Raw genomic sequence first — 127,167 nt, forward strand, 5'->3', positions numbered from 1 at the left:
CAAATCAAAATCACCATTTCACCTCACAACTTTTAGAATGACTATTATCAAACAGTCAGAAGATAAATGTTGGCAAGAATGTGGAGAAAAGGAAACCCTGATACATTGTTGGTTTATATGTAAATTAGTACAGCCATGATGAAAAACTGTATAAAGATTCTTCAAAATGTTAAAAAATAGAACCATCATATAATCCAGCAATTCCGCCTCTGGGCATATATACAAAGGAATTGAAATCAGAATTTTATTTTTTTGAGACAAGGTCTCATCTGTCACCCATGCTTGAGTGTAGTGATACAATCATGGCTCACTGCAGTCTTGACCTCATGAGCTCAAGCAATCCTTCCACCTCAGCCTCCCAAGTAGTTGGGACTATAGGCGTGTGCCACCACACCCAGCTAGTTTTTGAATTTCTTGTAGAGATGGGATTTTGTTATATTGCCTAGGCTAGTCTAGAGCTCCTGGGCTCAAGCGTTCTGCCCACCTTCGCCTCCCAAAGTGCTGGGATTACAGGCATGAGCCACTGCACCCGGCCAGGATCTTCAATATGTGTCTGCCCCTCCTGTCCATTAAAGCATCATTCACTGTAATCAAGATATGGAATTACCCTAAGTGTCCATCGATGGATAAATGAATAAAGAAAATGTAATACACACCTCCACATTCATCTATCCACCCTCCTCCACACGAGAATTATTCAGTCTGAGAAACGAGAGAAATCATGCCATTTGTGAAAACATGCATGGACCTAAAGGATACAATGTTTAAGTGAAAAAAGCCAAACACAGAAAGACAAATACTGTATGATCTCACCTATATGTGGAATCTAAAATAGTCAAACTGATAGAAGCAGACAGTAGAGTGATTGTCAGGGGCTGGGGTGATGGGGAACAAGAAGATGATGGTTAAAGCATACAAAGTTTCAGTTATGTAAATTCTAGAGATCTATTATGCAGCACAGTGCCTGTAGCTAACAATACCATATTGTATACTGAAAATTTTCTAAACGGATAGATCTTATGTTAAGTGTTCTTACTACATACAAGCACACACACACACACACACACACAAAAACAATAATGAAGGGTGGGGGGAGGAAAGTCTGGGAGATGCTGCATATGTCTATGACCTTGATGGTAGTGATGGTTTCACAGGTATATACTTATCCCCAAACTCATTGAGGCATATGCATTAAATAAGTATAGCTTTTTACATGTCAATCATACCTCAATAAAGTGGTTTTTGAAAACATAGAAAATAAAGGCAAGTTACATATATAATATAAAACATTTATCCAAAGATATAAAAGGAATGCTGACATATAGTATTATTGTTCCATACATATTAAATGTACCCAAACCAGAAAATATTTTTATGTAATATTTTATTCATTTTTAAAATGAAGCAAAAAATCACACTTGTATTTTGAAAAATTTTAAACTTATTTACAATAAGTAGGTATATAAACTTCTATTGGATTCACATTTTAAATCTTTATCTCCATATATATAATTTTTTTCTGTTCATTTTTCTATTCATAGTCTATTCATATAGTACTAGTTTTTGCTATTACAACATTTGAGAGTTAGTTACAATGTGACTTCATCCTTAAATACTTCAAGATGGAACAGGATCATTCTTCACAAATACAAGTGTAAGACTCAAGAAATTTAACACTGAAACTACAGTACATGCTTACAGTTTTCCAAATGTCCAAATAACATTTTAGATAGTTGCGTTTTGTTTATCAAGGATAACACATTGTTTTAAACTTTAATATATCTTTCTTTTAATCTAGCACAAACCCTGCCTTTGCTTTTACTTTTCTCTCTTTTTTTCTTTTTTAGTGTTTCATTCCTTCATGACATTGACTTCTTTTTGAGAAATCCATGCCAATTGTTTTTTCACAATGTAGTGATTTTTATTTTAAAATGAGACTTATCAGAAGGGTTGTGTAATTTTCTTCAACAAAGTTCAGATAAACATGTGTATGCATGGACTAGGCTTTCAGAATAGCGAGGTTTAGACAGGACTGTGTGTGGTAGAAAACAGAGAGAAGTTAAGGTTAATAGTGAGGAGGTTCTAACGATAAACCGATCAATTTTAAGCTTAATAATGACCAAATTTAAGCTGGTAAGGAGGGAAGTGAGAGCATGCAGGGAGCAATGATAATGATAAAGGGGCGGTTCAATGGAGGTCTCAAAAAGTCTTCATAAAATGAAATAATTAGATCAAAAACACAGGAAATGCAACTAATCAGCAAATATGTCCGTTCTATTTTACTAAATTTGTCTACCTGGAAGTCCAATTTTTATGTAGGAGGTGAAATATGGGTGATAGACTCCACATACAAAATTATTTTATGAGTACCATTACTAGAAGAATAGTACAGCATATACACAAATCCACGTGTGTGCGTACATGTGTATATACACATGGATTTGTAAAGTTCTTTACTATAACTTTGACTTTAGGTCACACCTTTGAAAGAAGCACCCATAATTCTTTTACTTGATTATATTGCCAGTATCCCTAGCAAATCTGAGATACATTGTTGAAAGGCAATTGTCACATGAACTCCCAAATGAGTAATGAAATTATTAACCACCTTAATGGTAGAACTGAGAAGAGAACCAGAGCACTCACTCACATACTGTCAGTAACTCAGCCCAACTGAATGCTCCTCCAATCAGACAATATATACCATTACTTAAATTACCTGCATATCATGCAGGTATGGTTTAATAAACATTTCTATTTCCAGTATTCTACTCTGTAGCTCTTAGCCCAGCAAAAGCCCAAGTTTGATATACATAGCTGTCTATGAGGGATAAATTATCAAGGGTGTGCTCTCAACAAAATATTTTAAGGTAAAAAGTTATACAGCAACTGAAAGCCATTTTTTATCATTTAATTCTAGTGATCCCAGGCACAAAGGCGAGGCATTAATGGATGTGATAAGCACTGACACCAACTCCTGTACTCAAAATTACTTAATGAACAACGCAGCACCAGGACTGCAGGTTCTACATGCCTTTGTTTATTGACGTTTTTTATCATTGTAATCAAAAGTCAACATTCATTCAGTGGCCACAGGGTTTTGGCATAATATAAGGCTCTATTCATAGTGTGTGTGTGTGTGTGTGTTTTGATAAAGTGATACAGATTTTAAAAGGAAAATATGAATATTATTACCTTTAAAAAAGGCTATGAGAAAGGTACAGCAAGGAAAATAAACACTGAAAATTATTTTTCTTTCATTTTCATTAAGAATTTACTATGCTTTTTATTATTATTGATAAAGTAAATGAAATAGACTATTTCAGTAGCAGTGTATGCTATTTAAATCATCTTCTTGCTTGAATTGCTGAATTGACTTCAGAAAACGATCCCAGCTAAACAATATCTACATCACACAGTAGCTTCATCTTAATTTATACAAGAAGCACTTTCTGAAGTCCTCACATTAAGTTTTAATTCAGTAACACTTTCATCTTGAAAAAGCTGGCTGGCTGGACTGAATTGGAAGCGGATCTGTTTGAAAGAATACACAATTCAGTTAGAGCCCCAGGGAGGACCAAAATACTGGCTTCAAGTGCCCTCTTGTGGCTGATAACAGTATAATCAAATATAATTTGAAGCCTGGAATAAACTGGAACATGCCAAATTTTTCTCTTTTGCACACTTACTTATCAGAAATTTATTAGACATTGCAAATTCAAAGATAAATAAGATGCAGTCCATGTCATAGAGAACTTCATAACAGAACAAAGGCAAAAATGACTAAGTGCTCTACTATAGTGATATTTATTCTATTTCAATCAAATTATTGTTCATCTTCATTTTTGTAGATATTCTTATGTTAATTAATATTAGGCATTCTTAAAAAATAAAAGTAGCTATTTTCCACACAAGTGTAATTCACGTACTGTATCTCTGAACAACTAGAAAACACATTGTAAATAATCTTATATTTTTAAATTATTTATAAAATAACTTGAATCCGTATTACTTTTTGTTTATTCCATTAATAATATTTGTTTTATTATTTGCATTCCTTTCAGGTAAGCACTATCAGACATATTATGCAGATAAGGAAACTGAGGCAGAAGGGTCAGTCTTACCTGGTAATTCAGTACCAGAGATGAGACTAGAACCTGCATTAATTGCACCCATTAGTTTCCTTGGCAGATTCATCCAATGACTTTTGTGTGATTTCTAATGGTAAACATGAGGGGTTTTATGAAGTCATTGAGTAACATGAGTCATTTACAAGATGGGTTTTACACACACACACACACACACACACACACACACAGGATCATTTCCAACATCAGCTACTGAACAGCTGTCATAGCTCTCTTCAGTTGGATGGAGCTTTTGATCAAGTTATGAAAAGTCCCATATCCAATTACCAATCCCCAGTATCACCATTTCCTGGTTTGGCACTGCTCAACCAAATGATACACTTATAATGCCAAAGCAAAGTGATTACATAAATAATTTAGTTGGGTCTTCTTTAATCCTATACGAGAAGCTTACAGTAATCCTAATTAGTATTTTACTCACCTGGTACAGTCATTTAACAATAATCCTATTGAATTTCCAACACTGAGCATGAAAGGGTGCAAGAATTTAAAGAATATATTCCTAGTTTACAGAAATCAATCATGTGAGTCAAGATGTTCACAAAGTTGGTTTATTTGAAAGATATAAGTGAATCTAGATACAAACTAGAGAACATTTGTAAGATGTCAAAGAAGCCTATAGGTGGTGGGGTAGCGGTGGGGAGTTCTCAGCACTATCATTTTAAAGCTATGCTCCTTAGTATTCTAAATTGCTGTGATGTTCTCAATTCAGTTATTTTTAAATCTCATTTTAAAATATTTTTATAATGTTTTCATTTTTATATATTTTTGAGGTAATAAAATAGCATCTCTATGAGCAAATTTGGTTTATTTCCATATACAGTACTGTGAAATAAGAACTATCCTCTATTTCTCACCTTTCCTGTGTACTATTTGATTGTTTTCATTGTGATGACAGGTAGCAGAATGATGAGCATCCCTATCACTTACTTTAGAACATTGTTTTACAAGAGATGAAGTGAAACAAAAAACTCATTTGGGTAGGTTTTGAGATTGTGTGCTTATCTCAGGCTCAAAACTTTACATAATTAAACCCAGTTGGTTCAAAGACTACACTTTAAATTCATCAGAAAGATGAAATTGTGTTTGGAACAGTGAAACAAAGATCAACTTGAATCCTTTTCTCAGCTATACCCAATTTATACCTTTCAGTACTCCCATACTGTTCATTCACTTGTTTGTTCCTTCATTTGTTCCCTTGCCCATTCATCCACAAATAAGCATCATACAGTCAGAGAAGCCATTTCCTCCTCCCCAGGAGAGGCCTGCAAAAGTTCAAGAACTACTCTGTTGAAGAGGAATTACGCATAGCTGCTTCCTATAAAAAAAACAAAAAACAAAAAACCCCAGTGGGGGCGTGGGTTCTAAGTCAGATAGAGGAATGTCTGAATGTTTTAGCAACTAAAGCTGAACTTTGAAGGGCAAACAGGATGAGAAACAAATGAGAAAGCGAGCTTCTAGGTTGATGGATTTTCAAAGGTACTTTGGGATGAAACAACTTTACAGTGGGGATTCTTTAGTCTAACTAGAGAAACAAGATGTCAGATCAAGAAGGGCCTAGGTGTTAATGCTGAATGAGTTTCATTCTACATTGAGAAATTCCAAGCAGGGGAATAAAATAACCAGACTTGAATTTTACTAAGGCCACTTAGGCAACAGGGTGGAACAGATACTGGAGCGGGCACAAATCAACTACGGCAAAGAAATACTAAGTCTACTGCAATAATCTGGACTTGAACTAAGACAATTATGAGGGCACGCAGTGGATAATTTAGAGCCTTGCTATACTCAAAAGTGGTTCTCAATCAGCAGCATGAGCACCAGTTGGGTACTAGGCAGAAATACAGAATCTGAAGTCATGCCCCTCATCTTCAGAATCAGCATTTCGGTAAGCTCCTCAGATAATCTATATAGGGAGGAGGTACCATCCAGAAATACGGAATATAGCATGGGCAGTTATTGCGGGAAAAAGTCATTATTTTAGGTAAGGTCAGTTTGAAGTGAGGATATCCTAAAAAGCTGATCCATAGCAGTTGGGTCTCTGGGTCTGGAGTCTAGGATGAAGTTTGGTTTGGAGACATAAATTTATCAACCTGTATTTGAAGTCACGGTCTGACGCAAGTTTCCTGGGATTTGCCCAGGAAAAATATATCCAGTTAGTGAGGCAGAGGGCCCTGGAGGGAGCCCTAGGAAACACCATTATCTACAAGTCCCAGACAGCAAAAGGTACTCCACAAGAAACAGAAGGAACTTCCAGTGGTAGAAAAAGCAATGTGAGGAGTGGGAAGAGAGTTCCAAGTGGCAGGATGGTCAACATTCACATTTTCCAGCAGAAGTCACATAAGAATAGACAAGAGTCCATTGGATTTGGCAATCCTGATGTCAGGATAAAGCTAATGGGTGGAGATTACTTCCCATTAAGTTCTTTCTTGACCTTAGTATGTGGGGATGCAATTTAAAGATTCTGCATTCAAAGTTCGGATGAGTAGAGTATGTGGAAGGAGCTTGATATGGAGTCAACTTGCAAATGTTCTCTTCCATTAGATGGTAAATTCTTTGAAGCATAAGGAAGGCACATAAAGATGAGTACAACCCAGTCCTAACCCTCAGAGTTTATAAACAATACGAATAAGACAACTGTAGTACAAGATGGGGCATTACAATTTATAAAATATTATGGGGACTCAAAAGAGGAATACACCATATGCAGTCAGAAAAGGTTGCTTACTTCTCAGCTGTTAACACAGAGAACTGTACATACTAAATACTTACACTACATTAATTGCTCTTGCTCTCAACAAATTTGGTGAATTAGTAATAAAGACAAAGTCCCATTCATTTCAAAATCCAAGCAAACTTCAAACTCATTCATGAGATATTTATTAAAATAACACATTTAGGGAAAAAAATCAATACAATGTATACATCATTACTGAAAACTGTATACCATCATACAAAAAAGGATTTTATTTTGGGAAATTGTTCTCTAATTTATGGCAAGTTTTACTTTCAGAAATAAAACCACAACAACACAATCTAATTCAATCTTAAAGGCTGGCATGCTGAGCAAGGAATGTTCTTATTCTTTGTAGGAGCTCCTTCTTTACACTGTCAGGTACCAGGGCTGAAAAACAAAAATAAAAAAATAAGAGTAAGAAGGTTCCAATTAATACATGTCACTTTAAGATCTGACATTTTGCTCAGGGTAAACAACCCTCATGGTCAATTAAAAAAGTAGGTAAAGTTATCTGACAAAGAAAAGTGTCTTCTTGCAATTCATTATTTTAAATGAACTATCCAATGCCTAAATGCACTGCATGTTGATGAAAGAAAACAGGAGAAAATTCTTTTAAACTAGGAGTAAAGAAGACCATTTTTAAATACAGAGGCTATAACAGATGGATGAATTTGATTAAAACACAGTAACAACTTATGCTTAATGAAAAATCACCATAAGGCCAAAAGATAAAAACTGAGGAAATGTTCTTACAGAAAAGGGCTGATCTTTCTACTATACAGTTGTTTCACACCAACAAGGAAAAGTTTAAAAGGCTAACAGAAACGTGAGCAAAAGAGATGAAGAAAAGGAGAGTTCTTGAACACAAAAGTGTCTGAATCTCAGAAGAGAAAGGAAATTAAAACCACATTCATATAGCATATTTTACCAATCACAGGAAAAAATACAAAGGTCAATAATATACTGTGTTGGTTGGGTACGATGGCTTATGCCTGTAATCCCAGCAGTCTGGAAGGTTGAGGCAGGAGGACTGCCTGAGTACAGGAGTTCAAAACCAGCCTGGGCAACATGACAAAACCTGTCTCCACAAAAAATAAAATTAGTGGAGCATGGTGGTGTGTGTCTGTGGTCTCAGCTACTTGGGAGGCTGAGGCAGAAGGATCACTTAAGCCTGGGAGGTGGGGGCCAGTAAGCCATGATCATGCCATTGCACTCCATCTTATCTCAAAAAAAAAAAAAAAGGGTATATATATTTTTACATATATAAAAACATACATATACTTAAGTATATATACACATAAAATATACAAACATATAAGTATATACATAAGTAAAAATATATATATGTATACATACACACTGTGTTGGCAATACTGTGTTGGCAAGACTACGGGAGCACTCTTATATTAGCTGGAGTATAAACTGGCATATGTTTTAGAAGGTAATCTGTATTTTACTGAAATAATACATTTATATACACTCCAAGCTAGTAAAAATCCAAAATATTACAACTGTTATACACTATACTTTTGACCCATTTGACTATTATCTATTAAAAATATTAAACCATAAATGCAAAAAAAAAAAAGGGAGAGGGGGGCAGTTAACTACAACTTCTAATGTATTTACTTGTGTTCCGGGGAAATGGAAAACTTCAGACACAGTTCAGTATCTCCATAAAAAAATTATACAAATCAAATAAGGCAGATATTCTTCTTTATAAACTGTTTAAGCCAACCCACAAATCAAGACTACATAATTAATTCAAGTCCACTGGAAATGTAATCAATATGTATACTAAAAATAATTTTAATAAAAATTACGGTGATTGAGAACAGGATCAGTCAGTTGCCTTGAAATAAGATGGGACTATAAAGGAATACTATGAGGTAGGTTTTGGTGGTGAGGGAACTATTTATTCTGTATCCTGACTGGTAGCTACAAGAACCTATACATATGTATAAAGTTCACAGAACTGTGCACTATAAAAACGGCAATTTTACTGTATTAAAAAATATGTCTACTTTTAACAACACTAAGAAGACTAAGAACATAAATTAAAACATCTATTTTTACTTCTCTTTTATTTGCTCATTATCTAGCAGGGGAGCTACAAGACATTGAAATAGCCAAGGTTTAAGTATTAAAGGAGAAGCAAAGGGTAGTTTCTAACTTGTATAGCTGGTTCCTAAATAATGTTAACAGACTAAGTGTAAGTCACAGAAGAAAACAAAACAAAAAAAAAATGAATTTAGAGAAATTTGAAAATATAAATTCATAAGGGGAACAATAATTATTTTTTTTTTTTTTTTTTTTTGAGACGGAGTCTCGCTCTGTCGCCCAGGCTGGAGTGCAGTGGCCGGATCTCAGCTCACTCCAAGTTCCGCCGCCCGGGTTTGCGCCATTCTCCTGCCTCAGCTTCCCGAGTAGCTGGGACTACAGGCGCCCGCCACCTCGCCCGGCTAGTTTTTTGTATTTTTTTAGTAGAGATGGGGTTTCACCATGTTAGCCAGGATGGTCTCGATCTCCTGACCTCGTGATCCACCTGTCTCGGCCTCCCAAAGTGCTGGGATTACAGGCTTGAGCCACTGCACCCGGCCAATTATTTCCAATAATTATTTTTTCCTTTCCCTGAGACATACTTGAAGAAAAAGTCATGTTTTCCAGTTGTAACCAGGCCTAAAGAGATGGCTGAAAAGAACCATGGGATTCTGTAGCTTATTCCCAGCAGAGAAGAGTTCAAAAATTCATGTTCTGTAGTAATAATTTTCAAACTTATTTACTTTTTACACTTAAAATTCTTTTCACAATTTCTGTGTGACAAAACAACTTGGACCATCTAATTTATCTTCCAGTTACAACTCCTTTATCAAAGTAAATGAAAATAATGTAGTTATATCTAAGATAACAATGATGTAGCTCCTGACATTTACTACACATCATCAGTTTTAATGTAATATTTCCTATCTTAACTTTGCCTTCCGTAAACAAGGCATTAAAGGGTGAACTTAAGAAGACAGACCTTCGTTAATTTTTAATAAGGAGATAGAGGAGCGATGACTCAGGGGTTGGAATCAGACTTTGAATTATTAAATATTTAAGTAGAGTCATGCCACATCTGATAAAGTTTATAAATCCTAGCTTCATGTAATGTTTGATGCTACAGAATCCCGTATTTTAAAAATTATTTGTTTAAACAACTGTATCAACTTGCACTGGTGCACCATCCTAGAGTGCAAGAACACTGAAACCTAGTATCTCATTTGTTACTCCCAGACTATGCTAGGAGGCAGGTAGGCAATTTTAACTCTTTACAAGAGGCAATGTAAGTAGCGCTTTTCCTTAAAAACAGAAAGAAAATCTGAATCAGCAAGAGATTTAAAAAAATCACGTCTGCAGCATGTTTCCTTTAAAACACTCTGTATTCCTTACCTCTGCCTTTTGGAGTGATTTCAGCCACCAAGTCATCAACAGTAACGTGTTCTAGTCCTTTTTCTTTAATTACCTCTTATGCAAAAGCAAAAAACAAATCATATCATTTAAAATCATTATCTGTAAGAAAGATTTTCATAGAGGAAGGGTTAAGATCATGTTTTTAGAGTGTAGACTGGTTCTTTTAAAAAAAGGACACTGAAAATTTAGTTCAACCTTACAAACATATCAAGTATTCTTTAGATCTAAAAGATAAAAGTCTGTTCATAAGTCTGGGCTAAATAACCTGCAACTTAATACGTAATTGTGACACTTAAAATAAATGTAAACTGTAATATTCAAATCTAACATCTGTAAAATGCTGAAAACTTGTAAGTGTTATAATTAATATTTACTAGATCTCTACAAGGTGCTTTACAACATTTAATATTCACAATGATCTAATGGGCTAGGCATTTCCCCACTTCACAGGTGAGGCAACTGAGGCTTAAAGATTAAATAAGTCATCCAGCCCTGAGTTGAAATCCAGCTCTATTCTTCCAGTGATGAAAATCTATATGACCTTAAAGTCTATGCTTTTACTAATTTGTCGCATTGCCTTCTTACAGTTAACATATAAATAGTTTATTATTTTTATTTGTAGAAACTATTACAATACAATGGGGATTCATTAAAAATATCCAATTCCATTATATCAAAAGCTGAGACAGAAAGGAGGCTCCCCTTAGTGACATGTGTAATCTATCAAATGGTATCATCAGCAATACCCAGTAATTTAATAAGCGTCCCTTCTACTTTTTTTTAAGTGCATTCTAAGAGGTTTCATAGATGAATTTTTCAAATTTTCACTGTTAAAGACAGGAGAGAGATAATTTCTATAAGTCTGCCAACCCTAAAGTGTTCCATTTGTTAAGTTAAAACACAAGAAACAATAAAGTTGCTGAAAGACATGAGATTCCATATTCTGACACTACAGAAAATCTTAAGTGCTCATGTTTCACTTGTTTTAACAGAAACAGATAAAATTTCTAAAAATTGGGAATTGGGTCTACATATGCCACCGAGAAGAGGAAACCATTACAGGATTAAATTCCGTATTTGTTTAAAATCATGCTTGAGTACTCAATATACCTTAAAATAAGCAAGCCCCAAACCAATCCTGATCAGAAAAAATGGGATTAGTTTATCTTCCAAATGAAACTGATTACCTTTACAGTGTGCCTTCAACTGATCCTTCCAGCCACATTCAATTAATTTAGCTCTCAGCAACTCTTTGAGGCTGTTGAAAAAGAAGTATTTTCAAACTGAACAATGTATAACATCTTAGACAGCAATGCGTAAAACAAAGCTTCAGTGTTCAACCAAAAATTCCCTGCCTTCCAGTTACAAAACTTTAACTGTGGCCTAATCTTGGGTCTATTGCTAAATAGTCCTTTGATCCTATGCAAGTACTTAAATTCTGGGCCTTTCATTTCATCTGGGTCTCATTTAATGAGTAAAATTAAATGAAGTGGAGGGGCTAAAATACTTTTCAAGGATCTCTATTCTTTGGCCACGTTACATACTTTCTACTGTACTCTACCAACAGGAATATCATGGGTCTTGTACAACATCTAGAGAGTATTAACTGAACTTGGAGCAGCTGCACCTCTGAAATCTTCAAATTCCAAAATCCATTCTTTAACCTCAACTTCTTATCCTTTAGCTCTCCTATTTCCCCCATTACCTTTAACTTCACAGGCTACCCCCTTCTTTGATCTCTATCAGGCCCTTCTAAACTACAAAATGACAATGGTATTTCATTGACTGTAAGACTGTTGTTCCCCCCACATTTTAATGATTCAGTAATTAGCATGCCCCTCATAATTTAATTGGCAGTGTTTTCTTTTTCTCAATGGCAAAAATGTGGCAGTGTATATGCAACTAATGGCATCACAGGTGCAATAAAATATTTTCTTATTCTTTTGCCATACCTACTTTTACAAATCTTCAATCCTCAACCTAAATCATTTAACTTCTCAGCTTAAAAACGTCACATCCCAAACAAATTCTCTTTCCCTGCAAACCACTTTCACTATCCCTAGACATCCACTATGTGACATTCTCATCTTGATATTTAATTAGGTCTTTCAACCTAATAGGGCCAAAATCCAACATTTGATTCTCTACTTCATCCTGTTTGTTCTTCTTCTGAGAATGGTAATTCCATTCTTCTGGTTTCTCAGACTAGGAATCTCTGTAGTATCCTTCTGCTCAGCTGCCTTGTTGACACTACACATCCTATCTATGAGAAAATCCTATTGGGTTCAATTTAAAACATACACCTAGAATTCACCTTTCTCACTATCTCTGCCATTACTACCCTAGTTCAAGCCATCATCTCTTCTCTAGAATATTACCATAGCATTCTAGGTTGTCTCCCTGCTTCTTCCCTTGTACACTTAGTTCTCCTGCTGCTCAAAAACCTTCAGTGCCTTCCCAATATACTCAGAATAAAACTCTGAGACTTTATTACAGCCTACATGATCCTTCATGATCTGCCTTCTCCTCAGTTATGCCACTGACTTTATCTCCATTCTCCCTCACCCAATTTACTCAGTCTCCCTAGCATCCCTGCGCTCCTCAAAAATGAAAGGCAAGTTCCTATCTCAGGAACTTAAGAGTCCCTGCTCTCCCTCATATCCTTCTGATTTCTTTTTTCTTCTTTTTTTTGAGACAGAGTTTCACTCTTGTGGCCCAGGCTGGAGTGAAGTGGCACGATCTCAGCTCACTGCAACCTCTACCTCCAAGTTCAAGCGATTCGTCTGCCTCAGCCTCCCGAGTAGCTGGGACTACAGCCTACCATCATGCAAGGCTAATTTTTGTATTTTTAGTAGAGATGGGATTTCACCATGTTAGCCAGGATGGTCTCAATCTCCTGACCTCATGATCCACCAGCCTTGGCTTCTCAAAGTGCTGGGATTATAGGCGTGAGCCACCACACCAGCCTCCTTCTGATTTCTTCTTTGTTTTTTTCTATCTAAAATATTACACCTCTTTATTTTCTGTTTTATTGTTCCTCTAGTGCTCATCACCATCTGACATACTACACATTTTTATCTGTCTCCTCCCATTAGAATGCAAGCTCCATGAAAACACAGACTCCATTTCTGTCCACTACTGTTACCTCCAACACCTTAACAGGACATGGCACATGATAGAAACTCAGTAACTTGAAGCTGCATGAATGAAAAAACAAACAAAAAAACAACACACAATCCGTATTCCTTAAAAGCAGTACTATCCTCTAAAGCTACCCAAGGCAGTTACAGATGCCTCTTTCCTCATTTTGAGGGTTGCTGTTTCTACACTTTATTAAAATTCTAAGATATCCTTTCTATTTTTGGAGTTTTCCATTTTCAACCCTATATAATCTTCTACCTCATTTTTCTGCCATCCATCTTGTCCCCTTCAAGTCCAAGTTCCATATCAACAGAGTAAGATTCCTAAAGAGTAAACATGATCTAGTTTTTCCCTTTCTTAAAACCTTTTAATGACTCCCATGATCCAAAAATAAAGTCAGCAACAGATGTACTTCTTATTATTGTGTGAGCTCTTACCTGACCACCGTAATGCCCAGGTCAAGTTGAAAGATTCCCACTCTTCCTTATACATATTTGTCTTACTCACTTTATAACCCTGGCTCTGGGAGCCTTTCTTGATTCCTCAGCCCCTTCTTTGTACTTTTAAACCTGTTCATTCTGCAAATATTTACTTGGCCAATTATGAACCACACAAAAGATTAGATACTGGGTATACGATGTTTTTGGTGTTAACTTAGATTATACTGGAGGATACAAATAAGCCAAGCAGATTGTTAGAATACAGTGTTGATTAAATGCTATCATGGAACAAGGTATTTGGGACTTAAAAACATTCCTTGAAGACACAATATATAAATGAGACCCGACAGATGAGCTAGAATTAACTCAAAAGGAAGAGAAGGAAGAGTGTTTTAGAGAGTGGAAAGAGCCCTTGCTGCTCCAAGGTTGAGAGCCTGGTAAATGAAGCTGGTTCCACAACGTTGTCTCCCTGTTAAAACCCAGGTAACATTATGTCTCCAATTGTAATTCAGGTACTTTTTCTTCTCTGTTAAATTAAGAGCCATTTCTTGCTCATCTTTCTACATCAACATTTCCCTCCAAGTCCTGCAATACTTAACACACCTAAATTATTTTTTCCAGATATTCGGAATAGAAACTTTTTATAATGTCAATTGTAATTCTTTCCAGTGACGTTTTATTTCTTGTTTAGATTCTTAGAAGTAACTATTAAAGATGGTAAAATGTAATTTACTAACACAATCTATTACTTACCGTTCTCTTTCTCCAGTTTCTATCAACTTTTGGTTAATCGCTGCTCTCATCTGCGCATCTTTGTTCATCTTGCTAACCTGGACATCAACATGTATTTTCAGATATAGAACATTTACAAAGCATTTTCTTCTAAATCCTCTAGGCAGGCATCCTAACATATTTGCCATTCTATCAACTGAAGGGGTGATACATTTCAAGCGTGTGAACAATATCATTACTCTTCATTAAACACTTATGTGCTTGGCACTGGGCTAATGCTGTGGGGGTTTACTTTTTTTTAAACATCACATTTAATTCCCAGAACGTATTGTTACATATTTATATTAATAACATAATCTGTATTTTACTGATGAGGAAACTGAGGCACAGAGATAGAAAGTGGAAAGGCAGATTTTGAACTCAAGTACTTTGACCCTAGGAGCTCCAAAACTGAACATAACTGCCGAACACTTCTGCACAGACTGCATCCAAAAATTGGGAGAAGTCATATAAACTAAATATCAAAAAAGATTAAACACTATTAGTAAAAAAATAAAATTACCAGGCCGGGAGCGGTGGCTCACGCCTGTAATCCCAGCATTTTGGGAGGCCCAGGCAGGTGGATCACGAGGTCAGGAGTTCAAGACCAGCCTGACCAAGACGGTGAAACTCCGTCTCTACTAAAAACAGAAAAATTAGCCGGGCTTGGTGGCAGGCCTCTGTAATCCCAGTTACTCAGGAGGCTGAGGCAGGAAAATCGCTTGAACTCGGGAGGCAGAGGTTGCAGTGAGCCGAGATCGCGCCGCTGCACTCTAGCCTGGGTGACACGGCAAGACTCCATCTCAAAAAAAAAAAATAATAATTAATTAATTAAAAAAATAAAATTACTAGACAAGGCTCTAAGTGCTTTGCTTTACTCTTCATTAGGATGAACCCACAATTACAAGTGGTAAACGTAAGTGTGTGGATGTGTTTGTTTACACACACATTGCTGGTAGGATAAGGAGAAAACAAATCTCAAACTAATTCTTAACTTACAAAGTCCTCAATTTTCAGTAAAAAGAGACAACCCAAACCAAAATGATGTTAAAAGGAGAGGAAAGTTAGGTTTTGAAAGCATTCAAGCCACTTAAAAGTTTAAATAAAACTTGGCGTAAACTAACGTTTTCCCACCTAATCTGTCACTAACTTCAGATTACTTTTGTTGTCTTCCATCTGGCCTATTGAAAATTCAGACTGGCAATGAGTTTTCAGAGTTGATTTTTTTTTCTTTTTTGAGAGGAACAGGGAAAAGGAGAAGTTGAGTAAGAACTAGGAAATGCTTGCTTTTTTAATTGGAGGTTAACATTTTCAAAATAACTACAAGGTCTAGTCAGTACCATTCCTGGAATATTGAACTTGATCTCCTCTTGGCCTCTAAAATACGGATAGTGACCTTGGACAAGTCACTTAATTCTTAAAGGCCTCAGTTTTCTCACTGGTAAAACACGGGCGCTAGGGTATCCCTCCCAGTTCAGACATTCTTAGGGAAAATAGAACAGGGCGGAGACAGCGGGAGAGGCGGGAGGGGAGGAGCCAGAAAACAAAGCGAGGACTGGCTTCAGGCCAACTCCGGTAGCACGCCCTGTCGGAGAGCCCTATAGGCCCGCGAGCGCGGGTCGGGGACGCTAACGAAAGACAGTACATCGAAAGGAGCCTGGGCTGGGCCCGGGTCCCGGCCCTGAGGACCACAGGCATAGCTCACCACCATCACCGCGGGCGAGGGCCGTCCCTTCCCAGCGACGAAATGACCCTTGCGCTGACGACCGTTACCTACCACACTCTTCGGCTGCCCGGACTTAGACCCTCAGTAGCTCGGGCACCTAAGCACACAGAAAGCTAGAACACGCATTTCCGGGGCGGGGTCTCGCCACCCTGCCTATAATATGAGAATTTAACCAGCGCGGGCCGCCTCCTGGTCGCTAGGGCCTCTGGGTAAGATAGTTCAGACCTTGCCGTCGCGCGGGCAGTAAGTACCAGGAGAACTACATAGCCCAGCATGCAACAACCTCAACTTTTTCACGGACACTACATTTCCCAGAAGGCAGTTCGCACCGCAGTGTTTTCTGGGATGGGAACCACGCTGCTTCCCAGTCTCTGTGCGAGGCGTGAAGCGCGGACCTTTCAACAAGGGCTTTATTAATTCTCACGCTGCGACCCTGGAAAGCGATGGAGGTGGCGGCTAATTGCTCCCTACGAGTGAAGAGACCTCTGTTGGATCCCCGCTTCGAGGGTTACAAGCTCTCTCTTGAGCCGCTGCCTTGTTACCAGCTGGAGCTTGACGCAGGTGGGAAGCGGCGGCGCCTTTAGTACTCAGTTCCTTTCCCCTTTCGGCTGCCTCTGGTCCGACCCTTCCCGCAATTTCTTTCTTTCTGACGGGCAAGCGAAGCCACCGTGGCCTTCCTCACGGCCGGTCCGGCTTGGGTGGACTCACGGAGGCCGCTGCTTCTGGGGAATGATGCCCATCCCAGAACCTGGTGGGAGCCGCCTTTGCGCGCTCTTCGGTAACGGGACCCTGGGCCCCCTCCGCTCAGCAGCCCAGCCTCTGAGGACTGAGAGCTGAGGGCTGAGGGCTGGCGTGCGGTTGCTGCCTGGGGCCCTGGCCGCTGTGTGTTCACAGCCTGGCTCCTGTTTCGGGGGACGCTGAGAACGTTCCTTCCTCCTGGAGCTTCCCTTGTGAACGTGTGCGTTGAGAAACCACACCTCCTTGGAGGACCCACAGCTCCTGTTTCCTCTGACCGAGAGCCGTTTCTTAGAAGAGAAACTACATTCCAGTCATAGCATTTTTAATTACTCAGTTCCTGGCACATTAAGAACTCTGTGGTAGAGAACAGCTCTAGAAGATAGTGAGGAAAAGTCGATTTACTCCCACGCTGCTACTCCTTGTTTTATCTGTAGCGGGGTAGAATATCCTCACTCTCGTTTTTACAACTTAACGGTGTTGTCGTTATGATAGAACCCAGAGATTTGCATTTTAAAATACACACCCCTGCTGATTCTGAGGCATGTTTTCAGAGGTCACGCTTTGAGAAGTAGTGATCTAGAGTTAATTATAATAACAAACATTTAAGTGTAAAACAAGTTTTTGCTAATTGATTTATTAAATTCAGCACTATTTACTGAGTGCATGTGTTGTGTTACGTGCTGATGATATCAACATGAGCAAGACACCTTCCATAAGAGGACTATTAACTCGTTAGGAAGAGAATTGTAAACAGATAATTGTAAAACAATATGGGAAGGCAGTGATAGGGATATGTACAAAATACAATGGTAGTACTTGAACATCTTTCCTAAACTAGCTTGGGATCTGGGAAGGCTTCTTGGAGGAGTTAATATCTAAGTTGAGCTTTGAAGGGTAGGTAAGAGTTGACTAGGATGAGAGAGGATAAGCTTGATTTTTCTTTTTATTTGCTTCCTTTTCCTCTTTGCCACCGTGCTTCTTCCAGTCACCCCATGTGTCAGTAGATGGTATCACCATGTTTAGTTAGCTAGTGCATTGGAAAGTGAAGCCAAAACTCAGTGTCTCAAAACAAGAAGCCGTTATTATTGCTCAGAAGTCTACGGGTCTGTCAGCTGAGTGGTTCTTCTAGTCCTAGTTGGGCTCATTGATGCATCTTTGTTCAGTAATGGATCTGCTAGGAAGCTCTGCTCATTTGGCTGGATTTCCTCATATGTTTGGAGGGTGGGGATAGGGTCTCAGACTATAGGCTGGTTTAAGATTCTTTCACATGGTCTCTTCTTGACTCTTCTCCTTGTGGTCTCTTATCCTTTAGCCGACTAGCCCAGCTTGGTTCCAAGAGACACTTGTGCTGGAGTCATTTGGGGTTTCTCTCTTTTAGCCACTGTCTACTTGGTAGCAAGTCTGGTCAACTCCACATTTTGATATCTCCAGGCCTCCACCCTAGTCCAAATCAGAGTTATCTCTTACCTGAACTGTAGTAGCCTCCTGACTAGCCTTCCTGCCTTCACTTTTGGGTTTCGTCATTGCATTCTCCATAAGACAGTATTTATTGGCCTTTTAAATTCTATCTTGATTTGTTGTCTGTTTCCTCCACTAGACTATGAGTTCCTTGAAAACAGTGATGTTTTTCTTTTGCTCACTACCCTGTATCTAGTGCTTGGCACATAGTGGGTACTCAATAAATTGAGTATATGAAGAAGAGAAGAAATTGTTGAGGGCATTCCATTCATAGGAAAATATGAGGAAAGGAAAATAATTAATAGGTTGTATGCTGGATATCCTTGCACTCTTACATTGCTGGAGCAAAACGTCTGAGAAAGTGAGAGGAGATAGATCAGTGACTGCCCTGTTTGTCTTTTTATTTCCGGTCATTCAGTGTTTCCCTGACATCTTTGTCTTGAACCCTTATAATATAAAACTCAGCTGCCATAGTTCTGTCAACTTTTCTGTTTACTAGGTGGAGATGTTTCTTAAAAACTATCATGTACTCACCCATCTTTTCATAAACAAAAGGATATTTTAACACCAAAAAAGCAGGAAGCAAAATCTCACAATAAACAATCCATTGAATACTTTAACTTTAGAAAAAACTCACAAAGTTGTCCTTATTCTATACTCATTTCATCAACGTTAATCTTAGATTCTGTGTTTGGGATGTACAACTGGAGGATATCAGGTGCCATTTGAAGATTTTTTTTTTTTTTGAGGCTGAGTCTTGCTCTGTTGCCCAGGCTGGACCTCAGTGGTGTGATCTCGGCTCACTGCAACCTCTGCCTCCCAGGTTCAGGCGATTCTCCTGCCTCACCCTCCCGAGTAGTTGGGATTACAGGCTCCTGCCACCATGCCCAGCTAATTTTTTTGTTTGTTTGTTTTTGTTTTGTTTTGTTTTTTGAGATGGAGTCTCACTCTGTCGCCCAGGCTGGAGTGCAGTGGCACGATCTCAGCTCACTTTAAACTCTGCTTTCTGGGTTCAAGCAGTCCTTTGCCTCAGCCTCTGGAGTAGCTGGGATTACAAGTGCCTGCCACCAAGCCCAGCTAGTTTTTGTATTTTTAGTAGAGATGGAGTTTTACCATCTTGGCCAAGCTGGTCTTGAACTCCTGACCTCGCGATCCACCTACCTCGGCCTCCCAAAATGCTGGGATTACAGGCCTGAGCCACTGCTCCTGACTGATTTTTTTTTCTCTTTGAAGTTCTGGGGTACATGTGCAGGATGTGCAGGTTTGGTACATAGGTAAGTGGTGTGCTGCACCTAATACCATCACCTAGGTATTAGGCCCAGCATGCATTAGCTATTTTTCCTAATGCTCTCCCTCCCGCTACCATATCCTCTGACAGGTCCCAGTGTATGTTGTTCCCCTCCCTGTGTCCATGTGATCTGATTGTTCAGCTCTCACTTACAAGTGAGAACATGTGGTGTTTTGTTTTCTGTTCCTTCATTAGTTTGCTGAGGACAGTGGCTTCCAGCTCCATCCATGTCCCTGTGTAGGATATGATTGTTTTCCTTTTTATGGCTGCATAGTATTCCATGGTATATGTGTACCATATTTTAAGTAAAAGGGCCTTTTACTTAAGATTTGGGAGTTGAGAAGCTTACCTCAGACTCTGTGGAGATTGAGTTTGGAAGATGAGAGTACTGCAGACAGCAAATAGCAGGCTTTTGCAATAGTTCACATGGTGAGTTTTTCGTTAAGAATTACTTGAGGATGATGAAAAAGAGATTATTTCTTTTAAAAACTGTCATTTCTAGAGATAGTGAAGCATAATTGAGGAGCTCCTGATAATTTGATTTCTTTTATTCTAACTGAAGGAGTTCACTTTAGTTCCGCAAACCTTTGATGGTCACCTTGGCTACAACAAACACTGCATTTAAGATATAAAGATAACATGGTCTCTGGTGTCAAGAACTTGATGCAATGAAGCTTATTCTCTTGTCTTAAATAATGTTATTAAGTTGTAGCAAAATTTCCTTTGCTACGTAAGCAGTAAATGTCACTGTCTTTCTGTTCCAAAGAACTAAACAAAAAACTTATTTTTAATCAAATTGTAATTGCCTTTTGATCTGGCAATTCCCTTCCTAGGCATTTATAAGTATCCTTTTCCTAGAACCTTCATTTAGTACATGTCTTTTTATATGTTTTTATATGTTTCCCACCTATATTTCATCTAGCTAATTCGTATTTCATTCTTTCATGTTGGCTTACATATTACTTCCTCAGGGATTCCTTTCTTGACTAGTTAGAATCTGCACTATAGAATCTGTACTATATGTTGTCATAGTAACCAGTACTTCATAGACTTTATCATACTTCGTAGCATCCAGTATGTTTTCTTTGCTAAGATTATTGATTTTGTATTGAAGGGTCCCGTGCCCATCATTTTCAATGCTTTATCTCCAGGGTTGGAGCATACCTGGTTAGTAGGAGATAAATTTGTCTTACAGATTAAACAACTTTATGAAGACATAATTGACAATAAACTACAAATTTAAAGTGTACAACTTAACAAGTTGTGATACATGTATACACCCGTGAAATCATCACCACAATCAAAATACTAAATTTAGCTGTCATCTCCAAAGTTTCCTCGTACCTTTCTGTAAACATCTCTCTGCTCCTTCTGCGTTCTAGGTTGACAGTTTTTCTTTCAGTGCTTTAAAGTTAATAGCCTCAGTCTTCTTGCTTATATTGTTTCTGATGAGAAATCTCACATTACCCTATCTTTGTTGCTGTATACATAACATGCCTGTTTTCTTCTGTTTTAAGATTTTTCTCTTTTACATTGGTTTTTAGCAGTTTGGTAATATTGTGCCCAGCTGTAGTTTTCTTTATGATTCTTACATTTGGGGTTTGTTGGGCTATAAACCGTGAACATATAGTTTTTGTCAAGATCAATGGCAATATTTTGGCCATTATTTCTTCCAATTTTTTTCCCCCTGTTCTCTCCTTTGAAGATTCCAGTTACACATTTTTAGATCACAGAAGTTGGCCTCAGCTCATGAATGCCCGTTTCATTTTTTCTTTATACTTTTTTTCTGTTTTATTGCCAATAATTTCCATTTTCATGCCTTTAGTTTAGTTTATCTTTTTTTTTTTTTAAACAATATTAATCTCTTGTTAATCCCATCTGGTATATTTTTCATCGTGGACATTGCAATATTCACATCTAGAAGTTTGACTTAAATCTTTTGCATCTTTTTTGCTTCTACTTATTTATTTTGAACATACATGGAGTACACTTGGCAGTAATTGTTTTTACATCTTGCTCTGTGAATTGTAGCTTCCATGTCAGTTTTATATTGGCTTCTATTGATTGGTAATTCTCTTCATTATGGATTTCGTTTTCTTTCCTCTTTGCATACCTGGTAATGTTTGATTGGATGCCAGACATTGTGAATTTTAACTTGTTAGATGCAGGTTATTTTTGTATTTTTATAATGTTCTTGAGATTTTTTTTTCTGGAATGTACTTGAGTTACTTGGAAACAGATTAATTCCATTGGCTCATGCTGTTACGATTTGTTAGTCCGGTCAGGCGCAGTGCTCAGTCTAGAGTTATTTCCCACTACCGAGGCAAGACTTTCCTGTGTATGGAAATTAAGGGTTTTCTCCATTCTGCTTATTGGGAACAGTTATGGTTCCTAGCCTTGTGTGAGTGCCGAGGATTTCTCATCAACCCTTTCAGATGATTCTTTCTCTAGCCTGGGGTAGTCGCCTCAAACACATGCCATTAGTACTCTTGAGTACTTGAGGCAGACTCTCAGATCTCTGGGCTTCTCTCTGCATCTGTCTTTTCTCTGCTACACTGTCTCATGAACTATAGCTGTCTTGATCTCCCCAGGCAGCCCAGTTTCTTCAGCTCAGGGAGGTTGAAATCAACTCTACATACAAGTACTCTGTCCTTTTTCTTTCTTCAGAGAAGTGGGAGGAAAAGCTAGTGAAGATTTACACTACAGTTAAAGGGAGGGAAAAGCCATGTAACCATTGTATTTATGTAAGGTTGACTATACATCACTTTCCCTTCTTTGTGCTGTGGTGTGGAAACTCCTCAAGGCAGTAAACTAGGTTGGTGGTAGGGCTAACCTCCTAAGTCTCCGTTGTTCTTGATGTCTTATGTCTTGAAAACTGTTGTTTCATTTAACTTTCTCTGGTTTATTTCATCTTATTGGATGTTTCTGGTGGAAAGATAAATCTGGTTCCTATTCTTCCATCTTGGCTGCGAACAAAAGTTGTTCAATGTATATTTTTAAGTGAAAAAAGGATTTCTGTAGAATGATAGAGCTAGAAACGATTGAAAAGGGCTAATGAAGATAGTGAGAAAATGGATGTATAGACGGCCTTTTAAAGAACTTCGAGAAGAACAGGGTAGGGGAGAGCTCTGCTTTAGTGGCCAGGCAGAGAAAAGGAAGCCTTTTTTATTTGTTTATTTTGCGAGTGGGGAAGTTTCAGCATATGTAAGTGGAGGGGAAACACCAGTGGAGACGAGGTAACTTCTGGCAGGAGGAAATTGAATCATAAACACCTGTGTGGGAATTAGCCTTGGATGGGAGAAAAGGAACAGGGAAATCAATGCTTAATCTTATGTGCCATGCATTGATAGTAAATGCCTTGCATATTTCAATTGAAGCTTGTCGATGCTCTTGTACAATTAGTATTACTAGCCTTTATTATAGATAAGGAAATGGGCAATAAGATGAGCTAACTTAACCAAGCTGTTCATCAGTGGCAAAGCTGACCCTAAAGCTCATGCTTTTTCTAATGATCTTTGTGGTCACTCTGGCCTTTTTCTTTCTTCAGAGCAGGGGGAAGAAAAGCTGGTGAAGATTTGCACTACAGTTAGAGTAAAGGGAGGGAAAAGCCACGTAACCATTGTATTTATGTAGAGTTGACTATAAAACTCCTCTCTACCTTTATGGAGGAAAAGATGGGGAAGATAGCCACATGAATGTGTTACCAAAGAAGTAGTGCATAAAATAATTTTATGGGAGCAGTGCTGTTAACTCTGGTCCTCCCGTGTTCTTTAAGTCTCGCTTTAAAATTTGTGGACTTGTACTTTTACTTTTTTACACCTTCATAAACAAATAGCAACCTCAGTAACTAGGTGAAAAGAAGACTTATTGAATTGATTCTAGAAGATAAGTGGTCCACGAAGTGACCTTTGTAAGTTAATGTTCTTTGCCTCTCTCTTCTCCCTTTTTAAAAATTATTGTACTTTGCCTATGTAAATATTAGACTGCATCATATTTAATTGGTGTCAAAGAGTTAAATATCGGCGGTATCATGTGGTTCGAGTAATAGAGTATTTTGAGAAGCCAAGAAACAGTAATGAATATCATTGTTAGCACCATTAGTGCAGGAGACAGGTCTGTTTTATTCAGGAGATAGGTCTATTTTATTCACCTGTGTGTGCCCAATGCCAACCACAATGCCTGGTACATGTAGTAGATAGTCAATAAATAATTTATGAATGAAAAACTATAGGTCTTTGAGGTCCCATGAGACTTTGTGGTTTTCATGTGAAAAACTAGGTTTTGAGGTTCGGTAAGGATTTGGGCAAATGTTAAGGGAGACTCTCTTCTTGTGAGGCCTTAAGTTCTTTTTAGAAGACTAATCCATATTGGATTTTTCAGCAAAGCTCTTTTATTTTCAGTGCAAGATATCATTAAATAATAAAAATATTTACTACACTGGCTTCTCTGTAAAAAGTTCCTCCTCTTCAACCCTTACAAAGATCTATGCAGAGATGAAAGCCTCGCTGCTCCCTACTTCTTTTTTTTGGGAGAACTCTGCAAAAGAGCTCTGCCAGTAGCTAAGAACTGTCACAGTCTGGAGACTGCTTTTCTACTTTCAGTTGCTCTGCGTCCAACTTTTATAAACAAGATAATTGATGTGGTCATCATCATGTGATAACTTTTCCTTTCTCATTTGGGACCGGAGAGGTGTCCTTTTTCTGTGCCTTACAGGGGTTTTACAAAATAGCATGTAATGTGGCCTAGACTCACATCTGTGTCTTAATAACTTACATAAATTATCTTGTTGGAATGAAACAATCATGAAGTGTTGTAATAAGGCAGATGTTTAAGAAGCCTCCAGGTGGTTGAGGATTGCCTAGAGGTCTTTGCACAGATATGAAGAAAATGTATTTGTTTTATCATTGTCTAATATTACTGCTTCAGGCCCTTTTGTTACCATGCACATTTCCTGCAGTATCTAGTTTCATCCACACAGTGGTGCTAGAAAACCAAGAAATGATGATTGTTTTCCTCCTAATCAGTAGAATACATATTTCTAACTGTTCCTTGTAAATAAGTTGTGTTATATGTTTCCTCAACCTCTATCAAATCTATCATAATTAGGATTTTTACCTGTGAAATGTTTCCATCATCTCTCAACCAGATTGCAGTAGCTTTCTAGTGGATCTTCCTGGATTTACCCTGCTTTATTCTAATTTGTTTTCCATATTATAGTTATAAGTACTTCTTTATAAACTCAAATCTGAACTTTACTCTTGTGCTTAAAAACCGTTAATGAATTCTTTTAAATGGAATTTGTCAACAAAAATAAATACAGGCCGTTCATAATCCAGTTCTTGTCGAGTTTTCGTTTATTGCAACCTTTCCTGTACAAGTGCCCTTGTTGCTGTGCATTTCAGCCAGTGTGGCCTTCTTTGAACAGTGTGGACTTCTTTGTGTTCTTTGAACCCAAGTTTTTCTTCCTACTTTTTACAGATTTTCCTTCTGTCTGGAATAAGTAGAGTTGTGGGTGTGCATGTATATACATGTATTTTTTATTTTAAAAATATATTAAATTGATACATAATTATGGGATTTTGTGTTATATTTTGATACATGCATACAGTGTGTAATGATCAAATCAGTATTTAGGGTGTTCATCACCTTCAGTATTTACCATTTCTTTGTGTTGGGGACATTTGAAATCTTCTAGCTATTTTGGTACTCGCTGTTTTGAAATATACAATATATTGCTGTTAACCGTAGTCACCCAACTGAGCTGTCAAACGTGAGAACTTAATCCTTTTAATTGTATGTTCGTAGCCATTAAGCAACCTCCCTTCATCCCGCCACCCCTATCTTTCCCAATCTCTGGTAACTATCTTTCTACTCTCCCCGTCCATGAAATCCACTTTTTTAGCTGCATGTATGATGCCTTTCTGTACCTGGTTTATTTTATTTATTTATTTATTTATTTATTTATTTATTTTTGAGATGAAGTCTCGCTGTGTCCCAGGCTGGAGTGCAGCGGCATGATCTCGGCTCAGTGCAATCTCCGCCTCCTGGGTTCAAGCGATTCTCATGCCTCAGCCTCCCCAGTAGTTGGAATTACAGGCATGCACTGTCACACCCAGCTAATATGGTTTTCATATTTTAGTAGAGACAGGGTTTCACCATGTTGGCCAGGATGGTCTTGATCTCCTGACCTCGTGATCCACCTGCCTTGACCTCCCAAAGTGCTGGGATTACAGGCCTGAGCCACGGTACCCGGCTCTGTGCCTGGTTTATTTCATTTAACTTAATGACTTCCAGTTCTATCTGTGTTGCTGCAAATGACAGAATTTCATTCTTTTTATGGCTGAATGGTATCTCAGTGTGTGTATATACTACATTTTCTTTCTCTCTTCATCCTTTGAAGACCGCTTAGGTTTCCTCCATGTCTTGGCTTTTGTAAATAGTGGTGAAGTAATCATGAAAGTGCGGATATTCCTTTGGTATACTATCTTTTGTTTTGATAAATATTCATTTGTGGGAGTGCCGATTGTGGTATAGTAGTTATAGTTTTAGTTTTTTGAGAAATCTCTTTACTGTTTTCCATAATGGCTGTACTAATTTATATTCCCACTGACAGATTATGCATTCCCTTTTCTCTGTGTCCTTGCCAGCATTTGTTACTTTTTTTTTGTATTTTTTTTGAAAATAGCCATTCTAACTAGAGGAAGATGATATCTCATTGTGATTGCGATTTGCATTTCCTCAATAATTAGTGATGTTGAGCATTTTTGCATATACCCGTTGGCTATATATATATATTCTTTTGAGAAATGTCTATTAAGATCTTTGCCCTCTTTATACTGGGATTTTTTTTTTTTTTTTTTTTTTTTTGCTTCAACAGCAAAAAAAGTTTTTCATTCCTTATGACTGAATAATTTGCACATATTTTCTCCCATTCTATAGGTTGTCTCTTCACTAGGTTGTTTGTTTCTTTTGCTGTGCGAAAGTTTTTGTTTTGTTTTATTTTTTGGTTAAGTATAATCCCATTTGTCTTTTTGTTTTTCTTGCCTATGCTTTTGAGGTCTTAACCATAAAATTTTTGCATAGACCTATATCCTGAAGCATTTCTTCTCTGTTTTCTTTTGGTATTTTTATAGTTTTTGAGTTGATTTTTGCATATGGTGAGATTTTATTTTTATTTTAATTTTATTCTTCTGCTATGGATATCCAGTTTTCACACCATTTATTGAAGAAGGTATCCGTTTCCCAGTATATGTTTTCACATCATTTATTGAAGAAGGTATCCTTTTCCTAGTGTGTGTTCTTTGCACCTTTGTCAAAAATCAGTTGGCTATAAGTACATGGATTTATTTCTGAATTCTATATTCTGTTCCAGTGACCTGTATGTTTGTTTTTATACCAGCACTATGCTGTTTTGGTTATTATTGCTTTGTAGTATATTTTGAAATCAGTTAGTATGATGCCTCCAAATTTGTTCTTTTTGCTCAGTATTACCTTGGCTATTTGGGGTCTTTTGTGGTTCCATACAAATTTTAGGATTGCTTTTTTCCTTCCTGTGAAGAATGTTTCTGGTATTTTGATAGGGATTGCATTGAATGTATAGATTGCTTCGAGTGATATGGTTATTTTAACAATACTAATTTTTCTGATCCATAAGCATGAGATGTCTATTTGTGTCCTTTTCAATTTCTTTCATCAATGTTTTGTAGTTTTCTTATAGAAGTCTTTCACCTTCTTGGTTAAAATACTTTTCCTTAAGTTAATGCTTTCTTATCTTTTATATCTTGGCTCAAACCTTGGAAAGCTTTCATTAATCTCCCCAAGTAGAACTCTTACATTATGTGTTCTCATGTTACCCAGTGATTATTCTTTATCACAATTTAATTATATAAAATTTATTTCATAAAAAATGTATACAATTTATATGATTATTTGACTAATGCCCATTTCCTCACTGTATCATAAGTGCTAATTTGCAAGATTCCATTCTTGGCTCATCACTGTGTCATCGATGCCTATTGAAATTTTATTTATTTATTTTTAAATTTTTATTAGTTGCTGTATAAATGAATATAAGTCAGGCAGGACTCAAAGTGGTATTGGAAGTAGGAACCGGTGAGCATTTGGGGGAAGAAGAAAACAGTTGCAATCAGAATACAGTAAAATGAGTTTTATATTAGGGAAGAAGAAAACAGTTGTAATCAGAATACAGTAAAATGAGTTTTATATTAGGGTAGGATATTGGCCCAGCATAATCCATTTATATGTTTCCTGTTGAGGCAGAAATTAAATCCAGATCAGGAGCAGTTCTGAGCCATAAAAGTTTCCATCTTCATGAAAGGGCAGGAGGAGTAGGAGGAAGAGATCACATTTGTTAGATTTAAACTTAGGGGGGCAGCTAATGCTTAAGTGAAGAAATCCCTGTTCTCTAAGCAGGAGATCTTGTATCTAGTCCAACTGTGATACTGTTTTGCTCTGTACCCTTGGAAAAGATGTAGTATAACGTTGGAGAAGTCATTATTTGTGTTTACATTTATTTATATAACTGTATAATGAGATTTTGAAAGTTAATTTCTTAAGTTGTATTAAAATGAATGAGATAATAGTATATAAAAACATTTTTAAAGTATATAAACATTTCATAAATTGGGCTTAACATTTTCCTGGAAATGGGAGATTCTTCATTTTAGAATTTCTGTTCTTTTTATTCATAATTATTAGAGGTGCCTAAAAGAGGGTCATGACATAAAATCCCCTACTTCCTGTGGCCACTGTATTGTAAGTCTTGTAAGGACATGGGACCGTATCAGTTTTACTTACTGTTTATCCTCTGTACACAGTACCTAGAAATTATCTTTGAAAGAATCATATACTGAATTGTCCTGAAGGCCTTTGTGACTGGCATTCTGTGGTTTCTTTGCCTTCTAGGCATTCTACAGAAAGAAACTATCTGAGGCAAAACTCTTGATGTTTATGTTTGCTTTCCTTGTATTTCAGCTGTGGCAGAGGTAAAACTTCGAGATGATCAATATACACTGGAACACATGCATGCTTTTGGAATGTATAATTACCTGCACTGTGATTCATGGTATCAAGACAGTGTCTACTATATTGATACCCTTGGAAGAATTATGAATTTAACAGTAATGCTGGTAAGAGAAACATGTATGTAATAATAAATCTATGTATTAATATCAAGCAAATTTGATAATTAAGTTTCCCTTTTGAATCTAATATCCAGAGAAGTGAGGTGCACATACTTGTAGTATATGGAATCCTATCTATGTAATACTCCATTTCTTATTTCAATTTTAATTTTTCTCTTTGATCTTGTTATTTACACTTACCTCCACTCTCACCATTGGGCAACAACTCTCATGTATTTTATATATTGTTAATACTGATGTAACTGTTCATGTCTCCTTTTCCTATGTGAGGTATTGTCCCCAACTATAATGGTGAATTTACTTTTGTTTTAGTTTTTACTTTATGTTTTTTTAACTATCTTAATTTGTACAAACATTTAGGATTGTTTCGTTTATACTGAACTGATTCTTTTAGCATTATAAAGTATCTCTGTTTATCTCTAGGTTCTGTGAATAATTTTTGTCTTGAAATCTTCTTTGGTATTAATACAGTTAATTCTGGCTTTTTGTAAATTAGTATTTTTCTTCTGTCCTTTTTCTATTTATCAGTGCTCTTGTTTTTAAAGTATGTGTCATAAAGAGCATTTGGTTGGTTCTTATTTTTTCCATATGACAATCTCTCTCTTAATTGGAGGGCTTACATTTATACTTAATTTAATCTAGTTCCTGATATTCTTGGGTTGATATTACCATCTTGCTCTTCTCATTATGCCCTGTTTGTTCTTTGTTCCTTGGTGTCTCTGTTCCTACTTTTTTGCGGGAGGAGTTAATCACAGTTTTTCTTTTTTAAAAAATGTCTTTAGAACTCGATTTAATTTCCTCCTTTGGCTTTTTATTTAAACCAGTTTGTATTATTTTTTAAATGGTTGATACAGAGATTATAGTGTTTTCCTTGACTTACCACAGTCTGCCTCTAATTAGTATTCTTTTACTTTAAAAACAATGTGAAAACCTTACAACAATATAATTCCTTTCACTTACGCTCTCACTGTTTGAGCTAATTTTATCGTATGTTTTACACCTTTGTATGTTGGAAACTCCACAATACATTGTTAATATATTTGCTTCAAACAGCCAGTAATCTGTTAATAGCTTCCCAAGTACTCTGTTCCGTCTAGCCCTCCTGTGCATTGCATCTACAGAGTAGTCTATCTAATTTGCGTGTTTATTACTATCACTTGCTGAAATTCTTTTAATATTTCCTTCATGGCAAAATCCATGTTTTTAATATGTAATTTAAAAATAGGCAATGTGTTCATGTAATTTAAAAAACAAAAAAGTTTTAAAAGGTATTTAGTGGAGCCTCCTTGATCCCATCTTTTATCTATCCTGTCTCCAGTGTCCATTATATCCCCTGCAATTTCTTTACAGGTTTTGTGTGTCTTTCAAGAGGTGGTAGGTTGTTTGTTGTTGTTTTTTGCAAGTATAAACACAAAATGATATATATGCTTAAAATAAACTTTTCATCTTCGCATGTACGTTTATATGCCAAGTTTTCTCCAACCTTGCCTTACAGCACTTTGTATACTGCATTCTAGCCATACTAAACTCTTGCAATTCCTGAGACATGCGCTGTATCCTATTTCTTCTGGTCCTTTTCTCATCGATTAACTATCTGGAGCGTACTTTTAATTCAGTGTCAGTCTGCTTTGCAATCTTTACTTAAGTCCCAGGTAACCATTTTGTCATCTAGCATGCTTGCCGTGACATCTTACCTCTATTCCCCCAGGAATATTCACACCATTGGCTCTCAAATCTACATGTGCTATGAACTTCATCTGGTCTAGAGGTTGATATGCTTTTTTGCACAAGGCAAGCTAATTTAGGCTTTGTGGGCCAAACAGTCTCTTGTTGCTCACTTTTGCTGTTGTAGTGTGAAATCAGCCATAGATGTTTATACGCAAATGAATGTGGCCATGTTCCAATTAACTAACCTTTATTAACAAGAACAAAATGGGCAGGAATTGGCTTGTGGACTGTAGTTTACCAACCCCTGGACGAGGCCATGGGTTCTAGCACCCAGCAGAAGATTTGATCAATATATTTGTTGAATGGATAATAGCTGTGTAAAGTTCGTTATTACTGTTGGGAGTTGGCTTTGCATTCTGAATAGGATCTTCCTCCTGTTACTTCTAATCCAAGTATTTGTATGAGTTCTGTATTGGCAATGCAGTGTTTATCTCAAAATGTTCGGAAAGGAGTTAGACATTTCCTGGTAATGATAAATATTTTCCTCCAGGTGATTCCTAAAACAGATAGTATAAAATTCGGATTGTTTCTTGTTGAATCAGAGGAGATGCAGTCTGGCCTCTTACTCTCTTAGGTATTAGTTACTTTTTCTTGCTAGCCCCATGTTCTACCAAGAATTACTATCTAGGCCTAATGTGTATAAGCCAACTAAAGTGATAGGACATGCATTTTATGAGTGGCTATGCTCTGATCTCTCTGATCAAATAGATTTTAATGATCAAATAGATTTTGATGTAGAGTTCTGTGTGTATGTGCATGAAAGTTTTTCCTTAATCCTTTTTGTGTTGATGAATAGGGCATTTGTTCATAGCATTTACTGTACCAGAAAGTTTGCCAATAACATTTATTCTACCAATTTTCTGACTCAGGAAGTCGGATGACATTATGGTAGATCTGAAAGTGTTAATTTTTGTAGTACCATCCATATTCATAATTTCTTTTACTTTTCCATAGGTATCTCGTGGCACATGTGATGTAGCTCTAATACTTATTGTTAGGGAGGTAGGGTAGTTAGTTGAAAAGGAAGTAGACATTTAAGACAGACTTACCAAATGAGTTCATTTTAACATGTTTGTTGAAAATCTGCTCTGTGTAGGACACTAATGTATAGGTTGGTGCAAAAATAATAGTTTTGCCATTACTTTTAATATGTTCAAGTATTTATATGTATAATTATACATATAAGTTCAGGTAACTTGTATGTAATACTTTTTAGGTGCTAATATGAGTATACAGGTAACTATTACATGGTAATATGTAGCTGACAAAAAGGGTACAGCAGTCTCCATATATCCTTGGCTTCAGTTTCCTAGTAGAAAATAAGCATAATGATAAGGTTTTTTAGAAGTTAAAGCAAGATGTGTGAAAATGCTTTGAAAAGTGGAAGGCATTATGCAAATATGAAGAGATATTACTGGCATATGCTTTGGGGTATCACTTTGTGGTAGACAAACACTGGCTGGGTTTTTTGCACATATTCCTTCTTTGAGAGCAGTAGAACTGTATGATAAGAATAAATAATAATGTCAGGTAACTTTTATTGAGTAGAGATTATTACATATCAGGAACAATTCTAAACACTTTACACATACTGTTTAATCCACAGAACCGTGGATCCTGTGGATCCTATGTCATAGAATAATATCCTCATATTATCCTGATATACAAGATACTATTATTATCTTATAGTTGAGGAAACTGAGGCATAGAGATATTTCTAATAGTCTGGATTTAAACTCATTGATTCCAGAATGCCACAGTGCTCTACCAGTTCTCCTTATTTCTTGTTAATAGAGACAGATATTATGTGTTAATAGACACAGAGTTTCACCATGTTGCCCAGGCTGGTTTTGAACCCCTAGGTTCTACAGAGCCTGTCTCAGTCTCCCAAAGTGCTGGAGGATTACAGGCATGAGCAACAGCTCCTGGCCTCTGTTACCATTTTCAGTGCTAGTTCTCTAATCACCTGTTCAGTTTTTTGTGCAGTAATGGGTTTATTCAAAGTGTGTTTCTAGGGTAATTTTGTAATATGTATTTTATAATTTATTATTTTATCAAGCACCTCAGACGGTTTTGCTTGTGGTCCAGGGATGACCAGGTATTAAGAAATTCTGTACCTGGGATACAGAAGAATACTGCACTTATTTCTTATTATTTTTCTCATCAGCACAAATGAAATCAACCTACTCTTGAGTTTCTGTCAGGTGCAGGCCTGTAGAGAATGTTGACCACTGCCTAGACTATTGTCTTATAGCAGAAAACAGCTCTTCCAATATCCATTTTATTGTTTAATACATTGTTTTGTTTTCTTTTATTTTCATCAAAGGCACACATGCACAAATCCTAGACAGGCTCCTTTTCTGTGACTGATGTACAAATGACCACCTTAGTTATACCTGAACTGTTGTAGTCAAAGTGAATGCTGTGGGACCCAAGACTTGAAAACCATGAGTTGCTTGGTCTTCGGACTGTCTGGAGCCAGCAGGTGGCAGCAGGTCTACATACTGGTTTATAAAGACAGAATACACTACTTACAAGAAAATTTAACTTGTAGGTTTGCAGTCGTTAATTTTAGAGAATGTCCCTTGGGAGGAAGTGTGCCAAGGAAGTAGAAAAGGCCTTGGGAAAGCAAAAAAGTGTTTAAAATTTGGTTTTTAAATATATCATTATTTTATATGATATTATGGCTCATTTTAAAGTAATGTGTTTCGTTTCTTAATATTTAGGAAATTATGTCATAATTCGTTTTCTGTTTAACTGAAAAGCTAATTTGTTTCTGCTACTAAAAGAGTGTCATCTTATATTGCCTCTTTAATTTGTACTTAAAGGTCTAAGGGGCAGTTACTGGATTTCATTTGTAAGAATATACGTGTGAGGCTACATCTTGGAGTGACAGGTTACAACCATTTGTTAGAGGAACTCAGTCGTATGTCAGTATGTTCATCTCTAGGCCTGAATGTCAGCTTGTTTTCACAGTTGAGTTAATTATTATGGGACCGCTTACTTATCTGTGTAGAGACAAAGGCAAAGTGTCCCCTTTATTCTTAGAAGGTTTGCTGAAAATCTCTTGACAAAAGGCAGATTAATATGAGAAAAAGGCATATAAATATATTTTAACATGTGTACATGGCGGAATCCAGGAAAATGACTACCCTGTAATCCAGTGGGGTACAAATACTTATATACCATTATTCATACCCTTCTTGTGCTTGATCAGTAGGGGACATGGGGGAAATGCGGGATAGCAAATGATTTTTAGGAAGAAATGAATGAATGGGCCTAATGATCAGATGATGATTAGTTAATACCTTTCTTTGGAAATTGAATGGGATGGAGAGCAGACAATGGTTTGTGACTAAGTTCATCTGAGCTCTAGGTGGGGTGTTTAATTTTCAGCCTCTTCCTCTGTGATAGAAGTTTTAATCTTCTCTGGTTAATGAAATTTCAGGGAAAGCAATTGTGTTTCTCTTTGGCAGGTCCAGTTTATAGGTAGATGAAGGAACTTCAGAGAATAACTTCATCCTGTGCTTGGGAGAGACAGGAAGGGAAGGGAGGCCAGAAAGACCTTGAGGCTGCTTCATGTTGAAGTGCCATTATTTCAGAGTAACATTTTCTGAGCTGCAATACCTGATTAAAGAAAAAATAATAATAAAGAGTGGGGTCAATTCTTAGAATTGTGCATTTAATACAAAAAAAGAGAAAAGGAAAAAGGAACTTTTTATATTGTTTCTTCCAAATAAAGTTAATGGTTATTAATGATGAAAAGACTTTCTCCAGAAAAAGATCACTTCCTTTTAAAAGGGCAAAGTTTTAAATGTCATTGTCTCATAATACTAGTAAATGGTATCCCCACTTGCTTATTTCTTTAAACTTGAGTAGCCCTTTCTATAAATCTATATTTATTAGAAAAATACTTTGTTAGTTCAAAGATTCTCTACTTGTAGCTACAACTAAGAGGGCCCCAAAATCTGTTTAAAGATTTTTTTTATAAATATAGTTTATATATTATTTGTTTACAGTGATATTTATATATAATATATGGGCATTATAAATTTTATTTTATATCTATATTGACTGAGGAATCTGCATTAAAAATACTGTGTAGAGGCCTGAAGAAAAACTGAATATAGTAGTTACATTCAAGGTTGGTTTGGGGGGTTGGGGATGGGTATACTAGAAATTGCATTGAGAGCTGAAGTATTAATTTATTTAGAAAATCTTGAGAAGTGGTTTATTCTCAAGCAAATGTGGAGTAGGGGAAAGAAAACCAACTTTTGGAGGAGATTTTATCAGGATTTTAATCTTGGCCCTGTCATTTTCTAGCAGTGGAGCTCCAGACAAATTATTTAATCTTTTTGAAACTCTCTTCTAAGTGTGGTTAATAATTTTCACTTCATAGAGTTTGGTGATAAATACATGACGTGTTAAAAAGTCAAAGCACTTATTTAATACAATTCTTGTACATTATAGTGATTCAGTAAGTATTCCATTCATCAGTGAAATTTTAATCCTGCATCAGCTGTGAAATGTTGCCTTAGAATGATTTTCAGTGTTAGCCCTTGAACATGGTTACATTAACTTTTTGTGAGGAAAAAGAAAATGATTATGTGAGACCTGGACATTATAGATGTAAGCCTATAAAGTGTTTTTATGAGGGCATGTAGTGAAATTGTCAATAGAGATTATTCAGATATAAGTAAATGCTGTATTTTAGGATTTACAGAAAAAGGTATTTTATTGCTTATAGTCCAGTTAAAGTTAAACTGTACTTTGAAAATTAGATCTAAACAATCAAACATTTAGGTTGCTTTTACTTTAACTGTCATTAATGCAGGTAAGAGCGCCACTAAGTGTTTCCTTTTGTGTTTTAATTTAATTTTCACATTTAGATACTCAAGTATCTTAATCATTCTGTTGGATATTGTACCCATTTATCTGATTGATAATTAGACTTCTAGCAACCTCCGTCATGTATAATCACATATTTTAAAGAAAATGACTTAAAATGCTCATAATTGTGTATGAAATGAAGAATAGTAATTTAACAAGTTTATCTCAACATTCTTCCCAGTAATGGTTTATTAGATTAAATGCAGTGTGGGGCATGTAGTAGAGACAACTAGAAACCTTTACTTTGAAATAACTGTTTTGAGGAAAGCATCCCATGTTATCTTACTAATACCTTTAAAATTATGTCTATCACCCACAAGTTGCTTGGTCTTAAAAAAGTAATGTATTTGAAGCAGAAGGGGAAAATTTTCTCATACTCCTGATCTCCCCAACCACTATACTTCAGTCTTATTTTCCTAATGGTAAACTAGTTCTTAACAGGTCAGCGTGTGTCTGTCTATATTTTGTGCTGTCGTATCATAATGTTTGTTTTGGCATATATGGATTCATATTGTATGTATTCTGCATCTTTTTAAAAAAAAATCAGTATCTAGGAGATCTTTTTATGTCAGTATTATTAATCCGCCTCAGTATATTTAACAGTTACTTGGTATTCTGTAGGGTGGATGTTCCATAGTTAACCATTCCTGCCAATGCCCTCCAGACAAAGATACCAGGCAAGCATCTGTGGTTGAATGAGTTGGATTTGTTACTTTTGCAGTAAGGGAGAACACATACCATGGGAACCACAGACTGTTCAGTAAAAGGATTTAGAAACAGGATACTGTTATAAGGTTGGTCTTCCCTGTTGGGTGATTTTGGAGGAAGGGTTAAAGGAAGTGAGGCTTTATTCTGGATTGAATACTGTCAGGAAACTGGTTGTTTATGTAATGGTATCTTAGTAAGTCTTATCTAGAAGGAGAGAAGACTAGACTGAGGCTCATACTATAATTAGTAAGGAAGCTGCAGCTGCTTATATTGGCCTGGTCATATTTGTAGCCTTGACAGTGTTCCTATTGTATCTGTGTTCAGATATCACTGTGAAGTGCTGCTGTTTTTGTCCTGCTCCATCACAGTCATTCAGAGGCCTTATCTGATGTTTACATTTTGTGAAACTATTCCTGTTCAACGGAACACTTGTTAGTGCCAATCCAGCTCATAACAAAACAAAGGCCTGGCTGATACTGCTAGGCCTTTTCCGTAATGTCAGGGGCTGTTTTCTTCTTACCTACTTTATTGATAAACAACTAGGTTGTTTTTCCTAGTTTTTATTGGCACAGTTTTTCCTTTTCATCATTAAAATAAACATTTTTGTTACATGAATCTTCATGTACATATGCAGGTATTCTTATTGAGTAAATTCCTGTAAGTGGAATCATGTCAAAAGGCATATAAAACATAAAACTTAATAAAAACATAACAGTACCTCATAGCTTTACGTTATCTCCAAAAAGCCTATAGTTAGTTTTACTCCCACTGACATGGCACTTTAGCCAAGAATAGTCATTACTAGTGTAAGATTGTTTTCTCTGGTCAATGAGGTAATCATATTCTATTAATCCATTATTTTATAATAGTGATTGGGTTTTTTTTTTTTTTTTTTTTTGATGGTGTCTCGCTCTGTTGCCTGGGCTAGAGTGCAGTGCTGCGATTTCAGCTCACTACAAACTCTGTCTCTGGGTTCAAGCAATTCTCCTGCCTCAGCCTCCCGAGTAGCTGGGATTACAGGTGCCTGCCACCACACCTGTCTAATTTTTGTATTTTTAGTAGAGATGGGGTTTCACCATATTGGCCAGGCTGGTCTTGAACTCCTGCCTCAGGTGATTCACCTGCCTTGGCCCCACAAAATGCTGAGATTATAGGCATGAGCCACCGTGCCTAGCCTACTTCTTTTAAACTGTAGTTTTCCTGTTCAAATATTTTCCCCATGTAACATTTTTTCATTTTTGCTTTTTAATTTTTTTATTTCCCTAGGTTGTTGGGGGAACAACAGATGGTGTTTGGTTACATGAGTAAGTTCTTTAATGGTGATTTGTGAGATTTTGGTTCAGCCATCACCTGAGCAGTATACACTATACCCTATTTGTAGTCGAATTTTATCCCTCACCCCTTCCCACTCTTTTCCCAAGTCCTCAAAGTCCATTGTGTCATTCTTATGCTTTTGCATCCTCATAGCTTAGCTCCCACTTACGAGTGAGAATATACAATGTTTGGTTTTCCATTCCTGAGTTACCTCACTTAGAATAATAAGTCTCCAGTCTCATCCAGGTAACTGTGAATGCCATTAATTCATTCCTTTTTATGGCTGAGCAGTATGCCGTCATATATATACACCACAGTTTCTTTATCCACTCGTTGATTGATGGGCATTTGGGTTGGTTCCACTTTTTTGGAGTTGCAAATTGTGCTGCTATAAACATGCGTGCGCAAGTATCTTTTTTGTATAATGACTTCTTTTCTTCTGGGTAGATACCCAGTAGTGGGATTGCTGGATCAAACAGAGGTTCTGCTTTTAGTTCTTTAAGGAATCCTTATACTGTTTTCCATAGTGGTTGTACTAGTTTACATTCCCACTAGCAGCACAGAAGTGTTTGCTGTTCACAGCATCCACACCAACATCTACTATTTTTGATGTTTTGATTATGGCCATTCTTGCAGGACTAAGGTGGTATCACATTGTAGTTTTGATTTGCATTTCCCTGATTATTAGTGATGTTGAGTGTTTTTTCATATGCTTTTTGGCCATTTGTGTATCTTCTTTTAAGAATTGTCTATTCATGGCTGGGTATGGTGGCTCACGCCTATAATCTCAGCACTTTGGGATTACAAGGAGGCCAAGGCGGGCGGATCACAAGGTCAGGAGATTGAGACCATCCTGGCCAACATGGTGAAACCCCATCTTTACTAAAATATAAAAAATTAGCCGAGCATGGTAATGCGCGCCTGTAGTTCCAGCTACTCGGGAGGCTGAGGCAGGGGAATCACTTGAACCCAGGAGGCAGAGGTTTCAGTGAGTCAAGATCGCAACACTGCACTCCAGCCTGGCAACAGAGCGAGACTCCATCTCAAAATAAAATAAAATAAAATAAAAGAATAATTGTCTATTCACGTCCTTAGCCTACTTTTTGATAGGATTGTTGGTTTTTTTCCTTGCGGATTTGTTGAAGTTCGTTGTAGATTCTGGATATTAGTCCTTTATTGGATGTATAGATTGTGAAGATTTTCTCCCACTCTGTAGGTTATCTGTTTATTCTGCTGACTGTTCCTTTTGCTGTGCAAAAGCTCTTATAGTTTATTAAGTCCCAGCTATTTATCGTTGTTTTTAATCTCATTTGTTTTTGGGTTCTTGGTCATGAAATCCTGGCCTTAGCCAATATCTGGAAGGGTTTTTCCAATGTTATCTTCTAGAATTTGTATAGTTTCAGGTCTTAGATTTAAGTCCTTAATCCATCTTGAGTTGATTTTTGTATAAGGTGAGAGATGAAGATCCCGTTTCATTCTCCTACACGTGGCTGGCCAGTTATCCCAGCACTGTTTGTTGAAAAGAGTATCATTTCCCCACTATGTATTTTCGTTTGCTTCGTTGAAGATTAGTTGGCTATAAGTATTTGGGTTTGTTTATGGATTCTCTCTTTTTTTCCATTGGTCTGTGTGCCTATTTTTATACCAGTACCATGATGTTTTGGTGACATGGCCTTATAGTATAGATTGAAATCAGGTAATGTGATGCCTCCAGATTTGTTCTTTTAACTTAGTCTTGCTTGGGTTATGCGGGCTGTTTTTTGGTTACATATGGTTTTTTTTTTCCTAATTCTGTGAAAAATGATGGTGGTATTTTGATGGGTATTGCCTTGAATTTGTAGATTGTTTTTGGCAGTATGGTCATTTTCACAGTATTGATTCTACCCATCCATGAGTGTGGGATGTGTTTCCATTTGTTTGTGTAATCTGTGATTTCTTTCAGCAGTGTTTTGTTGTTTTCCTTGTATAGGTCTTTCATCTCCTTTGTTTAGGTATATTCCTATGTGTTGTTTGTTTTGTTTTTGTTTTTTGCAGCTATTGTAAAAGGGGTTGAGTTCTTGATCTGGTTCTCAGCTTGGTGGCTATTGGTATATAGAAGAGGTACTGAATTGTGTACATTAAGTTTGTATCCGAAAACTTTTGCTGAATTCTTTTATCAGTTCTAGGAGCTTTCTGGAGGAGTCCTTTAGGATTTTCTAGGTAAACAGATACCATCAGCAAACAGCGGCATTTTGACTTTCTCTTTACTGATTTGGATGCCCTTTATTTCTTTCTCTTGTCTGATTGCTCCGGCCAGGACTTCTAGTACTATTTGAAGAGGAGTAGTAAGAGTGGGCATGCTTGTCTTGTTCCAATTTTCAGAGGGAATGCTTTCAACTTTGCCCCATTCAGTATTATGTTGGCTGTGAGTTTGTCATAGATGGCTTTTATTACATTGAGGTATGTCCCTTGTATACCGAATTTGCTGAGAGTTAATCATAAAGCGATGCTGGATTTTGTTGAATGCTTTCTCTGCATCTATTGAGATGATCATGTGATTTTTGTTTTTAATTCTGTTTATGCAGTGTATCACATTTTTTGACTTGTGTATATTAAACCATCTCTGCATCTCTGGTATGAAACCCTCTTGATCATGGTGGATTATGTTTTTGATACATTGTTGGATTCGGTTAGCTAGTATTTTGTTAAAGATTTTAGCATCGTGTTCATCAAGGATATCTGTCTGTAGTGTTTTTTTTTTTTTGGTTATGTCCTTTCCTGGTTTTGGTATTAGGGTGATACTGGCTTCATAGAATGATTTAGGGAGGCTTCCCTCTTTCTCTGTCTTGTGGAATAGTGTCAATAGGATTGGTACCAGTTCTTTGAACATCTGGTAGAATTCTGCTGTGAATCTGTCTGGTCCTGGACTTGGTTTTTTTTTGTTTTTTTGTTTTTTTGTTTTTTTTGATGGAGTCTCGCTCTGTCACCCAGGCTGGAGTGCAGTGGCGCTGTCTCGGCTGGTTGCAAGCTCCACCTCCTGGGTTCACTCCATTCTCCTGCCTCAGTCTCCGGAGTAGCTGGGACTACGGGTGCCAGCCACCACACCCAGCTAATTTTTTTTTTATTTTTAGTAGAGACGGGGTTTCACCTTGTTAGCCAGGATGTTCTCAATCTCCTGATCTCGTGATCTGCCCGCCTTGGCCTCCCAAAGTGCTGGGATTACAGGCATGAGCCACCGTGCCCGGCCTGGTCCTGGACTTTTTTTTATTGGTAATTTTTAAATTGTAACATCTCACATTTTGTTTCTTATTGATCTTATTTGGATTTTCTCTCTTCATTTCTTGATTAATCTTGCTAATGGTCTATCCATTTTATTTATCTTTTCAAGGAACTAACTTTTTGTTTCCTTTATCTTCTGTATTTTTTTGTTTGTTTCAATTTCATTTAGTTTTGTTCTGATCTTGGTTATTTGCTTTCTTCTGCTGGTTTTGGGTTTGGTTTGTTCTTGTTTTTCTAGTTCCTTGAGGTGTGACCTGAGACTGTCTATTTGTGCTCTTTCAGACTTTCTGACATAGGTGTTCAGGGCTATGAACTTTCCACTTAGTACTGCCTTTGCTGTGTCCCAGAGGTTTTGATAGGTTGTGTCACTGTTGTCTTCAGTTCAAATAATTTTTTAATTTCCATCCTGATTTCATTTTTTGACCCAATGATAATTCAGGAGCAAGTTTTTTTTAATTTCCATGTATTTACATGGTTTTGAATAGAATGTATATTCTCTGGTTGCTGGATGAAATGTTTTGTATGTATCTGTTAAGTCCATTTGTTCCAGGGTATAGTTTAAATCCATTGTTTCTTTGTTGACCTTCTGTCTTGACCTGTGTAGGGCTATTAGAGGAATATTGAAGTCCCCCACTATTATTGCGTTGCTGTCTATCTCATTTCTTAGATCTATTAGTAATTGTTTTATAAATTTGGGAGCTCCAGTGTTAGGTCGTTATATGTCTAGGATTGTGATAGTTTCCTATTGGACAAGGCCTTTTATCATTGTATAATGTCCCTCTTTGCCTTTTTTAACTGCTGTTGCTTTAAAGTTTGTTTTGTCTGATATAAGAATAGCTACTCCTGCTTGTTTTTGGTGCTATTTGCATTAAATGTCTTTTTCCACCCTTTTACCTTAAGTTTATGTGAATCTTTATGTGTTAGGTGAGTCTCTTGAAGGCAGCAAATGGTTGGTGAATTCTTATCCATTCTACAATTCTGTATCTTTTAAGTGGAGCGTTTAGACCATTTACATTCAATGTTACTATTGAGATGTAAGGTACCATTCTAGTCATCATGCTCTTTGTTGCCTGTATACATGTTTTTGTTTTTTAATTGTATTTTTTTATAGGTCCTGAGTGATTTATGCTTAAAACAGGTTCTGGTTTGATGTGTTTCTAGGATTTGTTTCAAGATATAGAGCTCCTTTTAGCAGTTACATAGTGGTGGCTGTCACACGCATCCATGTAAAGAGACCATCAAACAGGCTTTGTGTGAGCAGCAAGGCTGTTTATTTTACCCGGGTGCAGGCGGGCTGAGTCCGAAAAAGGAGTCAGCAAAGGGTGGTGGGATTATCATTAGGTCTTACAGGTTTGGGATAGGCATACAAAGTATATTCTTAAGGGCGGAGAGAATATTACAAAGTACCTATTTAAGTGCGGGGATGGGAAGAATATTACAAAATGCCTTCTTAAGGGCAGGGGAGAATATATCCTATCAGTTAGGGTAGGGCAGGAACAAATCACAATGGTGGAGTGTCATCAGTTAAGGCTATTTTCACTTCTTTTGTGGATCTTCAGTTGTTTCAGGCCATCTGGATGTATATGTGCAGGTCACAGGGGATATGATGACTTAGCTTGGGCTCAGAGGCCTGTCATTCCTGTCTTTTTGTATTAATAAGAAAACCAAAACATAATAGTGGCAAAGTGTTGGGGTGGTGAAAATTTTTGGGGGGTGATATGGAGAGATAATGGGTGATGTTTCTCAGGGCTGCTTCGAGCAGGATTAGGGGCAATGTGGCAACATAGAGTGGGACAGATTAAACCAAAGAAAGATTTTCCTGGGGCAAGGGGTGATATTGTGGGGTTGTTAGAAGGAGCATTTGTCGTATAGAATGATTGGTGATGGCCTGGATGTGGTTTTATAGGAATTGAGAAACTAAATGGAAGACACAAGCTCTGAATAAAAGAAGGAGGAAAACAGGTATTAAAGGACTAAGAATTGGGAGGACCCAGGACATCCAATTAGAGAGTGTCTGGTGGGGGGTTCAGTGTAATTATTTTCTTGGTTGGCGAGGTTTTGGGCTCAATCCTTGAGTCTTTTTTTATGTTGTCATATACCAGGCCAGATTGATTTAAGTAATGAACGCTCTTCATTAAAAAATTGTGCAGAGTCCCCTCTTCTTAGCAGTGAGTAAATAGAGGCCTTGGCGATTTTGGAGGAAAGAGAAATGCAAAGCCAGCAATTGTTTGTTAAAGAAGGATTAGAAACTGCTAGGAGAGAGTGGGTGAGATTGATAGTGTGCTAGAGATAGCTGGGGAGAGGTAGACGGTGGCATAAGAACGGGAAGAAGAATAAGAGTGAGTATAAAAGTAAAGAATAGGACTTCATCAGGGTGAAAGTATTGGAATGTACCCTGTCAGCAAAGATCATCCATCCACTTCAAGAGGGAGTTAAGAGTGGTAGATTGGGGATAGTACCAGAAGATGTCCAGTATGATGGTTTGGAAGAAAAGTGTAAACTGGCAGTGTAAACAAGGGCGGGGCATTTATGAGTAGTTGAGAATGCTGAATAGGAGTATGACTGGACAGAAGATAGTAGGGATGACAAGTTTTCGGGGTGCAGTCCAAGTAGTGAGAGTGACTGCGTAAAGCCGTAAAGCCCTGTTGCAAAAAGTCGGGTAAGGACGAGTAGACCTAATAGAATGAAGGGATGTATTAGGCTCATAAGGGTTATTACTGTTCTTCAGAAATGTAAGTGAGTTTAAGGGAAGTAGGGGAGAGTACTTGCGACTTCCAGGAGGAAGAGGAGAAATCAGGCTGACTGTCTGATGGGCACGGTTTTACTCTGGAACTATGAACCTAATGAGGGGGGTCCTGCAGATGAACAGCCATTGGGATACTATAGATGACTAACGGGGTCTGGTCCACCGAGGTTGCAGAGTTTGAGGGGTCAGTTTTTTAATAAGATTTGCAGCCTGACGAATTTCCTGTCTAGCCTGCTGGAGGACTGGAAGATAGTTGCCTACAGGGCTAGTGTTTGGGGTGAGGTTGGGGCCGAACAAGAAAGTGTGTCCATATAAAAGTTCAAATGGATTGTACCCTGTAGCATCTCGAGGGCAGGCTCTAATTTTGAGAAGGGCAAGAGGTAAAATTACTGTCCAGTCCTTTTTAAGTTGGAGGCTGAGCTTGGTGAGGTGTGTCTTTAAAAGACCATTAGTCTGTTCTACTTTTCCTGAAGATTAAGGACAGTAAGGGGTATGAAGGTTCCACCGAATACCAAGAGCCTGAGAAACTGCTTGGGTGATTTGACTAATAAAGGCCATTCCCTTATCAGACTGTATACAGATAGGGAGGCCAAACCAAGGAATTATGTCTGACACAAGGGAAGAAATTACCGCGGTGGCCTTCTCAGACCCTGTGGGAAAGGCCTCTACACATCCGGTGAAAGTGTCTACCCAGATTAAAAGGTATTTTAGTTTCCTGACTCGGAGCATGTGAGTGAAGTCAATTTGCCAGTCCTGGGCAGGGACAAATCCCTGAGCTTGATGTGTAGGGAAGAGAGGGGGCCTGAACAATCCCTGAGGAGTAGTAGAATAGCAGATGGAACACTGAGAAGTGATTTCCTTGAGGATAGATTTCCACAATGGAAAGGAAATGAGAGGTTCTAAGAGACAGGCTGGTGGCTGATAACCTACATGGAAGAGGTTATGAAATGACGACAGAATAGAATGGGCCTGTGAGGCTGGAAGGAGATACTTTCCTTGGTCCAAGACCCATTTGCCTTGTGTGGGAAGAGATTGATAGGTGAAGTTTCAGTGGGGGAGTAGGTGGGAGTGACCGATTAGAAGGAGAAAAACTGGCGCTGAGGGACAGAAGTTGGAAGCTGGCTGCTTTAGCTACCTTATCAGCATAAGTGTTGCCCTGAGTGATGGGATCTGATGCCTTTTGATGTCCCTTGTAGTGAATGACTCCAGCTTCCTTTGGAAGTAAAGCGGCCTTGAGAAGAGTTTTTATTAAAGAGGAATTAATGATGGAAGACCCTTGCATAGAGAGGAAACCTCTTTCAGTCCATATAACAGCATGGTGGTACAGGGTATGGAAGGCATATTTAGGGTCAGTATAAATATTGACTTGTAGTCCCTTTGCAAGAGTGAAGGCCCGAGTTAAGGCAGTGAGTTAGAATTGCTGAGAGGTAGTGGAGTGGGGCAGAGCGGTAGCCTCAAGGATAGATGTGGAAGATACTATAGCATAGCCTGCCTTTGCTGGTGAGTGGCGATTAGGCCTGGTGGAACTGTCATCAATAAACCAAGTGTGATCAGAATGAGGAACAGAAAAGAAGGAAATATGGGGAAATAGAGTGAATGCCAGGTGGATCAGAGAGATACAGTCGTGGAGGTCAGGTGTAGTATCAGGAATAATGTGGGGGCTAGCCCAGAACAGTAAGGTCAAGTTGTTTGGAAAGAAAGGCTACATGGTACGGCCCTGGCTCTCGTGTAAGCATTCCGACCACACAGCCCTGCACTTCAGCTGTGTGTAATGAAAAAAGTTGGGATGAGTTAGGGAGAGCTAGTGTCGGAGCAGCTTTTAGGGCTGTTTTTTAAGGAATGGAAAGGGGAGTGGGGAAATGATTTAGGATTTGTGGAGTCAACTAGGTTTGTCTAGAACAGAATAATGGGTTGTGGAGGGAGGTATTGAGGATAGGAGAGTATATGGGTTTGGCACCACAGGGTGGATAGGTAAGACAATTAGGTTGATAAGGTGCAGATCCTGAACTAACCTGTAAGACTTGTCTGGTTTTTGGACAGGTAAAGTGGGGGAATTATAAGGAGAGTTTATAGGCTTTAAAAGGCCATGCTGTAGCAGGCGAGTGATAACAGGCTTTAATCCTTTTAAAGTGTGCTGTAGGATGGGATATTGGCATTGAGCGGGGTAAGGGTGATTAGGTTTTAATGGTATGGTAAGGGGTGCATGATCAGTTGCCAAGGAGGGAGTAGAGGTGTCCTATACTTGTGGATTGAGGTGGGGAGATACAAGGGGAGGATGTGAAGGAGGGTTTGAACTAGGGGAAAAGGCAGCAATGAGGTGTGGCTGTAGCCTAGGAATAGTCAGGGAAGCAGATAATTTACTTAAAATGTCTCGACCTAATAAGGGAGCTGAGCAGGTGGGGCTAACTAAAAAGGAGTGCATAAAAGAATGTTGTCCAAGTTGGCATGAGAGTTGGGGAGTTTTAAGGAGTTTAGAAGCCTGGCCATCAATACCTACAACAGTTATGGAGGTAATTTATGTCCTTGAAAAGAAGGTAATGTGGAGTGGGTAGCCTCTGTATTGATTAAGAAGGGAACGGACTTACCCTTCAGTGTAAGAGTTACCCAAAGCATCTGTGATGGTCCTGTAGGCTTCCAAGGTGATCTGGCAGTGTCAGTCTTCAGCCGCTAAGCCAAGAAGATCTGGGAAGCCGTCAGTCAGAGAGCCTTGGTCCAGAGTTCCAGGGGCTCTGGGAGTGGCTGCTGGGCAAGTTGGACAGTCCGATTTCTAGTGGGGTCCTGCACAGATGGGACACGGTTTAGGAGGAATCCCAGGCTGCGGGCATTCCTTGGCCCAGTGGCCAGATTTCCGGCACTTGAAGCAAGATCCTTGGGGAGGTGATCCTGGAGGAATGCCTGGCCCCTGCAGTTTAGGCGTTTTGAAATTCTTGTGTGCTGGAGATGTGGCTGGGGTTTCTTTCACAGCGGAGGCAAGTAATTGCAACTCTTCTCTATTATTGTACACATTGAAGGTGAGGTCAGTTAAGTCCTGTTGTGGGGTTGATGGCCAGAATCTAATTTTTGGAGCTTTTTTTAATGTAGGGAGCGGGTTGGGTAATAAAATGCATATTGAGAATAAGATAGCCCTCTCGCCCCTCTGGGTCTAGGGCGGTAAAGCGTCTAAGGGTTGTTGCCAAACGGGCCATGGACTGGACTGGGTTTTCATATTTGATGAAAACGAGCCTAAAAGCTAACTGATTTGGGAGAGTTCTGATAAAGAAAGAGGAGCATCATTAACCTTGGCTGTGCCTTCAGCTCCAGCTACCTCTCTAAGAGGAAATTGTTGAGCAGGTGGGAGAGGGCTAGTCACAGAGGGAAACTGTAAGCCAGACTGGGTGTGAGGAAGGGAGGTAATAGGAGGGTTATAGGGTCGGGGAGCAGAGGCTGAAGAAGAGTTGGGACCTGGCTCGGCCTGGCGAGGGGCAGCCTGGGAAGGAGGGGAGAGATCAGATGGCTCTGTAGAAAAGAAGGATTCACAGGACTCAGAGCTTGGGGTGGAGACTGAAGGAACAGACAGGAGAGAAAGAAGAAAGATTTGGGGCGAGTCTCATTGGGAGCAGAGATTAGAAAGGGACCGATGTGTAAAAGAATGCCTGGACGTCAGGCACCTCAGACCATTTGCCCATTTTATTACAAGAAGTATCTAGATCTTGTAGGATGGAGGAATCAAAAGTGCCGTTTTCTGGCTATTTAGAATCATTGTCAAGTTTGTACTGGGGCCAAGCGGTGTTGCAGAAGAAAATAAGACGCTTAGGTTTTAGGTCAGGTGTGAGTTGAAGAGGTTTTAAGTTTTTGAGAACACAGGCTAAGGGAGAAGGAGGAGGAAGGAGGGTGGAAGGTTGCCCATAGTGAAGGAGGCAAGCCCAGAGAAAAGAGAAGGTAGAGACATGGAGAAGGGAGGTTGGGAGCAGCCCTGGCCTGCAATGTGGGTGAGCAGCCAAAGCAGGCATCCCTGCAATTGACTTGCCACCAAGGGAATGTGGGTGAATGACCAAGGCAGGCGTCCCCACAGTGATCAGACACCAATGGAGTGTGGGTGAGTGATCAGGCAGGCGTCCTGCAGTGATTAAACACCAAGGGAAGGCTGTCTTCCTGAGTCTGTGACCGGCGCCAGAGTTTTGGGTCCATGGATAAAATGTGTCTCCTTTGTCTCTACTAGAGAGGAAAAAGAGCTGGAATTGGAAGTACAGGGAGATTGAAGGGTAGCAAAAGAGGGAGATTGACGGGTAGCAAGAGAGACTGGAGAAGAGAGTGAAAAGACCGCTTACCTGATTTGAAATTGGTGAGATATTCCTTGGGCTGATTGGTCTGGGGACCCGAGGTGGTAGGTGGATCTTCTCACGGAGTAAGGGCGAGGACAGGGGACTGGTCTCCCAAAGGAGTCCTCCTGTCCTGGGTCTTCAGCACCAAATGTCACGCACATCTCTGTAAAGAGACCACCAAACAGGCTTTGTGTGAGCAACAAAGCTGTTTATTTCACCTGGGTGCAGGCGGGCTGAGTCCGAAAAAGGAGTCAGCAAAGGGTGGTGGGATTATCATTAGTTCTTATAGGTTTGGGATAGGCATAGGAAGTACATTCTTAAGGGCGAGGAGAATATTACAAAGTACCTTCTTAAGGGCCAGGGAGAATATCAGGGTGGGGCAGGAACAAATCACAATGGTGGAATGTCATCAGTTAGGACTATTTTCACTTCTTTTGTGGATCTTCAGTTGCTTCAGGCCATCTGGATGTATACATGCAGGTCATAGGGGATATGATGGCTTAGCTTGGGCTCAGAGGCCTGACAGTGGCTTGGTAGTGGTGAATTCTCTCAGCATTTGTTTGTCTGAAAAAGACTGTATCTTTCCTTCACATATGAAGCTTTGTTTCACTGGATACACAATTCTTGCCTGTTAATTGTTTTGTTTGAGAAGACTGAAGATAGTGCGCTAATGCTTTCTAGCTTGTAGGGCTTCTGCTGACGAATCTGTTAATCTGACAGGTTTTTCTTTATAGGTTACTTGGTTCTTTTGTCTCACAGCTCTTAAGATTCTTTCCTTCGTCTTAGCTTTAGATAGCTTGTGCCTAGGCAACGATCCTTTTGCAGTGAATTTCGCAGATATTCTTTGTGCTTCTTGTATTTGGATGTCTAGGTATCTAGCAAGGCCGGGGAAGTTTTCCTTGATTATTCCCCCAAATATGTTTACCGAACTTTCAGATTTCTCTTCTTTCACAGGAATGCCGATTATTCTTAGGTTTGGTCATTTAACATAATCCCAGACTTCTTGGAGGCGTTGTTCATATTTTCTTATTATTTTTCCTTTGTCCTTGTTGGATTGGGTTAATTCAAAGACTTTGTCTTCGAGCTCTGAATTTCTTTCTTCTACTTGTTTGATTCTATAGCTGAGACTTTACAGAGCATTTTGGATTTCTATAAGTGTGTCCATTGTTTCCTAAAGTTTTGATTGTTTTTTATTTATGCTATTTCATCCAATATTTCCCCTTTCACTTCTTGTATCTTTTTTTTATTTCCTTATGTTGGGCTTTGCCTTTCTCTGGTGCCTCCCTGATTAGCTTAATAACTGACCTCCTGAATTCTTTTTCAGGTAAATCAGGGATTTATTCTGGGTTTGGATTCATTGCTGGTGATCCACTGTGATTTTCGGGGGGTGTTAAAGAACCTTGTTTTGTCATATTACCAGACTTGATTTTCTGGTCCCTTCTCCTTTCGGTAGCCTCTGTCAGAAGGAAAGTCAAGGACTCAAGGCTGTTGTCAGATGCTTTTGTCCCATGGGGTGTTCCCTTGATGTAGTAGTCTCCCCCTTTTCCTATGGATGTGTCCTCCTGAGAGCTGAGCTGGAGTGATTGTTATCTCTCTTCTGGCTTTAGCCACCCAGCAAGTCTACCAGGCTCCAGGCTGGTACTGGGGTTGTCTGCATGGAGTCCTGTGTTGTGTACCATTTGTGGGTCTCTCAGCCATGGATACCAGCACCTGTCCCTGTGGAGGTGTCAGCGGGGTGAAATGGACTCTGAGGGTTCTTAGGTTTGGTGATTTAATGCACTATTTTTGTGCTGGTTGACTCCCCGTCAGGAGGTGGTACTTTCCAGAGAGCATCAGCTGTGGTAGTATGGGGAGGAACAAACAGTGGATGGGGACTGTAGAACTCCCAAGAGTATATGCCTTTTGTCTAGAGTTCCCCAGGCGGGTAGGGAAAGACCACTGGGTGGGGGCAGGGCTAGGTGTGTCTGAGCTCAGGCTCTTCTTGGGCGTGTTCAGGAAGAGCTGTGCGAAAAGGGGGTGAGGTTTCCAGGTCAATGGAGTTACGCTCCTAGGAGGATTATGGCTGCCTCTGCTGAGTCATGCAGATTGTCAGGGAAGTGGGGGAAAGCAGGCAGTCACAGGTCTCACCAAACTCCCATGCAATCCGAGGGGCCTGTGTCACTCCCACCATGCCCCTGCCAACAACACCAAGTCTGTTTCCAGGCAGTGGGCAAGCAGGACTGAGAACTTGTTCCAGCTACCCGTTTCCCAGCTGCTAAAGCAAATATGGCTTTCCTTCTTCACCCGCCTGTGGAGTCTGCCCACCAGATTCATGCCCTTCCCTGAATTCTGGGAAGCAGACTTTTCCAGGAGACTTCTCCATCAGTTCAAAATGTTACAAAATTCAGCTGGCGATTCCGTTTCCCTGTGGCCTTTTCCCGGTGCCTCTGGCCGCCCTCCCAAAGGACCCCTGTGAGGACAGGCAGAAATGGTTTATTAGGGAACCCAGCAAGCTCACAGGGCTTTCCCTGCTGCTTTCTCTACCCCTGTATTTTGCTCAGCTCTCTCAGTTGACTCAGTTCCAGGTAAGGTCAGAATTTTCTCCCGTAACCTAGACCTTCAGGTTCCATAGTGGGGGTGTGTGTTTGAGGGATCTCTCTTTCCCACTTCCACAGTTTGGGTACTAACAGTATTTGGGGTGTCTCCTGGGTCCTGCAGGAGCAATCCACTTCCTTCAGAGGGTCTGTGGGTTCTCTCGCCTTTCCTGATTTATTCCTGCATTCATTCTGGAGCAAAACATCATGATGTGAGGCTCCACAGGCTGCTCTGTCCATCAGAGTTGGAGCTGTAATCTAGTCTTGCCTCCTGTCTGCCATGATCTGCCCATCCCCCTAAACATTTTAAATAATCATGTTTCTTGTTAAGTTTTAAGGGCTCTTTTTATGTTGTACATATTAGCCCTGAGTTATATTTATCTCCCTTCCTTCTACATGCCTTTTATTTACATGTAGAAAGACTTTTTCCATCCTGAGATTATAAAAACAGTATTATTTTCCTTTTCCTTTACCACATTTAGACACTTGATCTACTGGAATATGGCGTATTTTCGTTTATGGTATGAGGGAGAGAATAAGTTTAATTTTTCCCAGAAGTTCTCTGGTGTCCCAGTAGCATTTGTGGACTAGTCTATTTTCTTTTTTTTTCACTAACTGGAAATACCACATCATCCTCTAAATGATGTGACCTACGGTAAAATTTATCTTAATTGACCTCCACTTAACATACTGAATGGGTTAATTGGTAGTCTCTATTCTCTCTGTAAAACATACTGATGGAAGATCACAGTAAGCTTAATGTTTACTACTAATAGGCTACTTAGTACTATACTGGTATGATTCTGTTTCTTGCTTGTGGTTTTAGATCACTGATACTCAGATTTGATCATTCTGCAAACTTAATGTGAACTCAGCTTGCCATTGTGTATTAATTTAATTTATGTAAAGCAGTGAAATATGAAAGGAAGGAAAGGTGGTGTTTTGGAGAAAGCTAAATTAGGTGCTTTAGAAAGAAAAAATGAGTCACCAAAAATTTTGTGGCTCGTAAGGACATTGTATACAGTTTATTTAAATATTATAACATATATAGATCTAAGTTCTAGGAGCAGGGAATGAAATATGGATATAAAGGATTACTTTTCTCCTATAGAAAAACTTGTAGAGTTCAGCAACAAAAACAAATGGTTGAATTTGAGTGCAGTTTGGTATATGAGAGGAAGTTTATTTTCTGAATTATAGACCTTTAAAAATGTATTCTCTTGTGAAACATTTTAATGATGTAACTGTTGTAGTCCATTTGTGCTACTGTAACAAAATACCTGAGAATTGGTAATTTATAAAGAACAGAAATTTATTTCTCTGAGTTCTGGAAGCTGAGAATTCTAAGATCCAGGTACTGGCAGGTTTGGTATCTGGTAAGGATTCAGTCTTTGCTTCCAAGATGATGCCTTGAACATTGCATTCTCCAGAAAGGAGGCATAATATGCCCTCACATGACAGAAGGCAGAGGGGGAAAAAGAGACAAACTCCCTCTTTCGGTCCCTTCTCTAAGGTTACTTATTCCCAGTCACCAGTGTGGAGCCCTAATGACTAGAGGTCCTAACTTCTAGTAACATCACTTTGGTGATTAGGTTTTAAGTCAGCTTTTGGGGAGGATACAACATTCAAACCCTAGCAGCAACTCATAGCTTTACATTATAAGTACATAGACCCAATTAAAATTTGTTAACAAAAACGTAGATTCGTAGTAGGCTAAATGTAGTGTTTTCATACTGCAGACTGTTGTCTCTTTTGAACATGATGTGGTATTTCTAACTAGTAAGTTAAAAATACTGATCTTTAACTCTAAAATAAAGAGAATGAAAACTAGATTACTGCATTGTATTAGTTTTCTGTCATTATACGACAACTTCAAAACTTAGTGACTTGAAACAATAACCATTTATCGTATCAGTTTCTATGGTCAGAAATCAGGGAGTAGTTCAGGTGGGTGGTCTGGTTCATGATTTTTTCATGAGTTTATAGCCAAAATGATAGCCAGGGCTGCAGTCATCCGAAGCCTTGACTAGGGCTGAAGCATACATTTTCGAAATGATTAACTCATGGAATGCTTATTGTTGGCAAGAGCGGTCATTTCCTCCCCATGTGGGTCTGTCCATGGGGCTACCTTAAGCGTATTCATAGCATGGTAGCTAGCCTCCCTCAGAATGTGCGATCCGAGAGAGAGTGAGGTAGAAAATGTAGTCTTTTATGACCTAGTTCTTGAAGTCACATACCATCTGTCACATCTATGTATTTTTGTTAAAAGTTAATCAGTAGGACAGTTCACACTCAGAGGAAAAGGAATTAGACCCCAACTCTTAAAAAGGAGAGAAACCACCACACTGCAGATATTTATTTTGTGTGTGTGTGGATCAGTGAAGAGGAAGAGATTAATGTATAATGTTTGGTCTTCTTTTTAGGACACTGCCTTAGGAAAACCACGAGAGGTGTTTCGACTTCCTACAGATTTGACAGCATGTGACAACCGTCTTTGTGCATCTATCCATTTCACATCTTCTACCTGGGTTACCTTGTCAGATGGAACTGGAAGATTATATGTCATTGGAACAGGTGAACGTGGAAATAGCGCTTCTGAAAAATGGGAGGTGAGGGTTTGTTTGAGACTTATGCAAAGTCCAGGAAGTATATGTAAATTACACCCGACTTATTTTAAAATGACACTTTTCAAGTATGGTTTACATGTCATCTGTTGTTTGATATATAATGTTTTGGATCTCTTTTTAACTAAATTATAAAATGTATATTTTTCACAAACTGTTACATTAACCATTCCTGTTTTGATCTGGAGTCAGTGCAGTTGTCAAGAATTGCATTCATTTTTCAGCAGTTATTTTATATGCGTAGAGTACTTCACTAAGCGTTGACATTGCCTCTTCCTTTTTGAAGAGACGTTTTTCTCCTCTACCATTATGTTAGATTTGCTGGGATGTTTACATTGGTCAAATAGTGGTCAAATTACCAGAATATTCTCTATTTAGAAAAATATATGATATAAATATATAGTTACATGCCAATTTCCAAGACAACATTTTTACTTTAATTTAAAAAGTTAGATATAAATCTAAAGGGTAGGTTGGCGTTTTAATAGTAATAAATAAGGAATTAATTTCTTTAGAACTACAGTTTTTAAAAGTAGAAGAAAATGATGCCAAGCAGATAATCAAAAGATTTAGTTTACTGCTTCAGCTCCTTTGAGTTATGCTAATAAGTGTATTGTAATATTGCTACCGTCTGAATCTCAGCAGGTAGCCTTTAGTTCTGGGTAAAGAGATGCGAGCTTAATATATTTATATCTTATAAAATAATTTCATCTGACCAACAGATGCCTGCAAAGACCAGGCTTTAGTTACTTGAAAAAAACCAGGGAGGTCTTAGAACCAAATAGTTTACCTACCTTACTAAGTTATACTAAAGGTTATACTACCAAATTATAGTATGTTCAAAATACACAGTAAACAACCAGAACGGCAGTAGCCTATTTACAAGAGCCTGTTGCATTCACAGTTTCAAATATTCACTGTGACAATTTCTGTTTTGGCCTTTAGTAACAACTTTAATTTTTCTGAAAAACAGAAGTAATGTGGTATGTAGCACAGCTACCTGAAACAGTTGGAAGGTATTTTGAGAATAATGGACAGGAGAGATAGAGTGGGAATTTATATGGTATTGAGCTGTATGGATTCTGTAGATTTTGAACAAGACAAACCTACTTGGCTCACTTTCATCTTAAAAATAATACCACACATTATTTTATATGAACTTATACTTCTTTTGGTTTTGTTTTGTATATCCCCTTGGCATGTATTAGGACTTCAATAATATCTTTTAAATAAATTAAAAACTTAAATATACCTGTGGCTTCTTTAGTGTATACTGCCCTAATGAGATAAGCTCCCTTAGCAGATGTTTTCAGCTGATAATAGTTTTGACTAAGTACTGATAGGAGAGGGAGGAGACTTGGGCATTAATGGAGGTGGGAGGGATACTGTGTTATATTAGTCACTTTTAAGAAACAATTTAGGAGGGTTTTAGAACTTTAGGGTAATTAGTGTAAAAGAGAAGAAGCTGAAAGTGGAAGTGATTATGGAGCATGGTAAGGGGAAAGGGGGCCAAGGGTAGTAGTGGCGATTACTGAAGTTTAAAAAGAGAAATTAAAGGAGACAGCTTGCTTTCCAAATGTATTGCCTCTAGTACCATGGAAGCGCTGTGTATCTGCGGTATCACAATTTAGATGCTGAGCTTGTTCAGAAAACTAGAAACATCAGCCTAACAATTTTTAAAAGTATGCCATCTACTCTTTTGGTTTCATTCCAGTTCCTTTCACTCATACTAGAAAGAAAAAAAGAAACAATAAACTAGCTACTTGTTCCTGCCAAAACTTGTCATTTTCTGTTCTTCCCTTTTGTTTCCACTGTTCCCCAAACAAAAGCAAAACCCAATCAACCAATAAAAACCTGCCTTCATCTGTCATCTCTGTTTTGAGTATTTAAGGATTTTTTTTTTAAGTTTTTGCTTTTTCAGTTTATGGAAATCTTAAGAACGGATTCTGAAGGCCCACTACTTGAATGATTTTGGCAGATGTTCAAATACATAGGGAAGTTGATGACATTAAAGCACACTTTTCTTTGTAAGTTTTCAAGTAGGAGTAGATATGTGGGGATTCCAGGTATAGGGTTTTTTGTTTTTGTTTTTGTTTTTGTTTTTTAAACCACCTTTTTTTTCAGTTAGGCTTTTTCTCAACTGTCCATATTTTATTTGGAAATCTTGTTTAGGAAGCAGCCTTAAAACGTTCTTTATTTTGTATTTACTCTTATAAATATAATAGTAGTTGAGATCTTGTGTTTGTGGTATAAGAAAGAATTTGATAAGATTTTGTGTTTCTGTATGATGCTTAGGTAAGATTTTGTGTTTTTATATGATGCTTTTTTGCTTTTCAAAAAACACTTTAGGATTATATTTTAAATAGAGTTTATTAACTTATTCTTAAATGCTAATAGGCTTTTTTATTTTTGAGAAGAAACATGTTTTGGTGATTTATTCCTCAATGTTTTTGACTCTTGCATTTGTAAACTTCTAGAGAATAAACAAACAGGAAAAAAGCGTACACATATGCACACTCATATACAGTATCTGGAAACTAAGAGGAAGCAAGGTAGCCAAGACTAATGATCAGTTTTTTCTTACACAAATAAATATTTTCTTAAAAGTTCTGTCCTCAGGGAACATTATCTAAACTCGCAGTCTTTATGTAAAGGCCTTTCTCTTTTTAAATTTCTTGTAATAGTGTCCAGAGTAACTGTTGAATCACCAGAAACTTACGTATTCCCTCTATGCTATCTGTGTTCATGTAATTATGTACACATTTTTGTGTGTCTAATTTTGTTTTGTAGATTATGTTTAATGAAGAACTTGGGGATCCTTTTATCATAATTCACAGTATCTCATTGCTAAATGCTGAAGAACATTCTATAGCTACCCTACTTCTTCGAATAGAGAAAGAGGAATTGGATATGAAAGGAAGTGGTTTCTATGTTTCTCTGGAGTGGGTCACTATCAGTAAGAAAAATAAAGGTAAAACAAAATCTAAATCTCTCTCTACTGGTTGCCATTATTTAGTAGATTTTGAAACGCAAAACTGTCCCTGTAAATGCTGTTTGCTTTTTCTTGGGCATTGTGTTACAATTCTGACACCTGCCACCACTGGTGGAATGAATATGTATAGGTAGTTTTTTCCTCAGGTATATTTTATAGAAAAAAAATACAGTGTGCTTCCACAGCCAATTATGCGTTTTATATAAAAGAAGACATTGTTATATAAGTTTTGAATAATTTAACAGGTATATTTTTAATATATACAAAAATATATGCATATATATGTGTGATACACAAAAATTTATACCTAAAACTAAATGTAAGTTAATAAATTATAGTATAATTTAAATATAAATAAATATAAATACTTACTTGGAAATGAATGTCTTTATTTCATTAAATTACAAGTATGATTTCTTTTAAATCTAATTGAACTTCGTCATTTGTTTCTACATTTAAGAAAACTGTTACTAGGCCGGGCGCGGTGGCTCACGCCTGTAATCCCAGCACTTTGGGAGGCCAAGGCAGGGGGATCACAAGGTCAGGAGATCGAGACCACAGTGAAACCCCGTCTCTACTAAAAATACAAAAAATTAGCCGGGCGTAGTGGCGGGCGCCTGTAGTCCCAGCTACTCAGGAGGCTGAGGCAGGACAATGGCGTGAACCCGGGAGGCGGAGCTTGCAGTGAGCCGAGATCGCGCCACTGCACTCCAGCCTGGGCGACAGCGCGAGACTCCGTCTCAAAAAAAAAAAAAAAAAAAAAAAAAAAGAAAACTGTTACTGTGCTCCCATGTTTAGAATAGTCTTGAACCTTGGTCTGTTTGAAGCTGTCTGTCAAGCTTCTAACTTGACTTTAAAAATTACAATCTCATTAATTAATTAGGATTTTTTTTAGTGGTATTAGGAAAGCTCTTTGCCTTTGCTTGGTTCCTACTGACTCATTGAGTGTTTTCTTTTTAATCGTAGTTGAGTACTGAGAGTGCTTGTTTCCATAATGACTCTATGCTCTTTTTCTCAGTAGTTTTTATTAGCTGACTCATTTATGAGTAAGTTAATATAAATTAAATTATCACTCATCACTATAGAAAAATATTTCTTTACCATAGCTACTAGTTTGCAATTCAATAAAGACATTAGCAGTTGTTTCCTAAGAGGGTTTTGCCTTTTATTCTAAAACAAACAGCTGTCTGTCTGTCTGTCTGTCTGTCTATCTATCTAATAGATTTCTCAAAATAGTTTATAAATAAACTGAATAAGTCTCCTAGATTTATTCTTTGAAGCATTCAATATAATTTATTAGTTCTTTTTGGTGTTGTAGTTTTATCTTTGGAGGAACACAGTAACTTTAAACTTTAAATTAGATATTAGAAAACTTTTTTGAAGTCCCAGTTGGTGACCATAAGATCTATGTCACAGCTATCCGAGTATGCCGACACAGTGCAAAAGCAGCCATAGACAATATATAAATGAATGAGTATAGCTGTGTTCCAATCATACTTTATGGACATTGAAATTTGAATTTTATTTTTTTTGACATATATTTAAATATTCTTTAAATATTACCATTTTAACAATTTAAAAATATAAAATTCATGCTTAGCTCACAGGCCATACGAAAGTAGACCTAGATTCAGCTTTGACTCAAGGGTCCTAGTTTGCAGAACCCCTGCTTTAGATAATGGAAACCTTAATTTTTTTAAGGTATATAATTCAGAATCTTACAGGAGACACTGCCATGCATATTCCTCCTCCTTTCTGCAAGACACTTGCTTCTGTAACATCTTTTTCTCAGTCTGTGGTAACTCATCAAATTGCCTCAGAACATAGCAGTACTCTGCTCCAGCTGTATCTTCTCCATCCCCTTTGTCTTCATTTCTTTGCCTCAACTGGACAGATACATTGAGACTAACCTTTTTTCTCCCAAGATTGTAGTTGTAGAATCATTAATTCTCTTTATTGTTCCCTTTATCTTTCTTTTATATCTTGTTCCTTCTCTCCCAGACTATTACTAATATGATTTTTTTTCTTTTTCTTTTTAATTAACAGAACTGTGTTTTTGTAAACTATTTTGAATGAAACATTTCATAAATTATATTTATGGTCACATAAGTTTGAAAATGTGGGCATAAAATAACTCCATTACACATTAAGCATATTAAAGTTGCTAAAAATTGTGAGTAAAAATTTTAGGCTAGATGCAGAGGCTCATACCTGTAATCTCAGCACTTTGGGAGGTCAGAGCAGGCGGATCACTTGAGCCCAGGAGTTTGAGACCAGTCTGGGCAACATAGTGAGGCCCTGTCTGTACAAAAATTACAGAAACATTAGCTTGGCATGGTGGTGTGCACCTATAGTCCCAGCTACTCTGGATGCTGAGGTGGGAGGATTGCTTGAGCCTGGGAGTTTGAGGCTACAGTGAGCTGTGATCGTGCCACTGCATTTTAGCTTGGGCAACAGAGCAAGGCCCTGTCTCAAACAAACAAAAAAATTTATGCTTAATTTTAACCTAGCATTTCTCCACATATTTAACCATGGAATCCAGTTTTTTAGAATTCCTATTCCTTTCTGTCCCATGCATGTTGGGAAAGGCCACCCTAGAAATATGTAATGTCTGTGTTTGGATCTTTAAAGTCAAGTAGGACTTTTGGCCCTGCATGTATCTGTAGGGGAAGTGTAGGAGTTTTGTTAATTCATTAAATTACAAGCCTGTCCTTAAATATGTGTGAATTGAATGTGTGAATGTAGGTGAGGATTTTGAGTAAAAACAATGAGATATTTTAGAACAGATGGTATTATTATGTAAACACTCATAATAATATGACATTGAGTTGTGATTTTTGACTACTCAGTATGAAGCCTACAAGTACAACCCACTTTAAAGAGTAACAGTATAGGTAAAAGTATGGAGTCAGCTAAAATATTTGAGTACTTAAATTACTGTCTTTATAGGAAAATAAATTCAATTTGTCAGAAACTTTTGGAATACAGTTAATTGTTTATATCTTAAAAGTAGCACTAATTTATGTTTAATTATAAGCATATAGATAAATGTCTTGAGTAGGTAAAATTATTTCTGCTATAAATTTATTTCATTGTTAAAATGCCCCTTATCAGGAGTTAGAGCAGGCAGAAAAATAGTCCACACTGCATGTTTTCCCTTGTCCTCAATTTGTGACTTTTCAGAAGATGCTTATCACATACCTGCTGAGAAGGCAGACAGGCTTTAGTCAAGGACTGGTAGGTCATACAGAAGCTGTTATTCCAAGTAAGCCAGTCATGTTGGAGTTCTGGGGCACTGCTGTCTAATAGAGATTTCTCCAAGATGGACGTGTCTTATATGTGTACCATTCACTGCAGTAACTACTAGCCATGTGTAGCTGTTGAGCAATTAAAATGTGGCTAGTGTGACTGAGGAATTTAAATTTTACTTAATTTTAAGTAGCCACTTGTGGCCAGTGACTACCACATTGGACAGGACAACCAGGAATAAATTTCACCAGACCCAGCATTTTAAAATAGGGACTTATTTACAGAAAAATTAGGTTGTAAATTGTTTACCTTGTGAAAAGACTCTTAATAGTATACCTTTTAATAGTACATTAAAAGTATTTAATTATAATTAAAATCAATATTTAAGTATCAGAATATTTTGATAATAGTTTTTATTTGTAATGTTTTGTTCTAAAATACTTCTTCTTACAGATAAGAAAAAATATGAAATTATTAAGCGTGATATTCTCTGTGGAAAGTCAGTGCCACATTATGCTGCTATTGAGCCCGATGGAAATGGTCTAATGATTGTATCCTACAAGTCTTTCACATTTGTTCAGGCTGGTCAAGATCTTGAAGAAAATATGGATGAAGACATGTCAGAGAAAATCAAAGGTAATTTTTATTCTTAAAAGTGCTTGTTTGTATTTGCGTAAACATATATTTGTCTTTTGTTTTCCCAGTTAATAGTTCTACGTGGGCAAGATAAATGCATAATTTTTTCTTTATTTTCTCATATATTTTCCAGAAGTCTTTTGGAAGGTATACCACCATAATAGTGTGAATGAACTGGTTTAATTTGATCATTTTGTTATTACCAAAATGTTTTTTTAAAAAATCGTTTATTAGCTTTCTTGATTAGATGCTTAATAAATAGTTATCAAATAAATAAATAATGTCTATTTGCTATTAGTATTGATGGTATTAATAGTGTAATATTGAAGATACTAATTTTTAAAAATAAATTAAGCTAACCTACCTGTTCTTACCTTTTATACTAAACTGAAAGTAAGTTCCTTGAGGGCAGAATCACATAATTTTATCAATGTTGAATGAATGCATGAAGGTTATGTTTTAGCATGAAAAGACTGGCCAGACACAGTGGCTCACGCCTGTAATCCCAGCACTTTGGGAGGCCTAGGCGGGCGGATCACAAGGTCGGGAGGTCGAGACCATTCTGGCTAACATGATGAAACCGCATCTCTACTAAAAATACAAAAAAAAAATTTGGGCACGGTCCCAGGCAACTGTAGTGCCAGCTACTTGGGAGGCTGAGGCAGGAGAATCGCTTGAACCCAGGAGGCAGAGGTTGCCGTGAGCCGAGATTGTGCCACTGCACTCCAGCTTGGGCGACAGTGAGACTCTGTCTCAAAAAAAAAAAAAAAAAGATAAGACTAACAAGAAACTTCAGAAGAAATTTGTATTTGTAAATAAAGAACAGACATTCTTTTAAAACAATTCAAGAGAACATTCCTCTGTAATAATTACTGTTCATATTCCTGATGTTCATAGACAGAGAATAGTATATTTTACTTAACAGAGATTTTTACAATATTTAATAATTATACATATTTTTCTTTGAATCTACCTTTTTTGTTAAACAAATTAATTATTTTAAAAAATTGGTTTTACCTTTTTATTTTTAAGTGAAATCATGTTGATTAAGAAAGTAAGGAAATAAAAGAATGGCTACTCCATAAGCAGAGCAACCTAGGTTTACTCTTTTTGGATGCCTTAAAAAATGAATTATTTGAAAAATATTTGAGAATATTAATGTAGTGTATAATTGAAAAATATTTTCCACAGAGTTTATAAATATATGCACCTCTGAATACAAATCTTGAACTTAGTAGGCCTTTAGACTTTTAACACCTTCGTTTCCTCATATGGGATTCGTTTTTTGTTAGATTATCTCTAAGATCCTTTCCTGAATAAATGTTACTATTCTGTCTAATTAGGATGCTAACCTCATCTAAAGCTTAGCCAGAATAACTATTTATTTCTCTAGATCATGTGTCTTTAGAATTCCTTTGGTAAGCAATTGTGAGGGAGTAGAATGAATGCCTTAATCTTTGGAGCCATTCTGCCCAGATAACTTGGAACCATGTAGTTCCAAGAGAGATTGAAGCCTAAGTGGGACACATGTGTTTAAATTACTACCATAGGTATTGTTTTTCTTGATAACATCTCATGCTATATCTTGACTTCCCCCCAAATTCATTGTTTATTTTGTCATAGGATTTTCACAGTAATAAAGGAAAAGTGTTGTAATTTTTAAAAATTATAGGTAGTTTGGTCATTGATTGGCATGTGTAATACTTTCTGAATATTAATATATATACTGGTTTCCTTTCTGTTAACTTCAGGAAGACTGGTATTATCTATTGGCTGTTTGGCATTTTAATAATATGTTTTTAAAGACCTAAAACACAATCTCTAAAGGCATAGAAAGGTACTCAAAGAAACCAATAATTGAGAAAATTATTTCGGTGTTTGTATACATTCAACAATGTATACAGTGGGGAGGTGATTAAAAAATTGTGACTTTCCCTTTAGTCTACATCCATGGCCTTTAATTAATTAATACATTTTTAAAATTTCAACTTTTATTTTAGATTCAGGGAGTACATGTGAATGTTGTTTTACCTGGGTATATTTGCATGGTGCTGAGATTTGGGGTACGATTGATCCTGTCACCCAGGTACTGAGCATAGTACCCAACAGTTATTTTTTCAACCCTTTCTAGCCCCTCTAGTAGTCTGTAGTGTGTGTTGTTGGCATCTTTATGTCCATGAGTACCCAGTGTTTAGCTTACACTTATAAGTGAGATCATGTGGTGTTTGGTTTTCTGTTCCTGCACTAATCTGCATAGGATTATGGCAACTTGCTATATTCATGTTTCTGCAAAGGACATGATTTTGTTCTTTTACCTGGCTGTGTAGTATTCCATGGTGTATATGTGCCACATTGTTTTTTTCAGTCTGCTGTTGATGGCCACCTATGTTGATTCCATGTCTTTACTGTGGTGAATAGTGCTGTGATGAACATACTAGCCCATGTGTCTTTTTGGCAAAAAAATTACTTATTTTTATATATATATACACCCAGTGTTGAGATTACAGGGTTGAACTGTAGTTCTGTTTTAAGTTCTTTGAGAGATCTTCAAACTGCTTTCCACAGGGGCTGAATTAATGGACATTCCCACCAATAGTGTATCAGCATTCTCTTTTCTCCACAGCCTTATCAGCATGTGTTGTTTTTTGACTTTTTATTAATAACCATTCTGACTGGTGTGAGATTATACTATCCCTGTAGTTTTGATAGTGCTGATGATTAGTGATGAGTATTTTTGCATGTTGGCCATTTGTATGTCTTGTTTTGCGAAGTGCTGTTCATGTCTTTTGCCTATTTTTTAATGGAGTTATTTGTTCTTTGCTTGTTCAGTTGTTTAAGTTCCTTATAGAGCCTTGATATTAGACTTTTGTTGGGTGCATAGTTGCAAATATTTTCTCTGATTCTATAATTTGTTTACTCATAGTTTCTTTTTCTGTGGAGGAAGTCTTTCATTTAATGAGGTACCATTTGTCAGTTTTTTTGCTGTTGAAATTACTTTTGAGTACTTAGTCATAATTCATTTTCAAGGCCAGTGTCCACAATGGTGTTTCCTAGGTTTTCTTCTAAGATTCTTACAGTCTGAGGTCTTACATTTAAATCTTCAGTTCTTCTTGAGTTAATTTTTGTATATGGTGAGAGGTAGGGAACCAGTTTCATTTTTCTGCATATGGCTAGCCAGCTATCCCAGCACCCTTATTGAATAGGGACTCCTTTCCCTATTGCTTGTTTTTGCTGCCTTTATCAAAGATTATCAGATGAGTATAGGTGTGTGGCTTTATTTCTTGGTCCACTGGTCTGTGTATCTGTTTTTGTACCCTTTTTGGTTATTGTAGCCCTGTAGTATACTCCGAGGTCAGTTAGCATGATGCCTCTGGATTTGTTCTTTTTGTTTAGGATGGCTTTGGCTATTTGGGCTCTTTTTTGGATCCATATGAATTTTAGAATAGTTTTTTCTAGTTCTGTGAAATAATATTGGCAGTTTGATAGGAATAGCATTTAATCTGTAGACTGTTTTGAGCAGTATGGACATTTTAACGATATTGATTCTTCCAACCCATTAACTTGGAATGTTTTTCCAGTTATCTGTGTCATCTGTTATTTCTTTCAGCAGTGCTTTGTAATTCTCCTTGCAGAGATCTTTCACCTCCTTGTTAGATGAATTCCTAGGTATATTATTATTATTATTATTATTATTATTGTTATTATTGGCAGCTACAGTAAATGGGATTGTGTTCTTGATTTGGCTCTCAGCTTGAACATTATTGGTTTGTAGAAATGCTACTGGTTTTCACACATTGATTTTGTATTCTGAAACTTTACTGAAGCCATTTGTCAGTTCCAGGAGGCTTTTGGTGGAATCTTTAGGATTTTCTAGGTATAGAATTATATCATCTGCAAAGTTTGACTTTTCCTAATTGGATACCTTTTATTTATTTCTTTTGCCTGATTGCTCTGGTTAGTACTTCCAGGACTATGTTGAATAAGAGCTGTTGAGAGAAGGCATCCTTGTTTTGTTTCAGTTATCAAGAGGAATGCTTCGTTTTCGCCTCTTCAGTATGATGTTGGCTGTGAGTTTGTCGTAGGTGGCTCTTGTTATTTTGAAGTATGTTCCTTTGATGCCTAGTTTCTTGAGGATTTGTAAAATGAAGGGATGTGGAATTTTATTGAACACTTATTCTTCATCTATTGAGGTATTCCTATGATTTTCGTTTTTAATTCTGTTTATGTAGTGAATCACATTTATTGATTTGCATATGTTAAACTAACCTTGCATCCCCAGGAAGGAAGCCTACTTGATCATAGTCAATTAAGTTTTTGATGTGCTGTTGGATTCAGCTTGCTAGTATTTTGATGAACATTTTTGCATCTGTGTTCATCAGGGATATTGACCTGTAATTTTTATTTGTGTGTGTGTCTTTGCCTGGTTTTGGTATCAAGGTGATGCTGCCTTCATAGAGTGAGTTGGGGAGGAGTTTTTCCGCTTCGATTTTTTTGGAATAGTTTCAGTAGAATTGGTACCGGCTTTTCCTTGTATGTCTAGTAGAATTTGGATGTGAATCCATCTGCCCAGGGCTTTCTTTGGTTGATAGATTTTTTATGACTGATTGAATTTTGGAACTTGATATTGGTCTGCTCAAGGTTTCAGTTTCTTTCTGATTCAATCTTGGGAGATTGTTTTCTAGGAATTTATCCATTTACTCTGAATTTTCTAGTTTGGGTAATACAGGGGTTCATAATAGTCTCTGGATTTTTTTTTGTATTTCTGTGGAATTGGTTGTAATTACCTTTTCATTTCTGACTGTGTTTATTTGCATCTTCTCTTTGTTAATCTAGCTAACAGCCTATTGATCTTGTTTATCCTTTCAAAACAAAAACAACTTTTGGTCTCATGGATTCTTTGTTTGGATATTTGGGTCTCAATTTCATTCCATTCTGCTTTGATTTTAGTTATTTCTTTTCTTTTGCTAGTTTTGGTGTTAATTTGGTTTTTTTCTTGTTCTTCTGGGTGTGATATTAGATCATTAATTTGAGATTTTTCTAACTTTTTGAGGTAGATACATAGCACTTTCCTCTTAACACTGCTTTTGCTGCATCCCAGATAATTTCCATGATATTGTGTGATTTTAGAGAGATCTTCTTGGTATTGATTTCTATTTTTATTCCACTCTGATCTTAGAGTATGATTGGTATGATTTCATTTTTTATAATTTATTGAGACTTGCTTTATGGCTGAGCATGTGAGTGATCTTGGAGTATGTTCTGTGTGCAGATGAGTAGGATTTATATTCTGTGGTTGATGGGTGGGGTCTTCTGTAGATGTCTGTTAGATCAAGTGTCAAATTTAAGTCCATAATTTTTCTTCAGTTTTCTACCTTGATGATCTGTGGGATGCTGTGAGTGATATGGTGAAGTTCCCCACTATTGTCTTGTGGCTAAGTCTTTTCCATAGGTCTAGAAGTACTTGTTTTATGTATCTGGGTGCTCCAATGTTGAGCACCCAGATATTTGGGATAGTTCAGTCTTCTCATTGAATTAAACCCTTTATTATTATGTAATGCCCTTTATCCTTTTTTACCTTTGTTGGTTTAAAGTATGTTTTATCTGATGTAAGAACTGCGACCCTGCCCTTTTTGTTTGCCATTTGCATAGCAGGTTTTTCTCCAGCCCTTTACTTTGAACCTGTGAGTGTCATTATGTGTCTCTTGTAGAATGCAGGTGGGCCTTATTTTTTTTTTTTAACTCCAACTTTCCACTCTGTGCCTTTTATGCGGGATGTTTTGATCATTTACATTTAAGGTTAATATTCTTATGTGAAGTTTTGATTCTATCATGAAGTTGTTACTGGTTGCTTCGTAGTTTCTATCGTGCAGTTGCTTTACAGGGACTGTGACTCTGTCCTTGTGTTGTTGTGGTAGCAGATATTGTTCTTCTGTTTCCCTGTTTAGAACTTCCTTAAAGATCTCTTGTTAAGGCTGGTGTAGTGGTAACTAATTCTCTTAGTGCTTGCTTGCCTGGAAAAGATTTTGTTTCTCTTTCACTCATGAAGCTTAGTTTAGTGGGTATGAAATTCTTGGTTGGAATTTCTTTAAAAATTCTGCAAATAGGCCCTCAATCTCTCCTAGCTTGTGAGGTTTCTGCTGAGAAGTCTGCTGTTAGCCTAATGGGGTTCCCTTGTTTGTAATCTCTTTTCTCTAGGTGATTTTAAGGTTTTTTCTTTAGTGTTGACCTTGGACAGTCTCGTGCTATATGCCTTGGTGATCTTCATTTTGTATAGTATTTCTCAGGTGTTCTCTTGATTTCTTATACCTGGATGTCTACCTCTCTAGCAGGATTAGGGAAATTTTCTGAATTATTCCCTCAAATATGTTTTTCAGTTTGTTTAGTGTTTCTTCTGTGGAATGCCAGTAGTTCATAGGTTTGGTTACTTTACATAATTTCATATTTCTAAGAGACTTTGTTCATTTTTTAAAATTCTTTTTTTCTTTATTTTTGTCTAGCTAGGCTAGTTTGAAAGACTGGCCTTCAAGTTCTGAAATTCTTTCTTCTGCTTGGTCCAATCTGTTGATAAAGCTTTCAGCTGTATTTGGAAATTCCATAAGTGAGTTTTTCAATTCCAGAAGTTTGTATTGATTTATTTTAAAGATGTTTATCTCTTCCTTCATTTCTTGGATTGCTTTGGAAGTTTCTTTGTATTGATTTTCAACCTTGTCTTAGATCTTGTTGAGCTTCCTTGCAATCCATGCTTTGAATTCTTTGTCTCTTATTTCTGAGTTTCTATTTTGGTTAAGGACCATTTCTAGAGAGCTAGTGATATTTTGTGTTGTGTCACTACATTCAGATTTTTTTATGGTGCCACAATTCTTGCACAGGTTTCTTTTTTTTTTTTTTTTTTGAATTTTTTTGTATTATACTTTAAGTTCTGGGATACATGTGCAGAACGTACAGGTTTGTTATATAGGTATACACCTGCCATGGTAATTTGCTGCACTCATCAACCCGTCATCGACATTAGGTATTTCTCGTAATGCTATCCCTCCCCTAGCCCTCCACATGCCGACAACACTGGTGTGTGATGTTCCCCTCCCTGTGTCCATGTGTTCTCATTGTTCAATTCCCACTTATGAGTGAGAACATGCGGTATTTGGTTTTCTGGTTTCTTATCTAGAGATCTTGGCACTTCTAATTTTTATAATATTTTTGTGCAGGTAGGATTCTTTTTTCTTTCTTTCCTTATAATATATATATGTGTGTGTGTGTGTGTGTGTGTATATATATATATATATTTTTTTTTTCTTTCTCTTTCCTTCTCTTGGGGGTGTGACTGTAGAGAATGCTGAGTAGGGTCTTTGGGCTTTCCTTCCATAGCCCTATGCACTTCTGTTGGCAGGTTGTATATTGGGCTATGCAGTTTAACCTACAAACCGGTAGATGGTGCTTATTAGTAACAGCCAATTGCAGCCAGTGCAGCTGGGTATATACTTAATCCTTGTTTACTAGGAGAACTCTCTGTTGCCTCAGGCAATGGGCTGATTCTTGGATTGCACAGTTGTCTGAGCTCCCTGCTCAGCCCTGGGGATTGGGTGCCAAGATGGGCAGGATGAGACTGGGCAGATCTGCCTACAGATCCCCCTGTGGCAGGTGTGGGCACCAGCGCTGAGGGAGAATCTACCTGGCAGCCACTAAATGCCCACAGGCGTGCCTAAGAAACACCCCCAGCCCCACGTTCTCTGGACAGGGTTCGGGAGATGGCATGAACTCCTAATTTAGGAGAGCTACAGGTGCCTGGAGCTCTGCCTGGGCAGGGAGCAGAGAGGGCCACTCTGTATGAAAATCTCTGCACAGGAAATGTAGGTTAACTCAGGCTGTTGAAACAGGCAAACAGGTGCTTTGAATGCCTGAAGGTCTGCCTGAGTGTGAAGCAGAGAGGGCCCCCCTACACCAGATCTACGCATAGGAAACGTGGGGCAGTTCAGGCTGCCAGTCTGGGCAAGGAGGTGCTTTGAATGCCTGGAGGTCTACTTAGATGTGGAGTGGAGAGGGCCCTGCTGCACTGTGATGTATGCACAGGAAGGGTTGGGGTAGTATGGCCTTTAATTTATACTAAAAGTGCATGCAATTTTGCACATCCTTCCATTCCCATGATCTGGCAGAAGCTATCCATTGAGATATTATTATGTAACCGCTTTGCTAGCTTTTCTGGGTAACATATTTTGTGTTCTTTTGAACTAAGGAGTCACTCTGTGTGTGTGTGTGTGTGTGTGTGTGTGTGTGTGTAAGGTAAGGAGTGAAAGAGGGATGCAGGGAGGGAGAGAGAGAAGAAATGAGGATAAAGGATTGCTATCATTAGTATTTTATGAGTGCTTTATCTCCTCAAGCATTAGGTGAGTCTGGAAGGGGAAATTTTCATGTTAATTACTACAAATCTGTGAGTGAAAATTCCTCAAAGAGATCTGTGCATATTTGTTTATAATTACATTTTGTGAGATAATCACTAGTAAATATACTAAAATTCTTTTAGATAGGTTTTATGTGTGTGTATGTTTTCTCTAATTTCTTATTACATGATGCATTTTTCTTTTCCCAATAGAACCTCTGTATTACTGGCAACAGACTGAAGATGATTTGACAGTAACGATAAAGCTTCCAGAAGACAGTACTAAGGAGGACATTCAAGTACAGTTTTTGCCTGATCACATCAACATTGTACTGAAGGATCACCAGTTTTTAGAAGGAAAACTCTATTCATCCATTGATCATGAAAGCAGTACATGGATAATTAAAGAGAGTAATAGGTATTTTTATAATTTTAATATTCTATTATCTTTTTTTCTTTTTACTCTTTCCACAGTGGATACATCAGAGATTAATACAATAGTTCTGCCTGTATTACTGGTTACTTTTCTTAAGATACATTAAAAATAGAATTACTGTGTCAAAGAGCATGTTTCTAGTTGAAATTAAAGATAATAGCATAATTATCACTTAGAGAATATGGTAGTGCTTTGTTTTACCAGCTCTGGATACAATAATAATCATAGTTGAAAATGGCTATTTATTTTAAATTGCACTTTTTCAAACTTTTTAATAGAAATAATTTTTTTAACTTTAATTTGCTGGCTTGATAATGTATTTCCATTCTTTAAAATTTAAAATATACAAAAGGATATAGAGTGAGAAGTCTACCTCCAACACAAGCCTATGGGTCACCCATCCTCCCACTCACAATCAGTGTTGATACATTTTGCATACATTCAAGCACCAGACATACATTTTTCTTTTCTTTAAGGAAAACTACTTTTGGCAGCTAGCTGCAGTGGCTCATGCCTCTAATCTCAACGTTTGGGATGCTGAGGTAGGAGGATTGCTTGAGGCCAGGAGTTTGTGACCAGAGTAGGCAAAAAGAGAAAATCCTGTCTCTAACAACAGCAAAAAGGTTTTTAACACATACTTTACACAATTATACATCTTGGTTTTGTTCACTTGCAATGATAAATCTTAGGGATCTTTCCATAATGAATATATAAAAATTATTAAATTCTCTTTTATGACATGGTATTTTATTCTATCAACTGCACCATCATTTTAGACAATGAATCCTCTATTGTGTTAATTTAGGTTGTTTTCAATAATGTCTGTGTATATACATATTATTTCACATGTGTAGAAGTATATATGAAGGATAAATTTCTAAAAGCAGAATAATTAATATTTCTTTGTAAATTGTAATTTTTTCTTATGTAAATTCTCCATTTACATTTCTTTTGTGAATTGTGTGTTCAGTACACAAAGCCATAAAAGAAATATGTAAGTGGTCAGGCACAGTGGCTCATGCCTGTAATCCCAGCACTTTAGGAGGCTGAGGCGGGTGGATTGCCTGAGGTCAGGAGTTCGAGACCAGCCTGACTAACATGATGAAACCCCGTCTCTACTAAAAACAGAAAAATTAGCTGGGCGTGGTGGCGGGTGCCTGTGATCCCAACTACTTCAGAGGCTGAGACAGGAGAATTGCTTGAGCCCGGGAGGCGGAGGTTACCGAGACCGGGCCATTGCTCTCCATCCTGGGCAATAAGAGAGAAACTCCGTCTCAAAAAAAAAGAAATACATAAGTTAAACTTCATCAAAACAGGCATTTTCTGCATGGCAAAATTAAAAATTTTTGTTCTTCTAAAGATACCATTAAGAAAACTAAAAGGTAAGCCATGGACTGGGAAAAAATATTCACAGTACTCATCTTAAACAAAGGGCTTTCATTCTTAGTGTATAAGGAAGCCTTACAAATTCATAATAAAAAGAAGCCAATTTTTTTAAATGGTCAAATTGTTTGAATAGACCTGTCACAATAAAAGATATGTGAACAGCTTGAACAGCTAGTATGCCTATCAAAAGGTAATTATCATTAGACATTAGGAAAATTAAAACTAGAGTGAGACACCAATACGTGACTAAAACTTTGAAGACTGACAGTATCAAACGTTGGCAAGGATGTGGGGCACCAGCAACTCATTCGTGTCTGGTACAAGTGTAAAATAATAATACAATCACTTTGGCAGACTGTTTAGTAGTTTCTTATCAAGTTAAACATATGCTGATTTTTAATCTAACAATTCTACTCCTTGATGTTTAACCAAAATAAATGAATGTAAATAATTTTTTGTTTTTTCTGAGACAGGGTGTCACCCTGTTGCCCAGGTTGGAGTGCAGTGGCACAGTCACTTAGCTAATTTTTGTGATTTTTTGTAGAGATGGGGTTTTGCCATGTTGCTCAGACTGGTCTCAAACTCCTGACCTCAAGGGATCTGCCTGCCTCGACCTCCCAAAGTGCTAGGATTGCAGGTGTGAGCCACCATGCCCAGCTGAAAATATATATTAAAAAACAAAACAAAGCCAAAACAAATTTGCAAACATATATTCAGAGCAGGCACACTTACAAAAGCCAGAAACTGGAAACATCTCTAGTGTTACTGAAAAGGTGAATGGATAAGTACGTGTGGTATATTCATACAATGAAATGCTACTCTGTCATAAAGTGCTAGCAATAAATAAAAAGCAATATGAATGAATTAAAAACATGTGAGTGAAAGAAGCCAAAGACAAAAAATCGTACTGTATGATTCCACATATGGAGTTCTAGAACTGGCAAAACTAATCTATGGTGATACAAATCAAAACACTTGTTATCTATAGGGTGTAGGGAGATTGGAGAAAGGTCACGGGAACTGCCTGTATGGTGGAAATAATTCAGTATCCTCATTGGATTACAAAGGTGTATGCATTTGTCAAACTCAGTAAATTCTACACTTAAAATCTGTAAATTTTATTTATAAATTATACCTGAATTAAGGGAGCAAAACTATCTTTTTAAAAAAGATAAAGTTAAGTGTCTTATAAAAGTATAATCCTTTGCCCCCCACTACTGTGTCATTTTGCAAATCTATTATTCCAGGCAATTTATTCCCCAATTATTTGGAGTAATAAAATCATTTTCTTTTAATTTAAATCAAGTCTTAGTAATTATTAAATTCAGTGATGGATTAATGAATAGAGTTAGGCAGTTAATTTTTTAAATCGTCAGATTTGGTCAGAAATGAGAAATGGTTGATTTAAAATATGACCTAAATCTTGTGCTTGAAGTTGATGTTACATAGAGGATAACTTAGGTGTTTTTACACAAAGTATAGTTCTTAATTAGTAGTATATGATCCATGTGAATCTGATACAAGTCTCAATCATGAGCATCTAAGACAAATGTATCTAGCTCATAGAAACTTTGGAGTTGTAAAAGCAGGTATCTTACATTTCATTAATGAAGACTTTTGGTGATTTTGTTACACTTTTTAATACATCAAAAATAATTGCTTGAAAGGTTCTTTTAAAAGTATTTTGTATCTCCACATACTCTATTTAATTATGTTTATGTGTATGTGAGTCACATTTACAAATTGGCAAACCAACTAGAACGTATTGTTAAATGTAAGTCATCACACGGTAACCCAGCAAAGGTCTAGGGGAATAGCTTGACTTCATGTAAGTAGTTCAGCATTCAGTGCATCAACATAGATCAGTATTATTTTTCCATTAAATTTGAGGTGTTTGATTATTATTTTGTGTTTAAAAAAGATAATTACAACGTGGTGTAGGTGGTATCGTTGGTTTAAAGACGCACGATTTTCTGTACTTGAGTAAATTATTCGTACCTCTCATTTTCAAAAGTTACTGTTGTCTCACTTTTTAACTAATCTGTAATTTATTATGTTTGGCATTGTGTGGGCTTTTTTTGCTTGGATGGTAGCATACAATACTAGTTTTAAAACGTATAAATGCAGTCTTACAAGAAGGGCACACTGATTAGCTGTGCAAATTAGTGATGGTTTGGAAATTATAACAGATTGTATCAACTCTTTCAGACCTCTAGGTAGCAACTAGTTCACTGGGTAAATGTTCTTTAATAGTTATTTATATATATTTTTTCACTACTGCAGAATAGTGCAGTAGTGAATAACATGGACCTAGAGCCAGACTGCTTAAATAGCTTGTGACCTTGGCAAGTTGCTTAACCTCAGTACTTTTTTTTCTTTCTTGTAAAATGGTGATGATAAAAGTATTTCCAGTACTTTATTTGGTGGTTGTAACCAGTGAGTTAAAACATGTAAAGTGCTTAAGACAGCACCTGACATATAGGTAAGTATAAGCTATTGTCATTATTACTATTACTATCATCATCATCATCATCATCATCATTATCATCATTATCAAGATTACCTTTATCCTGAGAAAATGTAACTAAATCTCGGGACCGGGCACGGTGGCTCACACCTGTAATCCCAGCACTTTGGGAGACCAAGGCAGGCAGCTCTCTTGAGGCCAGGAGTTCAAGACCAGCCTGGTCAACATGGCAAAACCCTGTCTCTACTAAAAATACAAAAATTAGCCAGGTGGGCATGATGGCGTGGCCTGTAATCCCAGCTACTTACTTGGGAGGCTGAGGCACAAGAGTCACTTGAACCCGGGAGTCGGAGGTTGCAGTAAGAGAGATTGTGCCACTGCACTCCAGCCTGGGCAAGAGAGTGAGACTCTGTCTCAAAAAAGAGAAAAAAATGTAACTAAATTTGGGCTTTTATTGTGGTAGTAATTTTCAGTGCTAATGATAAGTACTCATATTATTATTTTGTATAGTCTCTTAAAATAGGTAGTTTCAGAAAAATGTTAAATACTGTAATTCATAAGGCAGTGATTATAACAGTCTTGAAAAAGAACGGCAGGTAAGTTTGCATGTCCTATTTGATAATTATAATAGTTATTATTGTATTCTTGCAGTTGTGTTCCAGGGCATGAGCTAATATGGTACATGTGTATGAAAGATGGCACATGGAAAAGGTTGCTTTGTTGTGGAATAGCTATCACCACTCCCCTTTTCTGTTATAGCAGTGGGTGCTCCCAAAGCATCTTACTTGGGTTTTCCTTCCTATTCCAGAGGAACATGGGCCAACTTACTTCTCCTCCTATGTCCATAGTCTGCCTTGACTCGGCTCTCTTTCCCTTTCCTGCTGCATCAGTCCTTGATCTCAGGGTTCCCTGACAGGCCATTTTTAGTACATTTGGAATTATTTAATTGTTTACATGTACAGAATTAGATTTGAAATATGTTAATAGAGAACACATTAACATCTTTTTTCCCTGTATTACCAAAGTTAATTTTTTTCCTTATTTCTACTTTTCAATTATTTAGCATCTGTATTTTAAAATTAAGATTTGCATGCATTTAATCTGCTTGATCTTTAGGTTAATAATCATATATTATGGTTCTTAGTTTGTGAAAATAAAGTTAATTATTGGCTCCAGACACAAAGAAGTATCCTTTAGTTACAGGCCTTTTCCTCTTTGCTTACATGCCCACATCCCCGACCATTCCCCAGATGTCTTACAGATCCATACTTCTTGTATTTCTATTAAGTTCAGGAACATACTGCACACCAGTACTTTCTGGATGACCTCACTCTTTCCAGCCAGTTCTCTCTTCAGGCCATTTGATGTACCATTTCCAGTGGTACTTTCTTTGTTTATTAAATCTGGACTATTCGCCATTGGATTATAGGTTTTCCATCACATGCAAAATTTAAATGAGCAAGATTTTTGGTAAACCATCCTGTGGACACCGGAGGGTTCTTTCTATAGAAGATAGAAACAAACAGTATTTGTTACTGATTGTATAGTTTGTATAATTGCTTAATGTAACTTTACTTTTCTCATTTAAACTTCTAGCTTGGAGATTTCCTTGATTAAGAAGAATGAAGGACTGACCTGGCCAGAGCTAGTAGTTGGAGATAAACAAGGGGAACTTATAAGAGATTCAGCCCAGTGTGCTGCAATTGCTGAACGTTTGATGCATTTGACCTCTGAAGAACTGGTAAGTAGCTGGAATACTAGTGTGACTTTCCAAAGGTCCAAAAATATGTTGTGTGAAGATTATGCCATGCTTTTCAAACATTATTTTGCTTTTCCTAATGTAAAAGATACATATCAGATACTACTGATCTGAGTGATGTTTGAATATGGCTGAAGTTCTAATATTTATTTCTTACACTATGTAAATACATACATGTATGTGTGGTCATGCTATATAGAGAGTTTGCCTGCATCTGTGTATGTGTGTGTATGTATTGTGCGCGCGCTCTCTCTCTCTACATGTATTCTTCAGAAGAATCAACTGACCAGTGCTGGTAGGACAAAAATTATGTTAAAATTTATTTACCAAGAATCTACTTATCACTAAAATTTTTGAGGTGATTTTAGAATTTTGCAAGGATATATGTATCATATATAGTAATTTTTTCTTTGTAATGTAATTAATTGTGATGATTACAGTGACACCACAATACTTAATCATGAGGTTGAATATGTTCCCACTCTGATGACGTGTATGATCATGTTAAGAATGTGAACAAATACAGCAGTACATCAGAATTTTAAATTGTATGTTCATTTTCTAACAATGATATCAGCATATGAAAGATGTCTGGTTTATTGCCATCTTGAATTATAGAGATGAGGAAGACTGTACAAAGTATTGTTTATACTATAATGTTAATCGCATCCTAAGACAGAAAAAAAGGTTTAGAATATTGAAAGTGAATGTCTCTATCAAAAGGAAACATGGCCAGATGGAGAAACCAAGTTTCATGTTTGCCAGTAGTAATTGAAAATTTCAGGAATCACTGAAACTCATATGTAGGACTTCAAAACTTTGATTTCATAGCCCTGTGTACAACAAACCATACAGGCTGCATTGCCTTATATTCACTCATTAAGCAAGTATTATTGTGTTAGGCTCTGGGAATATAATAGCAGTGACAGTATTGGAGATGTGTTTTGAGATTGTAGATAATTGCAGTTAACTACTTTTTAAACTTGATGGTTTCAATTGAATATTAGTGTTTATGAGAAAGTTATTTATGCCTGAACACCAGTGTGTTTGTTACATTTTGAAAAGACAAACATACAATCTTATCTGCAGCTGAAGGCAGTTTGTTTTTCAAATATTCATACTTGCCTTACTGCAGTGGTTAGAATGTCTGCTCCACAGCTATATAGAACTCTCAAATGGTAAAAGCAGACATTCTTGCCTTATTTGTGATCTTGGGGAAAATAATTGACTATTTTATCATTAAGAAGGATAGATTCTTTGTATTACATTGAAAAAACTTTCTTCTGTTTGTAGTGTGCTGAGAATTTTTATCATGAATGATTATAGAATTTTCTGCATTGGTGGGATAAGCCCTTCTTGGTCAGGTTTTTTGTTTTGTGTTGTGTTGTTTTTTACCATCCTTTTCCAGTTTGGATATCTGGGTTATAACTTTGTAAAATGATTAGGGAAGTGTTCTATTTGTAGAAGAGATTGTATAGAACTAGTGTTATGTCTTAAAATGTTTGGTAGAATTTGTCAGTAAAGCAATCTGGACCTTGAGTTTGCTTTTTTGGAAGGCACTTAACTATGGTGCCTTAGTTTTTAATGTTTTTAATTTCTTTTAACAGATATAGATCTGATGTGAGCATCTGTTACCATTGCCTTTGTTTTTCAGTTTTCCATTTCTTAATTTCCATGTTACATGTATTATGTTCTTCCTTTTGTTTACTAGGAATTTATATTGCTTTTTTGTTTTCTATTTTTGAAGGCGATAGCCTAGTTGATTTTTGAATTTTCTGTTCCAGTGAAAGCACTTAATGTTGTACACATCCTTCTAAGCACTACTGTAACTGCATTCTCTAAATTTTTAGCCTACCTTAATTCCATAGGGATTGATTTGATTCGATGCTGGGCTTCAGTCTTTTACATGGCTGATTTATTCCATGTTTATTCTTACACCTAAGGCAAAACTTTTCATTTATCTCAACTGAAAGCCTAGGATGTTTACCAGGGCTTCTCCTACTGTGTGGACTCTGAAGTCTAATTTTTGACTCCCAAGCACTTTAATACCCCAAACTCAGCTTTTTAGCTCCTTATTTGCTGCTTTCCGCTTGTCTTTTTTCAACTCAGTTTAAAAATCAGTAAATGGTCTTTGGAAAGCAACATAGCATTTGCTGTATTGAAGTTTGACCCTTTTCTCTGCAATTTCCTTTTCTCTCTAATCTTGTCCTGTGAAGCACTGGTGATCTTGATAGTCCTGAACTTTTAATTTTTTCTGCTTCTAAAAGTATGGATAATTGGAAGGTGAAGGGAAGGAGAAATCTATAGGGTACTTTCTCTATTCTGTTGGATATAGATACCTCCTTGAGACACTGTGCAGAATGGCATCAACTAACCAGGAGATTGCTGGTGGTGCCGTTACAACCAGTCACAGCAACCATAAGTGTTCCCATTGATACTTAGACTACAGGCAACAGCCACAACTAGGCGGTTCCATATTCCAGCTGGGACATGGACACATGTTGAGGATGTAGATCTTCTAGAACTTCCATCCATTTAGTTTCAGATTCTCTCAGTTCTTTTCATTAAATGTTTAATAACATGAGAATTAACATAACTCTGTATCTTAGCAAACTAGATGTTTATACATTTGGTCAGTTGTAGAATTGTATTTCTGCTATATGCAGATATTGTATAATTTATTGCTTAATTATTGTGATCCTGTTACTCTGTGAGGTATATAAGAACAGACAGTGACCCTTGCATTGAAGCAAGGGAACATTTAAAAATTGCTTTCATGAATTTATTTATGTCTAGTTTAGGCTTATTAACAATATTTCAGTGTTTCTGTTTGGGTAGATATTTGTGTGTGTGTGTGTGTGTGTATGTGTGTGTTTTAGTGGTTCTAGAGGTTACATCTTTGACTTATCACCAACTGTCTTTAAAAACTGTATCACTTCATCTATAATTTAAGAAATTTATATTTTTTCTCTTCTGTTCTTTGTATTATTGTTGTCTTACATTTTATATTCCATTAAAATTAATAATACATTGCTATTTTAGCTATAGTCAATAATTCTCTTTTAAAAGAGATTAAAAATGTGAAAAAAAGGTTTTTCTTTTACTCTTATATTTGCCTTTTCATCTATTCTGTATTTCTTTGTGTTGATTGACATTTTCATCTGATGTTATTTTTTTCTGGCTGGAGAGCTTCTTTTAGCATTTTTTTCTAGTGTGGATTTGCTGGTGATAAATTCTCCCAGCTTTTTTCTGCAAAAATATTTCTCTTTTCTTCCCTTTTCTAAAGTTATTTTTGTTATGTATATAATTCAGCGTTGACAGGTTTTTTTTTTTTTTTTTAATCTTACACATTCAAATATACACCATTGTATTCTGGCCTACGTAGTTTCTGATGAGAAGTCAGCTGTCTTTTACATCTTTATTCCTCTGTAAATAATGTATCTTTTCCTCCCCTGTCTGCTTTTAGGAATTTGTTTATTACTGCTTTTCAGAAATTTACTTATAATGTGACTTACTGTGGTTTCTGATTTTTAAAAAAAATATTTGTTGTGCTTTGGAGTTCTTCGACATTCTGAAGAGTTGGCCATTACTTATTCACAATTTTTTCCCCATTCTTCTTGCCCTCCTCCAATTACCCATATGCTAGACCATTTGATATTGTTCCACAGATCACTGAGTTTCTCTGTTTTTATGTTTTGTCTTTGTGCTTCATTTTGTAGTCACTATTGCTATTTTTCAAGCTCACTGGTCTTTTGTCCTGCAATGTCTAATCAGCTGTCTGTCATATCTGTTTTGTTTTTCATTTCAGATTTGTGTTTTTATATCTAGAAGTTCAGTATGGTTCTTTTCTTTCATCTCTCACTTTCTCATGTTTATGTTTTCCTTTACATCTTTGAGTATATAGAGCATGTTTATAATACGTGTTTTCATATCCTTTTCTGCTGACTTCGTCATTCTGTTATTTCTGTTTGTGTGATTATGATTTTATTGGTCATGGGTTTGCAATTCATTTTTAATTACTGCTGTAACCTTAACATTTTTAAAGATGAAGAAACCCATTCCCTTGTTTATTTGTTTTACTTATTTACTTATTTTATTTTCTGGACTAAGAATCCAAATCCAGATAAAGAAAAACCACCTTGCAATGCTCAAGAGTTAGAAGAATGTGATATTTTCTTTGAAGAGAGCTCCAGTTTGTGCAGATTTGATGGCAGTACATTAAAAACTACTCATGTGGTAAGTTACTGTTATTAATATTTTTATAAAATTTTGTCAGTAGTTAACTCAGATGATGATTGGCCTGTATATGTTTTTCAAAGATACTTGATTAGCAGTTATTGGCTTTGATAAGTCTCATCACTCTGTCAAGTAGCATCTTTTCATACACTCAGTAAAACAGTGTTGTATAGTTTTGGTACCACTTTATATTGATATTTTTCAATTTGCGCTTTTCTGGATGGGTTTTTCATATATAATTGTGACCCTATAATGTATAATAACTTCACATTTTTTTTTTTCATTCAACATTATGAACTTAAGCGTTTCCTCATGTTATTTAAATGTCTGGTTTAATGGTTGGATTATACTATGATGTTAGTCATGTCTGCATGTAGTGATTCTACCCATTACAATAAGTAATAGCTTTTTAAAAATACATTATGATGATGCTATTTTTAAAAATCTCTGTTATATGAAGCCTTTTCTATTTCCAGGGAAATTTATCTAATAACAAGTTACAGAATTCAAATTAATGAATCATAAGCCTCTGACAAATTGATTACCACTTATATTTTTATTAGTAAAGATTGCAGTTATTGCCTGATTCACTGCATCTCCACCTTCACTTTTTTGTTTAATCATTACTAATTGGTGTGCAGAATAAACCTGTGCCATTTTTTTTTAACTGTCAACTATTTCATGTAATAACTATTTCTTTTGTGAAGTTTTTATTTGTCTTAGTGTTTCTTACCAATTTGTATGACGTGTTTTAAATTTGAATAATGCTTCTATATCAAGTGAGTTAATTTTTTTCTTCTTTTTCTGTTTTGGAATATTTTTATTCAACTCATTAATTCATCTGGAATTTGTTTTTCCTTTTCTCTCTTGTGTGCCATATATATATTTCACACCCTGCCCCCCCTAAAAAAATGTACACTGTGTTTACAAGCTTTGACAGATTTGTATTAAGATACTGAAGAAGACTGCCTGGAGTGACTTGATGCAGTAGATGTAGAATTTTTTGTTTGTTTGTTTTAATTTAGAACCTTATTAGACCTTCCTTCTTAGGGGAATCCTTAACCATTAGTTATTACTGCTAAGTGTGTGTTTCATGGAGTTGTTTCTGTGAGCAGGGTGTCTCAGCCAATTGGTGGCTAACTTAGAGCTGTGCATATAGAAATTAGTGTTATTACTGAAACCAGAAGGAAATTTGGGAGACTCATTCCAAGCAAAAGCAACAGAGGAGATTGAGAGCAACTTGGTCTTTTGTTTCTGTTTTTAGACTTGTTAGTCTTTGATACAGGTTTCAAAGGCTGTGTTTTCAAGAAAACCCTGAGAAATTTCTGCCAAGTGTGCCCTGATGTTTCTTTGTTATGTAGAGGTTTGGGGGAAAGTGTATTCTACCAGAATTCATGTAACCGAAGTTAAAAGTGTCATGGGAAGCTGGTTTACCAGGTCTGAGTTCTGGCCCAACATCTTACTGACTGAAAGGAAATATAACTGTTCTTCTCACTCGCTGTCCCTTCCTGGTATTTTTGGATACTTACCAGCTTTCTTTAATGGCTGAACGTTAATTAGTACTCAAAGAAGTTGTAAAATGAGCATTTCTAGTTATACCTACGTGGATAAACGAGGTGGAATGGCATAGGACCAATGGCTAGGCAGAAGTACCATTTGAAGCTGTATCAAAATTAAATATTTGCTTTTACAATTAATTTCTATCTCTGCACTGCTCTCTTCCTTACCATGCTTTAACACTAGTAAGTTCTAAAAAGCACATGGATGACATTTTACCAGTGTCCTCAACACCTACCAAATGTTCTGATTCATGATAGTTGCTTAATATATTTCTTTACAATTATCTTTTAGTGACAGTCATTAAATTTTAAAAAATTGTTTTAGGTCCATCTTGGATCTCAAGAAATGACTGTCTTTCATTTTCTCCCTCCTCAATTAATCTTCTAATTGAAGAGTAAGCAGTATTCTTAGTCAGATTATTATATCCAGGCTGGGTACTGGTCAAAACCCCAGATTATCAGAGCTGTTTCAAGTTTTTAGGAGTTTTACTTCCTAGCTGTTGTTTAGTTTTGACATAACCTTATAGATGATTCCCTGAATTGTGATAAATAAGAGCCATCACATAGCTACTCTTCTCTTTGTTACCTTGGGTTAAATTTTAGAGAACCAGTTTCAGGCGTGACTGATAGAAGCCTCTTGAATCTGACTAACTGGAGATTATTTGTTCTAATAATGAAGAATCTGGTTGTTGTTCTTAACGTTATACTTTTAGGTGCTATAACTCTTAGATACTGTTTTCTGCCAAACTTTTACAGGGAAGGCAGCTGTATCTTAGGTGTCATAAAATGCTGTGGTTTAAACTTAGCTTCCCTGAAAATTTCAGTTCATCTTAGTACTCCTAAATAGTGTTGATCAGTAGTTTAATGATGGCAACTGAGATACTCCCAGTTAATGATACCTTTCTTCATTTCTTATGTTTGAGTATATTAATTAAAACCAAGGAATGACAAAATAAAAGCATTATTACTGATACATTACAGTACAAAAGCTTAGTGGATCTACGTACTGAGTCCTAGAATTTAGCAGATTTACCTGTAGTCACAGGCAATGTTAAATCAGCTCTGGCTGCCCCTAGAGGGACAGTTGAAAACTCTTATTTCCTGAGGCCTCTAGCTCCTTATATGAAAAAGTGATAGAACTGAGAAGAATATACCGATTTTTCTTACATTTACCGATCAAATGTGACTTCACTCCTCAGGAATTTATAAAAGCTAGAATGTTATAGCAGTGGATCTTCTCAGTGTCGTAGATCAAGAGTGGGGAAGAAGTCTAATATATAATAAACAGGGACAGTCTTTCCAACTTCAAAGAAATTCCATATTTCATCTTCTTCATTTTACGGATTTATTAAGACAAACTGAGATAGATGGAGTTTATATGGGATCAAAGAGAGAGTCAGTAGTGGAAACTAGATCTCTTGGACTGCCAGTATGCTTTCCCTAATTTTCCCTAAACCAACAGGATCATAAATTTCTCTTTGGAGATCCTAAGCTACTACAGTTCGTCCTTCCTTCTGAATAAATACAGTTAGTCTTACTTCTGTGTTCCTAAGGAATGTGAACAATAGATTTTTGTGGTAAGCAGTTTCTATCCTCAGAAACTTAAGAAATAAACAAACAATCCTTCATTGTACCATAGCTTTTATTTGATGAGACATTTCCAGCATTTTGTACATACCTTTTTAACTAATCACATTTCAAAGTTTAATTGCTGGTTTAACTTCAATTAGTGTATAATTAAACTAAAGATTCTTATCTTTGTTTCAGTTGGATTTGAAACCAAACTTTCTTTTTACCATAAGCCCTTTATGGTAGAACAATTTTTATTCCTTTGAGTATACACACAGTAATGGGATTGCTGGGTCAAATGATAACTCTGCTCTGAGTTCTTTGAGAAATCTCCAAACTACTTTCCACAATAGCTAACTAATTTACATTCCCATTAGCAGTATATAAGCATTCTCTTTTCTCCCCCATGTCACCAGCATGTTTTTTTCTTTTTACTTTTTAATAATGGCCATTCTGACTCATGTGAGATCCTAAACACTGAATACATATGGACACACAAATGAAAACAACAGACACCAGAGCCTACTTGAGGGTGGAGGGAGGAGGATGAGGATTGAAAAACTACCTGTCGGGAACTATACTTATTACCTGGTTGGCGAAATAATCTGTACACCAAACCCCCATGACACGCAGTTTACCTATGTAGCAAACGTGCACCTGTACCCCGAACATAAAAGTTAAAAATTATAAGCATTTTGATTTTTATATTATTAATTTTTATACAGACAAAAATGCAGTGAAGTAAAAATGCATAAACATATATGTAGAATGGATACTCATGCAATGCTTGAAATTTGAAATTACCTTACATGGGAAGGTTAGTATATTCCCTAAGAGTTTTAGAAAATAATGCTATAATAAAAAGGTCAGAACTCTATGTTTTAAGTGACAAATATCCCAAAATATGTTTCCTTTAAAGACATGGACATTAGGGTTAGAATTGCCATTTGGAAAATAAAATGTTAAGTAAATGAAGCAGCACAATAAAAGAAATATTAAATATCAGAACTGAATATTTAATATTTCTCTGAAATATTAAATTGGTCACTAAAGTGTAAAGTGCGAATCAGAATTCAGATAGAATTGAAGATGAATTATTTTTACTTCTATCTAAGAGCTGTCAAAATGTTAGCCTCTGGCCATATGGTGACTGTTGAGCAATTGAAATGTCGCTAGTCTGAATTGAAATGTGCTATAAATGTAAAATACACAACCAGATTTTGAAAATATGAAATACATAAAACATAAAATATTACTAATTAATTTTTATGTTGAAATAATAATCATTTGGATATGTTTGGTTAAATAAAATACATTACTCAAGTTAATTTATCCAGTTTCTTTTTATGCTTAAATATGGCTCCTAGAAAATTTAAAATTATGTATGTGGCTCCCATTTTATTTCTGTTGGACAACACTGATCTGTAGTAATCAAATTATATAGACTTGAATGACCAGAAGGCGATAGGATATTTTTAAGTATTAGATTATGGTGAATTTCTTAGATCAGATGATATTTATCTATTGCTTAAGACAGGGGTCCCAACCACCCAGGCCACGGACCTTACAGGTCCCTGGCCTGTTAGGAACCTGGTCGCACAGCAGGAGGTGAGCAGTGGATGAGCTCCGCATCCTGTCAGATCAGCAGCAGCCTTAGATTCTCATAGTAGTGCTATTGTGAACTGTGCATGCGAAGGATCTAGGTTATGCAGTCCTTATGAGACTAATGCCCAATGATCTGAGGTTTCATCCTGGAACCTCCACACACCCCCGCCTTTGTCCGTGAAAAAATTGTCTTCATGAAACGAGTCCCTGGTGCCAAAAAAGTTGGGGACCACTGGCTTAAGATATAAAATTGAAGCACCTGAAAGAATATTTGTAACTTTTAAATAAACTCATCAAGACAGGAAGAAAAAGAGTTACAAACAGAAAATAATTAAGTTAATGTCATTATGAAAGGAAGTAGGAAGAGCAAGTGCTGTATATTATTAATCCTTTCAAGAGGATATTAAGGATAGAATCAGAAGTTATTAGAGCATTTATAATAGTGTAAATAGTTATGATAGTTTAAAAAACGTTTAAAAAGTACCTAAACCAGTGGTTTTTGGTCTCAGGACCCCTTTACGTTCTTTTTTTTCCCTCCATATTTTATTAAACTATTTGGAAATGGAAATTTTAAATTATTATAAAAAACAGAATTATCCGTTACAAAAAAAGTCATTCAGAGTAATGAATAATCAAGTAATTTCATGTAAACGGCATTTTTATGAAACAAAATTGTTTAATTACAAACCGTTCATTTGTAATTAAAATTAGTATGTTAGAGGATTTGACATTTATTTTTTAATCAGGTTAAACTTTGTCCTTGCAGTTATGTTTGACTAATTAATTAGTATTCTTAGCAAGCCTTTTAACCACCCAGTGGGTTTACTTTGCCTGCCTTTACCTCCTTCAGCTTTTTGGTGTACTTAGTTTTTATAGTTGGATTATATTTATCAAAATGTATCATATTAAAAATTAAGAAATTTTAAAAGTATTCATTTAAAAATAATAACCTATATTTAACATAAATAATATTTTCTAATGAAAATTAGGACATTTTCCAGAATAATAAAAAAAAAAGGAATGTCATTGTTTTACATTTTTGCAGATCTCTCTAATGGCTGCATTAATATAGTTGAATCTTTATATCTGCTTCTGCATTCAATCTCTTGCGATATACTGCGGTTGAAATATATTCAGATTCCTATAGATATATAATTGGAAAGAGAGGGGTATTTAATTAACATTTGTAGTTAATGGTGAGTTTTTTCCTTTGATATTACACCAAAATTTGACGTGCCCATTTCTTAAATACTAGTTGCAATGTAAACTTTTCATGCTCTGTTACTTTAAAATCAGTTGCTTTTTGAGACACTTTGAATGGATGTTTTACGCATGACAACAATTTGGAAATATTGCTTCTCTGAGTTATGCAGACTTTCCAAATGCTAATCTATTTTATTATTCAATATAAACCGATACACACGTAAGTGTTTGTTAATATACCACTAATCTCACCGGAAGAGTGTTTTAAGGATTGGCAGGCTGTCATCCTCATGGTGATAAATACGAGTTCTTCAAAATTCTAAGTTTTGTTCAAAAGCTGAAATTTTGTCATTGGCAACAAATACTTTTGGGTGTTCTCCTTGAAGTGATAGACTTCAGTCATTTACTTTGGGAAAATGTTTGCCAAATCTCAGTTCAGAATAGCCATAGTTTGTCAACTGTTGTTTCAGGTGAAAATCCTGTTCCATGAAAAAATAGCCATTTCAGTGTTTGCAACTCAAACGATTCCCAAGTGCTTTTCCTTGAGACAACCATGGTACTTTAGTATGCAGCAGAACTGCTTTATGTGTGCTTCCCATTTAATCATGCAGAATACTAAAAAGACATGTACTCAAGAGTCAAGATTTAATAAAATTAATCATTTTTCTTCCTCAAGGACATTTTAAAGTGAAACTGGCCTTTTCTTTACAGCGAGTACATGGCAGTGAAGAATGTAGCAACTTCAGGTAATTACTAGTATCTGGTGCTATTATTTGCAATAATTTATGCTCTCACGCCAGCAATTTTACCTACTTTTTCTTTTGTATCATCCATACAAATTTAAAAATAGGGAGAAAGCAATTTACATCCTAGTATTATTATGAAAATAGTTTTAAGTCTATGGACCCCCTGAAGGTATCTCCCAGCACCCCCCTCCCCAACCCAATAGGGTTCTTCTGCATATCATACTTTGAAAGTAGCTTGTCTAAAACAGAGATTGTGTGTGTATACCATTCACACAGTAACAGCACTAATTCTTAGAAAGTTACTTAAGAACTGTGAAGGTTCTGAGATTTTACCACATTTACAGGCTAACAAGTTAACCTGCCAGTTTAATGGATGCTGGTAGGAGACAGGAAATTACTGGATTGGAGACTTTATTACTTTGCACAGTAAACAGCATAAACATTAGCATATTTGCACCAATTTCTCAAGTCTAAAATTCCCACTGGATAGAACAGATGGGTCCAGATGGATTCCCACCTACATCAGTAGGTTGTATTACAGGAGAGAAAACTTGAGCTTAGGGAACTTGAGTCTACTATAATGATCAGTTAGCATGTCTACCCGCTTATTGTCATAAACATTTTGCCTATAGTACTGGAGGGAGACACTCTATCTTCTAAGGCTATTCATTATGCAAACATCCTTGTGTGAACAAAGTTCTTTGAAAAGGAATTTGGAGGAAAGAGACTATTCCAGCGAACAATTTGCAGACTGAGGAGATGTAGCCTTAGGCAGCTTTCAGTGTAAAATGAAGGTGTGTTCTAGAGAACAAAGAGAGGTTCAGTGTTTCTTTTCTTTGAGACAGAGTCTCACTCTGTCCCCCCAGGCTGGAGTGCATTGGCATGATCTCGGCTCACTGCAACCTTTGCCTCCCGTGTTCAAGCGATTCTCCTGCCTCAGCCTCCCAAGTAGCTGGGATTACAGGCGCCCACCACTATGCCCAGCTAATTTTTTGTATTTTTAGTAGGGACAAGGTTTCACCATGTTGGCCAGGCTGGTCCCAAACTCTTGACCTCGTGATTTGCCCACCTTGGCCTCCCAAAGTCCTGGGATTACAGGCATGAGCCACCGCACCTGGCCAGGTTCAGGTTTTATAGCAAAAGTTCCTGCCCAGGTTCCGAAGCAGATCTGTTTATGCAAATGAATGAATGGCAGCTTAGTTCTGATCCGTCAGCACAGCTGAGCCCCTTGGTCAATATAGCTGAGCCATGATTGATTGATTTACTTTGGAAAAATGTTTGCCAAATACCCAATTCTGAATAACCATAGTTTGAGCTGAATAACCACAGCTGAGACCTGATTGACTGGGGCAGGTGAACTCTGATTGGTTGGTTTTCAAGCATAAAACCAGAAGTCTCTGTCAAATGTTTCTTTCTAATAGTGAATGATGGGTGAGGGGATTCTGGCTGCAGTTTATTTTGGCACCAACAATAGGAACTGGTTTGGCTTGGTTGTAGAAAAGGAGGTCTTGTCATACTTTTACAAAGTCTTTCTGAGAACTCAATAGGTGACCACTTCCTCACCCAGCCATGGCTGCCTGCTTCTGTTTTAACTTTGAGCACTTCAGCCATGGGAGTCCATTTGTCTATCAACTGGGGGCATTAGCATTTGGAAAGGTAGTAGAGAGTAAAGAGCAGTCAGTATGTCTGCTTTCAAAACATACAGAAGTTAAAGAGACATGCAGAATTAACTTACAACAATACGAAGTAAAACCACATATAAAGGTATTTGAATTTTCTTTTTCTTGGTAGATTCCTTTAGCCCATAGAGAGTGGCGGAAGTGAGTAGTCTATTTTCTTGCCCTTATATTTTGATAACTGAAAGAAGTTTTTACTGTAAAGATACTTGTTGCAACAGTAATTGCTGTTCATAACACCATGTAATGCAGTGCTCCATACCGGTGTGTGTATGTGCACTAGTATAGATGTGTATGTATAGGTATATATTATACTTCTTTATGGTATGTACTAGCCCTCACTCATATATAGTGAGGCCCTATGAGTCCTGAGGGCCTATGAGTCCTATTTGAAGAAAATTTACATTTAGAAAAATAATTAAACCATGTAAATTATGTTGGTATGAAGGCATTTTAATAAAATTTAAGTAGAAGTCTTTTATAAAAAATACATATTGCTTAAATAGCATTAATGTAAATCAAAATAAACAATCCATGTTTTTGTGTTTTATGTTTTCTAGATCTCATCTCCTAACTACTTCTCCTTATGCCTTTTTCCTCTTGCCCAAGAGAGCTGTCCTAAATGTCTAATATTTCATTGTTAATATTTATTACTGATATGTTTAACAGTCATTGTTAATTACATTGGGTATTCTTTTGTGACTTTTTTTCTTTAAGTTTGTGAGGGTCAACCACATTGTCATGTGTAGCTGAGTTTCATTTGTTTTGACCCTTACATAGTTTTCATCATGTATATATATGTAATGTATTCATTCTAGTGTGGATTTTTCATTTTCTTGATCTAGCAGTGCTAATGTTAACCTTTTTGAAACTTTCACCTTGTCCTTGTGTAATTTTTAGGTCTATAACAATACTGTAGGTTCAATTTATAGCCTACTGTTTAAAAATTAATATTGCCATAAGCATTTTACCTATTGGTCCATATTTTTGAAACACTAATATGCTGCATGCTGTCATATAGGCTTATACCACAATTTAATCAATTATCTAATGGATTTCTGTTTCCCCTAGATTTTAAAAAATATAAATATAATCATTTAAAATACCCCTCTCCATGTATTTTTTTCATTATCTTAGAGTCTTGGGCTTGGATTAAAGTGCTTTACAAATATTGCAGAAGTTACCTGTCACCACTTTTAATGTAACCATGCCAACATTGAGCAAATAAATGTATACGGTGCTTACATTCAATTTTGGAGACTATTGGTAATCAAGACAGTCTCTACTTTTAAAACATACAGTCAAGTGGGGAACAAGCATGTAAATAAGTATTCGTAACAATAATTATAGTGTACGAAAGTGAGGAAAGAGAGTTGTATCAAACAAATATTGCAGTTTATGTGATATCCCAGAGATGATGGTTCTTTTGAAGAATCAGCACTAATTTGGCATTGCCGGAGTATAGAGCCTCAAAGAGACGTGTGTGTGTGTGTGTGTGTGTGTGTGTGTATGTGTAGAAATACTACTTAATACTATTTCCAACTTAATGGTTATGAATTGATATCTGAGATATGTGAATTATACATTGAGTTTCTTTGACTCATATTGCAGTTGATTTCTTTATGCTTGTTTTAAATTCTGTTTGCTCCTGTTGTACCCATTATCTATTTTTTAGCTGTTTGAATAACATATGGGCCAGGCACAGTGGCTCATGCCAATAATCCCAGACTTTAGGGGGCCAAGGCTGGAGGATCACTTGAGGCCAGGAGGTCAGAACCAGCCTGGGCAACATAGCGAGACTCCACCCCCACCTCTTGTCTACAAAAAAAATTTGCCAGGCGTGGTGGTGCAAACATTTAGTCCCAGCTACTCGGGGGCCTGAGGCCCGAAGATCTCTTGAGCCCAGGAGTTGGAGGTTCCAGTGAGCTATAATGGTGCCTGCACTCCAGCCTAGGCAACCTATAACAGTGAGACCTTCTCTCGAATAAAAGAAAAAATAGCATATGATTTGATTTTGGGTCATAATTGTTGTGGACATTTCACTTTGACTGTTTTTGGTTAATATTGCTTACTTTTTCTCACTTTAATGACAGCCTTAAGTGTTTATATCTTTGAGTAATGTTTATATATTTGCCTTCTTGCACTTAGATTATTGCCCTCATAAAAATCTGATAAATATTCATACTGTTTTTTGATATTTTTATTGTGTCCTAATCTTTTGTGTGACTCTTTGAGGTTTACTTTTTAGTATATGGAAAAATCTTTTGAATAGTAAACTATTAAAAGTATGAATTAACAAGTACTTGATTTGCCCAGAAGAAACTTATTAAATAAGGTAAATTTGTGTTGCCCCTGTTTTCAAGAAAGTGAAACTTATGAAAATCTTTAAAAAAAAAAAAGATGGTGATATTTAGTTTATATCAAAACAGAAATTAAAGTACATTATGCTTTAATTAAAGTACTACTACCAAATCAGTGAGAAGGTACTTTCTTCTGGAATAAGAGTTAGCAATAACCAGGGCACTATTCAGGCAGCTGTCAGCCATCTTCCCAGTACTCAACTTGCCTTTCCAGCTCCTCATTAATAGGCCATGAAGTGAAGGACATTTATTGCCTCGTTAACCAGATAATCCCATAGACACATCTTTAATGTTGTTATTCAACCTATAAGGCTCTCATTTTTCTTCTCCAGAGAGCCCTTTCTCTGTCAGCATTCCATCTTCTTCCCCAGAATGACAGTGGGTCTGAGATTTTTAGCCTATTTGCAAGCTAACAAGTTAGCCTATCACAGTTTCATAGATGCTGGTAAAAAGACATGAGACTCCTGTGTCAGGCACAAAGGATAGTTTATCACTGACAGCCGTATCATTAACTCAGAGTATCAGCATTTGGACCACTTCCCTGATCCTCAGTTTCCACGGGTAAATATGGAGATGACCAGTAAGCCTTCTTGTACTTTGCTTAGAAGAGACATTATTCTACTGAACTTTAAACAAATCTGCTTTTTACTTTAGGAAGAGATACTATATCTTCCTAGGTTATTTGCGTTATTTGCTTTACAGACATCCTTGAAATAGTAGTCCAGAATATATTTCGTGCCTCTGCTTCAAAGATATGCAGAAAATGTATTTAGGATAATTGTCTCCCAGCACCTTAAAGTTCAGGTATCACAGTAATGCTGACCTCATAATGAGTGTAGTTTTATTGGAGAATTTTAGTTTCTTTCAGGATTGTGAGAGTATAATGAATAATGTTGTTAATTATTGGTTGCCAGTTATTATTATCTATGATGGACTTGTTTGCAGAAGTCTTCAATTCCTTTTTTGCCTTTCATTCTCCTCTGAAAAGATGTAATTGTAGTTACAAATCTTGTATTTTTTGATTCTTAAAATTCTGTACAGTGTCAAGCCCTCGGTGCACTAGAATTCAGTTCTTTCCTTGGGATAGCAATGAAATGCTTTCTTAACTGATACTTGTTTTTTTCTTAGAATCTGTGTTCATACATACTGAGCCTTTCTCCAGGAATATACTCTTCCTAGAAGCTTTTGTTTTAGCTAGGATGTTTAATTATTTTCCTTCTAGAATCTTAAAGGGCAAAGCCAATTTTTACCAGCTATCATAAATTACTATCCCAGTTGGAAGATTTTTTATCAACATACAACTTTTCTTTCTTCCCCAACCTATTCCTAGGGAGACTGCCCGTCACACACTAGATGAGATGAAGTCTCTATGTTCCTGTCTGGAGCGATTGATAGACAGTTGATAATAAATACAGTTTGTTTATTATTATTATCATTTGCTATACATTTTGTGGATTTGGCAGTAATATAAATAGTAAACCTGACACATGAATACAGTTACCTTATTTGTGACAAGAGTGACATAGCAGTGCAGTGGGAAAAGGATGGTCTTTTCAACAAATGGCACTGCATCTGTTAGATATCTGTAAGGGAGAAAAAGTATTTTGACTTTTACATCACACCATATGCAAAAGTCAGTTACACATGGGCTGCATACGAAATAATAAACTATGATAATAAACATGAAATAATAAACTAATAAAGCTTTTAGAGGGAAACACAAAGTCATCTTTGTGGCCTTGGAGTAGGCAAAGATTACTTGATTAGGACATGTAAAAACACTAACTCCAAAAAAAGAAAGTGAGCAATTGGATCAAATTTAACATCTGTTTTTCAAAAATATGTCATTATGAGAGTAAAACAGAAGCTACAGAGAGGGGAATGAATTTGTAATACATGTGTTTGACAAATGATTCATTATCTGCAAGACCCAGTGGGCCAGGTACCTGTTTTTATAAATAAAGTTTTATTAGAACTCAGTCATAGACACGTATTTATATGCTCTCTATAGCTACTTACAGACTACAACAATAGAGTTTAATAATTTTAACAAAGACTATGACCTTTAAGCCTGAAATATTTACTGTCTGACCCCTTAAGTTTGCTGATTCCTTCTGTAGATAGTACTATACTGGCTTGATTACTGTATCGTTACAGGGAGTTTCCTTTCAGATGGTATTAGTCTTGATTTTTGTTTTCCTAAATAGGTTTAATTCTTGTAAAAACTTTACAATCAGCTTTTTAATATGCACAAAAATATCTATGGGGCTTTTAATTGGAATTGTGTTGGATCTGCAGGTCAACTTAAGGAGAATTGATACTTTAATGATAATTGAATCTTCTGATCCATAAACATTGTCTCTTCATTTATTTAGATTTTCCTTAATGTGTCCTCGTAGCCTTTTGAAGTTTTCAGTGTGATATTTAATCCCAATATTTTGTATTTTGGGATTTTAATATAATGAGTATTTTTTAAATTTCCAGTTTATTTTTGTGTATTATGTAGCAACAGTGTTACTTGACTTTGTATTGTGACTTCAATAAATTATCTTTTTCCAGTTACTTTTTTGTAGATACTCCAAGATTTCAACGTATAGGGTAATATCTGCGAATAAAGACAGTGTAACTTCTTGTTTTCCAATCTGCATACCTTTTATTTCTTTTTCTTACCATATTGTACTAGCTAGGATATTAGATGCAATGCAGATGTCATTGGTGAGAATAGGAATTCTTGTCCTGTTCATAATCTTAGGAAGAAAGATTGAGTAGTTTATCATTAAATATGACATTAGTTCTGGAGTTGTTATTTAAGTAGGAGTCATGTTTCGTCTTAGTTTGCTGAGTTTTATTTTTTTGTCATGAAGAGGTGTTGAATTTTTAAGTGCTTAGTTATGGTGTGTCTTTAATCTCCTGTAATTTGGAATAGCAAGTTAACCAACATTTTTTAGTTTATTTTGAACCTTTTTTATAGATTATCTTTGAATTGGATTGTATATCCTCATCAGGTTTAGATGTTGCATTTGTTTTGTCAGGAATACTACATAAAAGATGTTTCCCTTATAGTGTATCACATTAGGAGGAATTTGGTGTCATTTTTTTCCTACTCTTGTGGTGGAATATGTGATTATGTGGTGTCTACCAGGTTTCTATACTCTAAAGTTATCTTTCATTTTGAATTAATAAGTACTTTGTAGGAAGATCAAAGTAATCTTTTTAAAGGATTTAGTAGATTATGTAATTTCTCTATTCTTGTTCTCCCTATAGTAGGCTTCCTATGTGTTACGTTTAGGATTATTTTCAGTATCCTTACCATGGTCTACAAAGAGCCTTCCAAGTTTCTGCGACTCATTGTATGTGATACTTGTTTAATTGAGACTCAACACATGCACACACATCTGATGCAAAAGTTTCACAAAACAGTACTATCCTTATTGTATGAGATGTACTCTAATATTCTTCTGTGGTATTTTAATGAAATCAAATAGAAAATCCAGTTCTTGATCTTCCAACTTGATTTTGCTACCAGTATGGAGACATAGTTTAAAAGAACACTGCCATCCAGTCCTGATTATCGTATTTTTCACCATTTTTTCCTAGTTTGCTTTTCTGGATTGTGTTTTGCTTTGTGTTTTGAGACAAGTGTCACCAAGGCTGAAGTGCATGCTCACTGCAGCCTAGACCTCCCAGACTCAAGCAGTCCTCCTACTTCCAGCCTCCTGAGTAGCTGGGACCGCAGGCACATCCCACCACGCCTAGCTCGTTTTTGGATTTTTTGTAGATATGGGGTCTCACTGTGTTGCCCAAGCTGGTGTCAAACTCCTGAACTTTCAAGTGATCTTTCCACTTCAACCTCCCAAGTGCTGGGATAACAGGTGTGAGTCACAGCATCCGGCAACTAGTTCACTTTTCTTTAGCTACACTGGCCATTATGCTGTTCCTCAAACCTACTGAAACATGCTTTTCTCTTAGAATCTTCGCATTTATTATTATCTCTGCCTGAAATGTTCTACCTTTTCTCACTGTTTCCTTTATTCCTCTTGTTCTCTTTATTTACCTCTGCTCACATTGTCTTCTGTCCCCTATTAAAACACAACCACATTATCTATCTTCTCACCTGCTTTTTTTCTCTTTTTTTCTGTATGGAACTTTCTATTTTCCTATATGTATCTGTGTATTTCTTTTATCTGGTAACATTTATATGTATCCTCTACTGGAGTAGTCAGTAAAATGTTATGATACATCATAGTTGAGACCTAATTTGATAATTTTCAAAAAAAATGAAAAATACCGGTTTTAAAAAATATTTCTAAGTAATAGTTATTGTGGCTTTTTAAAGTAGAAATTTAAGTGCATTTCCACCAATTGTATTTTATACCACTTAGCTAAGATCTGACGTCTTCCTAAGCTTCAGTCTCTAGTCAAGGTAAAGAGATACTTAAGTATATAGGTAATTTAATGGGTGTTCAAACAAAAAAATGCAACCCAGGATTTTATAAGACTTATTTTCCATATTTTTTTAGACATCAATTTTATACACAAAACACACAGAAAACTTATCTACACAGCTTAACTGACGAAACTAGACTATAAGCATATTTATAGTATGTGAGTTACCACATCTGAACTAGTGCCTACCCAGGGACGCACACTCTGGTGGTTAATAGTCGCTTTAAAATGGACTTTGTGAGAACATGCAGATGGTGGTGAAGAACGAGTTTGGAAATACATCTGAATTTAAATTCTAGCTACCAGTTGTTAACTTCTTGACTTAAATCTCTGAACCTCTCAAGTTTGAGTTTCCTCTTCTGTTAAATGGGATCATATTCTTAATTCTCAGGTAACGAAGATTAAATAAGGTAGTAAATACAGATCAGCTAAATACTTCATGCATAGTAAGAACACAGTAAATAATTCTAACAATTTATTCTATGTACAGAATATGAATTTGAAATTAAAGTTTCAATCTGGTATCCTAATACACACTTTATTTCTGAGTAGATAAAACATTTTTATTAATATTATTTTTTAATTTAATTTGGTATTAGAAGTGATTAAAAGTCGTCTAAATGTCTTCACTTTGACATTTAATCTTCAGAAGTCTTTAATTCCTAAGTGTTTTACAAAGAGAATAATAAGACAATGAATTGACTATTTGAAATACATGTCAAATTTTCCCTAGAGAATATTTTACTCTAATATTTACTCTAAAGGTAATTCAAAGGTAAATATGACCTTTTCTATAGTAAACATAAGAGAAGAAATGTGGAAGTATATTTTATTGCCCAAAGGATTTATGGAGTTCAGAGCTGTTTTTCTTTTTCATGCAGTAAGATATTTAGTTGGTATTAACAAGAAATGAATTTTCCAAATGAGTAAATTGCCTAAATGTTATTTTTTTCCTTTCAAATACCAAAAATATTTGAAGCCTTCTTTTTCCCCTTGAAATCTTACTAAAATGTATTATTTGCCCAACATCTTACATAAAGCATTCTGAAGAGAAAGTAACATTTTGTTGATGGTTACATATCATCAGGATGAACATTAATTACCACACTGTGTATTTCTAGGTAATTACCATTAGAGGTATTTGAATTAAATGGGAGTCTTTACCTACTTCATTTAAAAAAATGTCTTGTGTTTGTTTCCACTGCTCATAAGCTATTGGCTGCTTCATCTCACCTCTGGCAGTGCATGTACCCAAAGCAACCACCATTTTCTTTCTTGTTTGCTGTCCTGTTTTGCTCTTGGCTACCAAGTTGTAAACTCAATGGAATTTTGTTCACAGTCAGAATATATAGTTCTCTAGTGAAAAATGGGTTTTGTTTCACCTGTTCTTGACTCAGGAACCTTCTGAACATCTTGTACTTTTTTCTTCCAGGTAATGGCCCATGCTAGATAATGGATAATGTTTTATTTCCCCTGTTTTATCCACTTCAAATTATGATGCAATATCTTTTTGTTCTTCATATGTTTTTTTCTTTTTCTCATATTGGTATTTTCTGTGTCTATAGGATTATACAGTAAGTATACTTTGTGCTTTTTATCACACTTCATTTTAATTCACTTAATTCACTTAGCAAAACTAGTTATTTTAGTCTCTTTACTTTTTAATCTTAACTGTACTTTGCTTTTGTTTTGGAAGAATTCCTGTTACCTAAACTTGTAGAGGTTGCAGGCAACAGAGAAAACCTTTGGTTATCTCAAGTCACAATGTGAGCATGTATGGAGCCTATGAGGAACAGTGGAAACAATCTCTTCAGATCTCATGGATAGCTAAGGTCATTTAGGAAACAAATGCACTGGCAAGTCAGGCCTAAAGGAAATGTGAAACATTGTTTAGAAAATAGCACAAGTTCTGATGACCAGGCGATCTACTTGCCTCTTGATAATCAACTTGTTCTCTAAGTCAGTTCTGTGCCATTATGATCACATTGCCATCTTCTGCATTTGCTTCTACTGAGCATACTTCTACTTATTGATCACTCCCTTCCTTTCTACGTCTTATCATGGTTTCTGCTTACTGTACTCCCTAGCTATGTCGTCTGCCTGTCTTCTTAGCTTGAATTGTTTATTTTTTGGTATTTAAACTTCCTGATCAAGAGGACTTTATTGTTTTGGGTAACCACCATCCAGTATGAGAAAACGCTTCATCATAACCATTTTATAAATCAGTGCATTAAAGATGGTTAACTGTGGATTAGATACCAACCCTTGATTCTGTTAGCAGAAACCAGGGAAGTGGGTTCCTATAGTACATGGGTTGGCTACTTTTATATTTGGAACCGCTTATAGACATTGAATTGTCACCAGTCTGTTGATTATAAGTTGAAATCCTAGGCCTTTTAGGCAAGTTAATAAATAGCGATCAAGGAAATTTCCTGCTTTTGCCTAGAATGTAGAAAGTTGGAAAGATTGTCATGCCCATTGTAATAAAATAATGCTGGATTATCTATGAAATCGTAACTTTTTAAAGACTCATCAGAAAGCTGAGCTTACAGGGCAGCCAACAGCTTAAAATCTAAGGAAAAGTAAGTGCCGTCAAAGAGGGATGAGATAGGGACACTGGTTCACCTGAACATTGGAGGGAGACAGGAAGACTGCCATGTAAGTGGGTAAGAAGGATTCAACTAACAGATTGCCAGAGACGTGGTGTGACCCGTAACAGTCAGCTGGCATTCACATACATGAGGGATGTTGCTCACACTTACAGGATCTTCTTTATGGACCTTGACCAGGTGCTAACAAAAAAGCCTGGAACAGGCAAGGACATTAGAGAAAGCTATCTTGCTGGTTCACAATTGGATTAGAGGGGAGTGTTCTCTGCTGTGGGAAAAGTATGAAGTCTTGCCTGCACTGTTTTTTGTAAGTATCAGCAGCCTAAGCTGCTGAGGGAAGAGCATCAAATCTTAGCTTGCCAAGGGTTCAGAAGAAGACCCATTGTAGCTAGAGGAAAAGATAAAAACCTCAAAACACCATCTCTATGCCTTGAGGAGGGGCAGAAAATCATCCTGGTTATTAGAAGTCTCCTACCACTGGGGGAGGGCAGTATCACTGAAAAAGCTCAAACCCTGAAACTGAGGTCACAGAGTACTGAGGCTGAACCAGACAGCAGAGAATGCTTTTCCTTGACTCCCCAACCCACATCCCCCTCACCATCAGGCTAGGAAGCACATCAAGCAACAAGTAACCACAGCCTACCACTAGAGAGGGACTAAGAGCATAGACTGTCTCTGAGGTGAACATGCACAGTGAAGGCCTAAAGCTTGGGATGGAACAATACCATTGAGGAAAGTACTCAAGCAAAACTGAGTAACCTATGAATTATAGTGGAACTCAGAAAGTTAAAACGTATTTTGTATTGAATGAAGATGAAACGTGATGACACACGTGGAGTACAGCTAAAGCTTAGGGGGATATTTACAGCATTACATGTTATACTAGAAAAGAAAAAAGTGCCCCAATTTAGTAGTTTAAGCTTTCACATTAAGAAACTAGGAAAAGAAGAGCAAACTAAATCTAAAGCAAGCAGAAGGAAGGACACTGTAAGGATAAAAGTGGGAACCAGTGAAATTGAAAGCAGGAAATAATAGAGAAAACTAATAAACTAAAAGCTAGTCCTCTGAAAAGATCAAGATTGATAAGTCTCTAGCCAGACTGAGGAAAACGAAAACACAAAGTATCAATGTCAGGAATAGCACTTAGAATGTCAATAGAGATCCTAAAGACACTAAAGTGTAACCCATGAAGTCTTACGAACAACTGCATTTCCATGTATTTGACAATTTATATGGAACAAATTTTTTAAACTGCAAAATTACTGAAGTTCACTTAAGAAATAGTTGAGACTTAGCCGAGTGCGGTGGCTCATGCCTGTAATCCCAGGGGAAGCCGAAGTGGGTGGATCACGAGATCTGGGGTTCAAGACCAGCCTGGCCAAGATGGTGAAACCCCGTCTCTACTACAAATACAAAAATTAGCCAGGCATGGTGGTGGGCACCTGTAATCCCAGCTACTCAGGAGGCTGAGGCAAAGAATTTGCTTGGAGGCAGAGGTTGCAGTGAGCTGAGATTGTGCCACTGCACTCCAGCCTGGGCGACACAGCAGAAACTTCATCTCAAAAAAAAAAAAAAAAAGAAAGAGGTGAGACCTTATTAGTCATATCTGTTGAAGATGATTAAATTTATTTTTAAAAACTTTCCAACAAAGAAATCTCCAGCCCCAGATGGCTTCCCTGGTTTATTTTACCAAATGAAGAAACAATACCAATTCTCTACAAACTTCTAGAAAGTTAGAAAGGAACACTTTCCAACTTATTTTATGAGGCTAGCATTACCCTGATACCAAAGACATTAAAAGATGTGAAAACAGGAAGAAAAAAAAAACTAATATCCTCCATGAATACAGACACAAAAATTCTTAATAAATCCACCAATAAGTAAAAAGGAAAGTTACATTATGACCAGGTAGGGTTTATTCTGGGAACTCAAAGCTGATTTTGTTATTCAAATATCATCAATCAGTATAATTCACCATATCAACAGACTGAAGAAAAATATTTGATCATCCCAGTAGTTGCAGAAAAAGAATATGAAAAAAAAAAATCATTCGTTTATGATAAAAATGCTCTGCAAACTAGGAATTGAAAGAAACTGCCTCATCAGAAACCCAGGAGTTAACACCATACTTCATGGTGAAAGACTGAAGGCTTCTGTAACAACTGGGAACAGGCCAAGATGTCTGCTTGCAGTACTCCTGTTAAGTATCATGCTAGGAGTCCCAGGCAGGCAATGAGGCAGGAAATAGTAGTGAAAGGCATAAACAGTTATCAAGAGATTCTGATACCACCATGAAAAAAATGAAACCAAACACCTTTTAGGCATTGTCTTAAAATAATCCTCATGTTCAGTTTCTTTATCCACTCTTAGCTTGGACTCTTTGAACGGAAATGTAAGCTTGTTTTCCTTTTGTGGCATCTGTCCAACTTAAGAAGTAGCAACATCTGGCAGTGGCATAATCTTTATTTTATTTAGCTGTATGAAATACTCAGTTTTGAAGTAAAAAATAGGGAAACTAGAATTTATTAAGTAAGGTGAGTATCACATAGTCTCTTACTACATACAGAAAGAAGTAAAGAATTCAACAATTCTTGCCAGGCACCAGTGGCTCACACCTGTAATACTAGCACTTTGGGAGGCTGAGGCAGGAGGAGTGCTTGAGTTGAGTTCGGGACCAACCTGGGCAACATGGTGAGACCTCTCATCTCTACAAAAAAAAAAAAAAAAAAATTTAAAAATTACCTGGGCATGGTGGTGTGTGCCTATAGTCCCAGCTACTCAGGAGGCTGGGGCTGGAGGATTGCTTGAGCCCAGGAGGTCAAGGCTACTGTGAGCCATGAATGTGCCACTGGACACCAGCCTGGGTGACAGAGTGAGACCCCATCTCAAAACAAAAAAAAAACAAAACAATTGTTTACATATCTCATTTTTTAATGGGATTCTTGTGTCTCACTGTAAATTATATGTAGTTACTGCCATCAAAAAATTGACTAGTTTGTTTACTTTGGATTTTAAACTTTAAGGTACTTGGTTTTGAGTATATGTTAAAAATCCAAATCTTATTTGAACCATGACTTTGTCCCTTTTCAGGGGCAGATCCATTTACTGAGGAATATATGCATTATAGGAAGATACAAAATTGAAAGCAATAAGCATACATTTGTAACCACTGATAAAAATAGAGTTTATATGACAAAATGACGAGTAGAACAATGAATTCTGTATTTCTCATTTTTGAAATGGTGCAAGAGTATAGAAATTTGTCTCCAATATGCTGGGATTAAGTCAGAATAACTGTATGTTATTTTTATAGCTGTTTACACATTTCTGAGACATAAAATTGTATAAGAACTGTGAGCTACAGGAATATTGCTTGAAAGCTGCTATGCTTTCCTGTTAGTGTTACTCATCTCATTCTTAAAATTTGAAATGCCATTAATATACAAAACAAAATATTTTAAGAATGCTGGAAGGGTAATAATTAACATTAATACTTATTAAGGGCTTTCCTAGACAGGTAATAATCAACGTGAACACTTATTAAGTTCTTTCTAAGTGCCAAGCTTTGAAATATATTGTTTACTCATCATAACAATTGTGAAGTGAGTATTATTATTACCGTATTTATAGGGTGAATAAAATGGTTTAAATATCCTACCCAAAGTGATAGCTATCATCTTCAAAGAGCATATAAGTGAAATGAAGAGACAGACTCTATGGGAAAGGTATAAATAACTAGTTGCAATACATGATTTCTTTTTATTAGCATTAGGGAAAACGTGGAGGAGAAGATGCCATTCACATATGGCATAACGTATATAATGGATAGGATATGCAACGGGTTATAAAAAAAAACATGAATAAAGGAATGGGGAAATAGGGGAGACAGTTTTGTAAATTGCGATCCAGTTTTCCTAAATGTTATGTTTTAAGGAAAGTAATAGTGAATATTGAAAAGTATGCTGGGGTCAGTTGTTGAAAAGCTTTCAAAATGCCATTTAAGGCAATTTGGACTTTTTTTTTTTCTCAAACATTGGAAAAGTATAGGGGGAAATTGTTGAGAAACTAAGATTTCTGGAAGTGAGAACTAAAAGGCACAGAGAACTATGTACTTAAAATCTAGAAGCTCTTGACCCTAATTACCCTCCGTTAGGTTAAGAACCTAATTATGAGATTTTTGCCTTACAGAATCTTCAGCCAGTTACTCTAACTGTAAAATAGATAAGTCCCAAATCTAAAGATAGATTAGCCTTGGTGAAGATATTACAAAAATAATCACTTTTTACATAACATTCATTAAAAAAAATTTCTCTACAATATGAAGAAAAAAAGGCAGACTTCTAGTTCTCAAGAAGAATTAGCGTTGTGAGATGGGTGGTATGTTAGGTTGCTGATGTTGCTGCAACAAATTGCTACAAGTTTAGTGGTTGAAAACGACACAGATTTATTCTCTTACAGTTTGGGAGGTCAGAAGTCCTAAAATGATTTGTAGAGACTACATTCATTCTGGAGGCTCTAGGGGAGAATCCATTTCCTTGCCTTTTCTAACTTCTGGAGGCTGCCTCCATTACTTGGCTTATGGCCCCATCCTCCATCTTCAAAACCAGCAGTATATCATCTTATAATCTCTGTGTATCCCCTTGATTTTGTTGTTATCTCACCTGTGTCTGTGGCCCTCCTCCCTCCCTAAGAACGCTTTTTAATACATTGAGCCCACCCACATATTCCAGGATAATCTCTCCATCCCAGGACCTTGAACTTAATCACATCTACAAAGTCCCTTTTGCCATAGGTAACTTATTCACAGGTTCCAAGGGGTTTAGATGTGGACATCTTTGGAGGACGTTATTCAGCCTGCCACAGGTGGTATGCAAAAATATTCGTCTAATATGATTAGTAATTTGATAGGAGTAACATATATGATGCTGGGGTTCTCAGAATTAAAGCAGCTCATATAACCATGAGAGTGGGAGAATTCTGGGAGCAACTGATGGTTGAATTGAGTCTTAGAGGATAAGTGGGAATCTTATCAGGTTAAAAAATACAAGGAGTCCAAACAGAATGCCATGTCAAAGGTATGGCAAAGATAAACTGTATGAAATTGCTAGTTTCATAATTAACAACACTTGACACAATCGTCATAATGGAAATATGTGTAAAGTAAGTGGCTGCTGAAGTGAAGAAACAGATATCTAAGTCAGAGTGAGGGACTCATAATAAGGCACCTACCTTCATTCTCATCCTCTTATTTTCATGATTGATCTCCCGTGGTGGTCACCTTTCACTTGGTGGCTCAAGGTCCTCTGTTCTTTTCTCGCTGCTGTCTCTTCAAGTATGGATGGACCAGAGATCATTCAGTTATATCAATCCTCATAATATTCAGTACATTCTTTAGGCACTTGGCTCATGAAAGTAGATGTGTTTTTGTGAAAATATTATTTTGACTTTTATTTTAGCTGTTGTTTTTCTTCTGTGAAAGCCCTTGGTTAAAAAAAAATAGACTATCAGAGTTGGGGTACAGGGAAGAGAGCTGAAGCAGTGTAAGGTCCATCAAACCTTATAATAATAAAAGCCCAGTTAGGTAGTGGTGACTCTGAAAATAAACCTCTTCTATCCACTGATCATCAGGAGTAAGGAGGGAAAAGAAATAGTCTGTGGTCTCTGTGTGCTGGCCTTCTCCCCTTGCTTTGTAGAGAGCTAGCACTGGCTCTACTCAAAAGCCCTATTTCCCTGACGTTGCTGGGGGAGCAGAAGGTGGGTTGCTCTGACACTGTATTCTCCTGTGACCAGTAGCTTGTGTTGTCACAGCTTTACCAATAATAGGTCCTCTTGCTGGAGAGCCACTTCACGGCTTTCCCTATTGAATTCAGGTCAGGTCTCCACCTCTTACTTTAACCCAACATTTTACTGTTCTCCAGTATGCTCGCAAACTCGTAGAATCAATTCAGTATTTATTAAATACTGCACGTATTTTATATTTTCTACATTTGATGTGATTTTTGTTGATATTCTGTTTCATATTTTCAACTCTGATGATAACATTTCTCATAAAGAAGACTATCTTTACAACATATCTTCATTTAGAAAAAGTATTTCTATAAATGAAATTCAGTAAGTTTCAATTTGATAATTTTGTATTAAAATGAATTTCTGTAGGCATCAATATTGCAATAACAATTATTGATGTGTTACAATAACAAATGTTGACATTATTGACATATTGACATTGATACCTTAATTAAGCAATAGGTTAAAGTAAATAATTTATAAACAGATGTGAGTGTGAATTCCAGCATTGTGATATTTCTCTTTAGCCTAGGACAAGTTACTCAAGCTCTCCAAGCCTGTTCTTTCATCCCTTAAATGAAGATAATAATAGCCTTGTGTGTTGTTGAGAAGATTAATATTTATAAAATGCCTGGCATGTAGAGTGTGCTCATAAATTCTGGTAGTGTCATTATTCCTAGTGATTATTACAAGTAAGCATTAGTAAACTTCTATATTCTATGGTTTAAAAATAGTCTGCTTATAAAATTGGTGCTTTATATCAGCAGTCTCCAACCTTTTTGGCACCAGGGACCAGTTTTGTGGAAGACAGTTTTTCCATGGGCCTATGGGAGCTTGGTGGATGGTTTCAGGATGAAACTGTTCCACCTCAGATCATCAGGTATTAGTTAGATTCTCATAGGGAGCACACAGCCTAGATCCCTTGCACGTGCATTTCACAATAGTGTTCACACTGCTATGAGAATCTAATTCTGCTGCTGATCTGACAGGAGGTGGGGCTCAGGCTGTAATGCTCCCTTGCCTGCTGCTCATCTCCTGCTGTGTGGCCCAGTTCCTAAAAGGCCACTGGCTGGTACCAGTCTGCGGCTCAGTGACTGGGGACCCCTGCTTTATATCATGTTTTAAACTATTTACTAACAGGTAAGAGGTAGTATATCGCATGGTGATTAAGAACATATTAGACTCTGGATCCAAATTTCAGCTCTATGACTTACTGCCAGGCTAATCATCGACAAGTTACCTAAATGCCTTGTGCATCACTTTCCTCAGCTTTAAAATGAACCTAACAGTAGCAAATTTATCTCAGGGATATTATGAGGAGTCAATCAGATTAAGTATATAAAAAGTATGAAACAGTTGCTGACACTTAATGCTGGCTGTCAGCCTCTGCCATTGTTATTGTTGTATTATTAATGTGTTGTTGGGTAAAAAAAATTTTTTTTAAATCACTTTTTAGGTGAATCTTGGAAGCAACCAGTACCTTTTCTCTGTCATAGTGGATCCTAAAGAAATGCCCTGCTTCTGTTTACGCCATGATGTTGATGCCCTACTCTGGCAACCACACTCCAGCAAACAAGATGATATGTGGGAGCACATCGCAACTTTCAATGCTTTAGGTATAAAGCAAACTCTTTGACATTTTCCATGAAATCACAACTACAGTCATCATTCATTTAAAGTTCATTCCTTTTTTTTTCTTTTTAATTTGAGCTGTCCTGATTACATTTAGATTGATTTGTGCTATGATTTGTTTTCTTCTACTAGCGGATGAGTGTTAGCACTGTTGGAACATTTAGACTAATCTGTTTTTATGCTTATACAGAAGATCAAGACAGAATAGAAATGAAAGTGGTTATCTAACCATTTGAATTATTCTAATAAGTCATTTGCTTTTTCTAATTCTGTAAGCCATATGATACTGGAGTCTGAACAAGGAGCTTGATAATACCCTACATGGAACTTGTATTCAAGTTTCTTCAGAGTAATCTTCAAAAACATCATAGAATTCCCCTAAGGTATAATGCACATTAGGAGACATCTTTTGTCAAAATTAAGACAAAAGAGAGCCATTATAATGAAAACACTTATGGAAAGCGGTGATAAGCAGAAATTAAATTTATTTGGTAGGATAAAAGGAAAAAAATCAGTTTTAAAATTAGGGCTTGAAAATGTTTACTTAATTATAGATGGATGCAATCATTGATTTTTTTGTCAAAATGCATTAGTATTGTGTGACAGAAATTTTTTATGTAAATTAGCCACAGTTATTGCTTTATTGAAAGGTTATTTTAAACTGGCAGCAAGAAGTGAAAGTATGTATTTTGATGGCTATATATGCACAACCCTAATAGTAGAAGAAATTTATTAATTATCCCTTATAGTTAATAATATAGGCTGCTAAACTGGTTCAGACACCAAATGGATTTTTATGACCTGAAGTACAAAGTTTGGTTGACTAATTTAACCATATAATTTTTTGCCTCCCTATTATAATGCTATTTTTTAATTATCTATACTTTAGTCAGAAGAAAGCTCTATCATATTATCTTTAGATGCTCAGATCTTCTATTTGTATCCCCAGATCCCCTATTATAGAGGAAGTCTATGCTTAATTCTAAGTTAAATCAACGTTACATTAGATATGTACTCTTGAAATATATACATTATTCTGTCAAGGTTAGCCTGGATAGCTACTTTAAACTATTTAAATAGGTATCTAAATCTTCACTTTTCCCACTTCAAACCCTGCTTAATTAAAAACAATACAGATCTGCATGTGCTCAGTAGTTCCTTTGCTTATTCATTGTTTGATGAGATCTCAATTTTAATTAGTGTTCATTTTTTTTTTTTTTTTTTGAGACGGAGTCTTGCTCTGTCGCCCAGGCTGGAGTGCAGTGGCGTGATCTGCGCTCACTGCAAGCTTCGCTGCCGGGTTCACGCCATTCTTCTGCCTCATCCTCCCGAGTAGCTGGGACTAGAGGTGCGTGCCACCACGCCCGGCTGATTTTTTTTTGTATTTTTAGTAGAGACGGGGTTTCACCATGTTAGCCAGGATGGTCTTGATCTCCTGACCTCATGATCTGCCCGCCTCGGCCTCCCCAAGTGCTGGAATTACAGGCGTGAACCACTGCGACCGGCCTGTATTTTTATTTTACATGATCTTAAATACCTAACATGTACTAACCATGTCACAATCTGAAAATCATAATTTATATTTCGGAACATAAATGTTGTTTTAATCCAAAAAGATACTTTTTAAATGTGTACATGAATTAAGATTAAGGATTTTTTCAGTTTAGAGACTTGAAATTATTTTTTAGGTTATGGTGGTCAACATTCTACTTCTGGGGCTGAAAGTACAACAAAATCCGGTTACAGTGTTGGTATTGTTGTGTAAAAATATCACTAACATTTTAGGGATAATAAGAGAATGCATCACGAATACTAGTACCTTCAGGGATACATTATGAACAGAAACCTAAAATAACTTTATGATGGTATCCTATACACATTTTCCAATTTATTTAAGAGGAAAAAAATGATTCTGTGATGCCATATCTGTAATTCATGAAGCTAAATATTAAATTGGCACTTAAAGATATTTGTCATGTAGTTAGTGTTTTAGATTTTAGAATTTTAGTGTTCGAATTATTCATGGAAATTAAATGAAACTATATTATGCTTTTCTTGAAGAGAGAAAGCCATATCTGTTTTGTTCCTTAAGAATTAAAGTTGTATTTTTGTACCAGTTGGGAGAGACTGATTGTGGCTAATCATTAATGATTCAGAATTATGTACCTTACGGTATATATTTTACTTGGGCATTTTAATTTGTAATAAACATTGCAAAATATTAAATGTTAAATCATGATTTTTCCCCTTCTGTTTAATATATAGTTTTTCTTTTGTTTGTCTCATATTCTTGGCAGGCTATGTCCAAGCATCAAAGAGAGACAAAAAATTTTTTGCCTGTGCTCCAAATTACTCCTATGCAGCCCTTTGTGAGTGCCTTCGTCGAGTATTCATCTATCGTCAGCCTGCTCCCATGTCCACTGTACTTTACAACAGAAAGGAAGGCAGGCAAGTAGGACAGGTTGCTAAGCAGCAAGTAGCAAGCCTGGAAACCAATGATCCTATTTTAGGATTTCAGGCAACAAATGAGAGATTATTTGTTCTTACTACCAGAAACCTCTTTTTAATAAAAGTCAATACAGAGAATTAATTATTCTAACATATTGGCTTCTTTGTACTGGAAAAGTTTTCAGTGGTACGTGGAGGTCTGGACAATATACTATAACCTCTTAAGTTTTAATGTGCTAAATATATCTTGTATGATTTTTTATTTTTTAAATAACTTTGGAAATATATTCAAGAGATTATGATTCTCTAAAGCTATGGAATGAAACTGCAGATTTAGAGAACATTGGTTTCTGTAAAAAAAAAAAAAAGTAAAGATAGTACTAGCAAGTATACTTTTTAAAATAGGCTAGAATCTCATGTTTTATATGAAAGATGTACAATTCAGTGTTTAAAAATAAAAATATTTATTGTGTACTCTGTTCATTGATAAGTTGCTATAGTCTGTACCTATAAAATGTACAGGATAATAGTTAAATGTTGAGTATTGTACATATGTATTTAAATGGATTGAATAACTGAGTCTACATGGAGGGAGAAATGTTAGAGGACAGCAGTCCTAATATTTTTTAAGTTTACTGAGAGACTTCAATTATTATTTTCAAATTAAGTACAGCTTTATGTAACTTTCAGCCAGTTGCTCTGCCACAGACATAGACAGAGAGAGATAAGATTTCACATTATCCATCACTGCGAAACAAACCACACCAAAACTCAGTGGTTTAAAACAAGGACATTTATTATTTTTCACAATTTAGTGAGTTGGCTGTCTCTGCTCTACAGGGCCTCTCAGCCTCCAGAAGGCTAGACGGGTGTTCTTTCCATAGTAGAGAAAACATCCTAAGAGAGCAAGCTCCAATATGCAAGAGCTTATCGATCCTGTACATCTATCATATTTACTAATGTTCCATTGGACAAAGCAAATCACATGGCCAAGTCTAGAATCAGTATGAGGAGACTACACAAGCTGGCAGATAGCGGGTGGTATGATTCATTGAGGGCCACTGATGAAACAATCTACCACACAAGGACAAATTATAATTTATCCTTGTAGCTCTCTTTATTTTTCTAACAATTTAAACAAAATAATCCTGTTTATATGTTACACTTTTTTGCCACAAATTTTGTTTTTTCAAACTTATCTTTCCAGGTTTGTTTTAGTATGTATGTACCTGGAAAGTTTTATTACTTTTTATAACATTTCAAGGTATGTATCTTATATAAACCTCAAGTTGGATTTTATATTTTAATAAGGAAGTTAAGACCTTAATTTAAGAGGCAGAAGATTAAGATAAGAAATATAAGATAGAAAATATTTTTGCTAACATATCTTTGCCTGTCTGGGCAAGTATTTGACTCAACTAAATTTTAATGAATGAATGTTTGAGAGACGGAGAGGAGGAAAAGAGATGAGGATTACATACATGTTCTAAACCCTTTGTCAGAATGCAGTTTCCTAGAGAGTATTGGGGTGCTAGGTAAAAAGTTAGGAAAGGTCCTGAGGACTGGTATTGACAATTGGAGTCCTAATGGTACTCTATTAGTATTAGGAAAGAGAGACTAGGTACCAAACGTCATGAGATCATAGACATAGAAAACTGTATAGTAACCAAAAACCAAACAGTAATATTTCCAGAACTTTTTAGTATTGTTGTAAAACTTCATGAAACAAAAGACCATTTAAATAGTGAATTATTAAAAATCTTTATTATGAGAAAGTAGATCTACATTTTCGCTAACATTTTCCCCAAAGATAATAAATATCTTCTTAGGGAATGTAAGAAAAATGTATAATAAAAATGTGGTGCTTAATTAACCTTGACTATGTATATATTGCAAATATTAGTAATCAGTATTCTTTGTGCATGTGATTTTTTTGCATGATTAATGTTGAATTGAAAGCTCTCAGGATAATTAATCCTAAATGTTGTTGCATGTTGACGTATTTTAGAAGATGAATAGGCCTAGAGCAGTGATTTCAAGCTATTTTCTTGAAATGCTTCAGGGATTCCATAAACATTTAACTCAGCTTAAACAATGTTCTAAGATACATATACTTAGAACATTGAGGTATATACTACAAGTGCTAAGAATGTAGTACCTTGTATTTTTGTTGATTTTTATCATGTTATAAATAGGAATTTATAAAATGTGTATGATAGTAATAAAGTAGTATTTTATGTGTTTTGCATATAAGAGTCATTTAACAATATTTGCTCTTTTAACACATTTAAGCATCAACTATTTACCTTAGCATGATTTTTTCAGTATTAAGGATAATGTATTACTAAGGATAAGGAGACAATTTACATTCTAATTATTTTCAGGTAAAATTTCTTTTTAGGGAGAAAAAGAGGAGAGGGTAGCATAGAGTGGTTGCTTTCCTGCTAAGGAAGTCTGACCAAAGCTGGAACCTTGGAGACTACCCGCAAGAGTCAGGTAGAGTAGTTGCCAATGGGAAGAGTTAGAAAAAAGAATCAAAGTGTCAAGAAATTAGGAATGGTTAACAGTGTTAAAAAAAAAAAATACTCTTAAAGTACATTCATCACATTTCTACATAAAAGGGAAATGACTGTACAGAACAAGTTAAACCATCATTACACAGGAATTTCAGACATTTTGTGTTATTAACTATAGAAAAGAACAAATGGTAAGTTTATGTATGGCAAGTCATATAAGAAGGCAAAACTTTTACTCATCACTTATTATTACTGGAAGAATATTCTAGTTACTTCTTAGTAGTAAGTGTGTCTTACTGAACAGGTAATAATAGGTGAGCTGGTAAAAAAAAAAAAAAAAAAATAGGCCTAATGATGGAAGTATAGAAGTGATAAAGCAAAGAGAAGGAAGGCCTTCTAGAATTGGTAAGAAAGAATAAATGCACAAAAAGAGCCAAAGTAAAAGGTACCCAACTGGATATCAAGATATATCATGAAGCAGTAAAAAGGGTGGCGTCATTGCATTAGTAAACAAAATAGACAAACATTTAATCATCCTATACTTACAAGAAGAAAATATCTATATTCTCAAGGTTGAGAAGGCTCCTTAAGATCCAGAAGGCAAAAATATAAGAGAAAGGATCGATGAATTTGATCATTACAAAATGTGAAATTTCTTTATGACCTACTTTTGGTAAAAGATAAAGCAACAGACTGAGAAAAGATATGTGACTCATGCATAATACATGAATATTAAAATCTAGAACAAAGAACTATCATTTAATAAAAAAGCAAACAAATTATACAAAAGGAAAGCAGACAAAAGATATGAACAGTTAATTCACAGAAAAGAAAATAAAGATGGTCAGTAAAGCTACAGTAATCAAGACAATGTGGTATTGGCACCAATTCTGACAAATAGATCCATAGATTAGAATAAAGAGTCCAGTTAGAGACTCAGACACATATGGTCAGTTAATTTTAGTCAGAGATGTTTCAATGAAGGAATACAAAATGCAGAGATAATTTGATGGAGAAAAGATATCTTTTCAACAAGTGGCGCAAAAACACTTGAGTATTCATTTTTGCCTTTATGATAGCCTAAATAGTGGCCACCGAAAGATACCCAGTTTCAATCCCTGGAGCATAAAAATAGAACCTTATGAAGACAAAGAGTCTTTGCAGAAGTGATTATAATGAGGATCTTTACATGGAAAAATTTTCCTGAATTATCTGGGGTGGACCCTAAATCTAATTGCAGTGTCCCTTATAAGAGAGAGGCAGAGTGCGGTTACAAGCACAAAGAGGAGAAGCAGCTTATGTGAAGATGGAGTTTAAAAGGCCACAAGCCGAGGAATGCTAGAGCATGCTGGCAGCCACTAGAAGCTGGAAGAAGCAAGAAATAGGTTCTCCCTCAGAGCCTCTGGATGGGGAATGGCCCTGCTGACACTTGAGTTTGGTCTTCTGGCCTCAGAACTGTGACAGAATGCATTACCACCAAATTTGTGGTAATTTCATTACAGCAGCTATAGGAAACTAACACAGGCTTGTATCAGAATTTACTTAAAATGGATCATGGACCTAAATGTAAAACCTGAAACTGTGAAACTTCTAGCAGATAACATAAAGGAAAAATTTTGTAAGGCTGGGTTAGGCAAGGATTTCTTGCATGTGACACCAAAAGAGAAAACTGATAAATCATACTTCATCAAAATTAAGAAATTATGTTCTTAGAAAGGCAGTGTTGTGACAATGAAAAGCCACAGACTTGGAGAAAACATTTACAAATCACTATTTGATAAAGGACTAGTATCCAGAATGTATAAAGAACCCTCAGAACTCAATAATATAATAATCAAATACATAAATTTTTTATTGGGCCAAAATATTGAACAGATACATCACACAAGATGAATGGCAAGTAAGCATGTGAAAAGGCACTCAACGTTATTAGTCACTGGGAATGTGCGGATTGAAAGCACAATGTGATATCACTACATAGCTATTGAAATCCTTTAATTGAAGACTGACCATACCAGATGTTGGCAAACATATGGAACAAATGGAGCTCTCAAACACTGCTGTTTGGAATGTAAAATGGTAGAATCACTTTTGAAAAGAGTTTAGTGGTTTTCTAAAATGTTAAACATGCATCTTCCATGTGACCCAGCCATTCCACACCCTTTCTTTTACCTAAGAAAAGTGGAAGTATATGTCTATTCAAAGATTTGAACAGAGCAACAGCATTCATTGCAGTCAAACCTCAGAATAAGTCAAATATCCGTCAACAGATGAAGGGCTGAATACATTGTGCTATGTCCATGCAATGGATTATTACTCAGCAATAAAAAGTATCAATATACCCAACATAGATGAATTGCAAAGTAATTATGCTGAGTGAAGCCAAAGTACATACTGTATGCTTCAACTCAAAATTCTAGAAAGTGCAAACACATAGAAAATAGGTTAGTGATTGCCTGAGTGGGAGAGATTTGAAAGATTATAAATGAGCAGAGAAACATTTTAGGTAAAGAGATATCTTCATTATGTTAATTATCATAGTTCGTGAGTGTATACACAAGTTAAATTTTATTAAAAAGTATACCTTAAGCATTCTGTTTTGCACATCAGCTCCTCAGTAATGCTTTTTAAATTTTTTTAAAGATTATTGAATCTTACCAAAATTTTCTTATTGATTTAATTTCTGCTTTTTAATTTTTTTTCTTGTATTGCAATGGCATTTTAGTGCGTGTTTCCTATATTACGGGGATCAGCATCCCTTCCCTTTTATCTTGGAAGTATACCCATTCCCCTTATTTTGGAAGTATACCGTAATTTCTTTCTAAGCCCATATATTTGTGTGTTACTGACTCCGTCCTTGGCATCGTGTATAGAGAACATTATTAAGGCTAAACCAATCAGTACTTTTGAGAATGCAGAATTCCTGGTCACGGTGACTGGTTCATAAATGGGCACTTGACCCATTTAGAAACAGTGATTCACAGTGAGAATTTGCGGTGATTTCTGGGACAAAGCCTTACCACTGGATGTAAGAATAAAAGGATATAAACAAAACCACATTTGTCACTGCAATAAGGTGAGAACTTCTCAAAATAGGGAGCCAGCAAAGGATGGCACTAAGAGACTGAGAAAATGGACCTTGATAATGTCATCTAGTCCTACCAAGCAATTCTTAAAACCAGCCATTCTTAGAATTTTGGATAATGGGAGTCATTAAGTTTTCTTTTTCCCTAAGTCAGTTTAGGTCAGATTTTCTGTTACTTGTACTCAGAATAGGCCTGATTCTATGATGGAAAATTCGTTTAATGTATGACTATATTCTTCACATTGAGACTTTATTCTAGATTTTTATATCATAGTCTATGGATGAGAATTATTGGTATTTTAATCCACATAGGGGTTCAACAGATACGTTACAAACGATTTTTAAATGGGGGAATTTTTTTCGCTTTAAAATAGTTTAGCAACTCCTCAAAAATGTATATTAATGAAAGGAAATTTAGAATCTGATTCTTTGGTACCAGGGAGGGAAGATAAAATTAAATGTATGCGATCTTTCAATCCTGAAGCTGTGTTTTCTGACTTCAGTATTTTCCATGCACCCAGTTTACAAATTTTTTACTCCAAACAGGAAAAAAAAATCTGTAACATATTACATTTTTAAGCCATTTAAATTTTTTCTACTTCTTCAACTGACGTTTTTTTAAGTGTTTGAGATTCACTTTTAATGCTTGCCAGAATATCCGGTTTGAATCTCTTAATGCAGGAAAAAATGATATCAGGTGAATATTGAAGAAGATTAAACATACTCTTGACATTGGAATATTGTTCTCGTATCTGCCGTCTGTTTTTCACAAAGAAAATGTAGTTTAACCTACAAAGTTAGTACAGTCACTGAAATTTATGGAATGAAGAACTCTCAGAAAACTATTCTAAAGTCCTTTACTAAGTAGTAAATAAACATTCTGTGTTTTTCTTTTATCTGCAAATATACGCTTACTTAGAGGAAAAAGAGAAGGATGAAGATTATCTTAGTGGAGGCAGCAGGTAATATAAGCATAAAGCATACCCCTACGTAGGTTGATATAATAGGAAGTTAATTAGTGGTGCCTCAGGAACCCAGCTGAAATCAGGTGTGAGGAAAAATAACTGAGATTTCAGACAGTATGGAAAGCTGCTTTGTAAGAGTCTGGCAGTTTTCCGAAAGGTTGACCGTTAACAATATAACCCAGCAATTCCTCACCTAGGTATATACCTAAGAGTAATAAAAACCTGTACACACATGTTTATAGTAACATTATTCATAGTAACGAAAAAGTATAAACAACCCAAACAGCCATCAACTGACCAATGAATAAATAAAATGTGGCATATCTGTACAGTGGAATATTATATAGCAATAAATGAATGAAGTACTGACACATACTACAACATGGATAAACCTTGAGAACATTATGCTAAGTGAAAGAAGCCAATCATAATAGGCTACAGATGGTAGGATTCCATTTATATGAAAAGGCAGATCTCGCTGGGCATGGTGGCTCACACCTATAATCCTAGCACTTGGGTAGGCTGAGGAGGGCAGATCATTAGAGACCAGTCTGGGCAGCATGGCAAAAACCCCACTTCTACCACAAAAATAACAAATATTAGCCAGGTATGGTGGCACATAACTGAGGTGGGAAGATCACCTGACCCCAGGAGGTCGAGGCTGAAGTGAGCTGTGATTGCACCACTGCACTCCAGCCTGGGTATCAAAGTGAGACGCTGTCTCTAAAAAAAAAAAAAAAAAAAAAAAAAATCTGTAGAGACAAAGTAGATTAGTGTTTGCCAAAGGCTTAGGGGCTACAGTGGGGGAGGAATGGAAAGTGACTGCTAATTGGGTATAGGGCTTATTTTGGGAGTGACAAAAATTGATTGTGGTGATGACTGCACAACTCTGGTTATATTAAAAACCCTTGGATTATATACTTCAGTAGGTAAGTTGTTTAGCTTGTGGATTCTGTTTCAAGGAAGCCCTGTGGAAACAACAAAAGCATGAGATAAGAGCTAAAATAAAAAGATTGAGGTCATCTTCCATGCTAAATATGAATGGGTTTCTAAAAATGTATTAGTATTTTTGCCTTCAACTTTGTTGAAACATCATATTTTTAAAGAAATTTGAATTTTATGGTGGGGAAAATATCCCTACAGTTTTATTAGGGAAACCAGATAAAGTGATTCCCTCTCTTGCCAAAAAAGTATTTCAGAGGAAATACTTTTCCTATAATATTAGGAGGAGTTATTTGGACAAAACATTTTCTTGATTTTTGTTTTTGTTATTCTGATATTTACGTGTCATTTAAGACTATGTGAGTCTGTAGGAAATGATTTTAAGCTATCAGCATTTTTGTTCTTGATAACATGCACAGTCTATGAAAACCACAGAAAACACTCTACATATCTTGTTTAGGAGTGCATTCACCAAAATTGCAGTGATCCTAGAAAAATGTATCTACTGACTTCAGGACCCCTATGAGACATGTGCCATCTAAGGGGTTTTAGTGTTGGAGTACATTTTGATATTTAAAGTTTTTCTGAACATGTTATAGTTTAAATCAGCACCTCTGAGTTTATCATTTATACATGTTCCATAATGAATAATTTAAGCCAATAATAAGAATTACGAGTGCTTGAATGTCCACAGTCTAGTTGAAAATCATTGCAGTGGGCCTGGGAGAAATATCACAAATTATACTTAAGGATATGAGACCTATTAGGGCATTGGAACAGGGGGAAAGCATTAGCGAGAATGCATGTACTCGAGTTTCTCATGATCTAGAACTTACAATTTTCTTTGTCTTTCTCTTTGCTCCCTCTCTCTTCCTCCCCTTCATCCTTTGTACTCTCGTCTCTCCCCCTCCTCCTTTTTCTCTCTCTTCTCCACTTATCGCTGGCAGCTACTGCCTTGGCAGAGTTTTCCCCGTTCCTTAACCCGGACACTCATCTGCCATATACCTACCAGGAAAGATCTAAGATACCATCAGTAACAGAAAAATAGTGTAACGAGAATGCATTTGACTGCTGGTATTTTCAGATCACCTCCTTACTACATAAAGGGCAAAATATACCTGTTTATACTTGTGTTAGCATAGAGAATTGTTAGCAGGGAGAATTCTTTGTTACCAACATCACATGGCAAAACGACTGTAAAAAACTAATACTCCTGTAACTGAGGGTGAAGGTCTTAGATAATGAGAGATGCTTGACATGTGAGCAGAATATGGGGAAGCAGTTTGAAAGAGGAGATTGGGCATCAAAAGGGCCAGATCTCATAGTTACCTAGTCGGCTTTATTACCAATATTACGGTATGTGTGGGAGGAAACTGTATTCAGATTATTCTTGTTGTGCATAATTATGGATGTATATATACATATACATATGTGTATATACATCCATAATTATGCACATAATATATGTGTATGTGTGTGCATATATATGTATATACATTCATAATTATGCGCAACAAAAATTTGCAGTTCAGACCTCCTGGGCTGCTTGTATATGTAACTATATAACTATAGTTATATATCACTCTAACTATATATAGAGAGATATACACACACGTGTATATATATAATCTGGAACTGAGTCATGTTGAGTATTATAGCTATTATTTGTGGAAAAATAACCAAAATTTCTTCAAAGACAGTGGCTGTTCCTTCCTTGATTACATATTTCTTTTTTTAGCTGAAGAATTGCTTTGTTAGATTTCAGTATGCACATTTTACACATCTTGAAGAGAAAAAAAGACTTCAGATTTTGTAAACAGGAAAAGCAGAATATTACATGGTCAAAGGAGAGCTCAAAGTGTTTTAAGCTCCTTGTATAAAACACATCAGAAAGTAAAATAATAAAATACAGGCAGTGTTTCCTTGTATTGCATTTCACAGGTATTGCATTTTTTGCAAATTGAAGGTTTGTGGCAACCTTGGGTCAAGCAAGTCCTTTGGAACCATTTTTTCAATAGCATGTACTCACTTTGTGTCTCTATGTCGTATTTTGGTAATTCTCATGATATTTCAAACTTCATTATATGTTATAGTGACTAGTGATTGGTGATCTTTGATGTTTCTCTCTCTCTCTTTTTTTTTTTTTTTTTTTTTTTGAGACGTAGTTTCACTCTTGTTGCCCAGGCTGGAGTGCAATTGCACGATCTTGGCTCACTCCTACCTCTGCCTCCTGGGTTCAAGCAATTCTCCTGCCTCAGCCTCCCGAGTAGCAGGGATTACAGGCATGCAACACCACACCTGGCTACTTTTGTGTTTTTAGTAGAGACGGAGTTTCTCCATTTTGGTCAGGCTGGTCTTGAACTCCTGACCTCAGATGATCCACCCACCTCGGCCTCGCAAAGTGCTGGGATTATAGGCATGAGCCACCATGCCCAGCCCAAACCTAATTGTTTTGGGACATCATGAACTGCACCCATATGAGACAGTGAATTTAAGCTATAAAGGCTGTGTATGTTCCGACTGCTCCACCAACTGGCCCTTCTCCGTGATCACTCTTTCTTTCTTTCTCTCTTTTCTTTCATTCTTTTTTTTGAGGAGTAGGGGTGCCCTGGACGGGGAGACAGGGTCTTGCTGTCACCCAGGCTGGAGTGCAGTGGTGTAGTGGTACAATCACAGCTTCATAGCTCACTGCAGTCTCAACCTCTAGGGCTCAATCTATCCTCCCACCTCAGCCTCCTGAGTATCTAGGACTACAGGCACATGCCACCACTCCTGGCTAATTTTTTTATTTTTTGTAGAGACAGGTTTCATGATGTTGCCCAGGCTGGTCTTGAACTCTTGGGCTCAAGTGATCTGCCTGCCTCAGCCTCCCAAAGTGCTGGGATTACAGGCATGAGCCACCATGCCCAGCTCATGATCCCTACTTCTTAACAACTGTGTGCTCCTGTGTAACTTCACTAGTGCAGAGGAGGATCAAAATGTAAACAGAAATCTTCAAGGAATTTTGTTTTCTAAAATGAACATGATTTAGGGAGTCAGACTTCCCCCAATCTGACTATGTAAAATGGGGATAATGCTACATTCCTCATCGTTGTTACGAGGGTTATATGTTACATAGCGTGCCCAATTTTTAGTACATGGTGATTTCCTCAGAGGAGTTTATAATGTCTTAAAGAATATACAAGTGTTAGATCAATGAATTGTAACAGCATGATACTGGGTGTTAAATGAGTTTTTTGCCCTGTAATTGACCATTAAAGCTTACAGAAAGAAGTTTGCTAAGCACCCTACCCTGTGGCCTTGGGTAACCACCCGATATTGAAGGCACCAGGGCTTGCTGAGAGGCCATCGTTCAGTGGAACCTACAGTGATGGTAACATCACTTAATACCCCTAGTCCCTCCAGATGATTTTAGAGGACTGAGATAAATTTGCCATTTGGTGAGGGTGAGAGGAAGTGCCTGAATATTTTTCTTCTGCCAAGAGATGCTGAGAGATTCTTAGAAAGTTTGGGGATGTTAAGAAGGGTTGACTGCATTTATTTCCCAGTTAGATGTCTGTTTAGCCGTCAGGCTTTCCCACCTACCCAGTGGAGCAGGGTAAAGGGCAGTGTGGACAGGTGGTTTGGTAGTGGGGCAACAATGAGGAAGTGGGGTAAGGAACCTGGAATGAGTTCCTTTTGTCTGAGAGGTATGGGGATGGTTCTCTTCATGCCCACAGGTACCAGTGTTGGGGATAAAGACAGTAGATGATACTGGAGCCAGAGGCTCTCCAAGGGCCACCACAGTGTGTAAGAATAAAGCACTGCATCTGAGGGGAGCTGCAGGTTGCTTCCCTATTGGAGTAAGCTACTCTTTGTGGTTGAGTCTCCCAAAGGTTAACTGTCAAAGGCAGAAAGCACAATTCTGAAAGTTTCAGGGATGAGGTGGGGCAGGATGAAGCAGCTAGGTAATCAAGGGTTAGTGATGACAGCAGTAAACTGTGACAGTGGTTGAGCACCTAGCTACCGCATAGGCTGCTGCATAGGTTCAAGTCCCAGCTTTGTCATTTACTAACCATAAGATTGGGTGACTTTGTAGCTTCTCTTTGTTTCCTCATCTGTAAAAGGGAGGTAATAATTGTACCTGCTCTATAGAATTATCGTAAGAACTAAATGAGTTCATACGTGGAACAATGTTTGGCACATAGGTAGCACTCAAATGATAGCTTATTAATCAAATTATAAGTATTATAAATCTTTTTCAAGATTTATAATACTTGGACATGCATGTACAAGAAGAGTAATTTAGGGTCTTTGAGATTCTGAGCTTTAGAATAGGGAATGGCTTATTCACCTTTATATCTACAGGGACTGTCATATGGTAGATGCTCAATAAATGAACAGATGATAAAGTAATGTTGGAGAATATATCAATTCCATGCAGAAGGAGTATCGTTGGAAAAATAAAGCACAGAAGCAGGAAATTTTAAGCAGGTATATGAAATAGCATTTACATTTGGCTCGAGCAGGGTTTCTCACACTCAGCCCTATTGACATTTTTGACTGGATAATTCTTGGTTGTCAGAGGTTGTCCTAGGCATTGTATGACCTTTAGCAGCATCCCAGCCTCTACCTACAAGATACCAGTAACATCCTTCCTCAGTTGTAACCAGGAAATGTCTTCAGACATTGCCAAATATTCCCTGGGAGGCAAAATCATCCACAGTTGAGAACCCATTGTGATAGAGTATTGGCTTTATGAGAAAGGAGTAGGACAAAATAAGGTTGGAACATTAGATTGAGGCTGTATTGAGTACAGCCTTAAACAAGGTAAAGATCTCAGAGTTTATTTTGAAGACAACAGGGAACTGTGGAAAGTTTTGGGCTAAAGAGTAGTGAAATTAAAGTGGTGCTTAAAAGTGTTCATCTGTAAAAGTATGTAGACAAAAGAAACATGGTAATAGTCTTTACAGTCAAAAAGAGGACAAATAGACAATAGTAGTAAATAAGCAAAAAGAAGGAAGAAAATATAGTACAGATTTATCTTTTATCATACATTCGAGATTAGGAACAAGTTATAGAAGGGGAACATTTTCTTTAATTTGGGACATTTTGTGTTGAAAGTTCCAGCCTTTCAAATTTCTTTGAAAATTTTCTGCAAGGTCAGAACAGAGAATTCTCCTTTCAAAAACAAAAAACCCTTGAGATCTTGAAACATAAAATAGACAATACCATCTTAAATTTACACGTTTATCTAAATGACAGGTTGAAATCTTTGCCTTAATGTGCAAAGAGCCACAGACATTTCAAAATTCTATTTCCTAGTAACAATTACAGCTAATACATAGATAGTAGCTACTATATACCAGCCACTGTTCTAGCACTTATTAACTGTTTTTTTCAAACCAACCCTATTTTACAGAGGAGGAAACTGGGACATAGAGAAGTTAAGTGATCTGTCTGAATTACATAGTAAATGGCAGAACCTGGATTTGAACCAAGGCAGCTGAACTCTCAGCCACTTTTAAAACCTGCTTTGTTGGGAGGCCAAGGCGGGTAGATCACAAGGTCAGGAGATCGAGACCATCCTGGCTAACACGGTGAAACCCTGTCTCTACGAAAAATACAAAAATTACCCCCGGGTGGTGGCGGGCGCCTGTAGTCCCAGCTACTCTGGAGGCTGAGGCAGGAGAATGGCATGAACCTGGGAGGTGGAGCTTAAAATGAGCCGAGAAGATCGCACCACTGCACTCCAGCCTGGGAGACAGAGCAAGACTCCCATCTCGAAAGAAAAAAAAAACAAAAAAACCTGCTTTGCACACACAGGTAGTAAATTGTTTACATACTTTTTGGTAATTGTGGTGATGACTTAAATATGTGTCCCAAGTCTCTAGAATTTTAGGCAAATGGAGTTTGGGGCACAAAAGTATTTCTCAATCATTGCTTTTCTTTTGCTGTTTGGTTAACTTTTTCTGCAATTGTCAGTATTTAGTATCTTCAGAGACAGAGGTTTTAAGAAAATAAGTAAAAATATTCAAATCAATGCCAAAACTTTTGTATGATTTTAGAAGCTGGTGATTTTCACCTGTGCTTTGTGGGGTGGGTCAAGATAATCTCTACTGTGATTTTCATGGCACTGTTTTTGAATTCCTTCCAAATAAATACTTTTGAATGGTTTCCCCTGACGGATAGCGTGACTCATCCCAGCTGTGTGATAATTCCTAATTAGGCCTAAAAGGGTTATTATAACTTGGTACAAAGAGAAGGAAAACTGCCATTCAGCTGTTCATGAGCAATCTTCCTTTAGACTACGCCTCTTTCATTTTTTTTAGTCTCTTTTTTCCAAATCTTGGTTGTTGGTTTTTTTTTTTTTTTTTTTTTTTTTTTTTGAGACGGAGTCTCGCTCTCTCCCCCAGGCTCTGGAGTGCAGTGGTGCGATGTGTGTGTGTGTGTGTGTGTGTGTGTGTGTGTTTTAACCTCCCTTGATGTGTTTTTCTTAAGGTATCATTTTGACTTTAGTTGAATCCCAGGCTAAAAGTACTTGTTTACTTACCCAAATATCTTGTTTTACAAAGATAGCAGTGGGCTAAGCTCTCTGATCTACCTGGTGTCCATCATGAGTCATTAACAAAGCAGGAAAGTTTGTTGACCTATTTGCTGAGTCTGCCTACTGTGGAGACAGTTGCGAAGACAATTTTTTTTTTTTTTTTTTTTTTTTTTTTTTTTTTACATGAGTGAACTTCTCCAGTAGGGGTTTAACCAGTGTTTTCCATTGCATTTCTGCTAGGACTTTGGAATCATGATTCATAAGAATTGACTCAGTGTAGAGTTAGAGAAAGGAATAGTGCAAGCCATCTGTCCCCTACCAAATGTGCTCACTTTGGCGTTAACAATTTCTGATCCTAGGTCTGGCAGCAGTCTAAAGGCAAGTGATGCAAACTTTTCAAACTTACGTGGAATTAGAAACTCCAGTAGTCCATGACACACACCAAATACCATGGATTGGGTTAGAAATGTTACTTTTAACAAATGAGATAATTCAACACTGCCATACACATTTCAGGTTGCTTGAAGAGAAGCTTCTGGCAATTGTCTTCTCAGTTTTCTTCCAGAATTGTATTTGAAAAACCACATTAAAAAATAAAAACTATTATGTATTGATGCCATTTTTTTCTGTTTTCACCCAGACGAAGTTAATAAGTGCTATCTAAAGATAGCACCAGTGCCAAAAGACAGCATTGTCTACATTGTACTCCATATCTGGTTTTGTACATTCTAGACTCCAGAATGTTAATCTCAGTAGTAATCCTGGAGAGATTCTTTAACTTGGTATATTTATTGATATCTTAGTTTCCAAATGTAACAAATTACTAAAATAATAATATACCACAAACTTGATGATTTAAACAACACAAACTTAATATCTTAGATTCTGGAGGTCAGAAGTCCAAAATCGGCCTCACTGGGCTAAAATCAAGGTATTGGCAGGATAGCATTCCTTTGGGAGGCTCTAGAAGAGGATTTGTTTCTTTGCCTTTTGCAGCTTCTAGAAGTTGCTTATATGGGTCATGGCACTCTTCCATCTTCAAAGTTAGCTGGTCAGATTTTTCTCATGCTGCATCTTTATTCTGACACTGATTCTTCTGCCTCCCTCATCTACTTTTCAGGACCATTTTGATTACACTGACATTGGGCCCACACAGATAATCCAGGGTAATCTCTGTATCTTAAAGTTATCAGATTAGTAACCTTAATTCCATCTCCAACCTTAATGTTTCTTTGTCATGTAATATAACATATTCACAGGTTCTGGAGATAAGGATGTCAACATCTTTGTTGGAGGCATTATTCTGTCTATTACTGCTGTCTGATTGCCTGCTATCTAGAATATATAGAATGGAGCTTTTAAATACATCTTAATTTCATTGCTTATTTTTGTTTTCCAAGTATATGTATCTTAAAAGCAATCTCTACTTTAAATTCTGTTTGAAATAAGACAATGTATAAAAAATGTATATTTGCTACAATTATGACAAAAAGTCAAATATGAAATGATCATACAAATGGATAGTAAAAACCTAAAGATCACCCTCAAAATAAATAGAAAGATAGCAAATTAAGCATCTTTCAAAATAATTTCTGGAAGACAAGTTGGAAGTCAGTTGATGATGAAACAAGTAAAGAAAAAAATAGCTGTAATACACTAGGAGAGGACCACTGAAGAGATAGGAGCCAATTTACCAAAGTGGAACTCCAGGGAAACTCTGGGCTCAGATTCAGTCAGGTAGGAAAGCTAATGAGGCTGAAATCAGAGGGATTGATTAAATAACTCGATATGGGCCAACTGTATCTGTATATGGGTGCCCGTTTTTTCCTCTACCCTATTCACGGATCACAAGAAGATGGCATTTCTCCAAGGCATGACTTGTGTTGCCTTTATTATTAATTTAAAAACAAAAAAGACTATCTGGAGACAACTAAGGCTTCCAAAGATTTTGATGCTTCCAAGAAAAATATTTCTCGTTCCAGACTTTGGGCAGATGTGTAGCTTCACAATAGGTTCTCTATTGGCTTATAATGAAGGAGATTATACCAATGGCCATACCCTGAACTTCCTCACTGGAGTTCCTGGTCAAATTTTTTATGTCGGAGGGAGACCTGGTCAGAAGAAAGACCAGGATACCCTATACCACAGAAAATTAACAGTGGCAGCTTCCCATTTATTTTAAACAAAAATGAATAAGGTGGGGTAGTGAAGGTGGTGGTGAGGATTAGCCAACCAATTACAGAAAAGAATTTCCCAGAATTGAAGAAGAGTCTTCAGGCTAAAAAGACCCACCTATAGTCCAGCATAAATAAGTACAGAAAGATTATATTAGTCCATTTTGCGTTACTGTAAAGGAATACTGGAAACTGGGTAATGTATAAAGAAAAGAGGTTTATTTGGCTCACAGTTCTGCAGGGTGTACAGGCGTGGCATCAGCATCTGCTCATCTTCTGATGAAGAAGCTTTTATTCGTGACAGAAGATGAAGGGGGAGCAGGCTTGTCACATGGCAAGAGAGGGAGCAAGAGAAAGGAGGAGGTGCTGGCCTCCTTCAAACAAACAGCTTTGGTGTGAATTACTGGAGTAAGGACTCACTCATAATCATGGGGACAGCACCAAGCCATTCATAAGAGATCCACCCTTATGGCCCAGACACCTCCCACTAGGCCAGCGTCCAACATTGGAGGTCACCTTTGAAGGGGACACACATCCAAACTATGTCAAAGACCACACCTAGATAGTGTCATAAACTTTCACAATATCAAGATTAAATACTGATTCTAAAAAGTTCAAAGACAAAAAGTCATTTACAAGGAATTAAGAATCATATTGACAAATTTTTTCAAATGGAGAGTGGAAAATAATGGCATAGTAAATTCAAAATTCTGTCTTAAAGTTATTTCCAATCTAGAAACTTCTGTTCCAACAAATTATTAATTTAATATGGGGGCAGAATACATATATTTTCCTACATGTAAATTTTCACAAAGTTGAATATTTTCATTATAAGGATATAGTCCAACAAAATGAGAAAATGAACCAAGAGAGGGACACACATGGAATACTGAAAACAGCCCAAACAAAAAGTAAAAAGTGTCTCATGTGGATTGCGGTATAGTGGATTAAAGAGCAACCAGTCCAGTTAGGAACAGAAGTACAGAAGACTCTAAGAGGGAGAGCTTTAGGATAGAGGAAGACTTTATAGAATAAAATCAATATTTGAGCTTATAAAAAACTCAAGAGTATGCTAAATAAAATTAATGCAAAGGAATAAATTTCAGATAGAATCCCTGAGAAAAAGAAATTATTGGAGAAGAAAGGCATGGTTCAATACTATGAACTATGGTTCAGTACATGCTTGGTGGCACCTAGCATGAAGTTGAGCATGTTAACCTTAGTTTTCCCTTTGAGTGGCATTAGAACAAGCTATTGTACTCACAGAGGAAGAAATGCAATCCCAACAAACTATTTGGGTTTTTAATGAAAAAAAAATGCTGATATAATCATAAATATGAGAGAGAACAAGCTATGGGGGAATGGGAGAAAATGAAAAGGCCATGTCGTATGTGGCATGGCTGTATTGTAGGACTCCACCAAATCTTCAGTGTAGCCTGCTAAACCCTGTGTGCTTGAATGAGTGAATTTTATGTAGGCTATCCACAGACAGGGTTGTCCAGTTGTGTGGTCTGTTCATCACGTAATACAGGTAATATGTAAAGAGGCTGGGTCCCAGTCACTAGAGTGGCAAGGATAACACAAACTTCCCAAGAGTTAGCTAATGTCTTTGGCGGAAGAGGTGGAAAGTGAGGAGAAGGAGTACAGCTTTGATTTCTATAGGCAATGGATTTGGAGAAGGAGGGTTTAAAGATGTTTCCCCTATATTTGAATCACCAGCATTACACACTAAGGACTGGGTTATAAGTGACAGAAGCACTTGTTAAAGGATCAGAGCTGCATGAACTGTGGACCATCTGGGACCTCGACGTTTCAACCACAACTTAAGCACCGTTGTCACTGGGTCCTCTCTCCTTCTTAGTTATCACCTTTATTCTCTCCTACTGCTCGCTGGATGTCTCCATCTGCTGGTAATGTGACTAGCAACAGTCTACAGTGCTACTTTGTAACAGCTTCATAATCTGCTTAAATCTGAAAAATCCCAGTGACAGCCCTCAGATGCATTTGCTTTGTGTGCCCACCTTTGCAGTCATTGTGCCTTAAGGAGCAAGGCTCTCCAATGACTCAGCTGTGGAATGGGGGTTAGGCCTGTTACCAGATGACAGGAGACCAAACAAAGCCCATCGGAGAATTCTGAGCCTTGCTTGTCTCCACAACACAAACAAGCAAGCAGTACAAACTCCAAAGCTAACACAAATACAAAGAGTACCGAAAAAATCATAAATCAGGAATTTAAACTCTCACTTGGCTCCAGGGACAATAACCAAAACCATGGACTGAGGTTTCACTAACCTATCAGGCTATGGAGATCAGAATGTGTGGATACCTATTCTACAAGCACCAAAGAATAAGAATTTTGTTACTTAACCTTTTAAACCCACACATATTAGTCACAGATTAACAGCTTTCTAACAGCAAATCCAAAACACTTCCTTAGTCAGTCCAGCATTCTTGAGGTAGCCTTTATCTCTTTGCAAGGCAACTCACCTTCCTTCCTTTACCCTTACACACCACCTCTTATTAGCCTTCATAAAAACTGTTTCTCCTGTGCCCTTCTACTTGTCTTCAGGCTCTGCTTTTCATTGGCAGTAGCTTATCACATAAACTCATCTCTGCTAATGTGTTACGTCTCCCAGGTAACAGAGCTCATTGTTGACTACCAAGGATAAATCCCCTTTATATCCAGACTCTGTCCCCCTGAGCCCAATTACTTTCCTCTGAAATACCAGTGTATTTTTCATTAAAATGCTTGCAAATCCTCAGGTTATTAGGTTTATGGCAGCCCCATTAAGCAGAACAATAATGATTTATGTAAGAAGTTAGACCAGAATCTTTGTTTAATGAAAAGGTTCACAGCCTGCAGCCAGAAGCTGAGCTCTTGCAAACTTGCATCTTTCTGTCACATAGACCATCTTTCTATTTTGTTTCCCAAGAGAATGCTAGTCCTGCTTAGAGTTGCTTTTCCAAACTTATAAACCAGAAAGCCTAGCTGTGATGTTCAAGCCTCTGCTGAGGAAGCAGCAGGGGCTTTAGATCAGGATAGAACTTGGTAAAACTTCTAGATATGCCCCTTATGGACTTTGTGACCTTGCACAAATCACTGAACTAACTCCATAAGCTTAAGTTTCCTCAGGTATATAATGGGTGATAAGACTTTACTGGGTATTGCACAAATTCATTAAGATGCTGAGAAAACCACTCTGCTAGGCTATAGTATCTCCAACCTCAGATCCATGCATTTTCTCTGTTCTGTGTTGCAAGTAATGAGACCCCTTGCAGGCTGCATTTCCCAGGTTTCCAGCTTCTAGCTGGGTTCCATCAATTAATGATACTGGTGGGGAATTAGGGGTGTAGGGGAAGGATAAGCCAAGAAATCCCCACAGTCCCCAATCTTCTCCAACTTAGGTGGCATATCTTGCAGCAGTCTGTCTCCTTTGTGGCTCCAGTTACTGCTGGCCAGGTGCACCATGATGTCAACTTCTGCATGTAACCCTGGCCTCTTAGTTAGCTAGCGATGGGGTTCTTTGTCCCACAGCCATGAAGATTCAGGCTCACAGACAATTTGAATAGTGAGTAAACAGGATTTTATTCGGTAAAAAGGAAGAAAAGGGGGAAACAGGGACTCTCACAAGGCCAGAGTCCCAACTAGAGTACTTCCCACCCGGCCGTTTGAATCCCAGGTTCCACAGGAAGAAGAGGGACCAGGTTCCTTCCTGCTGCAAACATTGTGAACTTCCTGAGGCTCTACTCCAGTATACAGGCTGGTCAAGAGTTTCTGTGGGGACCCCTCCCACGTGGTTGTCTCATTCCTCCATCTAAAGAAGTACATCTAACTGCCATTATAATAAGGACTAAGACCAATCGTAACTGCTTCCCGCAGATAGGGGGCGCTGCTTTGGGAAAACAGCAGTCAGATCTATCTCCCTCAGAGGCTTATTTAAGGGTTCCCAGCAGAAGGGACCATCATCCCAGGCTCTGGTTGTATGACTGTTTGGAGTTTGATGGCCTGAAGGCAAGAACAGACAAACCAGGTTATTAGAAAACATGTATCAAAATGAAATAAGGGGAGGGGTAAGGACAGCTCAAAAATTCCGAGGCCCTTTACCAGTTTGCACAGGGAGAAGGAGGCCAAAAGCCCCAATGGCAATAAAAACCTTACCCTGGTCGGGCGCGGTGGCTCACGCCTGTAATCCCAGCACTTTGGGAGGCCGAGAGGCACGTGGATCACAAGGTCAGGAGATCGAGACCATCCTGGCAAACACAGTGAAAAGCCGTCTCTACTAAAAATGCAAAAAATTAGCCAGGCGTAGTGGCGGGCGCCTGTAGTATCAGCTACTTGGGAGGCTGAGGCAGGAGAATGGCATGAACCCGGGAGGCGGAGCTTTCAGGGAGCCGAGATCGCGCCACTGCACTCCAGCCTGGGCAACTGAGCTAGACTCCGTCTCAACAACAACAAAAAAAAAATGCAAAAAAAAAAAATTAGCTGGGCATGGTGGCGGGCGCCTGCAGTCCCAGCTACTCGGGAGGCTGAGGCAGGAGAATGGCGTGAACCCGGGAGGCGGAGCTTGCAGTGAGCCG

General features: G+C 36.8%; 2 protein-coding genes across 7 annotated transcripts; one reads left to right on the forward strand and one right to left on the reverse strand.

The window, feature by feature from the left end:
- Positions 1-4,685: 4,685 nt before the first annotated feature.
- ENY2 (enhancer of yellow 2 homolog (Drosophila)) lies at positions 4,686-16,547 on the reverse strand. Of its 5 annotated transcripts, XR_001004686.1 has the most exons (6): positions 16,468-16,545; positions 14,673-14,749; positions 11,526-11,596; positions 10,318-10,392; positions 7,119-7,272; positions 7,033-7,067 (listed from the first exon to the last, which is right to left on the reverse strand). XR_001004686.1 is itself a non-coding variant. In XM_011968375.1 (5 exons), the coding sequence occupies exons 1-5, from the start codon at positions 16,399-16,401 to the stop codon at positions 7,196-7,198; spliced, it is 306 nt and encodes a 101-aa protein (XP_011823765.1). In that variant the 5' UTR covers positions 16,402-16,547; the 3' UTR covers positions 4,686-7,195. The 5 variants fall into 5 exon arrangements, 4 of the variants coding, with proteins under 4 accessions (XP_011823765.1, XP_011823766.1, XP_011823768.1 ...); XM_011968375.1 differs by having other exon boundaries at positions 4,686-7,272; positions 16,396-16,547; XM_011968376.1 differs by having other exon boundaries at positions 4,686-7,272; positions 16,468-16,544.
- On the forward strand, positions 16,485-108,629 carry NUDCD1 (NudC domain containing 1). 2 transcript variants are annotated; one of them, XM_011968373.1, is made up of 10 exons: positions 16,485-16,977; positions 28,895-29,049; positions 53,006-53,191; positions 55,997-56,177; positions 59,901-60,083; positions 68,671-68,875; positions 74,343-74,487; positions 78,616-78,741; positions 103,758-103,917; positions 106,231-108,629. In XM_011968373.1, exons 1-10 carry the CDS (start codon positions 16,860-16,862, stop codon positions 106,521-106,523), a joined length of 1,752 nt encoding a protein of 583 aa, XP_011823763.1. In that variant the 5' UTR covers positions 16,485-16,859; the 3' UTR covers positions 106,524-108,629. The 2 variants fall into 2 exon arrangements, with proteins under 2 accessions (XP_011823763.1, XP_011823764.1); XM_011968374.1 differs by lacking the exon at positions 16,485-16,977 and adding an exon at positions 20,938-21,067.
- Positions 108,630-127,167: the final 18,538 nt, after the last annotated feature.

This window comes from Mandrillus leucophaeus, unplaced genomic scaffold, assembly GCF_000951045.1.
Source record: "Mandrillus leucophaeus isolate KB7577 unplaced genomic scaffold, Mleu.le_1.0 Scaffold840, whole genome shotgun sequence".
Taxonomy (NCBI): Eukaryota; Metazoa; Chordata; class Mammalia; order Primates; family Cercopithecidae; genus Mandrillus; species Mandrillus leucophaeus.

Bases quoted from the DNA above. Each gene is read 5' to 3' on its own strand.
- NUDCD1 (XM_011968373.1), top strand. From the start codon at position 16,860: ATGGAGGTGGCGGCTAATTGCTCCCTACGAGTGAAGAGACCTCTGTTG. The intron at 56,178-59,900 runs GTAAAACAAAAT...TTCTTCTTACAG, and splicing joins TATCAGTAAGAAAAATAAAG to ATAAGAAAAAATATGAAATT. The intron at 78,742-103,757 runs GTAAGTTACTGT...ATCACTTTTTAG, and splicing joins CATTAAAAACTACTCATGTG to GTGAATCTTGGAAGCAACCA.
- ENY2 (XM_011968375.1), bottom strand. The intron at 11,597-14,672 runs GTAAGTAATAGA...CTTTTTCAACAG, and splicing joins GAAACTGGAGAAAGAGAACG to CCTCAAAGAGTTGCTGAGAG. The intron at 10,393-11,525 runs GTAATCAGTTTC...CTTTTGCATAAG, and splicing joins GTTGAAGGCACACTGTAAAG to AGGTAATTAAAGAAAAAGGA.